This window comes from Desmodus rotundus, chromosome 5 (genome assembly GCF_022682495.2).
Source record: "Desmodus rotundus isolate HL8 chromosome 5, HLdesRot8A.1, whole genome shotgun sequence".
NCBI lineage: Eukaryota > Metazoa > Chordata > Mammalia > Chiroptera > Phyllostomidae > Desmodus > Desmodus rotundus.
In genome coordinates this window covers 6,481,568-6,596,900 of record NC_071391.1, presented here as the reverse complement: position 1 = coordinate 6,596,900, position 115,333 = coordinate 6,481,568, and the positions used below count along the sequence as shown (strand labels likewise).

The following is a 115,333-nucleotide window of genomic DNA, read 5'->3' as shown; positions in this document are numbered from 1 at the left end:
TTTGCTCAAATGTCACATCCCCTCCTTTTTTATTTTTTCTCATGTCCTGTTTCTGTGCCAAGAAAAACAAAACAAAAAGCATCGAGAGGGGCAGGGATGGCAGGCTTGGCCAACAAGTCCATTTAGGGTTTTTCCGTAAAATAAAAGACACGTTTTTCATTTTCACCAACAACTTTATTGATTTGGATATTTTGAATATGCCGGCTATCCCCTGCTATTGGCTTCTAGTGGGTAGAGGCCAAGGGTGCTGCTAAACATCTTCCAATGAATAAGACAGCTCCACAGCAAAGAAGTATTTGGCCAAAACGTCAATAGTACCAAGAAACTTCGCACACCACTTTTGACACGTTCGACCAGTCACAGCACCTTCTCCATACTCTGTACAAATCTTTTTGCATTTGTTGTTTTTACCTTTCTTGAAATAATAAAGCATAATACGCCAAAAACGGTGTGTATTTTCTTCCATTTTCAATATTCAAATGACTGCACAAAAATTTACCAATTTTGACGTTTGTTTAAACACATGCTGATGTGACAGCTGTTACCATACAATCTAACGAAATTGTTTTGAATGATGTTAAAGACAACTAAGCACTACGGGAACCAGCATACGAAAAAATGAATGAACTTCATGGCCAACCCAATGCACTGTCACCTTTCCAGCAGCTGTCAGAAGAGGAGCTCTGTAAGGCCGGCCCCAGGCCCGAGAAGCGACCACAGGACGCCAGCACCGTCAGCAGGATGGTACTCAACCCCATCTCCCACCGTCACCGCCCTGCAGGTGGGCAGCCAGGCCAGGGTCAAACCGGCACCCACCTCTGCAGCCTGCAGTCTTCCCTGACAGAGGGGCGTATGAATTTTTAATGATTTGTGATCTCTCCATTCTCTGCCTTCGGAGGAAGAGGACGGTTCCTCCCGGAGAAACCATGGTTTTGCCAAGTCTCTGAGTGAGGAGTAACTGAGAAAGTGGGAGAAAATGGCACAAAGCTAAATGCCGCATGGGGATTCTACACAGGGAGCTGGGAGTGGAGGAAGCAAGGCCAGGACAGGAGAAAGGGGGCTTGGGGAGAGTGGGCAGGCAACCCTGGCTTTGAAGGGAGACTGTAGCCCTGGCTGGTGTGGCTCAATGGGGTGAGCATCGCCCCAATACCCGGGCAGGGCTCATGCCTGGGTTGCAGGCCTGGGCTGACTCCCACCCAGGTTGGGGTGCAGGTGAGAGGCAACCGATCGACGTTTCTCTCTCACATCAATCTTTCTCTCCCTTTTTCCCTCCCTTCCCCTCTCTCTAAAATAAATAAGTAAAATCTTTTTTTTAAGGAGGAGGCTGTTTGCAATGCTTTCCACACAAGAGCCAGAACCATGGGAGTATTTCGTAGTAACATGTGGGTTTCTGTTGCTTGTCAGCATCTCTCAAAACGGGAGCTCCTCCGGGAAAGGTGCTCCACCAGCCACCCACACCAGCTTTTCCAAGTGCCCAGCCACTCCGGTGAGGCTTTGGAACACAATTTCAACAGTTCTCTCTGAACAGACAAAATCAGACTTTCCTGGAAAAAAAAAGGAAGATGAAATATAACTTCCTCCTGAACCGCCCACACCCTCCCTGAAACCCCTCAAGTCCTGCTGAGAGGCAGGAACAAATCCTGTTGAGACCCCGAAGAGCTCCCACTGCACTAAGTGTTCAGCATAAGCACCTCCACTTCCCCGTCAAGGAGCACTCCTGCAATGTCCCAGGCTCTCTCGTTCTGCCACTTGTTAAATGGCCAGGCCAGGGAACTGGCAGCTGTTGTGGACACTGCTGTCTGTCTGTCCAGCAGTCTTTCATTTGGTGACTGTGGGGTTCTGGTGGAGCTGCCAATCACATCACCCTAGCACCCTGATTAGAGACACATGTGACCTAGGTCTGGCTGGTTATTGTGCCCAAGCCCCCAGGCCAGTGATTGGCCCTGGAAGGAGCATCTGCCCCAAGTCCAGACCAGCCCGAAGCTTTCTCTAGGATGAAGCTATATATATACACACACACACACACATATTTTTAAATAGGCAGTGGGTCAATAAACAGTGTCTTTCCTCTGGGGACATAAAAGTGGGATGATGTAAGCCTGGAACCATCTGTGCCTGCTGCCCTCCACGGCAGCACAAAGGAAATCTGTCAGAACTGGTAATTCCACCACTGCAGACTCAAGAAAACAGCCTGACATTTGATTCCTCCCAGTGCCTTACGTAGGCTTTACTCCTCTACACCCAGTTACAAGAAACATTTTCCCAGTTACCATTTCTTCTTTAAAAGTTTAAGGCAGCTCTGGCTGGTGTGGCTCACTGGATGGAGTGCTGGCCTGTGAACCGAAAGGTCAGTGGTTCAATTCCTAGTCAGGGCACACGTCTGGGTTGTGGGCCAGGTCCGCTATTGGGAGCATGTGAGAGGCAACCAATTGCTGTCTCTCTCACACATTGATGCTTCTCTCCCTCCCCTTCTCTTTCCCTTCCCCTCTCTAAAAATAAATACCATCTTTTTAAAAATTTAAATTGAGTTGGGATTTCTTTTTGGCAAACTGATATATGGTAATGAAAGGCAAGAATGTCAATGCGGCAAGAACAAGCCGGTTTGCCTGACCTCTCCCCATCCGCACAAGGCCACTTTCTCCACCTTGATCCTTCCTTCCTCCCAGCTCACAGCGATGCGGGCATCAGCACTGACGGGGGGGCACCGAGTTTTCAGCACACTCTTCAAATCGCACCACCTTACGGGTCCGCCCCCTCCCTGCTAACCTGTGCTCAGTGTAACACCAGCATGGTGCCTGACGTAGGACCACCAGGGAGGAAGGGAGGGAGGGAAGCTACTGACCAGGGTGTTTCAAATCAGGGAAGAAGTCTTTTTTCCTGTAGGGCTGAGCAGGGCCCACCTAGGGATGAGTCAATATATGAGTTCAATGCAACCTCCCCATGGCTTCCAAGGCGGCCAATGAAAGGGAAAGCTTTCAGTAGCTGTACCTCACCCTGCCCCAAAGAGAAACCATTTAACCAGCCCGATGCAGGTGGGACAGCCACATGAAAGCGCCACAGATTCAAAGGTCCTCAGAAGTTGCGTGTTACATACTACACGCAAAATTTGTATTTGATTGTAAGAACCACCGCCGGCAGCACAGCCTTCCCAGCACTACGCTAGCACAAGGAAGCCGACTAGACCACATGGCCGCGACATCTGACACCGATCTATCTTCTTGGATACCCTGTTTGCTTGGCCAACCCAAACCTGTTTCACAGATCTTCCCACAGGAAAGGAAAAAAACTGAACACACACACATAGTCGTGAGGCTGTGATCTTTATTCTATTAAATGACCTTATAACTAAGAAACAGAAACATGCTTTTAATATACTAATAGCATAATCGCATCCTATTGCACTTTTTAAAAGTATATGAAATTTTAAAGCCATTTTAAAGGGTATAGCGTTTAAAAGTATTTTTTGCGAGTCATTTATTTTTTAATTTATTGATTCTAAAGAGAGAGGGAGACAGAGAGACATCAATTTGTTGTTCCACTTGTTTATGCATTCACTGGTTGATTCTTGCATGTGCCCTGACCAGGGATCGGACCTGCAACCTCGGCATATCGGGACAGGGCTCTAACCCACTCAGCCACCTGGCCAGGGCAAGTTATTTCTTTTTTTTAAATCTGAGAAGAAAAATTGTGTATGTTTAAGATCATCATTAACTCCTTTAGGGCTTTAGTGCATGACAGCATTTATTCCTCTAAATTGGAAAGCTTGGGGAATCAAAGTCAACCTCCCCTCGGTCTTAAGAACACTACTTTTAAATTTTAGTTCTGGCACATAAAAATTTTTTCAAATGCTTCTGCCCTTAGATCTGTTTTGAAAGTTCCTAATGCGGGTTACCTTTGTTGCTAATTTTCCACATTATGATCCTCTCCTTCCTTTCTGTTCATCATTCTTATTTATGGCTTAAGGTTTTCCACACATGACTCAGCGTTCAAATCACAGTGCTGAATTGTGTTTCTTAAAAAAGAAACACAACTTTCAAAAGAGTTTTGTTTAATCCCAATTACACCTGCTAGTAAATAGAATACTTGTACATTCATTTTTCAGAGAAGGCACTATGACAAGCCAACTTTGAAAAACAGCTTTAAGGAGCTCAGCTAATGCTCTCAACTGCAGGCACCCTTACTGCTCTGAACAGCGCAGACCCTCAGCGGTTGCACCTGGCAGACACCTCACCTGAACCGCGAGCAAAAGCCTCCACTGGCCTCCAGACCACGCTGAATTGCACTTTCCCACCGTAGGGTGCAGTCTCTGAACCATCTTCAATACTGTTTACAAAGTGGGGACGCCGGGACCACAGCCCAGACCAACTGGGGCAACCCCTCAGTATGAAGACAGTAACTTGAACCTTTTAAAACCAGAATCCCAGGTAAGTCTTATGCACTCCAAGGTACGTAAGAACTACTACCCAAAACACAGCTTCAGTGTGATTTAACATGAGAAAACACTCTCCAATTACAAGTGGCTTTTCACAATGGGGTCCTTAATGTCATTTTAAAAAACCACTTACACAGATTGTACTTTCATAACTGAAGTTTGTCTTCATTATGCCTTTTCCCCTTGACTACAATTTTGTTGGATCTAGTAAGCCGGAATGACGCAGGCCCACCTGAATTTCAATAGTTCTATGGGATTAAAAAAAAAGTATCATGAAGACTTCATGTAAGTTATATATATATATATTTTAAATGTTTTATTTACTTATTTATTTGTAGAGAGAGTGGAAGGGAGGAAGACAGAGAGGGAGAGAAACATCAATGTGTGATTGTCTCTCACACGCCCCCAACTGGGGACCTGGCCCGCAACCCAGGCATGTGCCCTGACTGGGAACTGAACCAGCAACCCTGTGGTTCGCAGGCCAGCACTCAAGCCACTGAGCCACACCAGCCAGGGCCCATGTAAGTTATTTACAAAAAAAACCCCAAAACCCCCCTAGGAAACATATAAAACCTTGTTATCGCTTCTGCCTGAACTAAAATCAGTTTACTCAGTTTCTCCACAGTTCATACAGCTACGTGCACATACCCCAACTCCCCTGCCCGCCACACCACGGTTACAGGCCCACAGCGCGCTGGGCATGACTGCCAAAGCAGCGCACCGCCAGTACCAGGCCGCCTGCTGCCTGCCCAAAGCATCTTACTCCGTGTAGAATGAACAGCAGGAGCGGCACAGCAGAAACAACTCACAGGCAGTGTCACCACACGTGCAGCACGTGCTGGGACCGAAACGTGCACGGAGCCCATACGCTCTCCCAGGGCGCCGCCCGTGACAGCAGGGAGCCTGCCCTCCTTTTGTCTACGCACCGCCTGGAAAGAGCTCTCAGTGAAAGAATCAGAATGTTTACTATTTTTACTCCACGCTAATTGTAAGTATTAAAAAAAATTTAACCTCTCCGGAAATGAGTTCTCTCACTAGAAACCTGTGAAAGCCTCCTTTCACAGGCTAACAGGAGTGTGTCCACACTGTTAGGGACGCGCGAACAGTGGAAAGGCCAGCAGGGAGTGCAGAGCAACGAGCCGGGCAAACGGAGTCTGAACCCCTGAATACACCCCGACACACAGACAAGGGCTGAGGGAAGGCGAGAGGTAAAAGACATTCTTTTCAACCTGGTCACAGATCTCCCCAGGACTATTCTAGGCCAACAACGAGAATGCATCTCATATTGAAAAAGACAATATAAAATCACGAGTTCACTGTTAGAAAAGAGGCCAAAGAAAACTTGTAAGAATCCTCACTGAGAAAACCTTATAAACACTTTTCAGAGACAGAATGTTAATAAAGACCAAAAAAAATAAGGCTTCCTGGTGTAATTAAATCAAATTATTCTTTTACGATCAAAACAGAAATGGTGAATTTAAAGAGTAAATAAATCCTAAGATTTCACTGAATCATACATTATTGTTTTTTACTTTAAAAAATCTAATATTTTAGTATTAAAATAAGTTTTAGATACCTCATCCTTTTCTCACCATTAAAAGTAGGACCAGTCTAGACAATTATTCTGAAATCTATAAATATTCTTATAAAATTCATTAAAAGCGAAATATCTCAGCATCTGTAAGGTACTTTTTAAGCAAAAAGTAAAACATGGAACCAGTAGGTTTATTAAACCCAGTATCGGCACTTCAGTTCTAGAGAAGCGTCATCCATCACATCGATGTTTTCCATTTGAACTCGAGCGACTTTGTAGGTTTGTTTTTAATTAACATCTGTAAAGCCTTTAGCTACTAAGCAGGAACCTTCAGGAATATGAGAGGCAACTTGAAAATCCACTAAATTTTCAAAAGTAAGCTTTCAACTTAACAGTCAAAGCTAAGCATCACTGATATGCAAGTAGACATTTTTTAGAACAAATAGGAATTTTTCTAAAATTTAACAACAAGTGAATAAAATAGCAAGAACTTCAGGGCAAGACGGTATGCAAATATGAAAAAATATAAAATGCTTAGAATTCAGGGCTTATAAAAATACTCGAATGGTAACGTGTTAAAGTAGTCAAAAAAGTCTTTACTAGATTATATGCTAGAAGAAACTTTATTTTTTCCACCTTCCACTCATACGTCACGTATACAGAATTTACTTGGATTTTGCCTAAGTCTTCCTACCTCCCTCCCACAAAAATTAAATTATCTTCAGAATTAAGGCTCACTTACCTGAATGTTTATATAAATACTTGCAGGCAAATTTTAGAGGAGTTTCAAAACCCACAATAATTCACCATTATAACAAAGGAAAAGGCAACTAACAGATAAAAAATTTTTATCACACAATCAAAGTAAATTAAAGGGTTCTTAGATACTTCTAGATAGTGTCCTTATTTGGGTGGGGCTTGGTCCTTACTAAGCCAACGCTATTTTAAAGCTGGCAGACGGGTCAAGTAAAGTTAAATAAAGGAAGACTCACTGAAAAAAAAATTGACAGTTTTAGCTCCATTATTAAAGACATCAGTGCAAAGGAGAATGCAAATAAACATTTTAGATACAGACCTGATTTACTAAGTCACGTGAAACGACGTGACACTTGGTAATGTCTTTCCTCAAATTTGCAATCAAGTTTTGATCTTACGCAGAACTCTCAAAAGCAAAACCTCCCACACGACAACTGTATGTGAGTAGTGCATAGAACATACAGGAATATAAACCTACAGTGAGTCTGACCAAGGCACAAGTTCAAGTGACTTACACGAGGTCACATGGTTCATTTAAACTCTAGCTTTTTTCTTCAATTATCAAGCTCATTCTTTTTGTTACGAGCCTCTCTGGCTTTTCAAGGCATGTTTGCTCTAGAAGCGATAGGAATAAAGGCAAAAAAAAAAGATGTTCCAACAAAACTGACAGCCTGTCAGGTAACTTTCAATGCATGGTAGATTTAACTATGGTATGGTTTTCCCACGCTATGTGGCAGACAGGAGTCTCTGGTGTTGTAAAATTTTAAAGGTGTAATGACATCATTTTCAGTCTCTAGTTCTGAAGGTTTTGCAAGTTTTGTAAACTTTTCAAAAAGGAATCCTTCTCAATAGACTAGGTACAGAAGAACTGGAGAGTTTCACCCCAAACCGTACCATTCGTGAGGCTGTCCTCTGTCCCTCTGTCCCTCTCCATCAAGCCCGCAGAAGCACGGATTCCATTTTCAAAGGCACTAAGTGGCACAGAAAGGGCTTAAAACTGCATTTCCATTTTTTCCTTTAGCTTTTTCCCCATAAAGTGCACAAAGCAAAGAGCAGTAAGAAAACAGACAGAGGCTTGGATCTGTACCATCAGCAAGGAAAAGAAAAGCTTCCGTCAGAAACAGAAGTGTGTTTAAGAATTTGAAACCACAGGAGAGGTCTGTTCATTTACTGGCGCCAAGTTTTAGCTCCTCCTGGATGGTCCCAGACCCACATTCCTCTGGACCCGACCGGACCTGTGGCTGCAGCAGAAACCCAGAAATCAATAGCGGCTGGTCAGCTTCGTGTCGAATCCTCTTGTTAAGATGCTACTGAGATTTCTTATCCGTGGGGTGTCTTCCAGCAACCGCACCCCTCACAGCAGCCTGCGTGGAGTCACCCATGTGAGAGGTTGCCTGCAAAAGTCCATGACCCAACATGTAAGCTGAGAAAGTACAGCCCAGCATCGAAAGTAAGTCCTTGGAGGTAAACGTCCAAAGAGTTCTGTCTGTGTTGTCATTATTACAGAAAACAGGGAAGTGAAGATTTGGGGGAGGGGACCCTATGACAGAAGCCACCTCCCACAAGTTAGCAGAGCCTCTGCTCTGGTGCTGGGGTGGAGTGGGCACCTCTCTGGGCTTCATTCACCACAAGCTTTTAACTTGTCTGATCTGTTCATGCTCCTCAGAAGAAGAAACCGACCAGAGTCGCAAGGATCTATAAACCTAGATGTCATGGGAATGGCAAAAGCCACTGGCTTTTTGGAAGATTGTAAGTGAAAAAAAAGCCATTCATTAATAGGATTCAAAACAAAAAGTTTTGTTAAGTTTACATTTTTCAAAACCCTTGATTTTCAGTAAAACAAATTAATCTTGGATGAGAGGCAGAATCACACAGGAATTGTGTCTGAAGAACAACGTGTAGTGAGAAGTTTTCCGTGAGGAACACAGTATGTCTGAGTTGGAACATTTTTTGCACTGAAAGGTAATCATTAGGCATGAAAACAAAATATCAAAATTAAATATTAATATCCTAAGAAGGATAATAAAACAATGTTTATCAGAAAAAAAATAGCCGGGGAAAGTTTCTCATGCCTTCTTTCCCCAGGAAGCTCTTCCAAATGGAGACATTTTACAATGGAAACACAAATGCCCGTCCATTGTCACCCTCAGCTACAGCTGGCACCACTTACCTGCTCTAACACATACGCTGCTCCGGAATCAATGGCTCCGCCCAGTTCCCGATACTGACCAGAGTACCTGATGTAGCCCCAGGTGAGAAGTGCGATTAACAGCAGTCCCACCATACAGTTGAACAGCTGGGCCACGACCTCCAGCCCAACGAAGCCGGTGAGGCCCGACGCTATGTACAAAGCCACGATGCCCGTGAAGAGCACAGCGGGCGTTCGGAAGGTGCTGAAGATGTTCTTGCTTCCATTGTGCTTGCAGAAGTTCTCGTAGAGTTCCTTGATTTCCTCCTCCAGCTCCTGCTGGTAACGAAGGCTAAAATCCTTCCCACCCATCTTCTTGGTCTTCTTAAAATGGTCCAGAGCAAGTTGTCTGAATTCACCATGCTTCTCCTCTAGAATGTCTGGAGACAAATATGGTTTCTCTCCCCCACACACCTAAAAAAAAATAAAGACACAGTGTGTTGAAGATCCCTTCAAACACAAGTGCCAAATACAATTTAAAATGTAAAACACTGAAAAGTTGAGAATATTTTTTTAAAGAAGTTGAACCACTTTTTCTTTTTTAAAAGTTTATTTATTTTTAGACAGGGGAAGGGAGTAAGAGAGGGAGAGACATCAATGTGTGGTTGCCTCTCGAGTGCCCCCTCCACTGGGGACCTGGCCCACAACCCAGGCGAGCGCCCTGACTGGGAGTCGAACCGGCGACCCTTTGGTTCACAGGCTGGCGCTCAATCTACTGAGTAACATCAGCCAAGTATTAAGATATTAGAAATTAATTTACAGATGATAACCAAGACCAACACAGTCCAGGTTCACTGCCTCTGAAAGGACATCTGAATCCCAGGGCTGTGTTGCTGGGTGAGACCCATGACAGGCAATAGAGCCTCGGTCAGAAACACTACCAGTTACAAGGCCCTGGTTACCGGGGTGACCTGAGTCCACACAGCTCGTTGCCTCATCATCTTAAAGACACAGTACACGGGATCAAGTTTGGGCTTTTGAAGTCAGCAACAACCTCCAGGCTATAGATATTTCAGACTAAGATGTACACCCAACATACCTCTTCCATGTTGTTGTAATAAATGTCCTTAGCGGAGGCTGCAGCCGCTAAATTGTTGGCTTCGGCAGTGGCCTTTTAAGAAAGGAAAGCAAGAGCTATAAATGCCTCCTCTTTTAACATTCTTCTACAAATAACCATGCAAAATTTTTCTCTCACCTTATTCACCATTCTTCCTTTTTTATTATCCTGCTATTGTTTCTTAGGTTTCCATGTAGCCCAATTTAAGAAATAAAATACACCTTTTCTGACAAAAATGTTCTCATACATAAGAATCTTTATCATAAACTAGACATCTGAAAATTCCTTTGCTTCAATTTTAAATGTTAGAAAAGCCACAAGTCAAAAAAGAAGGCAAACAAATTATCTTTGCGACGTCAATCCCAAACTCTAGCTTCCTGAGTGAACGTGTTTCTCCTACTAAAGGGATAAATGTGTGGCAATCAATGACTTCATGTTCAGCACATGAAAGTCAGAAAATCATGTTTTAACCAAGTGACACTTTGAAAATACCAAATGTTGAAAGTAAAACTAATTGAAAACACAAAACCCGACGAGTCAGTAGGAAACAGACACCTAAATGATACACCAGGGCATGTCCTCCTACAGCAGACGGCAGAGAACAGAAAAGCGACCAGTCTCCTGTGACCCGGAGTAACGAAACGGCATTTTCACGGTCTGTTTGGTGGGAAGACCAGGCCCAGTGAGAGGCCGTTCTCTGCATGCTGCACCACCAAGAACACAGACAAGAAAACTGAAAGGCAGACACGCTGCTAGAAGATGTGCTGAAAAGGAACAGGGCTCAGCATAACGGGGAAGCAGAGCCACAGCCCTGCCTTCTTAAAGGACGCTGCTTCCGGACCCAGATCAACTCAAGCAGTCAAAGGCATCTCAGACCCAGGAGGCCTGAGAACTGCATACCTGAAGCATGGACTTGGGGTGAGGCAGATCTTCTCCTTGGTAAATTTTAATATATGCCTTAAAATGTAAACATAAGAACAGTTACCAAAAATGTTATTCTGTCATAATTAATCATACCCTTAATTTGTACAAGGAGTAACCGAACAACTGTATTTGCCTCAAGACCTAGATCAACACTCAGGAATTAGCAAACACAACACACCTTTGCGTGCAGGTTAGCGTTTTTAGTTAACTGAAAAGGCTCTCGAGCAGCAAAAGCCTACCACGGCTAAGACTCCCACCAGGCTCCCCATGCACTCTGGCCTGTCCACTACCTGTGGGCAGAGTGACCGTCCGCCTTGAGGTGGCCATGTCACATCTAGGTGCCGTCTTCTCCCACTCACGGCAGCCTCCTAACCACCTCCTGCGCACACCATCTTGCCTGAGGAACAATCTTCCTTTAGCCACAGTAATCGCTCCTCTGAGAGTGCAAAGAACACCCATTTGATTCTTAGACCAATACTGCCACCCTGTGGTCTGTTCTGGGAAGGACGTAGAAGTCTGAAAATGCCTTTCACCCTCCCCACCGACGAAACTTTCCCTTAAGCTTTAAAACATTCAAGTCAGTTTACATCCTAGACCAGCTTTACCAACATTCAAACATTTTAATAATTAAAACCCATAGTTACCTTAAAATACTCCAACAGCCCTCGGCAGGTGACTTTTGAGCCATTGATCTCCTTTTCCATTAAATTCGCTGGGTTTAGTATATATGGAATCAGTACCTGTAACTGCTCTTTGAACTCGCCGGCGATATCTGTTCACAGGACCATGAAGAAGGAAACAATAAGCCAAATAGAACATTCACCCAAGGTGAGCAGCAAACACACTCGAGGGTCTGTCCCACCATTTCCGCACGCACTCGCTCCAAGTGGAGGGCGGGGCCCCACACGCTCTCCGCCTGTGCCCAGAGCAGATGGGCCTCTGCTCTCACGCACCTTCATTACCTCCCTCCCGTCTGCAGTACTACATCCTCCGTGGTCCAGAAGAGAATGTGCAGAATGTCCTTACCCTGGTTTTCATTCTTGGGGAGGGTGCAAGTCTGCTCCCTAGCCTCTCAAGAAATTCAACTTTTTAGCGAATTTCATTAACTAGGTCTTCAAACAATCAATGATCAATGCCCTTGCCACACCCGCATGCTCCCCTGAAATGTATTAGAAATCACCACCCATCCATTTCTTTCTTTCTTTTCCTGGTCATTTGTCAATGTTTGAAGCAGTAGAACCACCAGTTCTTCAGGACACTATTTCATCTCCTCAGAGAGGCCCTCTGGACCACCCCGAAGGGAAAAAAAGCCTGCCCTCTCGGAAAGGTGGCAGCTTCCCTGCGGTTTCCACAAGGTTCCCACAGAGGGCTCAGGAGAGCCAGGAATAGTGCTTTCCTCGAGGTGAGAACTCCCTGGTCCAACTATGAAGACACAAGGAATCCAACCTGCGTAACCCAGCATCTTCCTAGGTTTCCCACTAACCCCAACTATCAACTGAAAAGAAAGTGGGCAGAAACCCCTACAAGGCAGGAACCCACCAACACTCCACAACCCTAATTCATAAAATTGAGACGTTCCTATCTCATTTATTCACTCAACAGCTTTGAGTGCCTTTTTATGGCAGGCGTCACTGTAAGAGTTGGGTATAGAGCAGTGACTAAAACAACGGTGGTTTCTAAGTGGTTCCACAACTACAAATGTCACCATAAAAATCTCGGTTGAAAAACTTCAGATTACTTTTACTCCCTTAGATTATATGACCCTCTGAGAGGGATGACTCGATATTAAAATGACAATGTAGACTCCTGGAAAACATTCAAAACTATTTTAAAAAATCTATAAAGCTGCCCATCAGATAATCACAATTAACATTTAAAATATCCCCCTTCCCTTTTTGGCTCTCATATATTGCTAAATTGTTCTTGTAACACTGTATCAATTTATACCCACCAATGCATTGAGAAGGCATGTTTACTACTCTCAACACACCAGAGATTTTTACTGGTTTTAAAACTGACTGGTGGAAAATAGTAACTTGGCACTTCTGCCTCTGACAGTACCGCAGACTGGAGAATCCGAAGGGGCCTTCTTCCTACCAAGGCCCTGCGGAACCGGGAAGGAGGAGAGCTGCGAGGCGTGAGCAGGCGGCAGGAGGCGTGAGCTGAATCGGAGCAGTGAGCTCAGTGCACGCGAAGCTGCGGCTCGTGGCTCCTTTGAGACTATGCACCGCGATGGGTGACTAAATTTTTGGCAAAGTTAACTCCTAAACTAAGTTGGATCCCAGCATCCTGGCACACTAAGCTTGGACTTCCAATCTCCAGAGAGACAAGGAAATTTCTGTTGTTTATAGGCTACAGTATTTTGTTATGGCAGCCCAAACAGACTAAGACAGTTGGGAGCACAACTGGACATCTGAAAATGGCAACTACTATTATTTTTACTGGGAACCTGAGAAGCCCAGGTAAGTTTATAAAGACAAGTGCTTAGTCTAGCCCTGGTGTGGCTCAGTGGATTGAGTTCAGGCCTGAGAACCGAAGGGTCGCTGGCTCAATTCCTAGTCAGAGCACATGCCTGGGCTGCAGGCCAGGTCCCCAGTAGGGGGTACACAAGAGGCAACCACACATTAATGTTTCTCTCTCTCTCTCTTACTCCTCCCCTTCCCCTCTGTCTAAAAATAAATAAATATTTTTGTTTAAAAAGTGCTAAGTGTAACACAGGGGTAAACTGAGGGCTAGTAGCCATTCAGTGACTCAAGGTCTCATGGATAAGGAACAAAAATAAGACAGTGGAACCCATGAGTCCCAACTCTGGTTTCTGTAAGCTACCATCTAGCCAGCCCGTCCTATAGCAACACCTGACTCAGCACCAGGTTTTGTTACAATCACGAGTAAGGGGAAAACAACAGCCATGCCATGCACCAGGTTTCCTTTCTTTTGGAGGTTAATTTTCTTTGATAAATATCAGCTGACTAATGTTTAGTCTTCCTTTACTGGGCACTCTTATCTCGGATAAACCAATAATGATAACACGTCTCCGAGAAAGAGCACTAATGGATATCACCACTGCCGCGTCGTACAGAGAAACTGAGGCGAGCTGCTTCTGCTGGTCACATAAGGTAGGAGGGAGACTGAGCCAGACTACCACACTCTGTCGCTCTTTCTGAGAGAACACACTATTTCTCTTAAGCATTCACTAGACTCTTAAGGGGTATTTTCTGGTCATTATTTAATTCCAAAGATCAAATCACATATTTAAAATAACATCATTTGTAACACACCTTTCAATTTCCCGTCAAACTCAGGGCTTGTGGCCACCTGGAGGCCGGGATGTGGCAGCAGAAAGCAGGAGACACTGGAGAAGCAGGAGTGAATGTGATTTCGGACATTCTGAATTTCTTCATGTTGATGTTCTTTCACCTGCCAATGGAGACCGACAATTTACAAAGACCATTTGTTTTTCTTCGCTAGGAACCACTAGTGAAGGGAACTAGGACAAAGGAATGACTCCCCACTCTGATGGGTCGTAGTGGCCTATATTTTTTCCAATGAGCAAATGCAGAATCCTAGGAAGCAATGAATGCATAAATTAGATTAACCACGGCTTAGCTCCTATAGCTACCAAAGAATAGGCAGTAAATAGTTTCTTTTAAAAAGAGTATTGCGCAATACCTAGGAAGAATAACACATTTGTGGGCATGAAGTAGGGGCTAACCAGGTAGTAGTAATTGACAAAGGACTCCTGTGTTTTCATTTTGGAAAAAATGCAAACCAGAGACATTGAGTTTAAGAACAATCTAACAATAGCCAGAGGGGGGGGGGAAGGGACAGTAGGGAGAAGGGTTTTCAGGAACTACTATAAAGGACACATGGACAAAACCAAGGGGGAAGGTGGAAGCAGGGGAGGGATGTGGGTTTGGCTGGGGTGGGGAGAAAATGCAGACAGCTATAATTGAATAACAATAAAATAATTGAAAAAAGAAAAAAGAAGAAATGCAAACTAAGCCTGCTTATATTCATCCTAAAACAAGTAAGAATTCTGAGTGAGAACAACAGACCAAAGCTCTGAATGTGACGTTCTAACAGCGCACACAGAGTCCGGTGTAAAACGTGAATGGAAACTGCAGCCAAAGCTTGGGCTTTTGCACACAGCTCTGCTCTACAGTCCCTATGCACTGCACACCTGGGTTCTTTCATCTAAAACATGAATATTAATGTGTGTTAATTTGCATAAGTGTTTAACACACTTAATATAATTTCCTGTAATCTGCTTGAAATACAATAGATAAGGCAAGTGAGAACGTTTCACTGCTTCCAGGTGATTCCTCAGATTATACTTGTACTTACCTGTAGACGCTTCTCCAAGAATGACATTCCTCCCTGTAGTCCATAGTTGTACTCATAGGGGAAACTCCAGTCTCGAACCAAAAACATCAGTGTCTGCTTAGGAAAAGAGCAGTACGTATTACAATGTATAAATCCATTTTCAAAATAACAATTGACACACTTCTTTGCACAATGCCAGCTTCTTCGAAAGAGACAAGAAAACGTGCTGAAGGACGGGTCTATGCTGTACGTCTCAGACACCTTGTGAACACGCACACTAGAGGCAAGTGTGGGGGACGCAGGGAAGGACAGGAGAGAAAACAACACGGCACTGGCTGGTCGCACACCAGCCCCGCGGCACTTGGACAAAGGAAAAGAAAACTAGTGACACTCACAGCTCCTCTAAACTTATTGCAGGTACCATGTGTTCCCACCCTCACGAAATAATGAGCTAAAACAGAGGTCAGTAAACCTCTTCTACACGGGACGCAGAGGAAATACTTCAGGCTGTCGCAGCACGAGGCAGCCATGGACAGTATGGCTGTGTTCTAACGAAACCTTAGCTCCAGACACTGACATTTAAATTTCAGGTAATTTATACGTCATAAAATATTATTCTGCTTTTGATTTCTTTCAACCATTTAAACATGTAAAAACCATTCCTAATTCATAGGTCATATAAAAATAGGCATCTGGCCAGATTTGGCCTGTGAGCTATAGTTTGCTGATCTCTGAACTAAAATAAAGATATAAATGACATTTATAATCAACATTGTACCTGAAAGGGTTTTTGGAAAATTTCATCCATTGCCAAACGACCATATTCTGTGAAGAGCTTTAAAAAAAAAAGTGATGGTTTATTAGGCACAATTAAAATATTTCTGTAGCAATTCTTTACCAAAGTATTCATTTAACAGACCTCACTACATCTATAAGAAACCAAAGTTCTAGTCTCAGAAGCCCACAGGAGCCGTGAACCTTAACATAATCTAGAATCTGTTTCCTATCCCACACCCCATTCATTAGCAACTCCGGAATCCACTCACTCACACGTTCCACGTGGCCTGGAACACCGCAGCAGCTTCCCCACGGGTCTCCCTGCCCGCCCCCCCTTCTCAACATGGCAGCCACCACAACTCCGTTATCAGAAAGGCTGGTTAGATCACATCCTGCCTCTGCTCCAAGCCTCCAACGCCAGTCGGTATAAAAGCCAGTCCTGGCAGTGGGATCGCGCCGTGCTGGGCCACCTGGCTGTCCCTCAAACCTGTGGGGCGCACTGCTGCCGCAGGGCCTCTGTCTGACTCCTTCCTGCCAGTGCTGTTCTTTCCCTAGACATCTGTGCAGCCAGGTCCCTCCTTCCTTGGGGTCTTTACTCATTCAGATGCCTCCTCAATGAAGCCTTCCATAGCCATCTCCCTAAAAAGACCACAATTCTCCACACAGTGCTTCCTACCCCGTGCCTCTTGAATTTTTCTCCTTACCATGTCCCACCACCTAGCATACATCGCCGGCACTTACCCTGCTTCCTGTCCGTCTGCACTACTAGCCCTGAAACTCTGGAGGGCAGGACGCCTGCTTTGTGTGCCTCCTGCAGCAGCAAGAGGGCCCTGGGCCCCTAGTGTGAGTGCCATTCAAATGACAGAACGAAGGCATTCTTTAAGGTTAGTGTTTACACAGACGTTAACCTCTATTTCTTCACGAGGCTTCACTAAAAGTACAGCAAAAAGTTGTTTAAAAGTTATAAACTTCAGGGCAAAGATGATGAGAAATAATACGACAGCAGACAAGAGTTGTCAAAAACACTGGAAGGAAAACAGACAAACGAGAACTGTCTCAAGTTTTGGCTTTGTCTGCTGCAAGACATCTGTAAGAGACCGGGGCTGTCCCAAAATAAGCAGATTTTTCTCAGCAGAATCTCTGAAAGGCTCAGAAACTAGAAGCACAGTTACCTTGAAGGAAGGGGTGAGAAAGATATCTAAAGAAAAGGTTGAAAGTCTTTGGAGAAAGCACCTAACACTCCCAGAGACCCTGCTCCCTCCCGCAGCTCCGATGCTCTCTCTTCCTGCCCCACAAATATGGAAAATACGCATTCTGGAGATGATAAACCAGAAAGAATGTAGACGTTGGCTCCAAACTTAACTGAGTAAGAAGTCCCCTATCTTACTGGGAATGTGTTCTTAAATCAAAGTCTACAAACACACGGAGCAGAGAAACCCCTTAGGCCCGCACACCCTACCTACCCTGCTGGAGCCTCAGTAAGCTTCTACCCCACCCACCAACCCAGGCAGGAGTTTAAAGAATCTTCTCTGGGGATTGGACAGCCCAAGAACAACAGTCTGCAAACACAGACATTTTAGAGGTTGAGATGAAATAACTAAGTCCTCTTCCCCAATCGCCTCCCTGTGATCCAAAACGATACACAAGGCCCGGCTCCCACCAAAGCTCCCTGTCGTGTTTTTAGCGGCTCACTGTAAAATACCCACGGCCAAGAACCACCAGCTTTGAAAAAAGCTTCTAGCAGAAAAGATAAAAACTCATGTCCTTCATTTCTAGAATATCATCTTATATCATTCCTTTTATAATTTCTTTCCCTCCATTTTCCTTCTTTTACTGAAATACTTATTATTAACAAGTTAATCTCACCTGAATTGATCACCAACTTTTCCTTTCTTCCTGCGCACCTACCACTCTCCCTCTCATCTCCCTCCCCCTCAGCCCCACAGCTCCCTCTGATTCCTCTCTTCCTCTCTCTGCTTCAATTCTAAAAGAAAAATGCCTCCATCCTCTAACTCTAGGACAAAATTAAAATATTCTCAGACCTCAAAAAAAGTTACCTCCTATGCACCCTTCCTATCCTTTCTCAGGAAGCTACTGGAGAAGGCATAGAATTAAAGGCAGAATAAACAAATAAAAGATTAAATGGGATCCAAATGAGAAAGGAACTGAGAAGAAACTGCCAGGCCCTGATTTCAAACTATATTATAAAGCTAAAGAAACAGGTGTGGTATTGGCACAGGCAGCACATCAGTGGAACAGAACACAGAGCCCAGGACAACCCATGCTCTATGTATGGCCGGTTTACAACAAAGAAGACAGGAACATACGGTGGGGAAAGGGCAGTCTCCTCAATGTTAAACAGTACTGGGAAAACTGGGCAGCCACACGCAGAAGAATAAAGCTAGATTACCATCACACACCATACACAAAAATTAGCTCACAACGGATGGATTAAAAACTTGACTGTGAGGCCTGATCATGAAACCCCTAGAGGAAAACACGGAGGGCTAACTCTTTGACGTAGGTCTTGGTGATGACTTTTTGGATCTGACAGCAAACACAAAGGGAATAAAACCAAAAATAAATAAATGCTAAAAACTACGTCAAACTAAACAATCGACAAAGTGAAAAGAACCTACTGAATGGGAGAAAATATTTGCAAATCACCTATCAGTAAAGGGTTAATATTCTAAATATATAAGGAACTCATACAACTCAATAGCAAAAAAACCAAAAATCCAATTAAAATTGGGCAGAGAATCTGAACAGATATTTTTCCACAGAAGACATATGCATGGCCAACAAATACATAAAAAGGTGCTGAACATCCCTAATCATCAGGGAAATGCCCATCAAAACCGCAACGAGACAGCACCTCACACCTGTTAAAATGGATTATCAAAAAGACGAGAAGTAAGTGTTGGAGAGGATGTGGAGACAAGGGAGCCCTTGCACACTGCCACAGACTGGCACAGCCACTGTGGGAAAGAGTCTAGAGGTTCCTCAAAAGATTAAAAACAGAACTACTATTTCAATCCAGCAATGCCCCTTCTGGAAATCAACCCAGAGAAAATGAAAACCCTGACTCAAAAAGAAACATGCACCCCATACTCACTGCTGCATCATTGACAATGGTCAAGACACGGCAGCAACCGAAGTGTCCATCAGTGAACGGACAGATAAAGAAGATGTGGCGTATATATGCAATGGAATAGCCCTCTGCCGCGAAAGAAGCCAATTTCACCACTTACAATACAGATGGACCTTGAGGGCATTATGCTAAGTGAAGTAAGTCAGATAAAGAAAGACAACTACCATATGATTTTATTTATGTGGGGAATCTTTAAAAAAAAAAGGTCCTGGCCTGCATGGTCCAGTTAGAGCACCGTCCAGTAAACCGAAGGGTTGTGGGTTCAATTCCAGGCCGGGGCACATGCCTGGGCTGCAGGTTTGGTCCCCAGGCAGGGCATGGGCAAGAAGCAACCGATCACTGTTTCTCACACTGATGTTTCTCTCCCTCTCTCCCACTTCCTTCCCCTCTCTAAAATCAGTAAGCACGTCCTCAGTGAGGATAAAAAATAATAATAATAAAAAAACAAATTTAAAACAAAACAAGCTCGCCCTGACCGCATGGCTCAGTTGGTTGGGCGTCAAAGCGAAAGGCTGCCGATGCGATTCCTGCTCAGGGCACATGCGTGAATGGCAGGCCTGGTCCCTGGTCGGGGCGCGTACCAGAGGCAGCAGGTTGATACTTCTCTCTCACATCAATCTGTCTCTCCCTCTCTTTCTCCTTCCTTTCCTCCCTCTCTAAAAATAAACAAATGAAATCTTTCCAAAAAATATAAAATAAGCCCTGGCTTGTGTGGCTCAGTGGATTGAGTGCCAGCCTGTGAACCGAAGAGTCACTGGTTCAATTCCCCGTCAGGGTCGAGCACCAGGACCCCAGTTGTGGGTGTGCAAAAAGCAGCCTATTGATGCATCTCTCACACATCAATGTTTCCCTCCCTCTTTCTTCCTTCCCCCTTCTCTAAAAATAAATAAATAAAATATTTAAAAAAAATAAGACAAAACAAAATAAAATAAAACCAACTCATGGGTAGAGAACAGATTGGTGGTAGCCAGGGTTGCAATACTATTTAACTATTTAACCATTTAAACTGTATGTGTGTGTGTAACTTTTGTTTAAAACAAAATGTTACTTTAAAAAAAAGTGCCTGGCACACATAAAATACTATATAAAGACAAAACAAAACACACATAAAATTATACAAAACCCATGATCTATCTGTAACTCCAAAAAGCTCTAAAATCCCAAGTTAAGCAGCAAACTCATTTGAAGAAAAACATACCTTGAACTGATGTGAGCTTTTTATTTTTCTGTCTTAAAATTTTTAAATGATATATTACGATGTTTTAATGAGGAATATATACCTGTAGCTGTTGAAGATCATCTTCCTGAATGTTCTGGGACAAATTATAAATCTAGAAAACAAAAGTCCAAATTGATACTACTTTAGCTTACCTCCAACTAAGCCCAAATAAACCTAAAGCATTGAACAGAAGCTCTATGCATTTAACAGTTTGCATATAAAATATGGAGTCTGTTCAAACAGTAATATTATCTGTCCTTTGGAAAACTATGCAAACATGATTAAAATAACCTAATTCTCACTTTACAGTTTAAAATATAGTTTTCTTAAATTCTTAGCAAATCTGCATTTCCTATTTGATGCGATTGCAATTTCCACTTTTAAATTTTTCATAGAGTATTTCATATAAATTTATAACCACAGCAGAAAAACAGTTTAGGCTCCTTCTGGAGCCTGGAAGGGGTTAACGTGTATCTGTGGTCTAAAACGAACATGTACATGTCACCCCAGGAATTCTGGTAACAGAACAGTGACTGAAACCAGATGCGGCCTCTCCATCCATTTCCGCATCAGCACGTCACCTGGACAGAACTGGTCATGGTGCTCAGAGCGAAGATGGTAGCACAGTCCTTCACGGTGGACTGGCTGTCAAACGCCCCCTGGGTATCCATCAGGACCACCGCAACCTTAAAAACAAGGGGAAAAATACGTCAAAGTGAGAGGGGGAGAACGTAAAGGAGAAATTGGAAAGTACAGGTAACATTTAAATGAGCCTTAAGCACCTGCTTACAGGTTCTGTCAGAAACGTGGAATTATTTAGGTGCCTAGACTGAGCGGGGAAGTTACTGGAGATTATCTGCTCTCACCAAATAAAATGACATAAAACAGAAGCCTACAGAGCCATAGGGAAAGAGGGGAAAATTGCCCCACCAACTGAAACAGCCAAATTAACTCACTCACCAAGCCAGTAATTTAGATGTCTTTTGTTGTTAAAAAGAAATTTACAATACTAACTCACTTGTTAAAAAAATAATGATTGTAAACTTAGGTATAATCCTAGGTTTAATAAAACATATGGGCTGGAATATTTTTGGCATTTACCTGCAAGGTTGTATTCAACCCTCAAATTTCTAGGGTTTTCTGGTAGACTGATAAAAGAAAACTAACTTTTATTTTAATCTTTACAAAAGACAGACCACACCAAAGATGCCAAAGGAAAGCAGAAGGATCTAGGCTATCACTGTGCTCTACGTAAGTTAGCTAAGCTTCAAAGAGGACCTAATGGCCCATTCCCGCCCAGAAAGTGAGACTTAAAAGTTTAGAAGCAGCCCTGGCCAGCGTGGCTCAGTGGATTGAGTGCAGCCTGCGAAACAAAGAGGCACGGGTTCAATTCCCAATCAGGGTGTGTGCCTTGGTTGTAGGCTGGGTCCCCAGTAGGAGGCATGCAAGAGGCAATTAATGGATATTTCTCTCCCTCTTTCTCTTTCCCTTTCTCTAAAATAAATAAATAAATAAATAAAATCTTTTTAAAAAATTAGAAGCCAACAGCAGAAGACACAGCCACAAGCAGTACAAGTGGCTACCTCTGGAAAAAGTGACTAGGCAGTAGAAAGGATGCTCCTTTTTATTATCGATATTGCAATATTATTTAGTAACTATTTAAACTTGCATAAACGTATTATTTCTTTAAAAACAAAATGTTGCTAAAAAAAAGCAAGTACCAAATAGATATAAAATACATACAAACGAAACGAAAATACACATATAAAACCATGATCTCTTATCTGTAATTCTAAAGGGTCAGTAGTGGCCAGGGGGTAGGAGAAGAGGGAAATGAGGAGTGACTGCTAATGGGGACTGAGTTTCTCAGTGGGGTGATGAAAATGTCCTGGAATTACATGGTGGTGATGCCTAAACAGCTTTACCAGTATACTAGAAACTGCTGAATCATATGCTTTTAAAGAATGAATTTTATGGCATGTAAATTTATCTCAGTAAAAAAGAGCTAATTATGACATATACTTGCTAACTTAAAAAGATGAGGCTAAATAGGGGAAACAAGAGGAAGCACTAAAGAAAAGTTTTTGAGGAATGGGAGTTGGTGAACGTAAAGGGTATTCTCGTATCATGTGCATCAACTCTAGCCCCCAAATACTGAATGTCTTAGCATTTAGGAAAAGGCTAAAACTAAACCACCTGAAGGGGATTTGGAACCTGAAGTCCCAGAAAGATTAAAAAATGAGAGGAGCAAGCGGCTGTGAAGGCATGCTTTAGGAAGGAATGGTTAACGTTTGTTTAGGAAACAGTGGTAGCCCCAGATCCCCTCTTCCAGCTTAGGAGACAGGTGACCTGCCCCCTTTGGGGACAGGCTCTACAATTGTAACTTACTATTTTTTGTTAGAAGCCTTATATTACTATTTGACCTTTTAAACTATATTCATGCATTACTTTTAAACCATAAACATACTGCTTTGATAAAAATTATCTTTTGATTGGATTGTCAAAGTACACATCAAAGTTCTTATTTTGTTGTTGTTTCTGTTCATTTGTAAGCCTTTTTCTTCCTCACCTTCTTCCCACCTGGCTTCTCCACAGTGAACACTTCATTCCAGATCTGAATCCCAGTAGTTTCTGGGTCAGAGCCCCCTCTCCATGAAAATCCCGTTAACGGTTCTTCTGGATCGCCTAACCAATTTGAAAGGCCACCTTCTTTCTACAGGAAGAATAAGACATTTCCATTAAATCTTAAATTTTAAGTAATTTTACACATCAAGAATAATCTCTATGCTTATTTTGCTCTTATGAACATAAATTCTCATTTCTAATTTGAAATGAAATAATTCCACCCTACCTGGAAATATAAGTATCGGAGCATGAAGTCCAGAAAGAAGGACTTGCCCTTTCGGAAGGCACCAGCCACTGACAGCACCACCACATCAAGGTCTCGAATGTGGTCCTGCAAGAGGATGCTGGCCAAGGCTTTCTCTTCTAGCTCAAAGGAATGCTGGTCCTTCTGAACCAGAACAACTTGCACTGGACCAGGCTTTCCACTCTCCATGGCATCACCTATGTTGTTACAGAGAAAAACATACTTTTCACATATTTTTAAAATACATATTTTTGAACACGGGAAAAGCAAAAACTTCTTACGGTACAAAAGCACTAACCATTAAAAAAATGACAAATTAGACTTTATTAAAATTAAGAATTTTTGTTCATTAAAAGAGTTAAAATGCAAACTATAGGACGGGAGAAAATATCACAATATCTGTATCCAAAAGACTCATATCCAGAATCAATACAGATATCTGTAAGAAAAAGACAAATATACCAATTTTTTTAAATAGTAATGGGCAAAAGACTGTGAACAGGCACTTCATAAAGAAAAGATCCAAATGGTCAATAATCACATGAAAAAGCGCTTCCAAACAATTGCTTATCAAGGAAATGCAAGTTAAAACCATAATGAGACCCGCTCCCTGCCTTTCGGAATGGCTAAAAGGTCAAGGGGCGATAGCAACTGTGGCAGAGGATGTGGTGCAACTGGAACTCCCATGCACTCTGATGGGAACATGACCACTTTGGAACACTGTACCTATGAAAACTAAGCAAACCGCCCTGGCTGGCGGGGCTCAGTGGATTGAGCACAGGCCAGCGGACCAAGGGGTCACCGGTTGGAGTCAGGGCACATGCCTGGGTTGAGGGCCAGGTCCCCAGTGGGGGGCATGTGAGAGGCGGCCGCACATTAATGTTTCTCTCCCCCTTTCTCCTTCCCTTTCCCCTCTCTAAAAATAAATAAATAAAATCTTTAAAAAAAAAAAAAAAACTAAACAAACCTATGATCCAGGAATTTCATTCCTAGGTATACACCTAAGAGAAATCAATGCTTATGTCCACCAAAAGACATGTATAAAAGACTCTTCCTCATCAGCGTTATTTGAAATGGTCCAAAACTGGAAATAACCCAAATATCCATCAACAGAAAGGGTGTCTGCCACGGCTATGCCTTTTGCATGTATTATTTAATCCTCAGAACACTCCTATGGGGTAAATAATACTGTCCCATTAATTATAAGGAAACGGAGACCTACAAAAGTTAAGCATGTTGCACAACAGGTCCTGGAGAAGATCTTGAAAAGATTTTGGTTTTTTAATCCTCACCTGAGGATATTTTTTGCGTTGCTTTGCGGCAGGGGTCGGGGGGTTGGGACAGGGCGGGGGAAGAAACATAGGTCTGAGAGAGAAAGATCCACTGGTTGCCTTCTCTTAAGTACCCTGACCAGGGATCAAACCCGCAGCCTGCATACATGCCCTGACTGGGATTCGAACCCATGACCCTTTGGTCTAAGGGACGATGGTCCAACCAATTGAGCCACACTGGCCAAGGATTAGAAAGATCTTCAAGTGGCTATGTTTTACAGACCACTGTTAATAATCCTGCCAAAGTTTTAGGAGCAATTGATTCCTTAGCTCAAAATTAAGTACTCACTAGTAATTTCCCTACCAGAGTTGAAAGCAAAAAGGTAATTCTTTCAAATTCTGAGCCACTTTCTAGCTATGGATATCTGGAAAGTTTACAAAAAACTACCAGTGAGGCCAAGGGACTGAGGCACAGCCCTAGCTCTCTAAGTGTGAGTACATACCATCGGTATTAAACGAGGTGTTTTAGATAGTTAGAAGGGTATTTTATTTTCAAAATTATGCATTTTAATGTCCATTAGGAAACAAGAATCACATTTTAATGAACCATGGCTTCGAAGGAGGCTAAATTTAAAGAATGAATCGATTTAAAGTAAACTGAAGGACAAACATGAAGTAATATATACACAAGTAGGCAACATGGCCAAAAATCATAAATACGGTCCCCAAATTACTTTGGGGCAGGAAGCACAAAAGGCCGCATGACCACAGCAGCCACGTCGACAAAGCTGAACTGCCAGTCCGTCTACCCTATAAGCTGCTGAACTGCTGCTCACTTTTTATAATTTACCAGATAGCAACAAAGGGGTTCATGCCACTTTTTAATTTGTCACAGACTACTGAAAAACAAGTTATAAATATAGGTTAAATGTCACACTATCATTGCAATAAATGAACACTAGTGCTGTTCTTTACCATTATTGGCAGATAAGAAAGGGAACGTTTGTGAATCATCTCTTAGTGTTCTTCTTATTGCCACAACAGCAGGTGAACCCAGAACTTAAAAGACCCTCAGTCTCTCCTAGGAAAGCACTAAGAACCACTCATTCAGACCTTCGGGAGACACCACTCAAAGCAGTACCAAACAAAGTCCCTGAGAGAGCTGGCTTCTCACTCAACACTCATTTTCCCCTCCTGCTACAGCAAGAGATTTTTAGGTGGGCACGTTAACTGCCCAATGCATTTCCAACCCAACCTTGAAGCTAGGGTGTCACCATATGACTAAATTCTGACTGGAAATGATACAGCAACTGCCAGGTCATGCATTTTCCCCCTTCCTGCTGGCTGAATGCTGAAGTGGAAGTGAGTCATCCTGGGCCAGGCCCAGGAGGGCAACACCCGAGGAATATCGGAGCCACAGGAGAGGTCCGGCCCAGGACGTCGTGTAACAGAACTGCCAACTGGTTCACTATCATGTGAAGAAAAATAAAAATCTGCCTTGTGTAAATCACTCATCTAGATGCTCAATCAGATGTAGCCAAACCTAGAAACCAAAACAACAGTCCCCCAGGACTTTGCAATTGAGTTCATGAAACTGGCTCTTTGAATTTCATCTGGGAATTTTATTTCACCATTAAAGTTCACCGAGCAATGTCAATGTCCTGATACACAGCAGCCACACCATAAACAACTGTAGGAAGAGTATGTACTCAGCAGGGGTGTCAAACTCATTTTCACCAGGGGCCACATCAGCCTCGTGGTTTCCTTCAAAGGGCCAAATGTAATTTTAGGACTGTATAAATGGAACTACTCCCGAACAGCTATGCGAGAGCTCCGCAGCGCCGGGTAGAAACAAGGTGCCGGGCGGATTCGGCCCGCGGGCCTTGCTTGCCACCTGTGAGGTACTGCAATGCAGCGGAAGGCTTCAACCCTCAGGATGCAGGCGGTATTGTCAGAGCGACAGACCACAGACGGGATGGGATAATCCAGTGACGACGACGTGTGCAGCTGTGCACAACTAGTTGCACACTTCAACAGAAGCCGAGCCCCCTGAGAAGGGCGGTTAAAAAAAAAGGCGATAAAGCCTTCACTCGAGTCTTCCTCTCTTTCTGCCGGCAGCCGGCAGCCGGCATCACCGGGAAAAGGAAGAGCAGCGGGCGGTGTTCAGTTGGGTGATCCTGCACCTGTCCCCACAGCAGTGCAGTGGGCATCCCGGGTTAAAGAAAGACCGCGTTCATTTGGCTTGAACTGCACACCAAAATTCAATTCAAACAAACAGAACCGCTCACTTCTCACCACACCATCATTCTCTCTCACCTCCTAGCACAACAGGACTACACTTCTGATCTTCCAAGTAAAACCTTCACTTCTACTCACCCCTTTCCATATGTCACGTAAACGTCCTTTGCTGATTTATCCTCACAACTCAGGCTCTCCAATCCCTTCCAGGTGTCCAACCCACAGCCCGCAGGCTGCATGCGGTCAAGCATGGCTATGAACGAGGCCCAACACAAAGTCGTAAATGTATTTAAAACAATATGAGATCTTTTGTGTGTGATTACGTGTCACAATGTATTTAATGTGTGGCCCAAGACAACTCTTCTGCTTCCAGTGTGGCCCAGAGACGCCAAAAGGTTAGACACACCCCTGCTTACACATTTTAGTCAAATGAGGCCCCTTCCCCTTAGACTAGGCCATCTTCCAACCTTTCCTCCCTATTAGGTTGATCATTCGGTCACCATCCCCAAGGGTTCCTTTGATCCCGTCACCTCAGTCCCTCAGGGCTGACCTCCTTCATTACAGTACACGAACATATCACGACAGCCACTACGTAAGAGGCCAGCAAAAACATTCTCTTCTGTCCTCACCCAAGGACGTTTTCTCATTGCCTTTAGAGAGGAAGGGAGAGACAGAAACATGGCTATGAGAGAGAAGCCTCGATTGGTTGCCTCCATGCACCTGGAACCTAGGTATGTTCCCTGATGGGGAATCAAACCCGCAAACTGTCAGTTATGGGATGATGCTCCAAACAACTGAGCCACACCAACCAGGGCTATCAAAACAGTTTATGGACCAACAACTTAAATCTAGACCCTCCATCCCGTAAGTCAAAGCCTTTCACCCTTCCTCACCACTGCCTTAGATCCTCTGATCTGGTATCCTCATCCCCCCAGAAAAATGTCCTTTCATTGGTCTTTCTACTGGGAGAAAGTTAGGCTACTTGTCCAGCCCTAAGTCCTAAGTCTCAAGTGTACAACCCAATCAGTCCTTTCCTCACACTCACCTTCACCTCCCCTTTGCCCTGTTCCTCCCCAGCCTATCCTCTCAGAGGATACAGCACCTTACAAGGTAGGCTAAAAACCCACGTGGAAGCAAGGCAGGGCAGGACATGAACCCCGACTTCCTCCCCTCCAGAATATAAGCTCCACAAGGGCAGGAATTTTCGACTCTTGTTCCATGCTGTATCCCCCGAGATCCTGGATCAGTGTCCACACAGAGTAGCCATCCCATAAATATTTGTGGAATAAACAAATAAACTCTAGCACTTAGTCCCGATGTGACCATGGATAAATTTCTGAATCTAATTCCCATCTCCAAGCCCAGTGTCTGACGTGGACCCACTTTCCTATTTCCACTAAAACTGTGCACATATTTGTTATTCTACTCACTGCAATACTATCGTATTGTAATTATGGTTTATCGCCCAGACTGCGCACTCCTGAGGAATAGAGAAACTAGGAGGCCTTCAGCCTCAGTACCTAACAGGGGAAGAACAGCAGCTCCCTAGTGTTGTGAACACCAAGCCCAACAGTACACCTCAAGAAAAATCAGTTTCTGCCCTTCCCCTTCCCATCCCCACTCTTACCGTCCAGCTCCTTGAAGGTGTGTCTTCACCCACGGATCGGCCCACACCTCTCAGCACCTGGCTCTGACTCTCCTCTCAACCTATCTATGACCTCTCTTTTCATTCAACCCTCTCGCTGTGTGGCAAACCACAACTGCCACTTCTAAAACTTAAAACCTATGGTCCCAGTGACAGTGCACATTCCTAATTCTCTTCCAAGCTCTGCGTCATCTCCCTGCACTTCTTTCTCTCCTTCTCAGCTCCTGCGATACACACCAGGGCTCTGCTGCAGCCTTCTGCAGCTCTCATTCTCTCCCTCGACGAGCAGTTTATTCTTATTTCACTACACCCTCTATGTTGGGGATGCAACTTCATTAACTTCTAACCTCCATTCAGGTCCAAATGTGCAACTGCCTAAGGGACAGGTTCACCTGGATATTCCGCAGCGCCTCTCACTCTCAGGAGTAATATGTAGAAATATACGGGTGTAAGAGTCAGGAGACAACCCTGCTCCAGCTGTACGCAAACAATCTGCCTGATTCTGGGCATGTGTAGGCTCTGCCGTCTCACTCTCAACAGGGAAACGAGTCAAAGGTTCAGCCCCTAGCAACCCTCCCAGCGCCAACACTTTAGCAATCTACGTTTAGTATCAGCCAAACGAATCCTCAGTTATTCTACTTTTCTCAAAATCTCATCGTTCAGGCTCCACCTCTTCCCTATCTTCCTATACGCAATACACCATCAAACCCTATCATTTATCCCTTGCATGATTTAAGCTCCTGCTTTGGCAAAGGCTGTTACTCTAGTGAGGCAATATGTACAGGAGAAGGGCCTTCCCAACAACCAGGGAAGACCCGCGTTTGGGGCCACTTCCACACTGAACGTAACAGCCTGAGTAGATCACTTTATTCTCTGTGTCTTGCTTCCTCTGTAAGATCAGGTTAGCCCTGACTGCTGTGGCTCAGTGGGCTGGGTGTCATCACGCAAACTGAAAGGTTGCCGGTTCAATTCCAGTCAGGGGACATGCCTGCGCTGCGGGCCAGGTCTTCGGTTAGAAGCCTGCAAGAGGCAACCCATCGATGTTTCTCTCCCTTTCTTTCTCCCTCCCTTCCCCTTTTTCTAAAAATAAATAAATACAATCTTTTTTTTTTAATCAGGCAGTTAGGTGAAGCTATTTTCTAGCTCTAAAATTCAGTGACTTGAACAACTGAAAAGTTCCTGGATATTTAAGTTGGACAAACTTGCTAAGTAACCTATTCACCCCTTGGCTTAATTTAAATTGTACAGGGTTGGCTAAAGAACAAATCAAAATTTATGATTATTATAACCATTAAAGCAACTTGCTTGGGACCCACACAACAAATTCTGAGGTCTAGGGTTTGCTCTGGGTGGTGGGGTAGGGCAGTGTTCTTCCTAACTGCAGTGAAATCACTTCTACTTCCGGGAATCTCAAACCCTGGAGATCTGACATCCAGGGTTAGTACCGGAAAAACCTTTAAGTGGCAGCATTACGTGCCTTCCCCCTCTAGCGAAGCAATTATATTCCAGAATCGACATACGTACTCCGAGACAACAGTAATGCTCAGTCAGGTGAATGGGTAACGTTCATTTTATGAAGAGTTAATGCCGTATTGCATTCACTTACATGAATAACATGTGACATTTTTGTACATATACATAGATATAGCCTGATGACAGTCACATTTGTCATCCACATACATGTAAATGAACTTAAAACCTGTGTTTCGTTTTTTTAAAAGTGACTGGTAGAAATACTGTATCATACTGCCAATTCTGATTATTGCTTAAATAGCTCAGGGTAATACTATTATCATCCATCATTCCAAGTATGTAGGAATGTTAAAAAATTTGGATAATCAAAACACTCTCCAAGTCTACATATAAGCTACAACCTTATTTCTAATTCCTTTTTTAAAAATATTTTGTTTATTTATTTTTAGAGAGAGGGGAAGGGAGGGAGAAAGAGAGGAAGAGAAACATCAATGGTTGCCTCTTGCATGCCCCCCAACAGGTACCTGGCCTGCAACCCAGGCACGAGCCCTGATCAGGAATCAAACCAGTGACCCCTTCGGGTGCAGGCTGGTGCCCAATCCACTGAGCCATACCAGCCAGGGCTCCTAATTACTTTTAAAGTACTGATTTATCCCTTACTTTTGGCAGAACACACATTACTCTAGACTACCAGTAGGTGTAAATATGCCTAATCAAATAATCTCTGATATTAAATTCAATAGACTACCTCTGCACTAAAATGACAAAGACAACTCAAATAGAACGGAGCAGAAAGATTAACAGGTGAAATTAATTATTACAGGGAAGGATTTGTGGAGATGTGTGCAAATTACAGCGCTGACTCTTCCTAGAATTACCTAACTCTGAATTTTTAAAGAACTTTAAAAAGTAGCTGTACAGGTCAAACAAAAGTAGGTAAGACTACTAAATCATAATTGGCCTTTTCAGTACTATGGAAATTATAAACTCCAAGAAGTAAGTTCTGTCAGAAAAGCATCGTGGCCGCTTCCGGTCAGGATGGAGGTGTAGGGAAACACGGCTCGCCTCCTCGCACAGCCACATCTACAAACTACAGAGCCACCGCCACTCACAACCATCAGAAATCCAGCTGAATAGAAGTCCAACGGCCACGGAATTGAAGAAACCACATCCATGCAGACTGGGAGGAGACTCAGAGACGCAGAACAGGCTGGTCCCACACCCACGTGTGGTGGACAAAAATTTGGAAGGAATAACTCAGGAATGAGGAGGTTCCACGCCCACACCACGTCCCCCAGCCTAGGATTCCCGTGCCAGGAAGATAAGTCCCCATAACTTCTGGCTGCAAAAACCAGCAGGGACTCAGTCAAAGAAACTTCTGGAGTCCCAAGTAGTTCCTCTTGAAGAACCTGCACACAGACTTACTCAGACTCACTCCCATTTGAACGCCAGCACCAGGGTGGCAGCTTGAAAGGCACCAGTGGCACACAGGGAGGAACTGAAGTGTCTGGCATCAAGAAGAGACCTGGGGGACAGCTTCCTCCCAGACAGAAAGGCAGGCAGAGGCCATTGTTCCTTTTCTGAACCCTCCCCCAACACAGCCACAGAGCTGTCAGGTGCCATATCTGAGACTCCATCAACTTGGCTAACACCGTCCTGCCTGGGAGTTTCCCTGAGGTTCCGCCCCACCCAACTTATGGGCTCACCCAAGCTGTTAACAGTGGCTTTTCCATATGAAAGGCTGGTGTTGGCTTCTGCTTCTTAACTTCCTAAATTCTTTCGAACAAGCAACAGCCAGCCTCAGCAAGCCTCCAGCCACCGTACCTCTTGCTAGATGGTCACAGGCCCAGCAGCAGCCAGCCTAGGTTCACAGCTTGACTTCACCTCGGAACCTCCAAGCCCAGCACAAGTAGCAGCCATCTGCAGATTGCTTTGTAGCTCATTCAGGGCAGCCCCTGGCAGAACACAGGTGGGGTGGGCCTTGGCCCGCACCACCTAGGAAACACCAGGGCCTACATACCCAGTGGACAGCTACAGACCACATCAGAGCACCGCCACCCTGCCCCTGCACAGCTGATCCCCCATGAAGGGCATAGGTTGGTGGTCAGTGGTCATAGCCAGTCTTTGCAGCTGACTGGCCTGGAGAAATCCCTCCCATTGACCTGCAAACAGCAATCGAGGCTCAACTACAAAAGGAGAGGGTACACAGCGCACACGGTGGGTGTACCTTGAGTACCCAGCTTGGGTGATAGGAGAGGCTGTGCCACTGGAACCTACAGGACACCTACTGCATTAGGCCATGCTTCCAAGGCAGGGAGCCATAGCATACACAGAAACACAGGGAGGCTGCCAAAATAAGGAGACAAAGAAGCATGGCCCAAATGAAAGAAAAGATTAAAACTCCAGAAAAAGGGATAAACAAAATGGAGATAAGCAATCACTCAGATGCAGAGTTCAAAACACGGGTTATAAAGATGCTCAAGGAACTTAGAGAGGACCTTAACAGCATAAAACAGATCCAGTCAGAAACAAAAGACACGCTAATTGAAATTAGGAAAGATTTACAGTGAATCAACAATAGAGTGGATGGAGCTGATTCAAATCAGTGATTAGAAGCATAAGAAAGCAAAAGACAACTAATCAGAACAAGAAGAAAAAAGAATTTAAAAAAAAATGAAGATCGTGTAAGCAGCCTCTGGGACAACTTCAAGAGGTCCAACATTTGCATCATAGGAGTGCCAGAAGGAGAAGAGAAAGAGCGAGAAATTGGAAATCTATTTGAAAAAATAATGAAAGAACACTTCCATAATTTGCTGCAGGAAAAGACATGCAAGTCCAGGCAGCAGAGTCCCAAACAAGATGGATGCAAGGAGACCCACTCCAAGACACATCATTAATTAAAATGCCAAAGGTGCCCTGGCTGATGTGGCTCAGTGGATTCAGTGCCAGCCTGTGAACCAAAAGGTCCCCGGTTTGATTCCCTGTCAGGGCACATGCCTGGGTTGTGGGCCAGGTCCCCAGTTGGGGGCGTGTGAGAGGCAACTGATAGATGTTTCTCTCCCTGTCTTTCTCTCCCTCCCTTCCCATCTCTCTGAAAATAAATAAATAAAATCTTTTTAAACAAAAGCCAAAGGTTAAAGATAAAGAGAGACTCTTAAAAGCAGCAGAGAAAACCAGTTAGTTACCCACAGGGGAGTTCCCATAAGACTGTCAGCTGATTTCTCAAAAGAAATTTTGCAGATTAGAAGGAATTGGCAAGAAAATTCAAAGTCATGAAATTTAGGGACCTACAGCCAACATTGCTCTACTCCACAAAGCTGTCATTTAGAATCAAAGGGCAGATAAAGAGCTTCCCAGACAAGAAAAAACTAAAAGAGTTCATCATCACCAAACCGTTATTATATGAAATGTTAAAGGGACTTACTTAAGAAAAAGATCAAAACTATAAACAATAAAATGTCAATAAATACATATCAACAATTGAATCTAAAAAACAAACTAAGCGAACAAGAACAGAGACAGAATCATGGATACAGAGAGTGTTTTGATGGTTGCCATATGGGAGTGGGGTGTGGGGGAAGGGGTGAAGAGGTGAGGGGATTAAGAAGTACAAACAGTTACAGAATAGCCATGGGGACGTAAAGTACAGTATAGGAAATGGAGTAGCCACAGAACTTGTATCTTGACCAATGGATGTGAACAAAGGTGCGGGGATTTCTGAGCGGGGGCGCTGTGTGGAAGAGGGCAAAAAGGGAAAAATGGGATAACTGTAATAGCATAGTCAATAAAATGTCATTTAAAAATGAAAGCATGGAGATTCAAATTTGAACAAAAAAAAAGAAAAGCATTATGGGGAGAAATTTAAATACCCCTCAAATATTTGAGACGACCACCTGAACTGTGACAGATTCAGTGAAACTAGTGGATCAGAAGCAGTTACAATTGTTATTTCAGAAAATTCACACAGGATTTTGTCGATCAATTTAACAAAGTAGAACAGGGTCTCTCAACCTCAGCACCACTGACACTTGGGCTGGATGACTCTCCCTTGTGGAGAACTAACTACCCTGCTCACAGCAGGTATTTAGCAGCATTTCTGGCCTCCACCCACTAGATAGCAGTAGTGCTCCCCCTTGGTTATAAGACCCCCACAAGTCCCTGGAATTTGCTAAATGTCCCATGGGGCACAATTACTCCGGATAAGAACCAACGGGGTGGAGCAAGCCTCGGTGCCCATCCTCACTAGCCAGTGAGTTCCAAAAAGCAAATTGACTCCAGTTAGACGTTTCACCAAGTAGAGTGCATGACTCAGGGTGAAGTTATGATCCGAGTTTTCCAGTCACCTTTTGAAATATTATTATGTGAAGGGAAAAAGCAACACACCCAACACAGAAGCATACCATTTTCATGCCTTGTTCTTGCTGGCAGTCTTTAAAAGTTCCTAATTCACAGACCCAGCCAGAGAAAACATCGCCACATGAGAAAGTAAGTACACCTGGCCCTCGGCCAACTCTTCCACTGCTGGGTGTGGTCCTTCTTTGGTGATGGTGAGGAAGTGCTTTTCTGTACTCTGTTTTGTCTTAAGGTAGGAGTATGATGGTAGATACACGAATTTTTAAGGCTCTTTCAGTGGAAATACGACTTAAACCCAACCAAACAGAATATTGGTGGAAATTTACATCCTACTTAATTAAAGGGTTTTAGAGGAAGCTTTTTCTCAATTCATCTGTTGCAGAAAATCTTCGTATTTTAGCACAGAATGCTGAACAAAACCACATTTTCTTTGTCAATTAAGAATGTTGAAAGCCCTGGTTGGTGTGGTTCAGTGGACTGAGTGCCAGCCTGCAAACCAAAGGGTCGCTGGTTCAATTCCGAGTCTAGGGCACATGACTGGGTTGTGGGCCAGGTCCCCAGTAGGGGGGTGCGCAGGAGGCAACCACACACTGAAGTTTCGCTCCCTCTCTTTCTCCCTCTCTTCCCCTCTCTAAGAATAAATAAAAAACACATTTTTTACAAAAAGTATTGAAATACAACAAAAAAATAATTTTGCAGGGCTTCATAATTTATGAAGATCAATTATGACTAAAACAGTATTAAAGATTCAGAAATGCAGAGACCCAGCTGAATCTCAAAATGATGCCAGGTTATATGTACTAGAGGAAAAATATCTTTTTCATAGAATAAGTTCAATATTCATGTTATTTGACTTGTCCCTAAAAATAAGACCACCACCAAAATCATTCTCATTACCTGAAGGTTTTAATTATGTGTTCCAGTTTAATCAGGCTTTCTTAATTGGCAATATTTATTTGCCTTAGATTCCTTATTATTTCAAGACACAGGAAGAGTTCATCTAACCCTTTGCTTACCTGCCTATTAGACCGGTAGAGCCTGTTTCCTGATTTGTAATATTCTTTGGCTATAAAATATATCTCACATGTTCCAATAATCAAAATACATGCCAATAAAAACAATTTTTTAGTATTTGCAACGAAGAGCATCGACTTCTAATTCAAATGTTGATATTACAAATTATACCTGCTGTATAACAACAAACCAATTCAAACTTAAGCAACCACCTATAGGGAAGTTTGGTTATAAATTAGTATGAAAAGTAGATTTGGATTTTTTTTTAACTGTTGTCTGGCTACTCAATGATTTAAATCAGAATCTGTGGGGGCGTCCCAAGTACTGGCAGGTTTTAAAAACCCCAAGTTATTCTAATGTGCAGCAGTGCTGAGAACTGCAACACTACAGCAACCAAAGGATTTTCTTCTAAATACAAGCTTTCCTCTCTCTTTCCCCCTTGATTTTTTTTTTTCTGAGAATATGCTCCTGAAATGTCAAAGACAACTTGGGAAAATGTTTTAAAATTGAGACTAACTTTAAATGTAGTTGTGTTATTTGAACTCAATATAAAACACAAGGCTGTGGAAACTTCAACAGGCACACCTAGTATTATAGGTAAATTCTAAACCAGTTCTGAAGCAAGTTCACACAAGCCAGGCTTACGTAAGTGACTTCGTAGGAGTCTTAAAAGAATATGTGACCCCCCAAAATAAATACACAATATTGTATGTGACCGAACTGTTAATAACGACCACTGCGGAACTGGGGAGGTAGAATAAACTTTGTATTTCTCGCTTCTTACAATGCTCTATTACTTAATTTTCAATATTTGTGTGACTATATCCTTTATTCTATGGTTTAGAAATCCTAAAAGTGAAAAATGCATGTGCTGCACCAGTGTTTTAAAAGCCTAAACAAGTCCTATTTAGTAAAACTAAGAAAATTATGCTAGAACACCTCATCATATTTATCATCTATTGTTATTTTTCTTAAGTTCACATTTACTCCAATGAGATAAACCATAGCTAATAAAACGACGTGCTGTCCCAGTGTAATGGCGTCATTACATCGAGAACTTTTCATCCAAGCGTTTCCTTTGGTTAAAAGGCAACAACAGGGATTTCCAGACCACAGTACAAACTAGTTTCTATGGGGTAGAAAAAAAGTTCTAACTTTAGAATTCCAGTACATTGCAATGCTCAGTGATTGCCGCGGATTAAAACGACGTAGGTTTTGCTTCTCCAAAAGCAGGCCAAAATGTGAAATCACGTTTTGGGTCCGTTAGTTCTTGTCTCCCTTTCACAAAACATTCCACCCAACTCCGTAATGAAAGTTGAGGGCTGGGATTTATTTACTAAAAGATTCTTCAAACGACGCTATTTTCTTTTCTTGCCTTTGGATTTCGCAAGTAAAACTACTGGCAATTTCAACAGCAGGCACGCTAAACAAGGATAAAGCCAGATAAACGACGTAAGTCGTACCCGTGAATTCCTGGTGACTCTGTGTTTGGTTTTTATTTAACACGTTTACTATTTTTTTCTCTTCAGAAAGGCAAGAGAACGGCGTACAGTGCCAAACGTACTGAAAGAACTTCCTAAAAAATAATTTAGGCCACGTTCTTTATCACCTCTACGGAGATAAAGTGTGCGTTGGAAATCAACTTTCTTAACACTTCTTGTCCGTGTCTCAAGGTCGTTAGAGTAAAAAAACAAAGTATCCACTTCTCAAAGGCCTTGCACCCTCCAAGCTCTTCCTAAAAGACTGAGCAATAATAGAGCATCTGCCTTCCCGCTCCCTCCGCCCGTTAACAAGGCAAGAGCTACCCGCCCAAGGGTCGCGGTCCCCAAGCGTGCGAGGCGCCCGGGCAAACAGAGGACCGCAGCCCCGGAGCGCCGGGCTCTGCCCGAGCGCGGCAGGAGCCCCTGGACGGCGCCCCCGTGACCACCGGCCCCCGGGGCTGCCCCAGAAAGTGCGGGGGGCGCCAGACCCGCAGCAACAGCCCAGAGGAGCATTAGCGGCCTTCCCCGGGCGCAGGGCCGGACCCCGAAAGCGGCCGCTCCCAACGGGGGGCCGAGCAGGGCGCCGCCCGCGTCCGACCGACCGGGGCCTGCGAGCAGCCCCCAGCTCCGCATTCGCTGGCCGAGGGACCCAGGTGAGGGGCGTGCGGTTCCAGCCCCGGGACTAGGAGGGACGGCGGTGCGAACGGGCGGCCTCCTCCAAGCTCTAGCAGGGGAGGGCAGCGGGGTTGGCCAAAGAGCGGGCTCGGGGGGGATTAGGCGCCTCACCTGCTCCTCCCGAGACTGCCGCTACCACTCGCTGGGGAGAAAACATGGAGCCTCAGCTTTCAGCAGAAGCAGCAGGGGCTCGGAGAGCAGAGGGCTTGGGCGGGAACGAACCAGGCCCTGGAGGCGAGAAACGGGCGGGGCCTGGGCAGCTGCAGAAACTGGGGAGGAGGGGCGCGCGGAACCGCGAGGGCGCGAGCGCAGGGCGGATGGGCGAGGCCCGACGCGAGGCCCGAGCGCGAAGGCGCACGCGGCCGAATCCCGCCACCGCCGACGTGTATGCGCGTGCGCGGGAGCGCGAGGCGCGCCGCCGTCTACCTGGGGCTGCACACCGAGGACGACGGGCTGTTTGGAAAGGTAGTGCTGTGCGCTCTGGGTCCCTTCCAGCTCCCCCCGTTCTGCGGACTCATCCCGGGAGGGGAGGAAGCAGCAGAGAAGGATGGGGCTGCTCGCGGCCCTTGGGCAACTGAACTACAATTCCCAGCAGGCCTTGCAGGAGGTGAGGGCCGACTCGGGCTGGAGCCCAACAGGGACTCTTTACCGGATCGAGCCCTTGGGATAAACGGCTTCGAACAGCTATCGAACCCCCATCGGCCGCGTTTGAGACGGTTTTGGTGCTTAACGCTGGCCGGGTCCACTTGTGGGCGGCACCCGTTTTGTAACGATTTTGACTTCACAAGGAGAGGAGGCTGTGACTTCATCACCCCATATTCCGGTCGCTGGCCAAGCCTGGTAGTGCACTCTCCACCACTCTGACAGCTAACGTAAGGACCTCCAGCGAAACCCCTCCCTCCGGCTTTGTCCACCCTAAGCCATGGCCATCTTTTGTAAGCCTCAGGTTTGCAGGAGCTTTTTGTGAAGCTGCTTTTGCAAGCCCATTCTTAACCTGAATGGTAGATCAATACAAGAATTTCCGAAATTGCTTTTATTCACACTTCACGTGTGACTGAAAAAATGTCAGTTGCCACGATTGAATGGTGGTGTTATTTTGGATTTATTGGGGTAGGAGCAGTTCTCTTGGGGGTAAGTAGCTGGTGGAGCTTATGGGAGGCTGAAGCATCCATCATACCACCACCACCACCTCTTGGCATCACCATTGCCTCATTCATTTGACAAATTATTCGCTTTCTTCTGCCTCTGCTTGAACTATTATAACCTACCTAGAACCTCCTTCCAGCTACCTTCAGGCCTTGCCAAGCCCTTAAGCTATTTTTAACAGCTAGTGGTTAGGTCAGAAGTGAAATCTTACCTAAAGAAGTCCTGTGTTATTTTTCCCCTGCCCCTTCTGATTCTCCCCAAACTCTGAAGATTATTTGAATACCCTCATTCAGGCTTTACATTGAAGAATCTAGATCTGATGTAGACCAGCTGGGGCAGCAGCAAACTAGACGTGAACATCAGGGCAAGTGGTTACTCGGGTTTCACACTGGGTGCAGAAGACAGGACCTACAGGATGTGACACAAATCTAGGACATTATTTGGTAGACTCAGAGAGAGGGACTAAAGGCCAGTGACTTGTCAGAATTGTAACACACGGTGTAAGAATTTAAAATTGCACACACCCCAGCATTTTCTATTCCCTTTCCCTGTCCATGTCCAAAAGACTTATCTGACTTGTTCTCTGTTTGTTTCTCTCTTCCCACTAGAATGTAAGTTCCAAACAGACAGGAATTGTCTGTTTTCATTCACTACGATATCCCCAGGGCCTCAACAGTGCCAGGCAGATAGTAAAAACTAAAATATTTTTAAATGGATGAATAAAGAAGGAATATGTTACAACTAACACTGCTCACCCTTGTTCCTTAAATATTAACTATCTAATTTTGCATTTGAACAAACACCCTATTCTATTTTAAGGACTACCAATAGATATCCACGGAAATCCATCCTGTCAGGAAGTGACCAGCAAATACTGATGTGACACGCATCCCAATATAACATAATCAAGGAGAGCGTTAGCCATTATCAGCCTTTTCCAATATCAGCCTTTTCCATACTTTGTGGAAGTTTTGGGTATTTGAAATAACACAGTACAAATTATAGGTAGACTTTAATGAGAAACATGTTTTGTTGTTATTGTTGCTGTTTCCTTCTCAACTCGCCAGGGTCATCAAAACAGTGGACATTCCAAATGGTAAATATGGTAACACTGATTATAGCCTGCCTTCAGCCCTCTCACCCTGAATTGAGTCATGGTATGAACGGAGGCTGAGCTTCGCTTGTGGCTTTCCATAAGTAGGTGACATGTAGACATGTTTGGGTGGTTAAGGCCAGTGGCTTTAAATTCTGACCCTGATGCTCAGTAGCTGCCCAAACTTGAGTGAGATACTTAACTTTTTTGAACTCATTTCATCATTGTCTGTCAAATGATTTGACTACTCACAGAGTTGTAAATTAAATGAGGTATGTTTGGTAATTACGACTGATGCATGGTTAGTGCTCAAAAATTGGTTATCCTCATTCATTCTGAGAAAGCCAAACAAAGTCATTAACATTCAGGATACTCGAGTATTTTTATGAAGCACAAAAATAGCAAAATTGTTTTCTGCAATTATATCTGCTGTGACTCAGGTTACAAAGCTTTCAAAAGTAGGGATTTATTATGTACCAGGCATAATGCTAGACAGTAATGCTGCAGCGATGCATGAAACACATTCCTGCCCTGCAGAGACTCACGGTCTTGTGGGGTAAATAGCCAAGTAAATCACCCCCTGTCCCTGCATCCCGACACGGTTCAGCCTTCTGTCCCACCACTCGGTTGCAAAATCCATTTTTAAGCAATAGTATGGGCATCAGAAGGGACAGACTGGACTACTGGCGTCCCGAGGTGCTACTTAAATACAAATCTGACTTTGTCATGTAAAAAATGAGGTAATGACTTGGTGTCCTAGTTTATAAAAAGAAAATAGTCAACCCCAACTCACAGGGTGTTATAAAGTTGAATATCAGTCCCTCAACAAGGTAACACAGTGGAAGCTCAAGACCTGTCAGCTGCTTCGTTATTGTTATTTCAGCCGACAGAACAGCTGTCTAACACTTCAGAAAGACATGAGGGGAGATCCCTAGAATTTTCTCTTAAAGAAGCAAGATTAACTAATGATGTGTATAGCTTACTATCATTTGTACTAAAAAGGGCAGATGAAGATACAGATTTGCTTGTTGTACCTTGCATTTACCACAAAAAGCTCTGAACAGTTGTTATCTATGTGTATATAGAGGGACAGACTGGTGGGTGAGAGGAGTTAGTATAGAAGAAACTTTATAGTATACTGTGTATGCTTTTGAAAAATGTGTGTGTGTGTGTATGAACATATATATGATGTGAATATGTATATATGTATCTTGAAATATCTTTTTTATTCAAATATCATTTTGATCACTTAAAGACTGGTCTTCAAACATTATAGCCAATGGTGCCCCACTCGCCTGTGATCTCACCGTCGTAAAAGCACAGCCACACCTCAGTGGCCAACAAACCATTCAGCAGAGTTTCCATAACTGCAAGCTGTTTGAAGCTACCAGTTTGAGCGCTATTGACTATTTTTTCAAGCTCTAAATAGCTGTTGGGATCTCAGCAGGGGCTGGAGGAATCAGCTCGACCTTGGCGTAGTGCCAAAATGTGGCCAATCAAGGTTTCAAGTCAGTCATAGCAGCATTTACCAGCACTGGGGCCTTCTCTGTGAGGTTACAGACAAATTGGGCCATGGGTGCAGGGTGGGAATTCTGTGGCCCTAAATGGCCAGCTGAATGTCAGACAGATGGGGTTTGGCTGTTCAAACAGCCTGAGGTTGGACCCACACTGGATGGCTGAGGCTTCTTTTTTTCTTTTTCTTTTTTCTTTTTTAGATTTTATTTATATTTAGAGAGGGGAAGGGAGGAAGAGAGAGAGGGAGAGAAACACTGATGTGCAAGAAATACACGCCCCCAGCTGGAGGCCTGGCCCGCAACCCAGGCATGTGCCCTGACCGGGAATCGAACCTGCCACCTTTTGGTTCACAGGCTGACACTCAATCCACTGAGCAACACCAACCAGGGCTATATTTTTAAATGTTTAATCAAAATACATAATATTTTGTAAAAGTGAAGAAAAATATGGGGTAATGAGGTGGCCTAGAAGCTAAAATGAGGTGGGGAAATTAGCTGTGGAAATACCAATCCCATAGGGATAGGTCCAAGGAAGAAGAGGCCCAGCCCAGTGCCTCAGCATTAAAAACTGCTCAATATCCTTGGCTGGTGTGGCTCTGGATTGAGCATCGGCCTGTGAACCAAAAGGTTGCTGGTTTGATTCCCAGTCAGGGCACATGCCTGGGTCACGCCAGGTACCTGGTTGGAGGCATGCAAGACGAAGCAGTCCATTGTTTCTCTCACATACCGATGTTTCTCTCCTTCTCTTGTTCCTTCCTTCACTCTCTCTAAAAATAAATAAATATATTTTTTTAATTGCTCAATAGCCACCCTGAGTAGTGGCTACACTCCTGAGGGCACTTCACAAATCTCATGGGGGCCCTTCCCTGCCTGAAAACTACCACTGAATCCTCATTAGCCTTAAGACAAAGCCTCAATTCTTTGGTTCTATAATTCTGCTTCACCAAACTCTGGCCCCAATACACTTCCTCATTTTATCTCCTTTTTGTCCCAGCTGAAGCCCTTGGCTCTAGCCAACCTGGGTTAACCACACCCAAAACACCTTATACACAGACACATTTGTGAGCCTCCAGCAGCCACAGATGGCCTAGGTGTTGCATACACTAAGGAAGCCTGTGGAGGAAAGGAGCAAGAGGCAATCAAATCTGGGCTCCTTCTGCTAAATAAGCCAGCACTGAAATTCACCACAATCTTGGCTGGGAGGAAGGGGTGTATTTTTATGATTGGTCTGCTCGGAAGGTCTTACTCTGTATCTGCGTCACTCCATTCTCCCTCTGCCTTCAGTGACCTCTTTCCCACTCCCAACTCCTATCTTTGGGCATCTTCATAAAACCTCCCAAAGCCACTATAACTTCACAGTGATACCCTACCCTCGTACATTCATAGAATTCACTTGCCATCTAATTATAGCATTAGAGGTTTGTGTTGTTTTGGATTGTTTTTGGTTGCTACTTAATTTGTATTTTTTAACACCATGTGAATATATCCTAAGCCTCAACTAGCTTGTAAACTCATTGAAGACAGGATAAACATTTTTTGGATACCTCCAGATTTTCCATGATAGCATCACACACACAGCAGGTGATCGGTAAACATCTGTGGACTAAATCACATATACAAATCACATCCCTAACAAGAGTCAGTCTGGGAAGTTTACTGGTAAAACAAGAAAGAGCAGGAAGGAAAGGTAGCTTCAAGATTGGGACCTAGCACAAAGATCTCATGTAAAAATCTGAAGGGTCTGAAAAGACCACCCAGACCACATCAGTGTCTTGATTTTTAGCTCCTTTTCTCTGCTTCTAGATACCATGGAAATGGGTTTCCCTTCCAGCCAGAGTCTCCAGATTCTAGCAGTTGCTGTCAGGGTTAAGGACTAGCATCATTCACTTCCTTATCCAGCATCTACTAACATAATTTTTTTAAATTTGTGCATCTATCAGAATAGGCTTAGTCATCCGTTTGGCTTGTATTTCCCCTCGCCATCTAAAGGACAGAATGCTGCAGTATCAACTGATGCTGTAAGTGCCAGCGTAAGATATTTGCCACAACGTTATTTTGGGCAATATCCTTCTGTGCCTCTTTTCAGAGTATTGCAATAGCCAAGAGTTTTTGTCCTGCGTGGGCTTTACCAGACCTTAAAAACTGTCAAGGGCAGATGCAGACCACTGTCTGTTCTAGAAGATTTCCACTGGTCAGATTGCTTTTCCCTTCAGTGGCTGCCTGGCTGAGTACCTCACCCTTCATGAGGCAGCATCTTTACAGGATCTGCTGATCCTGCAATTGCCCTGTGGGTCATCAAGTGAGGCTTTAGCAATAACAAAGCTTACAGCCTTGGTTTTTTATTATTTCCAGTCTGTGTTCCCCTTTGTAAAAGAATTATGCACATTTCAAATATTTTGACGAAATGTAGGGAGAAGGCTTTGAATTTTGCAAACCAACCGAAGAGAGGCCAAAACAAATAAAACCCAAAATAAGCTAGATATCTGGTTTCAAATACATTTTCTGATAAGGAGCCCTTTTAGGCAATGAATAAAATTCAATCATGTATTTTGTGCCTTATTCTCAATTTTTAGCACCTCATTTACCATTCCCCCTAAGCATAGCCAGGATGTTATCTTCTGGCTCTCCTTTTTTCAGTAACTCAGGTTTTTATCCTTCGAAATTTGTCTTCTCTACTTGATCACCTATTCGCAGGAAAGGTCGACCTTAAGACCCAAGGTGGACCAGACACCTCTTTGGGAACAGCAGCAAGGAGATACGAATTTGAAGCAGGTTTTGCGGCTGCAATGCAATGTGATTGGAATGACTAATAGTTTTTCTGTCTGCACAGCATCCTTTTCCACATACCAAAAGGGAGACCGTGCCATCTCTGCCTTATGGTTATAAGATATTATGACATATCCAGAAAAATTCATAAAATACCTGGTGGAGTGGGCCCACTCCGCACTGTGGTTTTCACTTTTCATTGGAGTCACAGGTGGGAACCCATCGAAAAGACAACGCCTCTGGAATTGATGGGAAGGATATTCTCCACCTAACTGAAAGCAAAAAGAAACGTCTGTCGTTAAAACACGTAATCTGCCAACCCTAAAAATATTCATAGTTATGAAAGAACCCTAATCCGCAGGACCCCCTCCCACTTAGGTCGCAGTGGCGGGCGGGGCTTGGTGCTTGACCACGCCCCTTGCGCCCGCTTCTGGAGGGGCCCGGCGGGAAGCCAGTTTTGCCCCTCCTTCCCTGCGGGAACGCTGAGGGACCGTTCCTGCGCCTGCGTGGTGCGTCGCTGGTCGCCTCCAAGCGGCCGCCGCCCGCCCCGCCGCCCCCCCTCCCCCGCCAGGGCCTTTTGTGCGCCTGCGCGCTCGCGCTCCCGCCCTCCCGCTGTCCTCGGCTGAGTCAGTCAGTCTGTCGGAGTCTGTCTTCGGAACAGGAGGAGCGAGCCGATTTCGAAGAGACCCCTGCCCTATTACTTTCTTTCCCCTCCCTCTCTCCCGCCCCACATCTCTCTTCACCCCTTTCGCCCTTGCGCAGCCATGGCGGAGCTGTCGGCGGCCACTCAGTCCCCGTCCGTCTCCTCCTCGTCCTCCGGAGCCGAGCCCTCCGCGCCCGGCAGCGGGAGCCCAGGATCCTGCCCCGCCCTGGGGGCGAAGAGCTGCGGCTCCTCCTGTGCGGGTGAGGCGCGCCGTGGGAGCTCGCCCTTTAGTAGGGGCGTGGGGTGGGGGTCAAGGGGAAGGCAGATTACCCTTCCTACTGGAGGCTGCAGCCCCGGGGACGGACGTCTGGAAACGGGCTAAGGGGGAGGGGAGCATAAGGTCGTTCAGGCGGTGAGGAAATAACGGGGTGTGAAGAAAACAGGTTAGGGGCGGGGAGATATTCTAGAGAGTGGGCGTTAACACTAAGACCAGTTGGGGAAAAACACCAGATCGGGGGAGCCGTCCACCGAACCGGGGTGATTTAGGAGGAGGATTAGAGAGATTGAGAGGATTGGGCAGGTTTGGTCGTAGGGGGAATGATTAGTTACGATTTTAAGGGGATGGTGGTGGCTGCAATGCAAAGGGTTGCGTTGCAGGTTTGCACAGGTGTTGACATAAGCAGACATTCGTGGTAGTCGTCCAAAAATAATTTGGGGTTGCCCGTGGGGAGGACGAGGATGTTTACTGGAAACATTGGGGCCGTTTTCTATACCGTTTTTATCTGCCTTTAGTTCTCTGTAGCTAGACTCCCTAAATGCCCAGTTTTTCTGAGGCTGCGAGGTAGAAGGAGGCGTGATGAGAATAGCTCAGGGAAGATTTGGGAGGGAGCTGCTGATGGTCCAAGATGGATCCGTGGCTGCATCTGCAACACAGCCTGCTCTTCCCTGGCGCGGCGTGGGGGTGGGGACGTGCAATCAGTCGCTTATATTCTAGAAGATAATAAACAGAGTCAGGCCCAGCCATCACCACATTTTGATGTCACGCTCTCTGTGGGCTGCTATGGATCGCAGGCTAACAAAAGGAGGTGTTTACCGCAGATAGTGGGGAGGGGGAGATACTCAGACAAAGCAGGGGCTGGGGGAACCCCCTTCCCTCTCTGTGAAAGACGAGGAGGGAAACTGCAGGCCGCTGTTAGTTTCCATTGTATACGCGTCTGCCGGTTGGTGGGAGCTGGCTGGCAAGCTCCCCCGGGCGGAGATCTGCAGTGCAGATGCCTTCTCGAGGAGAAAAAAATGCACCCTGAGCAGGTGGTGGTTTTTAAAGGAACTCAGTCTTCGAAGGAAAAAAAAAAAAGAAAGGATTTTTGTCAGAGGAAGGGCCATAATCTTGGGAGAGTATAGATAATGTTGCTCTCTATTCAGTTACCTTAAAAGGTTTTGAAAGATTTTTAAATGCTTCGTTGTCTCCTTTTGCCAGAATCTGGGGTCGATTGTTATGAAGAACTTAACATTTCTGATCTTAGCTTTAAATATATTCTCCGCGTGTTTTCTGAACGGTGGGCTTCCCACGTGAGAACTTTGGTACCCAGAAGGATTTTCCAATGTGGTTATGGCCATTTCAGTAGAAACAGTAGAGGAGGAAGCTTCTGCAAGGTCAAGATTAGCTGCCCAGATAAAGGCATGAGGCAGCAAATTCAGAACCCTTGTTCTCTTTAAACCACCAGTGTTTCTCCTTCAAATTTTTGTGCTCTGGGCAAAGGTCCAGGTGAACAGCAGCTTCCCTATAGCTTAGCAACTTGGTGTTTTGGCTTTAATCACTTGTCATTGCTTAGTGTTCCGTTGTTGGCCCTTTTGTGCACATCTTTGGATTTTTCTTGATTTAAAATTTTTTACTCACCTGAAAAATAAACTAGCTAGATTCCCTACCTTAAAGCCCTACCCATTGAAAATATGTATTAATATTGTCTAAAAATCATTAATGCATTTTGGTGGGCCCAATGTAAGATCCTCATTTGTGGGGTCACTACTTCAATTTAGCTTAAGTCATTGTCATGTGTAGTCATCATTTCGCTGCAGAAGCTTTTATCCCTTGAAAAATGTTTTCTCAATTCCTCAAAGGAAATGTCACAGGTTTCTGCACCATGAAAATAAGATGGACTTTGTCATTTACAATGGATGCTAAGAAAAATCCCCCTGGCTTGTTTAAAAATCTCTCTGTGGGTGGATGTCAACCTTCAGCTTCACGTATCTCTCCAAGTGGGTAACAATTTTAGAAATATTTGCCCTGGCTGGTTTGGCTCTGTGGATTGAGTGGACTGCAAAGCAAAGGGTTGCCGGTTTGATTCCCATTGGGGGCACTCATGCCTGGGTTGCGTGCCAGGTCCCCAGTGGGGAGTGCGCAAGAGGCAACCACACGTTGATGTTTCTCCCCCTTTCTTTCTCCCTCCCTTCCCCTCTCTTTAAAGATAAATAAATAAAATCTTAAAAAAAAAAAGTTTCTACCTAAAGGTAGAGAATGAGTGGCTACTCTTTGGTCCAGTGCCTCAGATAATAGTGCAGCTGGCAATGTAGTGTGCTTGGAGAAGGAGGTCGGGGGCCAGGATTGGCTTCCCAGATTTCTGTCTCTAGAGGAAACTGGAGACTTCAAGGCAGAAATTTGAGGTTAAGGTAAAAGAGACTTAGATATTTAGTGTTCTTTTCGGGGTGAAAGTTGCGTTTATCAGACCCTCAAGTATAGATACATGTCTGTTGTCTAAATTTTAGAAGTGTTTTAGTTTACTCTGTATAACTTGCTGGAGACTTCTTTATTGTTGCTATGAAAATCGTGTTGCAAAAATACAGCTGCATTTCTTGTATCTGTTCTTGGAAATTAGCTCAAAGCAAAAGCAGCTTGGACAATTTTTTTTTTTTTTTAGTTTTATGCTTTAAATAATTCTTTCATCACTCATGATATTGAGTTGTTATGTATACTTTTTTTTTTAATCCTCACCCAAGGACATGTTTATTGATTTTAGAGAGAGGGGAAGGGAGGGAGGAAGAGAGGGAGAGAAACATGATGTGGTAGAGAAACATAGATTGGTTCCCTCTCATTCCCTCCCTGACCAGAACTGAACCCTCCACCTAGGTATGTGCCCTGACCGGGAATCAAACCCGTGACCTTTTGATTTACTGGGCAGTGCTCCAACCAACTGAGCCACGCCAGCAAGGGCATTGTTCTGTATACTCTTTATGGCATCATTTTCACACTTTGTTCTAACAAAATCAAATGTATGTAATTTGTGTTTTTAGTCTTAACTAGAAAGGAATCTGACCACGTGTTCCACGCTGACTTTATGTGTGTGTATATCCGTGTCCAATCATCCGTGGCACTGAAACATGGTGGTAAACACAGGCTTGAGCCCCGGGGACATCTGGATTAGAGTTGTGACTCTTACTAATTACACGACCTAGCGCACGCCCTGAACCTCAGCCATGGGACCTAGCCACATTCGCCTTGCACCCTCAAATCCTAGCCTTCATTCATTGAATTACAATACCTGATATTTGATGCATCTGTTTGCAGATTACAAACTTCTGCACATAGATACAAAATAAATTGTAAGTGAGGAATCATAACCATCTTCATAATAAAGGAAGATCTTAGTACCTTTTATCTTTCTACAAGTGAGTGTTTCAGTTTTTGACCCTTCACATTAATGTCTTAAAGCTGCTGCCTCTTTCGCCTAGCTGGTCTGTTACAGACGTGGGGGTCATGGGCAGGGAAAGCCAAGAGGTTTCGTATGTGGCTTGGCTTGACATCTATGTGCTTAAATATCACCTGCAGCACTCTGACCATACTAAGTGTAGTTAGGATACATTATGAAACTCCTATCACTGGAAGCAGGAGTGCAGGAGACAGCAAAAAATGGTTACGTCAGTGTTGTTTACAAAGGCCTGTTGCTTTGGATGATTTTTATTCCCCAGGAATAAAGGACTTCTTATAATGCTATTTTCTTTTAGGGTCAAATTCACACGTAATTTAACCACTTTGACCAAACAAACCAGTCCGTGCATATTTAACAGGCATACCTTAACCAGAAATTGAAATCTCTAGGGGATTGGTTATTAAGTTGTGGTAAAAGCACCGGTGTTTTTATTTTTTTATTATCTTAGAGATGGTCTAAAAACAAAGTAAAACTAATATAATTGCTTTTATTGTATTTTTTGGTAAGGAAATTATATATTCTTCCTGTTTAATCCCGTGTGTTTCAAGCACTTGTAAGTTAAGTTTGGTAGTGGAGTAATTGGTGGCGCATCATGGAAGGGAAAAGGGAAAGTTGAGGTTTCCAGTTTTGTTTGAGCCAAGAGGTGGTTTGTTCTGTAGAAAGGGACTTCTCTTTAGATTACCCACAGTCCTAGAGTTGATTAGCCATGCATATTCGTCGTATATATTTAGCTTATATTTTGTGATCAAACTTAGCTTATAGTTTATTGTTAATGATGAATTTATAATTGCCTAAACTGTACAGACTTGTGACCAATATATACATTTCATAGTATAACTTTTTAAATAAAAATTGCCAAGTTGATATTATGTTTATGTAATTAACTCATTCAGAAGTTGCCCAGGAAACGGACTTACCTGTTCTTCTGTTTGTTTATAATAGCTATTCTAGAATTATTTTGAATCATTTGGTATGTTATAGATGTTTTAGAAAAAGTGTGTATACTAAGTAAGCTTAGCCATCACCAGTATTGCTTGTGATTGCACTATTGAAGTCTTTTACTACACATCTGTGACTTACGTAAGATGTGTTACTCAGTGTTACTGCATTTCAGAGAGAATCCCTTTAAATACTGTGTAGGATTTGCATTTGTATTTTACAGTATTGGGAGGGGAGCTTGTCAGCAGGTAGCCCACTCTTGTGGTCTTTTTAAATTTCCAAGAAATACTCTTAAAAAAAAAAGATTTTATTTATTTATTTTTAGAGAGAGGGGAAGGGAAGGAGAAAGAAAGGGAGAAAAGCATCTATGTGCAAGAGAAACATCGATCTGTTGCCTGTCAAATGCCCCCAACTGGGGACCTGGCTTGCAACCCAGGCATGTGCCCTGACTGGGAGTTGAACCAATGACCTTCCGGTTCATAGGTCAGCGCTCAATCTACTGAGCCACATCAGCCAGAGCTCCAAGAAATAGTCCTAATCTGTTTTCTCCCTGTAAAAATTAACTCAATCTTTTCTTGTCCCTGTAAGCACATTATCATAACCTGAGCAAGAGAGGACAGTGAGCTTTTTGGCATGTTTCTCATTGGCAGCTTGCTCTTGAGAGGGTACATTGAAGGGTAAACTAATACAGAGCTTTTTTTGTCCTGTTACTTGAAAGCATTTCAACAGTGAGCAGTGTCTTTGTTTTACATAGGAAGTAGAAATATTTAACTTTTATATCTTTAGATTTGTGTATTGCTTATGGTTAAAGTTGTGCCCATACATTAATTTAATAAATATTCAAGCATACAGTAAATCTCTCTTGTTAGGTGCTGTGGGATATAGGAAGGTAAATAAAACACAGATCATATCATCCCTCTAAGGCAACACTCAGTAGCAGAAAGTCTTGTGTTGTGCTTAATCTGTGAGGTAGCCAGGTAGCGATACATACCTCATTTTACAGATGGACAATCAGGTGCAGAGACTGAGTGATCTGCCCCAAGTGCCAAGGCTGTGATGCCGAGGGTAGGATGAATCTAAGGGGTCGAGGGCCCAGTTCAGCTCTCTTTCCATTATATGCACTGTCTGTAAGGTTTGAAATGTGATCGAAATGGTTCGCTCACCCCTTAAGTTACCAGTTTTAACTTTGAGTTAATTTCCGGTTCCATGGTTTGTAAGCCAGGTGGCTTTTTGCTCCGCTGCTCTGCAGAAACTTCTCTTGTCAAGTTCCCCAGTTATTTTCCTCATTGTTAAGCCCAGTGGTCACTTCTCAGTCGTCACCTTAAATGCTCTTTCCACAGCTTTTGGTGGCATCGATCCATCCCTTCTCTTTGACGTACCTTTGTCATTGAAATGTAATTCACATAACATAAAAAGCACCATTTAAAAGTGTTTTTTAGTATATATGCAAGGTTGTGCAACCATCATCACTAATTCCAGAAAACTTTACCACCCCCTAAAAGTGACCTGTTACCAGTCACTCTCCATTCCTGCCCCCATCCTTGGGCGTAAACAGTAATCTACTTTCCGAGCCTATGGATTTCCTACTGTTGGGATTTTATATTGCTGATTCTTTATCTTCCCAACATCTGAAGTTCACAGTGCCCCCGTACTCACTTCTCAGAACTTTTCTCTATCTGTTTTCACTGGTCTCATTTATGACATCGTCTCGTGGTTTGAAGTACCATTGATGACTTCCAAATCTTCATCTTAGGCTCCATGTCTTAGTAGCCATCTCAAGCTTACTGTGTCTCAACTGAACTCCTGATCTTTCTTATAAATCACTTTCTCTCACAGTTTTCTCCATCTCAATAAAAGGCCATTCTGGCCATCTTTTTTGCCCAAATCAAGAAGCTTGGAGTCATCCTTAACTTTCTTTCCTACATAAAACTATCAGCAAATCCTACTGATTCTACCTTCAAAATATATCTGGTGTCTGACCAATTTTCTCACCTCCACTGCTACCTCTCTAGACAACCAGGCTATTATAGCTCCTCTGGATTATTACACTTGCCTCCTAACACCTCCGCACTTTCTCCCTTGCCTCTCTCCCATCTGTTCTCCGCACAGCAGCTGGTGCAAATCTGAGAAGAATTTCAGTAGGATCATGTAACTCACGGGCATGTGCTCCAGTGACTTTCTATCCCAGAGTAAATGCCACACCTTTAGAGGGCGTATGAAACCCTATAATATCTGGCCCCAGCCTCCTCCTTGATCACCCAGCTTCAGTACGCTGACCGCCTTGCTATTCTTCACACCAAGAATACCCTCGGCCCCAGAGTCTTATTTGCTGTTCACTCTGTCTAGAGTGCTCTTCTCCCGCATCTTCTTTAGGTCTTTGCCTGGCCAGCTTATTTAAATTGAACAAGAGAAAAAAAACTCCTCATAGCCCTCTCCTGCATTATTTTTCTTAACTACTTGTCATAATCTATCTTACTATATTTGACTTATTTGTTATGTTTATTGTCTTCTATACCAGAATATGAGTGGTATATGAGTGGAGAATATAATCTCCATCAGAGTGGAGATTATTGCTGTTTTGCTCACTGTTTTATCCCTAATGCTTGAACAGAACCTGGCACAAAGCAGACCCTTGGATATTTTTGAATGAGAGCAGAAACCTTACTATTTTTGTTCTGCAACTAAAACTAGTCCTTGTTTCATAATAGGTGTTCAGTAAATGTCTACGGAATAAATGAAGGGACAGAGAAATTCCAATCCCGGAAAGGCTTTCTGGGATTGCGTAACTTTCACAGGGTTCATGAACCACTATAAATTCCTCTCATTCAGACACCTCAGGTAAAGAACAGTCGTGTTACAAGCTTTACAAAAACTACCCTTGTGGAAACTGATATATCCATTTAGGTACTGAGGAGAGAGTTTTTATGTAAGTCCGTAAAACTATGTCTGTAATAAATATAACTTACGTTTAAGTTTGGCTTCTTTCACTATTATCATTATTTGTGGACTCTAACCTATTTTCCACTAATGGCATTACCTCAGTAATGTGTCTTTTTATAACCACTTGAATGCCAAATTTTGGTCTATTAGAAAGACTCACTTCCAGGTAGTTACAGTAAGAAGGAGGTGGAGGTAAACACGTCTTGCCTCCTCACACAACCACAGCAAAAATTACAATTAAACTACAAAACAGCTATCACCCAGAATTGTCAGAAAATTGAGCCGTATGGAATTCCAACAACCAAGGAATTAAAGAAGTCACATTCATTCAGACAGGTAGGAGGGGCAAAGACATGAAACAGGAGGTCCCACACCTACGTCCGGTGGATAAAAATCAGGAGGGGTATTTGGGAGTGAGGGATCCCAGCCCCACACCAGATCACCCGACCCAGGGTTCCAGTGCCAGGAAGGTAAGTCCCTATAATTTCTGGCTGTAAAAACCAGTAGGTGTTGGGGCAGCAGAAGAAACTGCAGGATTCTCAGGCGTCTCCTCTCAAAGGGTCAGCAGTGGACTTAGGATTTATGCAGGCTCACTCCCTCTGGGCTCCAGCACCAGGGCAGCAGCTTAAAGGGCACCACTGGCATACGGGGAGAAACTGAAGTGTCTGGCATCAGGACAAGTGCTGGGAGACAGCTTCCTCCCAGACAAAACTCCACAGGCCGAGCAGCAGCCATTGTCCTTTCTCTGAGCCCTCCCCCCCACGGAGCCACAGAGCATGCAGCACCGTATCTGAGACTCCATCAGCCTGGCTCACAGGGGACGCCCAGGCTGTTCCCTAAGGCTCTGCCCTGTCCAACTTACAGGTGCACTTTTCTACAATAGGCCACGTAATAATGCGTAGAAACAAACACAGGGAGGCTGCCAAAATGAGGAGACAAAGAAATATGGCCCAAATGAAAGAATAGAACAAAACTCCAGAAAAAGAACCAAACGAAATGGAGAGAAGCAATCTATCAGATGCAGAGTTCAAAACACTGGTTATTAAGATACTCAAGGAACTCATTGGGTACTTCAACAGCATAAAACAGACCCAGGCAGAAAAAAAGGTTACACTAAGTGAAATAAAGGAAATTTTACAAGGAATCAACAGTATAGTGGATGAAATGGAGAATCAAATCAGTGATTTAGAACATAAGGATGAGTGGAGAAAATAACTATGGGACATTTACACAATGGAATACTTACTACTCAACGTAAAAAAGAAGAAAATTTTACCCTTTACAACAGTATGGATAGACCTGGACAACATTACACTAAGTGAAATAAGCCACGCAGAGGAAGACATATCATATGATTTCACTCATGTGTGGACTCTAATGAACAAGCAGAACTGACAAAGAAAGTGGGGCCAGACTCATAGACGGAGAGCAGGATGACAGCTGGGGTCGGGGGAGGTCGGGGTGGAGGGACTGAGGGAAAAGGACTCATGGACGTGGACAACAGTGTGGTGATTGCTGGGGGGAGCAGTGTATAAGTGGACTAAATGGTAATGCCATTAATTTCCATCTTACACCTAGCAAAATCTGAGATTTTGATTTAATCCATTTTGTACAATTTTTGGAAATGGGTAAGACAGTTCTAAAAGTACCCATAGTGCTATCTGAAAGTTGGGTTATTAAAATATTTATAATCAGTTTCCTATTTACGCATTACATTTTGTTTCTGTTAGACTTTCTAGTTTTGTTTCTTTTGCAACAAGAATTCTGCTTGTTCTTCCTCTTAGATTGAACATACATTTACTCCATAAATGTACAAAAGACAGCTCTCCAACTAGTGTTGCAACAGAAGAGTGAGCATCTTCATAGTGAGCACTATTTTGATTTATACTGGAGGAAACTACTAACTAAAAATGTCTTAGAGATTGGTTTTCACCAAACATTTGTTAAGCCTCTGTAATGATCAAGCCTCCATATTCTGCGCCTTCTATTAATACCGTGTGCCGGCCATAATGTTCTGTGCCTTATGTAAGATGGTCCTTAACCCTAAGGTACTTCCAGTCAGCTTGGAGTTTATTTCCGGCAGCAAAAAAAATGAATTTTTAAAAACTAGATACTAGATTTTATCTAGGTTTATTGGTTCCAGAGGACCAAAACATTATAATTGATCTATTTTTAAAGTGGATTGATTGATTGATCTGCCAGAGAAGTATCAACTTGTTATTCCACTTATTTATGCATTCAGTGGTTAATTCTTATATGTGCCCTGACTGGGGGTTGACCCTGCAACCTTGGCGTGTCAGGAGAATGCTCTAACCAACGGAACTACCCGACCAGGGCCATAATTGGTCTATTTTTATAGTAGTTATGTTAGCTCTAAATCAATAAATAAAAAGTAACCTGCCCGTTGAGTGTGGGAAGTGCTTAGTGACTTGCTTCCAATGAGCACAGTATGGAAGGGCAGGGAGCAGTGCCACAGTGGAGAAACCTGGCAAAATTCCTCAGCCAGGGGATCAAGGTTAACATCATCAGTGATGGGTCATATTGCTAGCATGTACTTTATTTTTATTTATTTTTATTTTTTTATTTTAGAAAGAAGGGAAGGGAGGGAGAAATATCAATGTGAGAGAGAAACACCAATTGGCTGCCTTCCACACGCACCCCAGGCGTGGGCCCCATGGGTAATCTTTCCGTTTGTTGGACAGTGCCCAGCCACCTGAGCCACAAGGGTCGGGCGATGGCATATACTTTGGATATGATACGACGAGGATGGCCTTTCCCCTAAGTAGTGTTTCTACCCCAAAACCATCTCCAGTCTAAAGCTAAAGAAACAAGACTACAAAATGTGATGTGGGCCCTGGCCGGTGTGGCTCAGTTGGTTGGAGTGTGTCCTGTAGCAGAAGGGTTGCAGGTTGGACTCTCAGTCAGGGCAGTGCCTGAGTTGCAGGCTCAGTCCCGGCACCAGGGGATCCACGGCATGTGCATGCAGGAGGCGGCCAATGTATGCTTATCTCTGGTGTCATGTTTCTGTCTCTTGAGAGCAATGAAAATATGTCCTCAGGTGAGGATAAAAAGAAAAGTGCTGTGGTATCCTGGATGGGACTTGGGAACAGAGAAAGGGCACTAGGGAAAAAATAATGAGATCTGAATGAAGTATGGGTCTTAGTTATTAATGCTGTATCAATATTAGTTGTGACAAATGTACCATCATACTAATTAAACAGGTTCACACTGGGAGAAACTGGGTGCTGGATATAAAGCAACATTGTACTTTCTTTGGGCCTTTTCTGTAAGTGTAAAAGTTTTTTAAAAAGAAAGAAAGCCTTAATCATGAAATAGATAAAACGTTGGGGAGGCAAAGAGAAGTCTACTTTCACTGCTTCTATTGACTAATACAATGGAGGTCCTGGTCAGCACAAAAAGATAAGAAATGTCTAAAGTCTGAGGGGAAATCAGTCTGCCTACCCCTGCAGATCTGTTGGAGGAGGAGGCACTAGTTAGCTCCGTTTAGCAACTTCTGAGATGACAAAACGTTGTCGCCAAGCATTGCGATCTCGAGAAAGACCGGAAAGACTGCCCATCACTGTGGCCCAGTTATAGAGCAGGAAGAAAACTGTAAACGATAAAAATAACTTGCTTAGATATTAGAATATTAATATTAAAATATGTCTAAAAGGTGATGAATTTCTAATTTTCATTTATGTTAATTTTAGGTAGAATTTTAAACACTTTATGCATTGGAAGATGCTTCAATACTCTGTAGAAACTAACATACACAAAAAAGCTTTAGGCTCAAATGTAAAAATTGTTCTACAGAGTTGTTCCTGAAAGTAACTTGCTTCTCTGTCTAAAAAATATAGCCTGTTGAGACCTATATAATTTTATTAACCAACATCACCCCAATAAATTCAATAGAAATTTAAAAAGTGGCCACCAGGAGCAATGGGTGGAAATAAAAAGAGAATGAAAAAAAAAAAATACTAATGAGTTTGCTTCCATTAATGCCAAGAAAGTAAAATTTAAAAAAATAATAATAGTCCTGGCTGGTGGCTCAATGAATTGAGTGCTGGCCTGGGAACCAAAAGGTCACAGGTTCAGTTCCTAGGCAGGGCACATGCCTGGGTAGCGGGCCAGGTCCCCAGTTGGGGGGCATGTGAGAGGCAACCACACATCAATGTGTCTTCCCCTCTCTCTAAAAATAAATGAATGAATGAATAAATAAGTAAAATCTTAAAAAAATAATATGTTTAAGGCATTTGCATTCCTAAAAATCTTCCCTTCCACTCTGCCTCTCCCACTAGCTGCTGCCCTGTATTTAGTTCCTCCCTTTATCACCCATCCTACTGTTGGGGCTTTTAAAAGTTTTATTCACTCTGGCCCCACCCCCTCCACCACCCTAACTGCAGAGTTGTCAGTGCTAAATTACTTGATGACTTAATTTCATTGACTCATTTCAAAGTCTTGACCATTGGTTTTTGACCTTTTTTTTTTTTAAGATTTTATTTATTTATTTTTAGAGAGGGGAAAGGAAAAGAGAAAGAGGGCAAGAGAAACATCAATGTGTGGTTGCATCTTGCACGCCCACCTGCTGGGGACCTGGCCCAGAACCTAGGCGTGTGCCCTGACTGAGAACCAAACATGTGACCCTTTAGTTTGCAGGCCAGCACTCAGTCCACTGAACCACACCAGCCAGGGCAGCTTTTGACTCTGTTAATCATTCTCTAAAGTGTTCTTTCTCCAAGTTACACCATTTTCCCCTGAATTGGCCGGTTATTCTTTCTTGTGCCTGTTTAAATATTGGTATATCTCAAGATTCCATTGTAAAACCTCTGATTCTCCCTGGACACGTTCATTCACTCCAGTGGTGTCAATTTATGCTAAATGTTACCTTGCAGGTATTCATCTCTAGCCCTTTCCACTCTCCTGAGCCTGTCATAGTGGTACAATTTCCACTGAGAAGTGCCTTAGACAACTTGTTTTTCAGTGAAAGCTAATATAAGGAATTCCTTCTTTGTTCTGTACCCCAGTCAGTGGCATTTCATTTCGTCCTTCAGTCCTTTGAGTTTTACTTATCCAGTCTCCAACATCCAAATGATTCCAAGTTATGTGTTCTGTCTCATCAAATCTATCCCCTCATTCCCGTCCTCACCACCTTACGTCACGCCCTCCTGTCTGGTCAACATTATGCAGTAGCTTTTCAGTTGTCTGTACTCTACACTACTGCTGGAGTTCTTTTTAAAATACATGTCCTATTGCCACTCCCTGAACTTTTAGTGATTCCTCATTTCACACAGGCTGTAATCCAAATTTCATTACATGGCCTTTTTTATTTTTAGAAAGAGGGGAAGAGAGGGAGAGAAACAGCAGTGTGTGGTTGCCTCTCACACGCCCCCCACGGCGGACTGGCCTGCAACCCAGGCATGTGCCCTGACTGGGAGTCGAACTGGCAGCCCTTTGGTTCGCAACCCATGCTCAATCCACTGAGCTACAACAGACAGGGCTCATTACCTGACTTTTGAAGCCATTTGGAATCTGGCCAGTGGTTCTGTCTCTCCAGAATGCCTTCCCCTTCCTTGTTTACCTTTACCACCAGGTTTGCCAGCTCTCCTGCGTTTTACCCCAGTGACTGTTTCTGGACCTGGCTACTTTAAGATAATGTTTGGCTTGATTAATAGAATTTGAGAATTAAGATCACTACTCTTGGGTTTAGTTTTGTGTAGCATAAATGTGGAGTATGAGTAAATTGGGGTTTTGTAAGTTAGAAGACCTCATGCAATATTGTTGCAAATTATTAACCGGTTATCTGGGTTCTGTATCAGGATAGATGCTATGCATAAAAATGTGTGTGTTGAAATTTTCCATTAGGAGGAGGTGTTAGGTGGAGGTGAAAAGGCACTTTCATAGGATCTTTTTTGGCATTGGGCTTAGCACTTGGTTTTTCAAGTTTATTCTGATTTAAATCACCAGTTAACAGATATAATGTTGAAGGTAAAATGCATCTAGGAATGAACCCATCTGGAAACATTAAAGAAATAGATAGAGATCCTTACTTAAAAAAGGAAAGGTCAGTTTTTTGTTTGTAGGAGTAAATGTAATATTACATTTTAAGATAGTTATAAAGCATTTGGTTTTTAAATTCTGGTCTTGTGTTACTGAATTACTGCTTTGTCTGCCACTAAAGTCTGCCTTGGAGCTCATATGCTCCGTATTTGTTGACTAAATAGTTTTCTTAAATTAGTACTTGCCGGTATAGCTGTGGCCCATTTCTTTAAAGCAGTCTCCTCATTTTAATATTTCTAATATTCCAAAAACATTTTTATAACTGCAAGAAAAAAGGAGTTAACAAGTAAAGATTAGTATATTTAGGCACACTTTTGGAGGGTTTTGTTTTTTACTGCTATGTTCATTAATTTTTTCCCCATTTTTCATGTATATTCTTGGTTTGTCTCATTTTTTTTAAAAGACTTTATGTATTTATTTTTAGAGAGAGGGGAATGGAGGAAGAAAGAGAGGGAGAGAAACATCAATGTGTGGTTGCCTCTCATGTGGGACCCACTGGGGACCTGGCCCACAACCCAGGCACGTGCCCTGACTGGGAATCAAACCAGCGACCCTTTGGGCTACAGCCCACGCTCAATCCACTGAGCTATATACACCAGGCAGGACTTTTTTCCTTTTCTTTTAAGGGCCAAACCTTGTAGTGAAAAACAAATCTCCTTCCCATGCCAGACCTCAATAAAGTCCCTTTTGCTAGTCCCTTTTTGTTGCCAGTTAACAGATGTGGGCACGCTGTAGGCACTTCTGCCCTTTGCTTTTCAATGTATCAACACATATATTTCAACATCTGTACCTGAATCTCATTCTCTTTCATAACAGCAAGTATTAAATTATTTAGTCTTCTGTTGATGGTCACTTAGATTATTTCTAGTACTTACAACTATTGCTCTTACGAATGTCCTCCTACACATGGCTTTGTACACACATGCAAAGATATCTGCAGGTTAGATTCCCAGAAGTATAACTGCCGAGCTAAAGAACAGGTGCGGGGGTTGTGGGGAAGGTATATGCCTTTAAAATTTTACTGTTTCCAAAGTTAGAGGAGTGTAATTTAGAAGGTGAAGATTGTCATGTAATCCTATTTTCCCTGTGAACTGTGTTATTTTTTTAAGTATTCAGGGTCAACTTTGCCTATTTGTCAGCTCTATATGTTTAAATGCTTATATTTTAGTGACTAACTCCACTAAATGCAGTTTAAACTGGTTAAAAGCAAGTATCAGTTAATAATCAGATACCTATTTTTCCTCTCCCACAAAGAGTTGCAGGGAAGCATCATCTTTCTTGATTGTTTAACAGTATTAGGAGTCCCTCTTTTCTTCCTTTGAAGGTGAGACTGTTTGACTCCACCCCCCCAAAATGGATTAACTTTTAGAAATGCATCTCAAAATGAAATAAGGTTTTGTTATCAGGTGAGTGAAAACAGTAATTGGAAATAAAGACTTGGGTTTTCCCCTCTTGCTTTAAACCCAATGAAATTATGATGTTTGGCCAAAATAAAATAAAAGTTAAAATTCCTTTGTGAGGTTGTCAAATTCTCATGCTGTATATTTTCTTTCAGATTCCTTTGTTTCTTCCTCTTCCTCTCAGCCTGTATCTCTATTTTCGACCTCACAAGGCAAGTCTGTCATTTTTTGTGTGTGTGCATTAATAAAAGAAAAATGTTGAGAAAGAGGCTGTAACTGGGGATATGAGGCACAAGTTTTCTATTGCCCCCAAATCCCATTCAATAAAAACTAATGAAAGCCAGTCCTTTATATTATTTAGCAGTTTCCAATGAATTTCCTATAAAGGTTAATAAAGTAGAATGAGGCTAGGTGGACCCTTCAACATAGCACAAGCTTGAATTGAGATGTGGTTTTGAGTATTTCTTGAAAATAAAAGACTCGCACAGAATTGAACAGATAGAATTGTGGCTCAGGAAACAACCCACTCCCAGAATCCATTTAACTGGATTAACTACTGATCGGTAGTTCTGTAACTGCTTTGGGGAGGTACTAGATTTGGAAAAATTATAAAAGTGTGCTTCCATTGCACCAATACACTATGTTAGCTAGAGTTTTTTAGTGTGAAATTCTCTGAGACTTGTCCCAAAAGCTAGGCTAGTTCTAAATTGCCACGGAACATTGAACAAGGCAATTGCTTTTTTGGCAATTGAGGCTTATTTGCCTACAGATTATGTTGTGGCTTTGTTGTTTGGTTTTTTTTTTAAGATGTGCCAACTAGTGAGGAAGGGAATGTGTGTTACCTATAGGTTTGTGAAGGGGTAGCACTGCCAAGGAGCTGGAAGAGAGAGTGCCGTGTGCTTCATTGGTTTGCACTAATGATAAAGTACTGTTTCGCTTGTGCTGTTGTGCTATTCATCAAATGTAGGTCAGTGGAAAACCCTTATTTTAAAAAAGGTAATTAAACTCACTAGATAGGCCTAAGAAACCATGTGCAGACAGTTAATTGTCCTCGCTAAATTCTCTAGATGCAAAGTCTGGATGCGTGTTTGTTAGGAAGACTTTGACCTTAAAAGAATAAAAACATAATGGGATAAAATTAATTTAGTAAAATTTTTTCTAGGTTTAATCTGCTTCTTAGGAAGCCTTATAGATAATTTGTTGCTTTTAATTCCGGTTGCTAACATTAGAGCCCCCAAACTCTTTATAGTGTGCCTTATTGTGTGAATTTGGTATCTTGTGGGTCAAATCATCACCTTTGAAATTAATGTGTTTACATTAAAAGATAAATATTTTGTGAATGTTAGCAAGTAACTCAAACCTACAAAGTGATTCTTAACATCAGGAACCCAACCAGAATGATATTTTTAATGAGTTTTTTCCCTCATTAGAAATTTTAATAATTCAAGTAAATAGGTATTACATTGACTCCACTCTGGGAAATAAACCAGTAAAAACACACTGTAAATAGAACAAATAATTATTATATTTCTCTACTGTAAATATTTCAGACATTTTAAAATACATCCTTTATAGTTAACAATTTTCAGTCACTTTTTTAATATAGAAGGGTAACTGATACCCTAACAAGTGTAACAGCGCAGCCCAGCACAACATCCCTAACATATGGAAAGTTGAGAAGATAGCCACCGTTGCTTTAAAAACTGTTTTAATCCTTATTAGGAAAAATTACCCATACACTCACACAGAATGGAAGTCAATAAAAAGAATTTTTTTAATTAAAAACTAATGTTGGAGTAGGCTTAAGTTTACAGTGAGTATGAGAGATTGTAAAAGAAGATAAATTTGTCATTCTTTCTTTTAGCTCTTGTGGAAAGAGTTATTTTGACCAGGATAGTGTTATTGCTAAAACAGTATGGTAAAGAGGTGGTTAAGAATGTCATGTATCTGGAGGTGTTTCAATCTAGCCTCTAGTATGACGTTTTCTTTGGCAAAACAAACACACACACAGAGTGGAAAAGTAACCACTTGCTGCTCTGCTTCACGGGCAGGTCTAAAGATCAGCCTGCGCAGTTGTTTGCAGTAACACCTTGGCAAGCGATTAAGTGTGTTCTAAGGTAGCCGAGACTGGTGCTTCTACTCTGCCCCAATAAAAATAAGAGAAGAGGAAGTTGTTGGTGTACTTGATTAACTGAGTTAGAACTCCGGGGAGAGTAGCTGAGACCAGTCCTGCCCCGCACAGGCCTTTCAGAGTGACTGCCGCCACCAACAGGCACCTTGAGTCAGCCCATTACTGGCACCTCCCCTACTAACCTGTCTCTGGCTTGCATATCCCTTAGCGTCATACCTTGGAGAATTGTGCCTCATTTTTATATATACCTAAACCACATTAAGCAATATGTAGCCATAATTCAATGGGACATTTTCATGTTTAAGAATGACAGTTTTAATCCTGAAATACATACTTATCATTATGGAGCTTTGTGAGATGCATGTACCAAAACTGTTATTTTAGACTGAGTAAAGAAAGGAGTTAAATACTTCAAAAATAAATTATATAATATTTATTAAATCGTACTACTTTGAAGTATATGGCTACTTTAGCTAGCAGTTTAAGCTTTTTGAAAGCTAATGAATAGATTTGTGATGAGAATGTCAGTGGAGTAATCAGTTTTAACTCCGGAGTAGATCTTTTGCTTATTGATTCCTTTTTATCATTAAAGAGTTAAATTTCAGCCTAATCCCTGAGCATTTCCAAATAGAGGAGTAAATTTTAATAACGTTGTCCTGTACACTAAAATTAAGGTATTAACAGAGGTGTAGATGTAGTGTGTGGCTGATTTTATTGAGCTTATACTGTGTTCAGTACCTTGTATGAATCATCTCATCTAATCTTCATAGCCAGTTTTGTGGAGGAAAGATTCTGGCTCTTTTACCAATTGAGGAAACCAGGATTTAAAAGGTAAAATAACTTGCTTAAGGTCTCACTGTAAGTGACATACCTAGGACTTCAAAGCCCATGCCCATAACCACTACCTACTATAAAGATGATAAAGTATATTAGCTGCATTTTAGGGCTTACAGATCTTTTTAGAGATGTCATTTTGAGATTAATGTTAAAATCACGAGAGCTGAAAAGAGAAGTTACTATTTTAACCACATCATCACTATTAGTTTTGCAATTTAGTATCATTTGGGGGATGTATTTCTTCCATCAAACACAAAATCAAACTGAAATTTGGTTTCTGCTTTTGAAACCTTTAATAAAAGTGTAGGCTAGAAAATACTATGATTTTCTTTAGAAAATATTGGAAGAAAAGTAGGTAAAAATAAAATTGGAGAGGATCTATAAACCATGTAGAATTGGAAGCGCAGTTTCAGTAATCAACATTTGCATTAAATTTGGGTGATGCAGTAGGCATCTGGAATAGGAAGTTAAACACTGAACTTTGGGGCAAGCATTGAGGAAAAAAATCTTGCCAGTTACAGCCTTTTTTTTTTTTTTAAACAAAAGCAAAACATTTTTCTTTGTACAAAAAGAGACTTTTTGTTTAAGGTCTAGCTTGGCTGCAAAGTGTCTGCTGGCTAACTTCCTATTTTGATGCTGTGGCTGAAAGTTGCTGATGTTGTTTTGCACGAAAATTTGTCTTTATTGTTTTGTGAATATGAGAAAATTCAAGTGTAGGAAAACCTATACCTGAATATTTCAAGCCTCCCTTGTATGAATACGCATAGTATACGTATGTGCAAAGTAAGTCAGTGGCTGCTTTCAGGCTGGCAGTCTTTGTCCACTGATGTGTATGGTTTTTCCATGTTACAGGTATCCTTTCAATTAAGAGTAATGAATGCCTAAGAGAAGTGGGGGCGGGGCGAGCAACTAGTAACCAAATGGTAACAGATTTCTAAGCTATCCGCTCTTCTTAGGAAGAACTAAAGGACAGTTTGGGGAATAAGAAACAGTAAAGAGAAGCTATTTTGAAGCATAGGCATGTGTTTTTCTTTTCAGTTTGAATACATTACTTGATGTGTACAGAGCATTCACTTGGAAGTTGTTTTTTCTTGTTGTCATTTCTAACTCCCACCTTGACCTGTAAGATGAAATATTAAGGGCGTAGAAGAGGGAAAATTTTTCAATTCCACACCGTGTGATCTAGCCAAATGCAGCTCTTCCTTACTCCAATCCAAATGTCAGGTTAGTGTACTTCAAAATCAGCATACAGATGTATCCAAAGCAGGCACCAAGGACCGCTCCTACCCCATCCCCTGCTAACCCTCCAGCTGTGCTCAGGGACAAAGAGGGTGGCAGTGGCAGTGTCCCCTGAGGGATGTTACAGTACAGCTTTCTCACTCTGCTCTTCCAGAACTAATAAAATAAGTCAAGGTGTGGTTCTCGAACCAGGTTCATTGCCTGGGAAACTTGTTCTGCAGAGTCTCCTGAACTTTATCCTCTGGAAATTCTGAGTCAGGGAGTCAGAGATAAAAAGCCCGGGAAGCACCAGGTGTTGCTCTAAAGTTTGAAAGGGACCGTAAAAGATGGTGCCAGAGGCTGTTTCTGTGCTAGGTTATTAACCCGCTCAGCTAGTCAGACATCGAACTAAAATGTACCTGGACCTTGATGGTGATAAAGATCATTTGCTGAAACATTTTGTTCAGGAAGCTTCTATCCTTTCAACATTGGCTTACAGTTTTTTTATATGGGCTACCTTAAGTGTCTTTATCCATGTAGAACCTAGCATAGTTCTTGGGTTATCTTAGGCATTTGGTTTGTACTAACTGATTTAGAAGTTGCATCACCCAAAATTTTGAAATAGATAAAAGCTCTTTAACTCCTTCCTTTTATTTGTGAATGATAGGGGGGAAATTGTCTAAAATTCTGAGTGAAGATTTTCTCTATTATGTAGCAGGTGAAAGTGGTTATGATTCAACAGTGTCTTTTTTTCTCTCCCCTAATAAAAAGGCAGATGGTCTGGAGTCTCTGTATCAGGAAATATATATATACACATATATATTAAAAACGTGGTGTTTGGGGACATTTATTAAGAATTTGCTAAGTGCCAATTACTGTTCTGAGCACTTTGCATGTACTAACTCACAGCAAGTCTAAGTTAGGTGCTTTGGTACCCCCATTTTCCAGATGAGACTAAGCAACTTGCCAAGGCCACACGATTAGTAAGCGTGATGAAAAGATTTTGCATCTTTTAATTGGAATTTTTGGTTTGGGAATTATCCAGAAATTTAGAATACGACTGACAACTTAATTTTCTAGTCTTATTTCAGAAAATAAACTTAAATGGAGACTTAAAAGGATTTAGAGTTTAAGAAGATAAGGATAAGCAAGGAGCTCAGCACTGGATAAATTTGGGGACATTCTGTGATCATTGTAGGGTTCTGACATTTTTACTGCTTACCATATGTAGGTGTATAACCCTTGTTTGTTAATAGAGGAATGCCATATTTTTAAGTGATTAGAATTCTTGAAAATGAATGTGCACATGAAATCCCAGGACAGCAAATAACTAGGTAATATTCATGATGAGGGAATTTTTTGACAAACATTTGTTTTGAGTAACGCTGAAAGTCTCTTGTATTACATATGAATATCTGAGTCTTTTGAAAGAGAAAAAGGGTAGTGGACATTTTCTGAGATGTAAGATAATCCATAATTATTTCATCAGCCAGTTTTACAGTATACAGGGTTTTTTTTCTTTTTTAAGATTTTATTTATTTATTTTTAGAGATGGGGGAGAGAAAGAGGGAGAGAAACATCAATGTGTGGTTGCCTCTCTTGCACCCTCTACTGGGGACCCAACCTGGCCCACAACCCAGGCACGTGCCCTGACTGGGAGTCAGATTGATGCTCAATCCACTGAGCCACACCAGCCAGGGCCAGTGTATGGTGGTTTAAAAACTAGCAATCTTCAAACTCCCTGGAGTTTTCTGCCGTTTTACCAGGTACAGACTTGGACAACATCAATGATTGACTAAGTGCCATACTGACTAATTGGGATAGTCCTCACTTATGGGAACTGTTCTAAAAGGCCTATTAGATTCTGATGTTTGTTCTGTTTGACATTTTCATTCCTTTATAAACTACTTCCAGCCCAGTTTTTCCATTGTCTTGGTACAAGTCAGGTCTGTCCAAGTTTGTTAAGAGTTTTAATTAGCCAAGGAACCTCTTTTCATTTGCTGAAATTCTAAACAAGATAATTCAAGTTAAAGCACAGATGACTTATTTTGCTCCGGGTGGGAAAGTTTGATTGACAGTCATGAGAGCTGGCACCTGCAGCTCACCATCACTGAGGGATTACTGCAGCAGCGCACTCTATTCACCCTCGAAGCTTGCCCCCCAGAAGACACTACCACCCCAGACACCAAGTCACAAAGGTGTTAGGAAACATACCGTAATTTTGTGTATGTAAGAGTTATATCATATTACAGAATCTTTATTAGCCTGCAAGGCAGTCACATGGCATTCGGTATGAGGCTTGTTGGTATTATGAAGAGAAGATTTCTGACCTAATCTTCCAGCTCCACCCCAGATAGTTACACATCTCACTCAAAACATTTGGAGTATTAAGAGTTGCAAGACTGGGGAAACTGACAAAGCATAGAACGTTTCTACCATGCTTCCCATTACCCCCCCCCCACACACACACACTGTGGGTATTCTCCGATTAGCAGCCAGTGTCCGATGCTTTCTTTTTTCATTTCATCAAGGCCACCACCAGATCACCCCCATCTTACTTACTGCATTTGCTCATTGCCTGTCTCCTGCTCCGCTCCTGCTCCACAGAGGCAAGGATATTTTCTATTTTGTTCAACTGCTTTTAACCTAGTTTCTAAAACAGTGTCTGGCACATGCTAGGCACTTAATAAATATTTGTTGAATTGTTACTAATTCATTTTGCCCACTTTGGCCTGTAAGATGACAGATTTGAATCATCTGAAATCTCATAAAACACGTAAGCTGAGCATGCTGTGGAAGGTGGGGTCAGTTTTGCACACCTCAGAGTTCCGTTCCTGTTGAAGGGAGGGGTTCCCAAACAGTGTTACTTTCGTCCAGAGTTAGTCCATTGAGTGTGTCCTGGTAGAAACAGTGACTAGTAAATTCAATAACAGCACATAGCTCAGATTGTGGAATATTTCTGATTTACACGTAGCCTATACAGTTCTTTACATTTCAAGTTTTTGAACTTTTAACCTACAATGCTGAGCTTCACTTAAATCCTTAATCCAGTCTTGCTGAGCAACCCTACTATACAATGATAGATGTGACCATGTTTACTACATTGGAACTACATACGAATTACGGCTGGCTTCAGACATTTTCCGTCTCGCTAGTGCGGTCTGTGCCCCCACACTGTTCTCTTCCGTTTACAAAGACTTTTTACCCAGATCACAGTTTTAATATCTAAATGTCTAGTCCCTGTTACATCAGTTTTATAATAGTGGGATTTTATTCATTGCACTAAGATACATTCTTTCCATGTTTATAAAATGACTTTGAATAAAATCATAATTTTTCTTTTATATAATTATCATTTCGTTTCTCATATGACAAAGAACATAAGCTAAGGATAATCCCAGAAGTTTTTCTCTTTTACATCTTCCCAATTTCTCATTCCCATTCAAGGCATTGCTGTCCAGAGTCTACTTAGGTCTCACCTGTCGGACCTGAATCATTCATATGGAATGATTTAAGACCTTCTTTGTTCCAACTGCAAAGATACAGCAGTATGTAAGTGCCAAGACAGCGTCTGCCCTTGGAACAGTTGTTCTGATCTTCTTCCCCAGTAAAAACTTGCTAGATTGGGAAGTTAGACAACATTGTATAAATCAGTGGGTTCTGTGGTATTAATAACTGATAAGCCTTAATTAATGTATACTTTTTTAAAGGATATTTTCTGGTTTGTTTGTTTTAATTTTATTTATTTATTTTTTAGAGAGAGGGGAAGGGAGGGAGAAAGAGAGGGAGAGAAACATCAATGTGTGGTTGCCTCTCTCATGCCCCTCACTGGGGACCTGGCCCAAAACCCAGGCATGTGCCCTACAGGCAACCCTTTGGTTCGCAGCCTGCACTCAATCCACTGAGCTACACCAGCCAGGGCTATTTTCTGTTTTAAAAGGATTTAACTCTCTCGAGTTAACTCTTCTTAACCTAAGAAACCAATTCGCATGGTTCAGTTTGGTTAAATTGGCAAGTTGATACAAGAGAGTTTGGAGCAGGCCAGCTTTTTCAGTACCTTTAGTTTAACCCTTGAGGCCATCTATACCTAGGATCAATCCTCCCAGTAGTCAGAACAGTAATTCTAGTCTGATTTTTAGACTTGGGGCTGGGGGCGGGTTCTGCTGTATCTCCTGAAAATCAAAAGGAACTCTGGTCACTAGTTTGTCTTCTCAGGTTCTCAGACTGTTACCAGCAGATTTATAGAAGCGGTATGTTCTGACTTGTTCAGATGAGAGCTTATCAGCACTTCATAGTATCAAGTTGTTTGTTTTGTATGGATCGCCTTGTTTCTGTTGGACACAGAACAAAGAGGGACTTCCCCAGATTTCCCAGTATCATCCCTTCTTTATGCTTTACCTTTACAATGGAAAAAGTCGACTGAAAAGTGTCATGGAAAAAAAATTGGCTTTTGTTATTTGCAGTTTGAGCATGATGTGGCTTTTCTGTTCACCTTTGGCAATTTTGTGCATGGCTGTAGGGTAACAGTTGGCACGGTTTTGTTTCGTGTTTGTGTGTGTACATCCTGTGTGTGTATGTGTAATTTTACAAATGAAAAGCATGCTGCTTGGCCTGACCAGCTAATGCACAGTTGTACCTGGTAAACAATTTTTTTCTTTCAAATTCTAACCATAGAGGGAATGAGCTCTCTTTGCTCTGGTGAGCCACCTTCAGAGATTTTGACTTCCTCCTTTCTTTCATCTTCTGAAATACATAAAACTGACATTGCAATACTACATGGAGAACAAAGCAAAGTGTTAGGCAGCCAGCCTATTTTAGCCAAAGAAGGAAAAAACTGCTTGGCTCTTCTAGATGTGGAAAAGATGGAAAAGCCTCAGGAGACCAGTAAAGATGGAGCCGACTCCCCAGTTCCTGTTGGGGAAGGAGGTCACTGTCACCGCCCTTCCATTCCAGCCAGTTTCCCAGGTCATTCTGCTTTTCTCTCAGAGGAAGTTGTTCAAACGAAGGAACAGAGAAGTAAAGACCAAGGATCCAAGAACCCCAGTGAGATACCAAGTGGGAATGACAAAACGGACTTGGCTGCTGATGACAGGTTTACTTTGCTTACAGCCCAGAAACCACCCACTGAGCAGGCTAGGGCAGAAGGCATTGGCACATACTCCTTACTCCCATCCGAAGTGTCAGGAGGTGGTGGTATTGAAAAGGATTCCCCCGAATCACCATTTGAAGTAATTATCGACAGAGCAGCATTTGACAAAGAATATAAAAACGCATATAAGGAGAGTGCCAATGATTTTGGTAGCTGGGCAATGCACACTGATCAAGAATCATCTGCAGACATTTCAGAGTCTAATGACAAAGTATTTCCACTGAGAAATAAAGAGGCAGGGCGTTTCCCAACCTCCGCCTTGCTCACTAGGCAGTTTTCACACACAACTGCAGCACTAGAAGAGGTGTCTAGGTGTGTCAGTGATATGCATAATTTTACTAATGAAATACTGACTTGGGATTTGGTTCCCCAAGTGAAGCAGCAGAGCGATAAAGCCGACTACATCACAAAAACTACAGGACTTGACACGAGCGACTATAATTCAGAAATTCCTGTTGTAAGTCTTAAAACTAACACTCATCAGAAAATTCCTGTATGTTCTATTAATGGGAGCATGCCCATCGCTAAATCAACCAGTAACTGGGCAGAAGCATCTCTCCCACAAGAAAATGCTGCCGTTGAAAAACCTATACCAAGCTCTCTTGATTCCACAACAGACGCCAACGTCAAAGGTGCGCAAGGCAACGTGCACAAACCAGGTGACGCGCTTTCAGAGTCACCTGGATCTCTGCCTGAGAAACGTGTCTCTCTGGGTTCTGGCGTGGCCACAGTAAAAGTGTTTCTACCTGACGGCCACCCGAAGGGTGAAATGAACCGGCAGAGCTCTGTGTTGGGAGAAGTGACCGAGGCTGATAGTTCTGGTGAGTCTGATGACACAGTAATAGAGGACATCACAGCCAGTATTTCATTTGAAAGTAACAAAATTCAGGCCGAAAAACCTGTTTCCATTCCAAGTGCTGTCGTAAAAGCAGATGAGAAAGAAATCAAAGAGATTCTCAATTATAACAGGGAAACCAAAGCATCTGAAAACTTTGAAGGGCCAGTCCGTGACTCTGAGCCACAAATTAAGCCTGGTATGGCAACAGGTTCCCACGTACCTGATATGAATGTTACGTCGGGAGATGTGAAGCAGTCAGATAGAATGAGTGATACTATTCCTGAAAAGGCTCTTACAGCTGAGGACCCAAAACTTCCTTCAGCAGCATCTTCAAATGTTGTTAATGAGACAGAATTCTCACCAAACCTGAAAGCCGCTGCCCACTTGGAGTCATTACATGAAAAAAGTATTAAAGGTATACATGATTCTTCCCCGGAGGACCTGATGGTAGCCTTTACAGAAACCAGAGAGAAAGGAATAGTGGATAAAAGTGAAGGGAACGCATTTGAAGCAACATCAGAGAGGGCTGCGGACTTCAAAACAACTCTTTCTGTAGGAGTCTTGTATGAATGTGAGTCAGGTGGTTCTGAAATTAAAGACATAAAAAGCAAATACTCTCAACAAAACAAAGAATTAAGTGGAAGTGAGCTTTTGGATGTTTTCCCTACCCAAGGTACTTCAGTAGCATCTCTCGACTTAGAACAGGAACAGCTCACAATCAAAGCCCTTAAAGAATTGAGTGAGAGGCAGACTGAGAAGTCCGCCCCTGCACGGGATAAAGTGGACTCTCCTGAAGAAACACTCAAACAGACTTTCACATTTGCTCCAGAATCTTCTCAGCCACAGAGGTCACATGATGTCCAAGAACACACAGATGTCAAGGGATCTGATGTTGGGATTTTCAGAAAGCCCACCATTATCAAAGAAACCACTAGTGTAGATGTGTCCCGCCTCAGCAAGACCGAGCTGGTAAACAAGCGTGTCCTAGCAGGACTTCTGACAGACTCCACAGGTAACCGTTTACACCGCGTACTGGGGACAGGTAGATTTTTGTTAGTGGTTGCTTGATTCGGCTTTCTTATACAAATATTTCCCAAAGCAGTAGACCACTTGGTAAAACTAATATTCTCCTAAAAAATTTGTATACTCCAGTTTTTCCTGTGTTGTTCTTTCCTTACAGGTGACCCTAGGGTGAGTGATACTTTTTAACAGTATCACTAGGCTCTCATTTATTTACAAAGCTTACTTTTAAATCTCCAGAATAGTACACTACTCACTTCACACTTGGGTTTTTTGCTATGGGCCTTGTGAAATCTATTTGGCAATCAAAGATAAAGGAATTCCTGCTGGGATAGACAGTAAATGAAACTTTTAATTAATTTGATCTTATACCGTAGAGATATTATGCTCCAAAAGTAGGTAACCTGTATTGTAACACTATTTTGTGAGTAATACTTAGGAGACCTCATGTGTTCTACTTTAGACCTTATTTAATATTCTTCAGGCCAAACTCATTATATGGTACTGAAAGCCCTTTTCTTACCTTCTGTTTATTTGAATGATTCCTTTTCTAGCAGTTGGCCTTCCATTAAATTACCTCAAATGCTGTCTGTTCTGGGGTCTTGGAAAGTGTAAGAGAAAAAGGATACTTAGGGCCTCCAAAAGGGAGTGTCAGCCTCTAATCTGCTACCAAGTTCTGTACTTGCTTTATGGTCATTGTAGGTGCTCTGTGGGCGTCTATGGGTTTTTCAAGCTTTTTTGACAATAGATCTCTTTTTCAAATGAAATTCTTTGAAAAGTAATTTCAAATATTATTTGAAATGCAGGGAGTTAAATATTTAAAACACAAATGATATATTTGTTATTACAAACTTACAAGTGTGATGGACCATGTACCTATTTTCCTGTGAGGTGTTGCTATGCACGGAGGGGGCTCAGTCCTGGCAGCTGGCTCCCTCTCCTCACCGCAGCCCCAGCACTGCCCCACCCCTGTGGCAGGGGCGCCCTCAAAAGGAGCGAATGAGACGCCTCTCCAACCTCGTCCCTCACTAATGTGCACTAACTTGGTGTGCTTGGTGAGGTGCCTGTGTCCCCAGCTGCGCCTCAGCGTCCTGACATTCTCGGTCACCTGTGGCCCTTGTTGAGGCCCATGGCTGCTGTGGCAGAAGGGCACCACTTACCTTTTATAGAGGCATTTCGTTTCCTGACTACAGACCACGGGCAGATAAGTTCATCTTCCTAGATGGTAATCCTTAAAAGAGAGAGATTTATAATGGTATCATGAGAATTAAATATGAAAATGCAGGTAATACAGTGCCTCGGACATAGTAAATATTCATTTAGCACCAAGTATAGGACCTGGCTGGATAATTATTTGTTAATTAATTGTTAACTAAGTGGATGAATTGTTAATAATTATCAGTAACAACATCAAAGTTTGTTTTTTTTTAATAAACTCAAAGATTTGAAATGGTAGCAAAGGATACTTGTTATTCCCTAGTAATTGAAGATTATTGAGCATGGATTTAGGAGTGCTAAGTTCTCATTGTTGCCTTCTGTGTCTAGAAGTGTGACCTCGAACAGTTAAGTTACGTCACCTTTTGAGGATTCGATTTCCTTATCTGTAAAGTGAAGATGTTAAGGTTAGATGATCTTTAATATCATTTCAATAATACGATTCTCTGACTCTGGTATATCTTAGGTTTCGTCATCAGTTGCTATGATTCTTACAAGCAGTTCTGTTGAGTGATGAGGCGTATGGGAATTAGGCTACAAGAACTCCAGTGTCTAAATCTGGCAAGTTCCTGCTCTAGCGTGACCTTAGACAACTAGCCTGACTGGTTCAACAAATTCCTTTGTTAATATGGTGATAATTGTTTTGCCCTGCTTTAGTGTTGTAGTAAATAAAGTTCTGTGTGAATACTGATTAGTATTTCTCAACCGAGTTATTTCACCTAGGAGAGGTAGAAAGGGCTATGGAAGTTTAGGATATTTGTCACTGACCAACTTCTATGATTAATACATACTTTTAGATGATAATTAAGGAAAACAAGTATAATTAGACCAAGAAGCCGACAGGTCTTCCTTTTTGAGTTCAGAATTGAAAACCTTTTTAAATTGTCTTACTTTATGAGTAAATCTTTTAAAATATGAACTACTTCAGTAAAATCTATCAGTCTCTAGTTCTTTTCCAAGTGTACAAGCGATACATTCACCAATATAGACAATATGCCAGGCCATAAAACAACTCAGTAAATTTAAAGGGTTAAAATAATACAAAATATGTTCTAAGATCACAATGAAATTAAATTTTAGAACAAAGAAAAATAAGATACCTAGGAAAATTCCCAAATATTTGAAACTTAAGCAAAGATACTTTTACATAATCTATAGCTTAACGAAATCACCAGAAACAAATTGTAATGTTTGAAACTGAATGACAGCGAAAATACAATATGTCAAACTTGAGGAACACGGTGCTGAGAGGGAAACTTACAGCTCTAAATGTGTAGGTTAGAAAAGAAAAATAATCCAAAGATCTAAGGTTTCAACTTAAAAAGCTAAAAAAAGAAGAGCAAAGTGAGTAGAAGGAAATTACAAAGGTAAGAGCAGAAATCAGTGGAATAAAAAGCAAAATGATAATTCCAAAATTTGGTTTTGGAAAAGATCGACAAAGTCCATTTGTTGATTAATCAAGAAAAAAAAAAACATTACCAATATCAAGCATGAAAAAGGGGTTATCACTTAAGATCCTACAGATATTAGAAGGGTAGTAGACTAATAACAGCTTTTATGCCAACAAATTTATCAATTTAGATGAAATGGACAAATTTCTTGAAAAGAATACAACTTACCAAAGCTAACATAATTTCTATTAAATTTGTTATCAAAAGTCTACTAAAAAAAATGGTCCAGCCCCGAAATTTTACAAGGAGAATCTTCCAGGCATTTCAGGAAAAAGAAGAGAAAATTTTCTAAATAGTAGACTAGTAGATAGTAACACCAAAACTGGACAAAGACATACAAAAATAAAAATTATAGACTAATATCCCTCATGCAAATAATAAGATAAAAAATTCTTACCAAATTATTAGCAAATCAACAATATATCAGAAGGTTAATGAATCATGGCTACATGGAGTTTGTTCAAGGAATACAAACTTGTTTTGTGTGTGTGTGTGTTTTAAAGATTTTTATTTTTAGATAGAGGGGAAGGGAGGTAGAAAGAGAGAGAGAAACATCAATGTGTGGTTGCCTCTTGCACACCCCCTACTGGGGACCTGGCCTGCAACCTAGGCATGTGCCCTGACCAGGAATCAAACCCGCGAATTTTTGGATCGAAGGTCACACTCAGTCCACTGAGCTACACCAGCCAGATGAAACCATAAAACTTTTAGAAAAAAGCATAGAAAAATATCTTCATGATTTGGGGGTAGGCAAAGATTTCTTAGGTCACAGAATGCGCTAGGCACGAAATAATAAATTAGACTTAATCAGAATTGAAACTCCCTCATTAAAAGACACCACTAATAGGCAAGTCATTGCCTGGGGAAAAGTACATTATTTACAAAACATTATCTGATAAATGCTTAATATCCAGAAAATAGTAAAAACTACATTCTAACATTAAAAGGACAAACAACATAATGAAAGAAATTGGGCAGAAAAGATTCTGACACCTCACGAAAGATACACAAATGACAGAGAATCCAATGAAAATGTGTTCAGCACCATGAATCTTCACATAATTAAAATGGAAATACTATGGCACTGCACATCCTCCTGAATGGCTAAAACTAAAGACTGGCAACACCTATGCTGGTGAGGTTGTGGAACAGCTACAATGTATTAACTGTTGGTAAGAATGTAAAATAAAATAGTACAAATACTTTGGAGAAAGGTTGGCTTGGGGGGGGTTAGAGAATTGACCCATGACCTAGTAATTCTACTGTTGAGAAATAAAAACGTGTTCGTACAAAGACATAACATGTTCATAGCCATTTTGTTCATTAATAGCTCAAAGCTGGAATCAGCCCGTTGTCTACCATAAGGGAATAGATAACCTGTGGTGTAGCTAGTTATCTTGCAGAAATATGGGTGGCTCAGAAATTATGTCAAGTTAACAAAACAGTACAAAAGTAATCCATACTGCATGATTCCATTTAAGTGAAATTCTAGAACAAGCAAACTTTGGTGCAGAGAAAGGAATCAGAGCAGTGGTTACGTCTTGGGGTATTGACTGGGGAGGAACATGAAACTTTGGGGGTAATGGTTATGTTCTCTAGCCTGATAGGGTTACATAGGTACGAGCTCTGTCCGGAAAAATCCACCCATTGTTAAGATAACACAAACAGTTTGCATGACATCGATGTAACCTGGCAGCCAAGGAGAGTGGACTGGAATGCGCATGTGTGAACAATGATGACTTCACTGTACTGGTCAGTGGAGGCGGTAGACACCATTGAGTGAGCATGTGTACTGTGTGGTCATTGCATTCAAAATGACTGAGCCAGTAGAGCAACAAATCTGCAGCAAATTTTGTGTTGAGCTTCAACATTCCTCTGAAAACTATTCAGATGACTCAGAAGGCCGCAGTTGCTATGGGCAACTGGTGATTGTCAGCTTTATCACGACAACTCATGCTTTATGTCTTGGGCAGTTTTTTAGCAAAATATCAAATCACCCAGGTTAAATCAGCCTCCCTATAGCCCAGATTTGGCACCCTGCGACTTCTGGCTTTTCCCAAAACTAAAATCACCTTTGAAAGGGAAGAGATTTCAAACCACCAATGAGATTCGATGGAGCAGCTAATAGCAGTTGGGAGAACTGTGAGGTCCCAAGGTGCCTACTCTGAAGGGGACTGAAGCATCATTATCATATGCACAATGTCTCTTGTACCTTCTTTAATAAATGTCTCTTTTTCATGTTGCATATCTGGATGCCTTCTAGACCAACTTCACATATGCATGTGTTCAAACTCAGTGCATGTATTGTGTATTGCATTGTATGTAAATTTTACATCAAAGGAAAAAATAAATATTGAACTTTAATGACATGCAATCTCAAATAGATTGGGTTTATACGTGGGAGAGTAGATTCAAGATGGTTGACCTTTGGCCCTGACTGGTGTGGCTCGGTTGGTTGGTCACTGATCCACAAGGTGAAAGGTCACCGGTTTGATCCCTAGGTTGCAGGTTTGGTCCAGGTCTGGGCATGTGCAGAAGGCAGCTGATAAATCTTTCTCCCTCTTTCTCCCTCCCTCCCCTTCTCTTAAAAGCGGGGGGGGGGGGGGGGGGGGGGGGAGGACAGTTGACCTTTGGGAATGGCTGAAGTTGGAGTCAAAATAAGGGCTTTCCCAAAATCCAGTAATAAAAATCAGTGGGTAGAGAGTCAGCAAGGTTTGCTGTGTTCTCTCTTGAAATGGCAGGGACCAGTATCTTTTTTCCTTAACCTTGAGATTATCGTTGGATGTGTTAGTGCCCTCTTTTGGTGTAAGAAGAGTACTACAGGATGCAGCTGGCATCTTTTATTATGGGCTAGAGGTAGACATCCTTTTAACTTTTTAAAATACGTGATAACATCACATTACAGATTTGAAAAATAAAAGGAAAGAATGACTTATAATTCTACCAGCAATATAAATACTCTTGGTGACTACATTCTTTGATGCTTTATCTGCCATTAGCAAAATAATTAAAGTTATAAAAAGAGTCTGTGTTATGTATTGAAATGGATTCTAGGAAATAAAAGGCATAATTAGTACAGCACAAGACTTTGAACGTGTATTGCTACACAACAGTAGGTCTTTTATATTTCCATAGGAATTTTAGAATTAGTTTGTCCATTTCTACCAAAAAAGAAAAAGCCTACAAAAATTCTGATTGGAATTACATAGAATTATAGATAAAACTTGTTAGACAATTAACATCTTAGCAAATTTTAGCCTTTTAACTCATGAAAACAATACAGCATTCTACTAATTCAGGACTTCATTAGTTTCTCAGCAATATTTTATAGATTTCAGTGTATAGGTCTTACACACCTTGGGCTAGATTTATGCCCAAGCCTTTTTCTATTTTCATGCTGTATAACATGGTATTTTAAACTCAGTTTCTGAGTTGTTAATGCTAATATGTGGAAATACAATTAATTTTGTGTGTTCTGCAAACTTGCTAAACTAACTTACTAGTTCTAGTAGCTTTTTTGTAGATTCCATCAGAATTTCTGCATAGGTAATCATGCCATCATGAATAATGACAATTTTGCTTCTTCCTTTTTAGTCTTGTCTTTTTCTTGACTTGCTGTACTGACTAGAACCTCTAATATAATGTTTAGTAGAAGCGCCGAGAGAGAATGTCCTTGTCTTTTTGTATTAAATACGGTAGCTCTAGGTTCCTCGTAGATTCCCTCTATCCAGTTAAGGACGTTTCTTTCTATAAGCTAGCTTGCTGAGAGATTTTATCTGAAGCAGTGTTGGGTTTTTATTAAATGCCTTTTCTGTATCTTTTAAGATGATCATACAGTTACTCTTTTTTAGTTTGTTGATATGATGAATTTTATGGAATGATTTATGAATGTTAAACCAATTTTGCTTTTTTTTTAAAGCCCACTTGGTCATGTTATATTCTTTCTACATGTTGTTAGGTAATTTGCTAAATTTTTGTTAAGGATTTTTATGCCTTTTTCATGAGCAATATTAGTCTGTAGTTTTCTCTTCCTGTACTGTTTTTGCCTAGTTTTAGAATCAGGGTAATACTGGCCTTATAAAATGTATTGGGAAACACTGTGGTCTCTTAATTTGTCTGCGAGAATTTATATAGAATAGTATTATTTCTTGTTTAATGTTTGGCAGAATTCCCCAGTAAGGCCATCTGGGCCTGGAGTTTTCTGTATGGGAAGCATTTTATCTATAAGCTTTATTTCTAATAGATACAGGACTATTCAGTTGCTTTCTTTCTTTCTTTTAATTTTTATAAAGAGTTTATTTGAGCCAAACTAATGATGTACGCCAAGGAGCAAGATATCAAATGCTTCCAGTTTACCTATTTTTTCAGTGAGCTTTGGTAGTTTGTATCTTTGGAAGAATTTGTTCTCTTAATCCAAATTGTCTAATTTATTGGCATAACAGTGTTGATAATACTCCCTTATCTTTGTAATGCCTGTAAAATCTATACTGGTGTCATTTATTTCATTCTTGATATTGGAAATTTGTATGTTTTACTTTTTCTTGATCAGTCTAGCTAGAGTTTTATCTATTTTATTGCTTCTCAACCAACTTTGGTTTTATTGACATTTCTGTGTTGTTTTTCAGTTACCTGTTTTATTGATTTTTACTCTTGATTTTTATTATTTCCTTTCTTCTATTTCCTTGGTTTAAGTTGTTCTTTTTCTAGCTTTTGAGGTTGAAATTCAGATGCTGATTTGTCATCTTTCTCCTTTTCTAATGTAAGCACTTTTGGGTGGGGTGGAGGGATGGGGAGAAAAGGCATACAACTGTAATTGAATAACAATAAATTTTTTTTTAAAAGAAAAAAATAAACAAACAAACCCCCCCAAAAAATGTAAGCACTTTCATACTATGTACTATTTTAGCTGGAGCCCCCCAATTTCTTTTTGTATTGTTTGTCCATTACCATTTAGTCCCCCTATACTCCCCTCCCTCCCACAATCACAAATTCTGATTTTCACTCAGTTCAAAATACTTTCTGATTTTTCTGTTGATTTTTCTTTTTTGATTCATGGGTTGTTTAGAAGTATGTTGTTTAGTTTACAAATATTGAGCATTTTCCCAAGATCTTTCTATTATTGTTCCTAATGTAGTCAGAAAACATATAAAAAGCAACTCGAATCCTTTCAAATTTATTGGGACTACTTCATGGCCCAGGATTTGCTTTATCTTGGAAAATAAATGTTCCACGTGTACCTGAAAAGAATGTGTGTTTTATTGCTGTGTGGAGTGTTCCATACATGTCAAATCGGCTAACAGTGTTCAAGTCCTCTACATCCTTACCGATGGTCAGTCCACTTTTTTTTTTAATATTGTGTTTACTTATCTTTAGAAGGAAGGGAAGGGAGGGAGATAGAGAGGGAGAGAAATATTGATGTGCAGGAGACACACCCATCAGTTGTCTCTCGCATGCCACTAACTGGGGACCTGGCCCACAACCCAGGCGTGTGCCCAGACCAGGAATCAACCAGCATCCTTTCGGTTCACAGGCCGACGCTCAGTCCACTGAGCCACACCAGCCAGGGCTGTCTGTCTACTCTTCATTCCAAGTATTAGGAGAGGGGTATTGAAATCCCTGACTATAGTTGTAGATCTGTTTGGGTTTTTTACACCTTAATTGAGACACAGTTCACATACCTATGCAATTCATCCATTTAAGTGTACAACTAAATTTGCTTTTGTCATTACCACTATCCAACTTTGGAATGTTTTAGTCCCCCCACCAAAAAGAAACCTCATGACTATCAGCAGCCCCTCCCCATTTTCCACCATCACCACAGCCCTAAACAACTAAAGATCTACTTTCTTTTTAAATTCTTTTTAAGATTATTTATTTATTTTTAGACAGGTCAAGGGAGGACTAAAGAGAGCGAGAGAAACGTCGGTGTGTGGTGCCTCTTGCACACCCCCTACTGGGGACCTGACTTGCAACCCAGACATGTGCCCTGACTGGGAATCGAACCAGTGACCCTTTTGGTTCTCAGGCCGGTGTTCAATCCACTGAGCCACACCAGCCAGGGCTAAAGATCTACTTTCTCTATAGATTTGCTTATTCTGGATGTTTAATATAAATGGAATCATATAACATGGTCTTTTGTCGTTGGCTTCTTTTATTTAGCCTCATGTTTCCAGCTTTACTCATGTTGTAGCATCAGAACTTCATTCCTTTTTATTGCCAAATGGTCATTCCACCGTATGGGCACACTGTCTTATTCTGTGTTCGCATTCATCAGTTGATGGATGTCTGGGTTGTTTCCACTTTGGTGCTATTAGGAGTAATGCTTACGAACATTGGTATACATTATTTTTTTGTGTTGTTGTATGTTCTGACTTTATTTGTTGGGCGTTTGCCTAAGAGTGGAATTATTGGGTCATGTAATAGCTATGTTTAGCTTTCCAAGGAGCTGTCAGGTCGTTTTTCAGAGCAGCCGCACCATTTCTCACTCCCATGAGGAATGTAGGTTCCAGTTTCTCCACATTCTTACATATATTTGTTTCTACATTCTTTATTTTAGCCACCCTAGTGGGTTCATTTGAGTTTTGATTTGCATTTCCCTAACAACTAATGATGTTGAGCAGCTTTTAATGTGCCGTTGGCCATTTGTGTATCTTTGGAGAAGTGTCTGTTCAGATCTTTCGTTCCTTTTTCATTTGGGCTAATGTTTTTTATTGAGTTATAATTCTTTATGTATCTGGATGCAGATACTTTACCAGATATGTAATTTGCAAATACATTGTTGTTTTCTGACTTTTCTTGTCACTTTCTTGGTATGGCACAGAGGTTTTTAATTTTGATATAGTCCTATTTATTTATTTATTTATTTATTTATTTATGTCACTTGTGCTTTTGGTATCATCTGAGAAATGTCTGCCGCCCAAGATCACAAAGACATATTGTGTTTTCTTCTAAGAACTTTAAGATACTTTCTCAGTTTTCTGAAATAACCATTTTATATCTTTTTCTGTCTGTAAACCTTCTTTGCCCTCCTGCCCCCACCCCAGCTAATGACCTCAGCTCCTTTTTGTTGAGAAAATAGAAGCTTTCAAAAAGAAGTCCCTCTTCTTCAATTCGGGCCTCTCTGTCTCTTCATCCTCATCACTGTTATCAGGGACAGCCTTTTACCGGTATCTCGGGTCTTCATCCCTCTGTTTTGGACCTCACTGTGTCTGCCCCCATTTTTCTTCCTGTTTGTTTCTGCAAATAAGCATGCTTTAAAGTTTTCCACCTTTAAGACACTGTGCCTTGCTCCCCGTGTCTCTCTGCTCTTTACAGCCGGACTTCTCAGGCGTTTTTGCTCATGGTGCCTCGGTGTGTCTTCACCGATTTCCTCTTCACCGCCCTCCAATCGCTCGTGATCAGGCTGTCACCTCTCTCCATGCTGCCCAGCTCAGGGTCTCTGTTCCCCTTGTGCAGCCGCAGCAGGCTCGGCCAGTTTGCACACCCTGCTTCTCAAAGCACTCGGCGCTCAGCTTCTGTGATGCCCGACTCTCGCAGTCAGCCCCGCCTCCCTGGTTCTGTCCCCTTTCCTGTCACCAGCTCCTCCTCTTGACTCAACTGCTAAATATCGGAGTGTCTCAGAATTAAGACCTGGGCCTCCTTCCCTATCAGTACTAGGTAACCTCATCCATTTCAGCACCCTTTAAATATTATTGGTGTGCTGGTGACTTCCAGACATGTGTCTCCAGCTCAGACTTGCCCTGTGTGCTCCCCTCTGGTGGATCTCACCTCCCCTTTAATGAGGGGTGTTTCTGGACATCCATCCCAAATTAGCGTACTCTGTACTCTGCACTTTTTCTTCTCCATAAATGACACCCCATTCAGCCATTTCCTCAGGCCCCAAAGCCAGGTGTCCTATTTTGTCACCTGCCACATCTAGTCCATCATCAAGTTCTGCTTCTACTTCGAAAATATAGCTTGCCTTGTCCACTCGTCTCCATCCTGGCTGCCCCTGTCCTAGTTTCAGTGACCATCATCTCTCACTTGGACCTCAAGGTTAGCCTTCCAGGGAGCCTCTCGGCCTGTACTGTGTTGCCCCATCCTGACCCATTTTCTCTGTAGAGCATTAAAAGGGTTCCTCTTGTTAAAATGTGTCATGTCCTTCCCCTGCTTGACATTTCTTTAGTGACTCCACGTTTCACCCAAGGTGAAATCCAAGCCCCTTACCCTGCTTTGTGAAAGTGCTCCAGGATCCAGCCCCTCCCCCAGCTCCAGCCTCATCTCCTGCGCTCTCCCCTTCACTCAGCACACACTTCCATCCAATGACCTCTGACCCGTTAGCAGGTTGTGTGCTGCCTATCTCTAGGGGGCAGCATTCACACGTGTTAGTTTTTAAAGTCTCTATTTTGTTTTTCTTGAAGTGGCTTTGTAGAAACACACCTTTAAAATTTTGTAGTTATTTATTTTTTTAGAGTGAGTGGAAGGGAGGAAGAAAGAGGAGAGAAACAGCAATCGGCTGCCTCTTGCATGACCCCCAACAGGGGACCGGGCCTGCAACCCAGGCATGTGCCCGGACCAGAAATTGAACCGGTGATCCCTTGGTTTGCAGGCCGGCACTCAGTCCCCTGAGCCACACCAGCCAGGGCTAGCGTAGTCTTTACGACAAGTTTCCAGCAGATGGCAGTAAGAGTTCATGAGCACAGGGTGGCTCTTCTGGTTTGCACAAAGCTGGACTTGCCTGTAGCCTCTTCATCCAGTTTCCTCTCACTGACACGTCATGGTCTTTCACTCTGGGCGCCAGCCTCATCCTCTGAGCATTTATTTCTTATTCTTCTTTTCAAATATTTCAAACTTAAAGAATAGCAAGCATAGTACAAAAAAATTCCCATATAACCCTCATTCGAGCACACCAGTTCTTAACATTCAGTTACTTTTGCCTTATCACTCCATCCCTCTCTCTGTAGATACGTATGTGTGCGCGCTTAAAATCCTCATCCAAGGACATGCTCAGAGAGGGGAAGGGAGGGAGAAAAACATCGATGTGAGGGAAACACTGATTGGTTGCCTCTCGTACGTGCCCCACCAGGGACCAAACCCACCACCAAGGCATGGGCCCTGACCAGGAATTGAACCCGAGACCTTTGGTTTATGGGATGATGCTCCAACCAACCGAGCCACACCAGCCAGGGCATATATGATAGACCCATGCTTTTTCCTGAGCCTGTACCCCTCAGTACTTCGGAGTGTGTTTCTTTTGAACAAGAATTTTTTTTGTTTGATAGTACACTTAAATTTTTATCAAATTTAGGAAACAGTTTTGATAGTACTTTTATCGTTTATATAGTCCACATTCAGATTTTGTCAGTTGTCCCTGTGATGTTTTTATAGCTATTTTTACTCCCGCCTCCAGCGAACAGTCTGTGGGCATACTTGGCCTTTCTGTGTTGTCGAGTTGCCTGTCGCTCACACCACTGATACTTTTGAAGAATACAGGCCAGTTGTTTTCTAGACTATTTCTCAGTCTGCATTTGTCCAGTGTTTCTCATTAGATTCCTGCTGTTTTTCCAAGAACACCGTAGAAGTGATCTTGTGTCCTTCTCACGGTATTACATCAGGAGGCACATGGTGTCGGTTTGTTCCATACTAATAAGCATTCTGTGTTGAAACTGTCCCTGTAGTTATATGAATGGTGACGTGCATGTACTTGAACTCTGAGTACAGGAATTGCTCTTGAAAGTAGACAGCGTTCTCTTCAGCTTTCTGTCCAGCCAGGTGCACCTGAGTTACCTCCCACGTCCCTCCTTCCTTTGCAATATCACTGTCTGGGACTTGAGACCTCCTCACAATGTCCCTAATACCTCTGCTTTCTCCGAGTAGTCACATCTCCTGGCCAGACTCTTGCAACCAGTGATTGTTTGTTCTATACAATAAATGTCTGTAGTATTGTCTTAGTTTCAAGTTAGGTTTCCTTGGCTCTAGCAAGGTTAGGCGTCAGAGAAGTGTTGAAGTTGAATGTGGGGAGGAACTAGGTGCCAGGGGGTCAGCTGGAATCAGATTCAAGTTCATTTTACCCTCAGTCACAGTCTTCCAAGCTAACCATATTTTCATCATAGTTCAAATTTGAGTGGTTACTGTGTCATTTACAGTGCTAAGCTTTCTGTATGCATTTGCCTTATATATTCCTTAAAACAACTCTAGGAAATTGAAGTCACTTTCTTCATTTTATAGATGAGAAAACAAAGATGTAGAAAGGTTAGTTAACATAAAGTTACCAGGACTCAAACCCATGATTCTCCAACTCCAAAGCCCTTGCTCTTTTTTGATATAAGCAAAGAGTAGTACAGAAGAAACTTGCAATAGTAGAGCTACTAATGTTGAAATTGGCCTTCACAGATTCAAATTCAAATGTGTCATTACTAGATTGGAGGTCATTGCTAGCAGTTGATACCCAGGGTTTTTGAGGTCTCTTCAGGTAGAAGAACGTAGATTTTTCCAGTTTGGATGTCCCCAGCCATTAAGACCCACGTGCCTGGGACAGTCTCTGTTTATTCCTGTTTCCTAACAATCATTAATAGTATCCCCACTTATTTTCAAAACTGTCATGGTTTAGGCAGTGATAAGGCCCCTTACCCATAATCCGTCCTGGGTACTCTTCAGAATAACATAGGGACTGGCATTTCATAGTAGCTAACACCAATAGAGCTTGATTTATTTTTATTCACGACTCCCTCTGCCCCCAGCCCAATTTATACATGTCAGTGTAGCTTTGGTTTTATAGCGTGTTGACCCAGCTGACCTATAGGCATAGTTTGAAGTTCCTAAGTGTTTATAAACCTGTCCAGAAACCAGCGGAGCCTTTTGAGTTGTGCACCATCACCCCTGACAGGTGGTTCTCACCTACCAGATTCTCTGAAGGAGGGGCACCTGTAATTGCACGCTAGGCTCGTGTCTCAGGCACGCAGGACACAGGCGGCGAGCAGCCCAGCCTGAGGCTGCCGGGGGTCCGCTAACGAGTGTTCCCCTTTCCTCCGGCAGTGCACGACCTGATTTTCTGGCGAGACGTGAAGAAGACCGGGTTTGTCTTCGGCACCACGCTGATCGTGCTGCTTTCCCTGGCAGCTTTCAGTGTCATCAGTGTGGTTTCTTACCTCATCCTGGCTCTGCTCTTCGTCACCATCAGCTTCAGGGTCTACAAGTCTGTCGTCCAAGCTGTACAGAAGTCAGAAGAAGGCCATCCATTCAAGTGAGTTGAAGGGTCACAAGTAACACTCTGCAATTTAGTGAAGGCGTTTGTTGAGACTGGGGAGGTATAAAAACCAGACCTGACAAAAAGTCAAGGATTATAGGGCCTAACACCGCTAATCAGTGGCGTGAAACAGCAGCAGTATACCGTGGGACCACCTAAAGAAGTGACCTTTTAGGAGCCAAGAACTTTTGACAAGCTAGAGTCTTACACTTTAAGACCAAAGAGGACTGTCTGAATTCCCGAGCAAGACGGGACACAGCACCTAGGACGGCACCTGGTTAGATGGGGGCCCCAGCGCAGGTTTAAGCTTCCACATCGTGCAGTCTCAGAACGACTTTGAGGTCTTGGTGTTGAGGCCGCACTCTCCGTGATACTCAGAACTCAGTGCATTTACCTCCGTTTTATTGCTGGGCACATCTTGATGAATGTAGGTCATGCATTTCTGGGATCCAGTTGCTAGCTTTTCAGATGGCGCTATAACCTTTAATAACTATGTTCCTCACACTTTTCCTGTTGAAAATCTTAGGCCATAAAAACTTTTTAACATTAGCAAATGATAGTTTTTTTTGTTTTGTTTTTAATATTTTAAGATTTTATTCATTAGTTTTTAGAAAGGGGAAAGGAGGGAGAGAAGCATCGGTGTGTGAGAGAAATATCAGTCAGTTGCCTCTCACACATCCCCACCCGAGGGTCTGGCCCACAACCCAGGCATGCGCCCTGACCAGGAATCGAACCGGCAACCTTTCAGTCCACAGACCACGCTCAGTCCAGTGAGGCACACCGGCCAGAGTGCAAGTGACAGTTTCTTACAAACCTTTTTCTCACAGAGAGAGAAATCCTGCTGGGCCCTCTCAGGACGGGCAGAATCAGTGTCTGGCCGTGGCTCCGGTCCTTGGATTTTCTCTTGGTGAAAGTAGAAGGAATAATTTAAAACTATATGTGGCATTTGAAAAGTTACTACAAATTAGCTTTAACAAATCAACAGTTGTTAAATGAATGAGTGAATAGATTTTACTATTTTGCCACAAGTTCAGATGTCTTAGGGTTTTTTCCCTCTTACATGACCCTGTTGTGAATTTGTAAAATGTGTTTTGCCAAGTTCCATTAATTACGACTACTTTTTACAACTTTTGTATTTGGTAGTAACTATTTTCTTAATCAATACAGAAAAGCATGCCTGTTAACTCTGTCTTTCCCGCAAGACTGGAGGCTCCCCAAGGGAAGGCAGGCCTACCTTTGCCGATAGCCCCAGTGCCTCACCCACTGGTGCTGGGAGGCGCTGGGTCAGTACCGAACGAATGGACAAGTCATGAGTAAATGGTTACACCTCAGTCTGTGGAGCCTCTGGGAATAGAACCCAGGTCTGTCTTTTTCTGTGGTTTCGGTTTGGTCAAACTCAATAGCTCCCCTCCTTTTTGTTTTTTTTAAACAAATATTTTATATCTCCTTTATCATTTTACAAAGAAATTCATAAGTAATATATCTATAAACAAAAATTTTTAAATAGATCATAATTGTAATATAAAGGAATGATAACACAGCTATGTATAATAAAATTATCTTTATTCCAGCAAATATATAATTGCTTGGAAATGACTACACCAAAAGTAATAATAATAGTAATAACAATAATAATAATAGAAATAATAATGAAAATAAAAATATCATATACTTGCACTTACATGTCTAATTTCCAGTACAGACGTGATTCTTCAAAATGGAGGGAAAAAATCTTAGTAAAGTGTAATATAAACAAAATACAGTTTTAGAAAATTCAGGATCTGTTAAAACTGGGGAAAACATCTTGTGACTGTCCCGCACTTTGTAGACATCCAACACGTTTGCCTCTGCCGCTAAGTGACAGTGGTGCCTCCGCCCCACCCCATGACGACAAAAAATGTCCCTGGAGATTTCTAAAATGCAACCGTGGGGGCTCTCACGCTCTGAAGAGCTGCTCTGCTAACAAAAGCGGTCTTCTCCTTCCATGTCCGATGTGTGGCTGCTGTTTCTTCTTCTGGAAGGGCCTACCTGGACGTGGACATCACTCTGTCCTCCGAAGCCTTCCACAGTTACGTGAACGCCGCCCTGGCGCACATCAACAAGGCCCTGAAGCTCGTTATTCGCCTCTTCCTGGTGGAGGACCTGGTTGACTCCTTGAAGGTCAGTCCCGCTACAGTTCTCGGTGGTGGGCCAAGGAACACCTGCGGCGAGGTTATAATTCAGGGGAAAAACAGTAAGTGGGGTTTTATCAGACAAAAACGATTTATATGCTCATCTCCATCAACCTGTAAAAACAGGGATGGGGTCGTTGGAGAAGGCGTCTGGTGCCTGGAGGACTGACGTCGGGACAGGGATGACGTAATTGCAGAAATGCAGTTACAGCCTGTCTTACGCACCCTCGAGCGCACAGCACAGACGGGGTAACCTCACTTTGCAGCTGCGGCATGCGCCACTAAACTCACGTAGCCTTCATCAGCTGGAGGAAAATGGCATCCATTAGGCTGAATTTTGTGTTAAAATTATTCCTGCTTAACCCCGTGGTGTTGGCCTTCACAGCTGGCTGTCTTCATGTGGCTGATGACCTATGTTGGTGCCGTTTTCAATGGAATCACCCTTCTGATTCTTGGTAAGGTGGCAAGGGAAACGCCTCTGTGTTCTTTGCAGTGACGGGTAAGAGCAGAGCCAACCGGATGCCCAGCACGGCTCCGCTCCGTCTTCACGGCCTGGCCTTGAACACCCCTAGGAACTTGAACTAGGTATTGAAGGAACCTGTGTTTCTGGCCGTAGGTTTATTAAATGGTCCTAATTTTAAAGCAATATCGAAACAGCTAGAAGTAAACGACAGTCACCTAGACTTGTTTTAAATATAGGTGTCTTATTTGTAGAAGCCGTTTTCATAATTTGGAAATGACTTGCGGTAGCGTATGTACCTGTATCTAACTGTCCTTAACTGAGAGACCTAGCTAGAACTTCCTTATTGAGGATCTGTGTTCTCCTGTATCTCATGAAGAAAAGCGTGTTACGTGAGTCCTGAGACTGCGACCGTCCCATATTTACACTTGCCGTGTCCCATGATTCTGTCTTCCAGCTGAACTGCTCGTTTTCAGCGTTCCCATCGTCTATGAGAAGTACAAGGTGAGCGCCGGCCTGTTTCTCATCGGACGTGCCCGTTGCTATGTGACTAGTTTTTTAGTTCATTTTTTAGGCTTGGAGAGTTCAGAGCAATCTCTTCAAACCCTTTCGGCTCTAACTTTGTAAGTCAGGTGCCTGTAAGAAACTGGTAACGGTGGTCTCCTCCGGGCAGAAACCGGGCTCGGAGCGACAAGCGTAGGAAGACCGACGTTTACACCCTGTTGTGTGCCTTTTGCGTTTTTATCACATGGCTGCATTATCTGTTCCCCAAAAAATAAGTTGAAAAAAATGTTTAAATAAATAAAAACTCATGTCTAAAAAGAAGCTATTACGGAACTATGAAGGCTGTTCAGGTTCTATCGGCGTGAACAGGTGTTTGCATTGTGGGATGGTGTATGCAGATATGTTAGATTCTGTGAGGTTACTCTTCTGACTGAGCCACCACCAGCAGACTTCACAGTTTTTTGGTATTGAGTGATTAGTCTTACCCAGGAGCCAAAACACATCTATGATTACAGAACGTAGATCAAGACGCATGTTATCTAGTATTGAGAAAATGCTGTTGTAACTCCAGCATCTCCAAAGGGAACGCCTAGCAAAGTAAGACTTCACCTCTGCAAAAGAAATTAGTGGTTTTTACTACAACTGAGTATGGAGTATTTTGTGGCTTAACTTGAAGTCTGAAATCCAGGAGTTTAAAAATTGCTTTTAAAAGCTGGGCATTATTTTCGTCTTCCAGAATATTCAGTAGTGTTTTTAAAAAATGGTTACTCCAGACGAAAGAACATTACCTCCAGGGAAGTTGTTGATCTGTGTGTGGCCACAACTGAATCACTTTCTTTCCTTACAGACCCAGATCGATCACTACGTTGGCATCGCCCGCGATCAGACCAAGTCGATTGTTGAGAAGTAAGTGTGCTCAGGTTGCGCATTTCACTGCGGTGCTATTCCTCCGCCAGGTTTAGTCTCCTGTGCCAAATGCTGACACCAGCTTTCACCCTGGGTGGGGGGATCCTTGGTTAATAGTTTGATTTTACAAGAAATTGTTTCATCTGCTTCTTTAAAAACACATTCTTTGTATCTTAAATTAAAAAGGATCAATGGGAAAAAATTGCTAGTAAATATGTATAGAGTTGCTTGAAATGAAATGCTTCTGTTATAAGTTACAGAAAAAGGGGATCAGTGGGGTCAGGACCCCTTTGCCCTTTGAACTGGCTTTAAGTGTTGGTGGTGCCTCCCTCTCCTTTATTTTAATCTGTGTCCATTGTGAGCCAGATTCTTCCCTCTTTCTAGAAGTAAACGTTGTAGTAAATGAGTGCCTTCAGGGCCAACACTGCCCCTTTACGAAGAGGATCAGATCCGCTTCCTCTTTTAAAACCAATTTAATTTAAATCAAATAATGAAATATTAATAGCCCTTTTTTTAAATTTTGCATTATTTATAGCAAACACTATTAGCCCAACACTTCAAATTAAAATGTGGACATTTTTCTTTTTTTTTTTTTTTCAGCTATTCTTTAAGAAACAAAACATCATAGTGAAACCCACCATTTGTGTCAGTCCCTTTCACACCACAGATTTTAGTGCTTTTTCCAGCTTTAGTCACAGGAAACCGGCTGTATTCAAACAACTCTGGCTTGATCCAGGGTCTTTACCTGCTCTCTGTAGGTGTACGTTGGAGCTGAAACCAGGCGAGGGCAGTTGGCACAAAATATGTACCTAGGATTCACTCCGATTTTGAAAGATGGTTGGTCAGAGCTTAGCTTTAAACCTAATGTCTTGATTAGCAGTGTTGGCTGACTCAGCCCCCTGCTGTGGGATGTCACACTTGTGGGGACTAGCTTCCTTCCACATTAGCTAAGGGGTGTGAATGACCTTGGTAATGATGAACCTTCATAAACGAAATAAAGGCAGCTTTGGTGTCCTACTGAGAGCAGGGAACTATTGGCATCTCCTGTAGTTTTTCCAAATAGGTCTTGACCCTTGACTCCTGGGACCCTTGACTTCTGATTCCTTTTTTGGTACCAGCGGGTGACCTGGCATTTACAGAGAACTGGGCTCTTCTACTGCCGATGTGTAGAGCACAGTCAGCAGACATTACACAATGCCCAGTACTCCTCACTCCTCTCTGGAACCCCCAGCGACAGTCCCATGAGGTTCTGGCCATGAAAGGGGGCAGCAGGCGCAGTGGTAGGGCCCGGGAGTGGGTCTTGGTGGAGCCCTCAGCCCACCCCACGCCAGACTCCTGTCATCCAGAGTGAGCCCTCTGGACATGGGAGATTGTCACACTGCTCCAGCGTGTCCAGGCCTGTCCTCCAGCATCACTGTTGGAATAAAAACCTAGAACTAATGACTGCTTCTACCTTTTCTTTTCCTCCTCAATAGGATCCAAGCAAAACTACCTGGAATTGCAAAGAAAAAGGCAGAATAAGTACACGGAAACCAGAAATGCCACAGTTACTAAAACACCACTTAATAGTTATAACGTTGTTACTTGTACTTTGAAGGGAAGTGCTCAGTGTCAGCTTGAGCCTGCATTCCAAGCTTTTTTTTTTTTCAATTTGGTGTTTCCCCCTCCTTTCCCTTTACCTGCAGTATCAAGCACAAGAATTATTGGACTAAAAAATGAACTGATATCTTAGAACTCAAAAGAATAAAGACAGAATCAGTTGAATGGGTAAATCAGTACCTTAATGGTGGTGGAGCTTTTCTGTGTAGCTTGAAAGGGGAAAGATTGGCGGGTAAAAGAAAAAAAGGAAGATAAAACACATCTTTTGGGTTCTTCTATTTAATTTTCAAAGCTATGTAATTTTCTTACATAGCTTCCCATCATAATTCTGCCCTATTTTTAAGTTAAGAAATAATGGTTAAATTAAGAAGAAATTATCTGGGGACAAGAATGGGATTCCTTCCCACGGGTCTGTGTCTTTTGCAGCCCTTGCTCCCTTCTTCCTGCCCCACAACGTGAGCGGCTACCCCTCATGTTCCTCCTCTTCACTTACTGATGTAACTCTCAACTCTGAATAACTTACAGGTGACAGTAATATCCTGGTTCCCAGAATGCCACCTGATAGCCGAGCATGGGAACAGAAAGTGGGGCTGGGGAGGGGTCAGCAGGAGCGCCACTCCCTCCCGCTCACACCTAGGGAAGGAAAGGCTCCACCATCCCGCACCGGGTGTCTGGGTCGTTTCGGACATCAGTTCTGAGCTTCGTTTGAGAACTCATTCCAGAATGTGCTTTCCTCCCTCTTCCCTATCCACCTCACCTCAAGTTTAATAAATACGGTTGTACTTTTCTTATTATGAAATAAATGTCTGTAACTGCTGTACACTGCTGTAAACTTGTTAGAGAAAAAAATCTGCATGTGGGCTCCTCAGTTGTCAAGTTATCGTGATCCTATCTCAGTTCGTGTGTGGTGAGGGGAGACATTCTCAAGAGGCGAACTACAGAAACACAAAGGCTTTTTATCTTTTATCTTTTCCCTCCAGCTTCCCCCTTCACAGCCTACATCTTTTTTTTAATCCTCACCCAAGGATGTTTTTTGATTTTAGAGAGAGGAAGGGAGAGAGAGAAGCATCAATCAGTTGCCTCCCGTATACGCCCCAGCCGGGGATTGAACCCGCAACCTTCTGATGTACAGGAGGATGCTCCAACTAACTGAGCCACCCGGCCAGGGCCACAGGCTACATCTTTAACCTCTGTTCCTCATTCAACCCTGAGGACCCAAGCTGAGCTGGCTTGGGAGTGTCTGTAGTTGAGACCACAGATTAGTGTAGGGAAGTACATTTTGTGGTTCCTGTGGAGTGTTAACTTGGAGGCCAGCTTCTGGGTTATGTATTATGTTTTGAAGGTTCCTTTCATTTCCAGGCACATGAGATGTCCTCGAGCGCATTTGCCATGGCCCAGGGTGCTCCCTTTGAGAATGTTTTCCAGGAAGTGTTAGGTGAGGGCCACCAAGCAGGGTCAGGTGCTGCTGATGGGCTCTGCGCACAATTAAAAGACGACAGAACAGCTCACGCTGCCGTCAGATGGAGGGGACCGGAATCTTGGATTCCCCTGTGAGGTTGGGAAGTGTCTTCCTCCCCTTAGAACATGAGCATTCAGTGACCTTGAAAGCCATCTGTGAGTTCCTTCGGGTAGTGACGCGTCATAAGAACCTGGAGGGGATACGCACTGGTGACTGTAGAGTAAGGGCTACAACCTTTGACGGTCCCAAAGCACTGCAGCTCTGTAGAAGGTAGCAGGAGGAATCTTTCTACTTCGGAGGGAAGTTACTTAGGAATTTAGATGGGTAAAAGGTACCCTTGCCTTACTCCATTCTCTTATTTTCTTGGCCCACTTTCCTTTTGAACTTGTTCACTGAACAAGACGCGTTCTCCACCCCCACCCCTCGCCCTCCCGGAAGGTAGTGCACTGATCATCTTTGGGGCTTCCCCTCCAAAGGACCTGGTCTGCACGGGAAGCCTCCACACCCGGCTCTTCGGTTTTGTTACGCTGCGTTTAGGTAATTGGACAGATCTTTGTGCCACACGGGAATTTTTTTTTAAGAAAAACCTATAGATGAAAAATTACTAATGAAGCTGTGTGCGTGTATGTGCGTGCAACATAAAAATACAGTAGCACCTAAGGAGCTTGAATCTTGGTTCCTGTAAAACTGCAAATTGATGTGGTATTAATAAAAAAAAAAAAAAAGACTGCGGTGTCATTCTGCTAACTTTATTCTTTATACACAGTTTGGGTAAAGGAAGAACCAAACAAGGCTTCCACTGGCCCCCCATCCCCACTCCACTTCTGAGGCTTTAAAAAGCAACTAACAGTTGATAACCGGCATTGATGCCCACGATCGCAGAATTTCCATAGTAGAGCAAAGATGTACATTTGGTTTCTGAAAGAAAGTAAGAGCCCCTCTAAGAGGTGAGCTTAGGAGAAACATGAGGAGTGGAAAGGGTCAGGGGGGTCTGCTCTCCCAGTTCAGTCTCAGACCAACCTAGGAGGGTTCCCCGCCTGCAACATACGAAGCAGCCTCTAACCACACATGGCTACAAAGCACTTAAAAATTTGAGTCAGTCGCCATGGAAAATGGAAACTAAATATGTCAGGTCTTTGCTGAAACAACTTGTCAGCTGGGACTTGCCCTTCGAAACTAAGGCTGCTGTGACCCTTAAGCTGGATTTTAAAGATTTACTCAACATACCTCTTAGAAAACTTAGGCTGAAGTTAAAAAAATAACTGATGCAAACTTCACAAATACGCATACAAATGTTCAAATAATGTCACTAACATGGTATATAAATATGTATTCAGAGTAACATTTACATATTGGCCATAATAGCAAGCATACTGTTAACAAAAAAATTCATGAAGAGACTTCACCTGTTCGTGTGAGACTCTGGGGAGGAGGGACACCTAGAGATGAGGACCCCCTAACCCCTAAGCAGTGAGGCCGTCGCTCCAGGGGCCCTTCCTAGATCACCGGCTCAGCACTGCAGCGAGCTTGGTTCCTGGTAGATGAAGGGCTTACCAAAACAGATTGCCGGGCCCCGCCCCAGATTCTGAGTCAGTAAAGTGGGGCCCAGTAATTTCCATTTCTATGAATTTTCTAATACAACACTGCTGGTCTGGTGGCCACTCTGAGAACCACTGGAGTGTCACGAAGCCATCCCCTCCCGTCCTAAGGCCTGTCCCTTCTTATCCAGAGGCAATACTATTCCTAACCAGCTCTCTGCCCTGGCTTACCTGAACTTCAGTAGTGGGCATGGGTGACTACCGCGGGTTGCCCCGATATGCCTACTGTTTTTGAACAGAGTAGCAAAAGTGTTAGAATACTCATTCTGGATTTGAAAACGTGTAAAGGAAAATAAAAGAATGGCACTGCCCAGCCTGATGCCATCTGTAATCCTTGGTCTCAAGCTTGTAATACTGTCTCAAAATCCCTGGAGGTTCAGACACTTCACTTTTCAGTCGACTGAGGGCCGGTGCAGTATTTCCTGACTCCCTGGAGGCAGCAACGACGGACCCAATTCCCAAGCCCGCGCCCTACAGGGAGGACTGAGGAAGCCTTGGGCCAAGCGGCAAACCCTCAGTTCTGATGCAGAAGGCTGCTGCCCACACTGCCCAGCTGGTGGCAGCAAGACCTGCCAGGTAGGTAGAGGACTCGTTTCAGGAAAGTGTGCGGTCTTCTGCCATCCCCAGGTCACAGTGGACTGCACTGTGACGGCCAGCAGCACCCAGCACCCGCCACCCTTGGACAGGCCTGATGGGAACTTTAGTTTACCAGACATTGGGAGGCAGCGTCATGTAGTGCAAAGAATCCGAACTGGAAGTGGTTTTTATTCCAGTTGCTGTACTGCTCCTAGCTGGCTGTGTGACCATTCCGTTTCTGGGCTTCGTTTTACCAGTCCGTGAAAGGGGTGGGGACAGATACTAGATCTCCAAGGTCTTCCCAACTCCAACAATCTTGAATTATATAAAAATGCTATAAAATCTGTGATATAAAATCCAATTCCCAAATCAGGAAGAGTCCAGGGGACTGGGCCTGAGGCACTTGAACCTTGGGCTCTGGTCTGTGGGGGCTGGGATGAGAGGAAGGGCTTCCTCTTTGCTCTCTGCTTTCCCACCCACAGAGGCAACCCCCCGGCCCCAGGTGCCAGGGCCCCTCCGCCTCCAGGCCCAGCCGTCAAGTCCCACCCGCTGACCTCCCCATTCTCAGGCCTTAAGACCCAAAGAACTGGCCTGGCTATATGAAGAGCAGACACCGGGGCCTGGAGAATCACAGCATGGGATGTTTGGGATCCTCTCATCCCCTCTGTCCTTGCTCCTTTAAGTACTTCCTCCACCACCTCACAGCTTATCTCTGATACACGCATAATAAATAAGACATTTAAATTTGCACATAAGGGAGACTGGGACAGCTCTCTCCCCGCCCCTCCCCTTTCATATAAAAGCATTAAATACAGTTTCAAAATAAAATACAAAGAGCAAAAAGGGCCTGATCTCGGGGCCACCTGTTCTCCACAGGAGAATGAATCTACACATCCCTCTCGGACCTGCCTGGGAGATCGCGGGGCCCCTTCCCGGCCCCATAGGGCCTGGCACTGCCGCGGGGAAGAGAAAGGAAGGCCGAGGCTCGGCCCCAGGCCCTGGGGACTGAGAACGGGTGGCGCGCCCACCACGTACAAAGGGGGACAGGGAAGGAACGGGAATACACCGCCAACTGCCGGGACCTCCTGTGTCCCGGGTTCGGACCCATGGAGGCGCTTCAATGAAGCAGCAGCGTCTGAGCGGAGGGGTGAATGGAGGCCTCTGTAGCAGGAGAGGAGCTAAGGAGAAAGCACTAATCCCTTTACAAGATCTCGGTAGGGCGGTCGCAGCGAGGCGGGTGTGGCCGCCAGCGCGCTGTCCCCACCGAGCCCGCCCAGGAGCAGGGCGCAGCCAGCGGGCCCCGGCCCAGCTCCGTCCGCTTCCGAGCCGCCGCCGGCCCACGGTCCCGCGCGCCTTGTAGGCCGGACAGGCTCCCGGGCCCCGCCTCCCGTGCTGGCCCGCGTCCGCAGTCCAGGCTCCGGAGCGGCTAACACCAAAGACAAAGCAACCGGCCCACCTTGGGGTCCTAATACTGACTGTGGGCCCCCACCCTGGTCCCGCACAGGATGGCCTGGCCGAGGCTGCAAGCGCTTGGTACAGGCGCCTGGAGACCGCTGTGACTCCTCGGGAAACGTGGGGCCCTGTGCACGGAGGGCCAGGGCCGGAAGTCCGACCAACTCGGGAGTCCCGTGGCACTCAGCCGATCCTCCAGCTCCGCCCGGCCCGGCCAGCGGGGGGGCAGCGGCAGCGCCCTCCCGAGCCTAGGGCCGCCCCCCCCCCCGCCCGCGAGTCGGCTACGCCAGTTACGCCCGACACACAGCGCCCGCCTTGAGGTCCGTGCCGCCGTCGCGTGGCGCCGGAGCCGGCGGCCCGAAGCCCTCGTGGCCGTAGCACCGCAGCGCCGCCTCCTCATAGGCCTCCAGGATGGTCTGGCGCTCCTCAGGCGTGAAGTCCATGGAAAAGGGGTGCACCTGCAGGATGTGGCGCTTGATAGTGCTGACCTTGAGCGTGGCCAGCGCGCCGCCGCACACCATGCACACCAGGCCGCGCCGGCTGCCGTCGTAGTCCATCAGGTACTCGCCCCGCCAGCGCGGCTGGTAGTTCCGCCGCTGCTCTCGGCTGCGGGGCGGCGGTGGCGGGGGAGGCGGCGGCGGCGGGGGAGGCAGGGGCGGGAAGGCGAGTCCCCCGGGCTCTTGGCCATCCTCGTCGTCTTCCTCTTCCTCGGTAGGCCGCTCCGACGTCTCCCCAGGGGAAAGCGGGGCATCGCCTAGGAAGGGACAAAGGACCGCACTGGAGCAGGTGGGCGGAAAGCAGCCCCAGTCTCGCGTCTCGGCTCCACAACCCCCCACAATTGCCCTCCGGCCCCACCCTCCCCAATCTCCTCTCCAGCCTTCCACATTCCCTGTCCCCTTCTCTACCCGAGCACTCCCCAGCCCCTTCTCCCTGCCTGGCTGAGCCCCTGCCCCTCTCCCTCTCCACCTGCTCTGCTCTCCACCAGCTCACCCCACCACTCCTCCTCCTCTGGTTCCTCCTCCTCCTCCTGGTCCCCTCCCCCCTCCTCGGAGGCTGCGGCTGTGCTGGGGGTGGCAGGGTCCTTGGGGGACTCGGGGCAGGGCAGCCCCAGGGCCAGCAGGTGGGTGGCCTTCTCGCTCCACTCCTGGGCGATGAGGGCCTTCACAGGCCCGCTGAGGCGCGTGGAGCCCGGGTGGCGCTGGCGGATGTGCCGCTTGATGGTGCTCATCTTGAGCGAGGCCAGCGAGCCCCCGCACACCATGCACACCAGGCCGCGTCGGCCGCCATCCAACTCCATGAGGTACTCCAGTCGCCAGCGCTCCTGGTAGTGGCGGCGGTGGTCTCGGCCTCGTGGCCACCGGCCTGGGACCCCCACCCCCTCGCCCTCCTCCAGCTCCTCCTCCTCATCTGCAGGCCCAGGCCTCTTAGGGACCCAACCAGCCTCTTCCTTTACGTCTGGGGGGCTGAGATCCTGAGAGGAGGGGGCTCCAGCAGCAGGGGCCGAGTCCCGGCTTTTTCTGGTCAGGTCCTGGGGGACGAGGTCATCGTCTGTTGGGGAAGGGGTGAGGGAGAAGGGCTCAGCCTGCTGGCTGGGTTGCCCTTACCCACGCAGAGGGAGGTCCCTTGCTCCTCACCCCAGCCCCAAGCTCGAGGCCCGAGCCAATGTGTGTGGGGGGTGGGGGTGTGAGTCCCTCCCAGTTTTAGCCAGACCCCTTTTCAGCCCTTATGAGGAGGTCTTGGCCCTGGGATGGGCCTCGCACCTGGTGGGGACTGAGTGAGCTCAGACAGTGTCTCAGCCTGGCCACCCCAGGCCTGTAGCAGGGCGCTGCGCTGGGGGCCGCTGAGCCCCAGGGAGCTGGGGTGCACCTCCAGCACGTGGGCACGGATGTCGTCCAGGTGCAGGCTGGGCAGTGCCCGGCCACAGGCCATGCACACCAGCCGGTTCCCCCGCGGGTCATAGTCCATGAGACACTCTGCCCGGAACCAGTTCTGCAGGGACTCCTTCAGCCTCCGCTCCAGGCGCCGAGCCCCTAGCCCCCTGCTGCCCCCGGCCCTCCGGGAGGCCGACAGGCGCTGACGCCGAGCCCGGGGTGCCACTGGGCCCCCTCGTCGCTGGCGCCTGCCACCCCTGCCAGCTGGGGCTTTGCCTGAAAGGGTTGGAGGGAGGGAAGGAACTGAAATGCCGGCCCTCTGGGGGAGCCCCCCCCACCACAGCCAGGTCCTCCACCACAGCCAGGTCCTCCACAAGCCTCTCCCTCACTCTGAGCCCCTGGCCTAGCCATTGTCCTCTTCCTGTCCCCTCAAGTCTTAAGCCCTCCATCTCCTAACCCTCCTGCACACAAACCCTGAGGCCCACCCCCTCCTCCCCCAGACCCTTCTCTGGACTGCACGGCCAGCCATGTTTCTCCAGCACCCTCTGTTCCCAGCCCTGCGCCTGCAGCCTCCACGCGATCCTTCTAAAACGACAGAATGTCAAAGCTGTCTGGGATACTAGAGACTGCCTTGTCCCCCGTCCCTCCCCCACTATTGTACAACAAGGGCAATAAGCAGACCCCACCCAAAGGAAGTCAGCTAGTTGGCTGAGAAGCCAGGGCTGTCCCCACTTGGCCCCACCTGCCACCCAGACCCCTGCCTCTCCATGTCCTACATTACCTGGGCCCTTAGATGGGCAAGCTTGGAGGTTAGCCCCCTCCTCCTCCTCTTCCTCTTCCTCCTCCTCCTCCTCCTCCGCCCCCTGGGCCCCAAGGCCCTCAGCCTCTCCACAGGACCCCAGCCCCAAGTGGGCATCCCAGCTGTTGCTGATGACTTCCTTCTCCCGGGGACTCCAATGCAGGGAGTAGGGGTGCTTTTGGCGGATGTGCCGCTTGATGGTGCTGAGCTTGAGCGTGGCCAGGGAGCTGCCGCACACCATGCACACCATGCCATGCCGGGCAGGGTTGAAGTCCATCAAGTACTCCAGCCGCCAGTGGTCGTGGTAGTATCGCCGGTGGTCACGGCCTGGGATGCGGCTCTTTCCAGGCCTCGAGGCCCAGGCCTCACAGTGGTCTGAGTATTTCCTGCCTGCAGATGCTGGTCCCCTGGCCCTGGAAGAGGGAGGGGGGGCACTCCCCCAGGACCCCAAGGCACCCCCTTCCAGTTGAAGATCTTGCCCTGAAGAGGGGGAAAGGGAGACAGTTTTTCAATCTCCAATTTCCAAGGAAAGAACCCAGGGCTTTGATTTTTGCAGCCCAAGAAAGGGGAGGGGAGGGGTCGTTCAGGGGCAGGAAAGAGATGGCAACAGCAATAAAAGGAACATGGAAGAGCAGGGAATCAAAACGTTGGCCCTTTACAGAGAGCGAGGGCCCTTTAAGAGAGGATCAAGAACAAAAGGATGCAGGACACTGAGAGGGACTAGCTCTGACTTTAAAAAAAATAAGGTGAAGACCAAGGAGGCAGCCAGCTCTGTAAGGTACCCTTTTTGGACAAGAGCTGTAGGGGTAAAGCCAGGAGAGCAGCATGCCGGGGCGGTTACAGCTGAAGCAGAGCGGGCAGCGGGGCGAGAACAAAGGGGGCATCTGTCTGCATCCAGGGCTGCGCAGAGGACCCACCCGCCCGAGGTCCTGGCCAGGAGGGCCCCACCCAAAGAGCTTCTCCCTCTTTCCAGTACAGTCTCTTGAGAGTCCCATTTTAGGGGCACTAAGCTTTGTCAGTCTCCCAAATTATAGGCACCCACAGGAGGGATCCCCCATGACAAAGCTGTCAACACCTCCAGGGAAAGGCATTTTTTAGGACCCTGACTTCCCTAGGGGACAGCAGAAGGGCCACCAGAGTGGCTACTGAAAATTCTGCAGCAGCGAGTGGCCCCCCACCCCTGGGAGACCATTAAGTCTTTCTGGGGATTTGATTTTTTGCTCTGGCAGGGAGCCAGCCACTGCCCGGCAATCAGAGGGCAGCAACCAGAGTGGTCAGGGCAGAACCCTTTCACTAAAGAGACAAATCCTGAACAGTCCCCACCCTCCCTACAGTTTGGACCCAATTTTATTTAAACTGAATAGCCAGGTGTGATCGTTATCCAAGCAGAGGGGTCTGGGAAACAAAGACAGGAACAGAGAGGGCTCCTGTCACCATTGTGTTTTTTGTTCAAATAGCTCCAATGCACAAATACTGTCTCTTCAGAGTTAGAGATCTGGATTCGAGTCCTGACTTCACTGGTAACTTGCTCTGTGACCTTTGACAGGTCATGTCGCTCTCTGGGCCTAAGCTCTTTGTCTGCCAAGGCACTGGATAGCTAGCTGGTCTCTAAGCATCCTTCCAGCGCTGGATCTATGCTAGTCTAAGGTGGACTGGCCCTTTAAGAGCCGAAAAATGGGGAGGAGCTGAAATTCTTTAAAAACAAAAGAGGATGGGGAGAGTTTCTGGGAGGGGAGCTCCAAGGTTAGCAGTCTTCCTAGCCCTGACAGAACCTTCAAGGGTCTTAAGGCGTTTACTCTGCAGCAGGGGAATGAAGAAACTGCCTCCTTTGAGAGCAAATGGGGAGGACTGGATGATCCCACTATAGCTGACAAATTGTGGCAAATTTTTCTGAAAATACGGGAGGAGATAACACGCGGACAGGAGGGATTGTCAGCCTTTGTGGGCGAGCCCACCCCTTTAAAACTGCCTGCAATGGGGAAGGTAGGGGCAGGCCCCCGGCGGTGCGAGCTGTGCTCTTTCCACGGGAGAACGCGGTGGGGGGCGGAGGGTGTAGAAAAAGAGTTCCTAGTCTCTAAGCAAGAGGATCGGGCCAGCTCGACTTAACACAGCGGAGTTACCAGCTCCGCTCATCTGAGGGGGGTGGGAGCCCCCGAAAGGGATCCACAGTCTGGGCAACCTTTTAAGAGACAGCCCGATAAGAGAGACCACCTGGGTGTCTGAAAGAGAAAGGGGAGGGAGGGAGCCCCCCGTCCAACAGCTTAGAGCGCGCGCCCAGCGGCGCCAAGCCAGGCCCTTTGGGGCCCCTCCGCTGGGCCTCCAAGGCGGGGCCCGCGGGGCCCTTTAAGGGGGAGGGGATCCGCCCGAGCCCCGCAGGCCGACCCCGGGATCTGGGCGGGGGGTTCCCCCGCTGGTCCTGCAGCCGCGATCCGTGCCCGCCAGGTGGCGCCCCCGGCCGCCCTGCCCGCGTCCCCCCCTTTGTTCGGTGGCGGAGAGGGGCCCGGAGCCCGGAGCCGCAGCCCTCCCCTCCCCCATGCCGGGGCCCCCACCCGCGCTGCCGGCCCCAGTCCTTACCACCGTCGTCCTCCTCGGGCTCCGCGCTGCCGCTCGATCCGGAGGGCGGCAGCCGTCGGCCCCGTGCCGAGGCCGCTGCTGGCCCGGGGCCGCCCCTGCCGCTCCGGCTCCGGTGGTCCCCGCTGGGCTCCATGCGCTGTGCTGTGGAGCGGGGCCCCGGGGCGGCGGGGCACGGGGCCGCGGAGCCAGTGGCGGCCCGCGCGGGGCGCTCGGTTCGCGGGGTCCCGGGGCGCGGGGCGCATGCACCGGGCAGCCGGCCGCACGGACGGCTGGCTGCTCGCTCGGCGGCGCGGGCTGGACCGGGGTGGGGATTCCTGTCTGGGGGCCCCTGGGGCTCCTTTAAGGGCTCCTGGGTAAATTTAAAGGGGCCGCGCGCTATTTCCTTCTGCCAGCTCGCTGGGGGCTGAGGGGGTGGGGGAGAGGCTGGAGACGACGAGCCGGGTCGAGGCTCCGCAGCCGGTGCCCGCCCGGGACGTTAGAAGAATGAACCTTGCCACCCGCGCGGGCCCTACTGTCGCCTCCGGGGCTCCGGTCCCAGCTCCTGAAGAGTCACCGAGTTGGCGAGGGGCGCCGCGTCCGCTGCGACGCGCCTCCACCCAAGCTCGGCTCGCGGCCGCTACACCCGCGGGGCATCTCAGCGCATCTGCGCTGGCAGGGGGTCGCCCGGTGAGACTGCCTCCTCCGGCGCAAGCTCCGCGCGGGCCCCGGAGCGGACGCAACTGGCAGGGGCCCCAGAAGGCTGCGGCCCGGCAGAGAGGGTGGAGCCGCGGGGGCGGCCGCGCCCCCTCCCGCGGGAGCCGCTCGGGAGCGCTGGGAGTCCTGGTTTCTCCACTGGAGGGGCGGACGGGCGAAGCTGCCACGGAGCCGGCCGGGGGCCGGGGGCCGGGGCCGCGGCCGCGGAGACTTGGGCGGGAACAGGGGCGTGCCGGAGACCCGGGAATGGCCGGCCGCGCCGGGGCCCTACTCTGCGGGGTGGAGGGGGCCCCAGGACGGAAGCCGGGGGAAGAGGGCGTGCGCCGCCCTGACTCGGGCTCCTGCACCCCCAGGCCTGGGGGTGCCAGATGAGACCCTCGACGCAGCCTCAGACCCCTCGCCTGGGCGGAGGAGGCGACGAACGCTGACCCCGGGCGGGGTGTCGGGCACCTGGGGACGCCCGCCACCAAGGTTGGGAAGTACTGGGGCGAACTCTGGCTGCGAGACCCGGGATGCCTCGAGCCCCCAGCTCCCGGGAAGCAGAGAGAAGGGGCTCAGAGAGGCAGCCGGGGGCGCGGCTGCCTCGGTTCCTTCCTCGAGGACCGGCTGACGGAGCAGGTGCTCGGTTTGCCTGTGGTTGGTCGCCCACAACAAAGGCGATTCCTAGAGGTCCAAATGACAGGGTGCGGGAGCCCACGCAGGATCTTATTATCCGGAGGTGGGTTATTCCCTTCGCTGGGGAGGTCCGAGCGATCCGTTAAGTTCACCCTTGACGGATTGGTTTGCTCGCTCAACACCTACTGTGTGTCCGCCTGCTTTTAGGCACTGGGAATACAGTAGTGAGCAAGACGGCACAGTCTGACACCGTTTGAGACTTAACAGCATGCACGGCTTATAAAAAGGCAGCAATCCCAGCCTTCCGGGAGCCTTGGGAAATATTAAATGACGTGGAACACAGGAAGTCCATCGACTAAGTGTTTATAAAGAGAGGATGGGCTTAAAATTTCTTCAGTGCCTAAAGGTGTCTGTCACCATTGGAAATGTCCCATCTCTTCCTCAACGCCATGATGATTTACAAGAGACGTCCTCTTGGGTAAACTGAGTCTCCTGCAGCTGTGCACTCTGTGCTGCTGGCCTTGCTCTCTCAGGGTGGAGCTGCACTTCCTCTCAGCCACATGGGAGCAGAGGCCCCAGTACTGACGGGGTGCCAGATGAGGCCCTGAGATGGGGGATTCCTTCCCTCATTATGCCCTTTCCTGTCCCTTTGTGCCAGGCCCAGGGACACAAAGTGAAAGTAAGACACAGACCTGGCTTTCAGGGGCTACTAAGTATTTTATTTTATATTATGTTATTGACTTATTTATTATTTTTTTCGTTACAGAGGTAACACACCCTGGAGGCTGGCCAGTGTGAGCCACTTTGGTCCATGTCCTTCCAGGTCCTATGTGCGTAAATAGGATAATTTTATTCGTTACCAAAAGAAAGCTATCAAAGCCACCTGGAGCCATTTTTAACAAACTCTGGCACTCCTCCCTTTGCCCACATCCTGCAGAGCTTCAGGATGGGCCCAGGCTCCAAGTTCCAAAGCATTTCCCACTCACCCTCTGGCCCTTGCAGCCACCCTATAAAGATGAAGCTTCGCTTTGCAGATGAAGAAAGGGAGACTTTGAGAGTTGAGTCTCACCCAAAGGCATTCACTCATTTTCTTGTCCACTTCTTCAGAAAGCATCAACTGAGCCAGTCCTGAGTGCTGAGCACTGGGCTGGAGATACAAAGGTTTAAAAAAAACATAACACACCCTTGAGGGGGTTCATCGCCCCTCCTTGTAGGAGCTCTCCATCTGCCAGTCTACTGTGGAAAGGGGGAAACAGTGGCAGCCAGGGCCACATCATGATTTTCATGGACCCTGGGTACTTTTGCCTCCATGGGCATCTTCCTCTATAAAAAGAAATGTGCCCTGGCTGGTGTGGCTCAATGGATTGAGTGTGGGCTGCAAACCGAAGGGTCACTGGTTTGATTCCTAGTCAGGGCACGTGCCTGGGTTTCCGGGCCAGGTTCCCAGTAAGGGTTGCACAAGAAGCAACCACACATTGATGTTTCCCTCTCTTTCTCCCTCCCTCCCCCTCTGTCTAAAAATAAATAAATAAATAAAATCTTTTAAAAAAGGAAATGTGATTTAATAAGTTTTTGAGGGCCCAACTAATTTCTTTATTTTTTTCTTTTTCTTTTTTAATTTATTTTATGTATTTTTAGAGAGAGGGGAAGGGAAGGAGAAATAGAGGGAGGGAAGCATCAATGTGTGATTGCCTCTCACGTGCCCCCTACTGGGGACCTGGCCCGCAACCCAAGCATGTCCTCTGACTGGGAATCGAACTGGTGACCCTTTGGTTCGCAGGTCCATTCTCAATCCACTGAGCCACACCAGCCAGGGCTCTTTATTTTTTTTTATGTGAGAAAAATAACACATTTTCTTTGACCCTTAAAGTTCATTTTTATCTTCTGCTTTCAAAATAAAACATTTTAATTTATTTTTTTATTTTATTTTAGAGGGAGAGGAGGGAGGGAGAGAAACATCAATTTGTTGTTCCACTTATTTATGCACTGATTGGTTGATTCTTGTATGTGCCCTGACCAGGGATTGAACCTGCAACCTCAGCATATCAGGACTGACACTATAAACAACTGAGCTATCCAACCAGAGTTAAAACATTTTCATGAACCCCTAAAAGTATGCTGACTCTAGGCACTGTGACCTGGGGCCCAGTAGTTAGCCGGCTTTGACCACAATGTAGGGTGACAAGTGCTAAGGGAGAGGCCACCTCACTGGGAAGACTTCCTAGGAAAGGTATTGCTTGAGCCAAGTCTTGAAAGGCCAGGAGGTGTTGCCAGGAGGAGGAAGCAGCCAGGACTTTTCAGGCGAAGGCTAGGGATCTGGGATGAAGGAAGGTTTTGGGTGGGAGAGGCAGAAGAGGAAATAGAAACGAGCAGGAGCAAGCCCTTGGGTACAATGCTGAGAGTCTGTCCGTCCTGGAGGCATGGGGAATGCCTGGAGCCAGTGTGCAGAGTATTCAGGAGGCAGCCCTGAGAACACCAGGGAGGAAGGGAGAGAAGGCTGGACACTGCTAGAGCAGACCGCACGGTCAAGAACGACTTCAAGGCAGCAGCAGCAGCAGGGCCAATGGAGAGGAAGCCAAAGATTTGAGCACAGCCGCCGCACAGCGTGGTGCAACCTCCACTGCACACAAGGGGCGCTAGAGAGGCGGAGGGGGGTGAAATGCCACTTGCACCCAGAGTTGAGCCCTGCACCCTGGCGTGTGCCAGGAGGAAAGGACATCTCACGAAAGTTATTTGTTAGCCAAACATGTACCTGAAAGCTGCTTCTCCCCAGAGGGAGCATCTTTTCATAATTCACAAGCCCAGAAGGGACCTTTTTAACTAATTTCTAGCAAAGGCCCCTGGGAGCTTGCCGTGGTCCTGGACTGAGCCACGTCAAGAGGGTAGAATCTACAGGATGTGGAGCCTGATTGAATACGATGACCCGAGAAAGGCGAGGCTAGGTCCCAAGTATCTGAATTAGAGGCACAGGGATATAAAAAGAAAAATACATTTGGGGGTAGAGACAGAATGAGGAAATTTTGGAGCCTGTTTCAAACCCAGAACTTCTCATTTTTGCACTTGCCCCTTCCCCTCCATTATCTGACTCAGATTCTTAGTCAACCATCTGGTGTCTCCAGGACCGTGGGCCTTAGGGTGGCAGATCCCTCCCTGCAGGGACCGGAGGCTCTCGGGGTGGAATTGGAGCTGCGGTCCACTACTTGGTGGCTCTTCCTCAGTCCCAGTAAAGGAAGGGCTGATGTCTAGAATGGAAGAAGTGTGAATAATGTTTCTAAAGGAAGTTTTAGGGGATTATATACATAAACCTCACTGGACCCAAATATGCCACAAATTCTGGATTCTACTTGCCATTGTGTCTCAGAAGTATAAAACTGGCTCTGAAAAGTAACCTTTTGGCATTCTCCAGAGGGCAGGCCTAAACCATTTCAAAGAACAAAAGTCAATTAGCCGTAGACCCTGTGGACGTGGAAGGGACTGTGTATGTAGATTGCAAATTAAATCATCCCACCTAACGTTCCAAAGGAATTCGGAACCTAGATTAGCCCCAGGCGTAAGCCAGAACTCCAAATTTTGGATGTGTGTGTTGGGGGGGGGGGCAGGAAACAATTTGAACCCCAGCCACTTGAATTCAAAAGTCAAGCAGCCAGTATCATGTTTGTTTTTAGAAAAGGGAAAACGGGCAAGCCCTTTCCCAGGGTTAATTTCAGTGAGTGTTCAGAGCAGGTGAAGAGGGTGTGGCATCCCAAGAGGCACAGCCGCAGATGGGAAAAGAAGTACTTTGTCCAAAAATGCAGCTAGTTATTAGTGAAACGAAGCCTTAACCCCCAGCCTACCAGTCTCCAAATCCTCGACACTTAAAAACATTGCCAAATTATAAAATAGTTCAAACATACAGAAAGAAGCCTCTTATATATGTACACGTATATACTCATACCTCAGTTTTAACACATCTAAACATTTTGACATATTTGCTACATAAAGGTTTTTAAGAAATAAAATCTCACAGAGACAGCTGAAGCTCCTACGCAAGCCTTTTGCTCCATTCTCCTCCTCCCCACCCCCCTCCCCAAGGGACTCTCTCCTGGAGCCTGCGCTTATCCATCCTACCAAGTTCTGATACTTTCACGGCTCACGTATCCATAAACAGTAGAAATCGATGACTTTTAAAAAATAATTCAATGACTTTCACGTGTTTAAGTTTTAAATAACTGGTATTGCCTGTTAAATTAATTAGTAAGCAAACCAAAGTCCAAGCTTGTGGATACCTCAAGTTACAAAAGTGAAACTGAAGGACAATCCATCACAATCAGCCAACGAGGGTTTCAGCTATGCCCAATCAATCGTTTTCTTATAGTAGACCCTCCCTCTTATCCACAGGGGAGGTGCTCCAGAGACGCCAAGCAGATGCCTGAAACCTCAGACAGTAACTCACCCAATAGATGCCGTGTTTTTCCTATACACACACACACCTATGATAAAGTCTAACTTACAAACTAGGCGCATGAAGAGATTAACAGCAATAATGAATAATAAAATAGAGTGATAGTAACAATCTGTTGTAATAAAAGCTGTGTTAGTGCAGGCTCTCTCTGTCTCTCAAACTCTCTTACTGTACTGTTTGTACAGCATGAATACCCTGGACGAAAGGGATGATTCCAACCCCGGGCAGGGTGGAGTCGGACAGCTCAAGACTTTATCACACTACTCAGAAAAACATGTAATTTAAAACTCATAAATTATTTATTTCTGAAATTTCCCATTTAATATTTTTGGACCACAGTTGACCGCAGAAAACTGAAACCATGCAAGTGGAACCGTGGATAAGGGGGGGCCCTGTACTTTATTTCTGCCTTTTCCCTGTACGAAGTTTTCTCCAGCCCCCATCAGTGTGGCTCTGTTGGTTGGGCATCGTCATTTTGATTCCTGGGTTGGGGATTCGGTCCCAGGTCAGGGCACATATGAGAGGCAACCAATCGATGTTTCTTGCCCTCTCTTTCTCCCTCCCTTCCCCTCTCTCTGAAATAAATAAATAAGTAAAAAGCTTTCCCCAGCTCCCGCCAGTGGAGCACTTCTAACCATTTCTGGTTTGGCACTGAGTCCAATAGATTTTTGCTCAAATAAACTCCTGAAATTTTTATATGCCCCAACTTACCTTTGAACAGTTCCAGTGTCAGAAGTGGGATCCAGAGGAGGACACGCCTCCCCCAGAAAAGCCCCCAGGAGCAGCGTGCAACTAGCGGAGTTGCTGAGCCCCTTGAGCTCACTGCCTTCTCCCTGCATCTGGAAGTCACAGGTAAAACTTAAGAGCCCTCTTGACTCTTAAATTCTGCAGTTCTGGCGTTTAAAAGAACTCTCCAAATTTATTTGAGCATTTCTTTCTCTGGACTGGGTCTGGGGTCAGCTAGCATACAAGAAACTGGATGGCATGACACTTCAGGTAATAAGGGGCAGAGGAGATACCTCAGGTAAAAATGGGTTCCTCTCAGTCGTGACAATCTGGGACTCCTCCATCTGGGACCCCAGCGAACTCTATGTATGAAGACTATGGATCCAGAACCGTGTTTTTCTGAACCAGTGAGTTAACCTTACCAAAGATAATGTTAGATTACAGCGGCACCCTGGCTGGGTGGCTCACTTGGTGGGAGCGTTGTCCCCATACACCAAAAGGTTGCAGGTTCAGCTCCCGGTCAGGGCACGTACCTAGGGTACAGGTCTGAAGCCCAGTCAGGGTGCGTACGGGAGGCAACCGATGACCAACGTTTCTCTCTCACATCGATGTTTCTCTCTCCGTCTCACTCTCCCCCTGCCCCCCGCCCGTTCCTCTCTCTGAAATCATCAAATATTTCATCAGGTGAGGATTAAAAAACTTACAGTGGCCACAGTGAGGAAATTTTAACCTAGAGAAATCTACCAATTTATGAGATTCTCTAGAGAAAAAAAGGTCCTGAATGGATTCCCCCAGAGCAACTGGGTAGTTTGACTGATATGCAGAAGCTTCTGAAAAACTAAATGAATCAAAACTTTGATTCTTTAAAAGATTCTTTGCAAAAGACCGATGAAAAGCTTCAGCAACACGCTGACGGCAAAGCTAAGAAGTGTACGCTGACCACCTGACCGTGACTGCTCCAGCTGTCCCTTTCCTCCCCCTCCCCCGCTAAATATTCTGGACCTACCAGTCCCTTCCCTTAATTGCCTTTTCGCTCTGAAGATTAAATGAGAGGCTAAACAAATGCCTTTTAAAATGAGATTCCCTCGGAATACCAGATGTAACCATGTTTTCTTCTTGGTCCAAGGCCTACCTTAGGGCCATCCTCAAAGATCTTTCCAAAACCTAAAGAGAATTCTCAAAAATTTGATGAGGAATTTAGACCTGGCTGGTGTGGCTCAGGGGATTGAGCGCCAGCCTGCGAACCAGTCAGGGCACATGCCTGGGTTGCGGGCCAGGTCCCCAGAAGAGGGGGTGTGAGAGGCAACCACACACTGATGTTTCTCTCCCTCTCTTTCTCCCTCCCTTCCCTTCTCTCTAAAAGTAAATAAACAAAATCTTTTTTAAAATGTATGAGGAATTTCGAATGCTAATTGGAATTTATGATCCAGGACACCTCATCACTTCCCACTTATGTATATGGCATTGGGACCTGGCAACTTCTGGAAGCGGATGGCTGAATGCCCGAGAGGGCTACTGAAGACCCGCATCCTCGTCGCCCTGCCAGGGACGGCCCAGGATGCACTGGAAAAGTAGCCCAAGACCTCCTTGAAGGTATCGAGAAGGTATTTCCTCAAAAGACTAACCCGGTCTATCATTCAATCCTGCAAACAAAAAAGGGATAAACCAGTCTCAGTTGTAAGACAAAGTTGGAAACCCTTTCTGTGAAACATTCTGGGCTTTCTGGATTGAACCCCAGCACAGAAAACACCCGGACTTTTTGATTCTTTAAGACTTCAGCTGGAACTCGGAACTCGGTCGCCTAGCAAAGAGATACAAGCTGGACAGGGAAGTCGCCCCTCTTGCTGAATTAACAGCCCTGGCTGAGCATTTTGAAAAAATCTTGGATCAAGATAGAATTCAATCAGCCAATGAATTTATGACTCCGCAGTTACAACACTTCCCAGGGCCAAGGGGACCTCCTCCTACACCGGAAGAACGAACGCCCCCTACCGGGCCCACTCTTTCATAGACCTCCACCTATTACTCCAGACTGGCTTTCCATCCGGGGAGGTCTTAAAACAGCTGATTACCGAATAAATAGTAAGCATTGATGGGGCTCCAAGTAAATTGCTTCCCTCCAGTAAGTTACTCCCCACCATACCCCTCACTGGGCAAGGGGAAACGAAGATAAAGATTAGTGGAGGATCCCGTGCAGCACTGGTGGGTACCGGAGTCATTTTCTGGGCATAAAATCCCACTGTCGTAAAACAGCAAATCCCTGGGAGTAAAAATATTTCCACGGGAGGGTGGGAGGTGTTCTAGTCCAGAGGACACTGGGGCCATTTTTGGGAAACAGTACTTTCCTGCTGGGCGATGCTGCCCCACTATGCTTTCTAAATTGAGAAGTTGTATGAAATTTAACTCAGAAGGAGAAATAAGTGGTCCTCGAATTCCAAGACCCTCCTGAACCTGAGCTGCTCTGCTCTCTGCACGCAGGAATTGACGAAATTGAACTCGGAAGTATGACAGCTCCGATCTCCCGGAAGGGGCTGAGTGCCTATGGGCTTCTTTCTCACCCAGCAGACGCAAAATTAAGAACACTGAACCCATAAAAACCCAAATAGGTTATTCCAAACCCCTGCCTACTGCACGTCAGTACCCACCAGACCAGGAGCTGTTAAGCCAAGACTTGTAATCCCAAGCACTAATCCCCATAACATTCCAGTCTTACCCATTAAAAAGCCAAGTGGACAAGGCTGGCGATTCGTCCTGGATGTGTATGCAATTCATAAACTTGTGATGCCGAGGACCCCAGTGGTTTCAAATACCAATACCGTGTTATCAAATGTACCAACGGGCTCAACGTGTTTGGTCACAGTGGTGGGTCCTTGTTCTGCTTTCTTTAGTATCCCAGGTGACAAAGAGATCAACATTCATTTGCCTTCACCTGGAAAAACCGACAATATACTTGGACTGAAATGCCGCAAGGGTGCACTGAAGCCATATCCTATTTTTCACAGCTTTTACATCCAGATTTGGCAACTTCACAGTTCCCTAAGAACTCTACACTCATTCAATATGTAGATGACTTACAGGTATGTTCCCCTACAAGGGAAGACTCAGAAACAGACTTATGTATCTCTGATGGCTGTTAGTTTGTAAAGGCCATAAGGCCTCCAGGGAAAAATTCAGTTCTCAGACTGGAAGGGCCACTATCTAGCATTTGTTGTGACTGTGGAAGGCATTTCCCTCTCACCTGAAAGAATAAAGACCATCTAAACCCTGGCTGGTGTGGCTCAGTGGACTGAGCGCTGGCCTGCAAACCAAAGGGTCACCAGTTTGATTCCCAGTCAGGGCACGTGCCAGGTTGCAGGCCAGGCCAGGTCCCCAGTAGGGGACGCTCAAGAGGCAACCACATATTGATGTTTCTCTCCCTCTCTTTCTCCCTTCCTTCCCCTGTGTCTAAAATTTTATATATATATATATATTTAAAAAGACCATCCAAAACTTCTCCAGATGTTCGGCTACACAACAGGTAAGAAAGAAGTTTCCTTGGACTTGCAGGACACTGTAGATCTTGGATTCCAAATTTTTCTCTGATGGCAACTCCCACGCATGAGGTTATAAGGAACTCCATTCCAGAGCACTCACCCTGGGAAGATGATCATGACCCAGCATTTAGCCAACTAAAATTAACCCTGCAACAAACTCCAGCCCTAGGGCTCCCAAATTATACTAAACCTTTCACCTTAATTGTCCCCGAACATGATAACCAGGCTCTAGGTCTTCTAACACGAGCGCGTGGAGGAAAACGTAGACCTGTTGCTACAGCTCACACTCAGAAGCGGGAGCCAGAGCATGCCCAGACTTTGAGAGGTGTAGCTGCAGCGGCTCGACTGGCGGAAGCCTCAGCTGAATTGTTACTAGGGTATGACGTGTGCTTGCCAGCACGTCACGTTGCCGAGAGCCTATGACACTCCGAGCAGAGTTTAGTATTTTTCAGCAAGCAGACTAACATCTCACGAGTTCCTTCTTTCCCTTTCTTTTTTTTATAGATTTCATTTATTTATTTTTGAGAGAGAGGGGAAGGGAAGGAGAAAGAGAGGGACAGAAACATTCAGTATGCAAGAGAAACATCAACTGGTTGCCTCTTGCACACCCCCAACTGGGGACCTGGCCTGCAACCCAGGCACATGCCCTGACCAGGAATTGAGCCAGTGACCTTTTGATTTGCAGGCTGATGCCCAATCCACCAGGCCACACCAGCCAGGGCTCCCCTTACTTATACCTCTGTCTTAAATGCTGTAACTCGCTCAACCCCGCTGCCCTGGCCTGAGCCTGACCATGGCACAGATCACGTGACTGTGTAGCCTCAGTGTCATGGTTATTGACCCTGTCGCTGGCGTACAGGACTCACTATTAGAAAACCCAGATTTAATCATCTTCGTCCATGGGTCCTATGCAAAGAATGCAGGAGGGAAATATCAAGCCGGGTATGCGGTCACAACCCAATACGAACAACAGAAAGGGGAGCCCTTCCCCAGTTTGTGTGCTCAGCCAGCAGGACTCTGGGCCCTCACTTGGGCTCATCAGTTAGCCAAAGGAAAAGGAGTAACCATTTATACCAATAGCAGCTATGTCTCTGGAGGTCTGTGACTTGGGTGTGTTGTAGAAACCGAGAGTGTTCCTCATTTCTAGGGGAACCCCAGTCAAAATTGGGCCCTGAGTAAATGGACTGCTCTCTGCCATTGTACTGCCTCACCAAATTACTGTTACTAAAATTGAGGCTCATGCTAGAAAAGCAGACCCTGAAAATCAAGGAAATGCTCTGGCAGACTTCCAAGCAATGTCAGCTGGCGCTAAAATTGTTCTGATATGCAATGTGAAGGAACTCCATAAGGTTGATTCTAACCCGATTATTTACGATAATTTACAGCCGAGACAAAATCAGGCACCTGAGCTGGAGCAACAATGTTGGGACCCACAAGGGTGCAAATTTATATTAAATGAGGACACACGAAGGGTCCGTATAGCCTCCTGGTTCTTCCTGAGTCCTTAAAAATGCCATTATTAAAAGCTCTACATTCCAGTTTGTCCTGGTGCAGATAAAAAGATCCAAATTATGAAAAAGTATTGGGTGGGGGGAGTGACTGCTCCAAGGTCATAAAATTAGCTTACCACCAATGTCTGGTTTGTCGAACCTGTAACCCTGGAAAGACCATGAAGGTATTAGAGGGAGCCTCCGAACGTTTAAATGGACCCCATCCCTTTGGCCCCTGCAATGGGATTTCAGCATGTTCTTGTAACTGTATGTTCTCAGAATGGATTGAAGCCTTCCCATGTAGAGAGGCTGATGCCGCAACCGTGGCTAAGAAGCTTTTAGAAAATATATTTCTTGCCCTGGCTGCTGTGGCTCAGTGGATTAAGCACTGGACTGCAAACCAAAGGGTTGCCAGTTGGATTCCCAGACAGGGCACATGCCTGGCTTGTGAGCCAAGTTGTGCCCCCCAGTAGGGGGCGTGCGAGAGGCAACCACGCATTGATGTTTCCCTCTCTTTCTCCTTCCCTTCCCCTCTCTCTAAAAATAAATAAATAAAATACTTTTTTAAAAGATAATATATTTCCTTTATGGGGTATCCCCAGACAAATTTCTAGTGATAGGGACCTCATTTCATGGGACAAATAATTAGACACTTAAATAAGGCGCTGCTGACACCGTGGCATTACCACTGTCTCCCGTCGTCAGCCATCTGGTAAAGTCAAACGGGCAAACGGTAACTGAAAACTAAAGCTAGCTAAGTGGGCAGAATGGACCAAGAGTTCTACCACCGGTTGGGTTGGCAATCAGATCAACACCTGGGGAAGCAGAAACGCGTGCCTTACAAAGTAGTAACAGGAAGACCGACGCCGTGGATGGTAGAACCTCGCTCGTGTGTCTGCCTTTACTCGTACACTCTGATCTGACTCGTGCTGTAAAATTTGAAGGCATTATGCCTAAGTGCATTCCCACCAGGCCAAGGAAGCCATCCGTGACCCTCCTGCAGAGGATCGAACCTCCCACAACTCAAAACCTGGAGTGTGGGTCTTCTGGAAATGATACCTAAGAAACACTGACCTTGAACAGACCATAACAGGTTCTCTTCACTCCCCAGATGGCAGTCAAACTTCAGGAACTTGAACCCTGGATCCACACCTCCCAATTGGAAGGGGCTCTTCCAGACTCTTGGAACTGCGTCCGAGCAGGAAATCTAAAGTTAAAACCGACCAGGGAGATTCCTCCCCAGGAGGAGGCCACATCTTAAGGTGGACCATTCTCCCAAGTTCTCAGATCAAGACCTTCATAATTCACCTCGACATTGGTCCAGCACACGTTAATCCCTCCGGGTGGGCATCGTCTGGGCAGTCCCTTCTTGCCTTGGCTTGGAGTTAGTACAAGCAAATGCACGACTAGAAACTTATCCTGAACTCTGATGACCACTGCTGGGCTGACTGCTAAGGCCGTGGCTGCACAACAGCGGTCCCCAGGCTCTCTGGCATGGCTGGTTTTGGATAACAGGATTGCTTTAGATTGCTTGGAGTCTGTGCCCCAGAGAAAGACTTCCTGCTGTACCTGGATCAACAGCTCTGGTATCGCAGAAGCTCCAATACAAGAACTTAACAAACAGGCTACTTGGCTAAAATAGGTTGAGCCCTGGCTGGTGTAGCTCAGTGGATTGAGTGTGGGCTGCAAACCAAGGTGTCATCGGTTCGATTCCCAGTCAGGACACATGCCTGGGTTGCGGGCCAGGTCGCCACTGAGGGGGGGTGTATGAGAGGCAACCACACATTGATGTTTCTCTCCCTCTCTTTCTCCCTCCCTTCCCCTCTCTCTAAAAATAAAAATATAAAATAAAATTGATACCTCATGCAGCACATCCTTTGATTTATTTGATGCCAACTGGGTTGGCTCATGGGGGCCTCGGGTAAGGAGTATGCATCAGTCTCTCGGTATTATCCTCCTAACAGTCATCACTGTAGTCTCTCTGGTGTGCTGTGTTCTCTTAAAGACCTTAAACGCCTGTGTGCAGCTGCCGGCAGCCCAACAGATGGTCTCAGTGCACTTGGAGAAACGGAAACAAGAGGAACTACAGGATAAACACTGAAAGCGACTCTCCCACAGATCTGAAACTTCTGTGTTTCACGATGGGACCAGAGACAGCTAAGTCTGATGGTGGCTACGAGGGGCGCTAATGCCAGATATTTGGTCACTCTCTCATGTACGTGAGGATCACCGAAAGGGAGGCGGGGGTTGTTAAATAAGCGAAGAAGTCATTTGACAGAGGTGGCTCTAAGGCCACAGCATCTATATGAGCAAACCAGCACCTAAGCCTGTAGATACTTTAAGGAAGGGGTGTCAAACTCGTTTTCACCAGGGGCCACATCAGTCTCCTGGTTGCCGTCAAAGGGCTGAATGTAATTTCAGGAGTGTATAAATGTAACTACTCCTTAACAGTTAAGCAAGAGCTGGGCGCTGCCGCCGGGTAGAAACAAGGTCCCAGGATGGATAAAACAAGGTCCCAGGATGGATAAAACAAGGTGGAGGGCTGGATTTGGCCCGCGGGCCTTGTGCTTGCCGCCTGTGCCTTAAGGATACCAAAGCGGAATCAAAGGACCACCAATCACAAACAGCCAACTAGGATTTAAACTTTAGCCAATGAAACATTGTGATTGGTTTTAATCCTGAGGGGCGTTTGCTGGTTTCTGTTGTGAAAGAGCTGCGCTTGATAGCAGCTAGGACTCTCCATGATCCCAGCTTTTCAAGCTGATAATCAGAGGACCTGGCAACCGGTAGATGTTTCTCTTGCACATTGATGTTTCTCCTCCTCTCTTTCTCCCTCCCCTCTCTCTAAAATTAATAAATAACTTTTTTTTTTAAAAAAGAGTTAGTAGTGGTTGGCTGGTCAGGGACTTGAGAGCAACATGACTGGAAAATTGGGAGCAAGGAGGCCTAGGAAAGAAATAGGTGGCTGGACTTCTCTGAAGCAGCACAGCTTGTGAAGGTCTTTTGCTCCATGTGAATGCTCACTGAGGAGACAACTCACTAAAAATGGGCAAAAGACTTGAACAAGTTCATCCAAACAGAAGGATATTCAACTGGCCAAGAAATAGTTTGATCATGTCTCTGCATCATTAGTCATCAGAGAAATGGGAATAAAAGCACAGTGAGGTACCACCACATGCTCACCGGAATGGCTCAAATTAA

At 44.7% G+C, this 115,333-nt stretch overlaps 3 protein-coding genes and 1 pseudogene across 6 annotated transcripts; 1 reads left to right on the top strand and 3 right to left on the bottom strand.

Moving 5' to 3' along the window:
• Positions 1–3,306: 3,306 nt before the first annotated feature.
• ATL3 (atlastin GTPase 3) lies at positions 3,307–44,171 on the bottom strand. 2 transcript variants are annotated; one of them, XM_045183469.2, is made up of 13 exons: positions 44,056–44,171; positions 23,213–23,427; positions 22,931–23,074; positions 20,943–21,047; positions 20,423–20,473; positions 15,993–16,049; positions 15,236–15,328; positions 14,170–14,308; positions 11,536–11,663; positions 10,868–10,924; positions 9,950–10,021; positions 8,893–9,324; positions 3,307–8,116 (listed from the first exon to the last, which is right to left on the bottom strand). In XM_045183469.2, exons 2-13 carry the CDS (start codon positions 23,417–23,419, stop codon positions 8,030–8,032), a joined length of 1,572 nt encoding a protein of 523 aa, XP_045039404.2. In that variant the 5' UTR covers positions 23,420–23,427; positions 44,056–44,171; the 3' UTR covers positions 3,307–8,029. The 2 variants fall into 2 exon arrangements, with proteins under 2 accessions (XP_045039404.2, XP_024429846.2); XM_024574078.4 differs by lacking the exon at positions 44,056–44,171 and adding an exon at positions 37,492–37,686.
• LOC112317050 (ATP synthase subunit g, mitochondrial pseudogene) lies at positions 40,883–41,214 on the bottom strand (annotated as a pseudogene).
• Positions 44,172–44,480: 309 nt separating the features above from the next.
• On the top strand, positions 44,481–91,125 carry RTN3 (reticulon 3). 3 transcript variants are annotated; one of them, XM_071221395.1, is made up of 8 exons: positions 44,481–44,802; positions 68,443–70,767; positions 84,455–84,662; positions 86,687–86,825; positions 87,222–87,291; positions 87,754–87,800; positions 88,648–88,706; positions 90,182–91,125. In XM_071221395.1, the coding sequence occupies exons 1-8, from the start codon at positions 44,664–44,666 to the stop codon at positions 90,225–90,227; spliced, it is 3,033 nt and encodes a 1,010-aa protein (XP_071077496.1). In that variant the 5' UTR covers positions 44,481–44,663; the 3' UTR covers positions 90,228–91,125. The 3 variants fall into 3 exon arrangements, with proteins under 3 accessions (XP_071077496.1, XP_024429785.1, XP_045039402.2); XM_024574017.4 differs by lacking the exon at positions 68,443–70,767 and having other exon boundaries at positions 44,489–44,802; XM_045183467.2 differs by lacking the exons at positions 44,481–44,802; positions 84,455–84,662; positions 86,687–86,825; ... (2 more) ...; positions 88,648–88,706; positions 90,182–91,125 and adding an exon at positions 57,563–59,794 and having other exon boundaries at positions 68,443–71,696.
• Positions 91,126–92,334: 1,209 nt separating this feature from the next.
• On the bottom strand, positions 92,335–101,434 carry ZFTA (zinc finger translocation associated). The gene is made up of 5 exons (XM_053925279.2): positions 100,635–101,434; positions 98,043–98,540; positions 97,151–97,537; positions 96,381–96,938; positions 92,335–96,144 (listed from the first exon to the last, which is right to left on the bottom strand). The coding sequence occupies exons 1-5, from the start codon at positions 100,765–100,767 to the stop codon at positions 95,681–95,683; spliced, it is 2,040 nt and encodes a 679-aa protein (XP_053781254.1). The 5' UTR covers positions 100,768–101,434; the 3' UTR covers positions 92,335–95,680.
• Between the last annotated feature and the right edge of the window lie 13,899 nt (positions 101,435–115,333).

Coding starts and splice junctions, on each gene's coding strand:
- RTN3 (XM_071221395.1), top strand. CDS start 44,664: ATGGCGGAGCTGTCGGCGGCCACTCAGTCCCCGTCCGTCTCCTCCTCG. Junction 84,663..86,686: donor GAAGAAGGCCATCCATTCAA/GTGAGTTGAAGG, acceptor TTCTTCTGGAAG/GGCCTACCTGGACGTGGACA. Junction 87,292..87,753: donor AATCACCCTTCTGATTCTTG/GTAAGGTGGCAA, acceptor TCTGTCTTCCAG/CTGAACTGCTCGTTTTCAGC.
- ZFTA (XM_053925279.2), bottom strand. CDS start 100,767: ATGGAGCCCAGCGGGGACCACCGGAGCCGGAGCGGCAGGGGCGGCCCC. Junction 98,541..100,634: donor GCCCGAGGAGGACGACGGTG/GTAAGGACTGGG, acceptor CCCCCTCTTCAG/GGCAAGATCTTCAACTGGAA. Junction 96,145..96,380: donor AGAGGAGGAGGAGTGGTGGG/GTGAGCTGGTGG, acceptor GTCCCTTCCTAG/GCGATGCCCCGCTTTCCCCT.
- ATL3 (XM_024574078.4), bottom strand. CDS start 37,537: ATGTTTTCTCCCCAGCGAGTGGTAGCGGCAGTCTCGGGAGGAGCAG. Junction 23,428..37,491: donor GGCAGTCTCGGGAGGAGCAG/GTGAGGCGCCTA, acceptor GTAACAACATAG/GTGATGCCATGGAGAGTGGA. Junction 20,474..20,942: donor CCATGACCAGTTCTGTCCAG/GTGACGTGCTGA, acceptor TTTGTTTTCTAG/ATTTATAATTTGTCCCAGAA.